Genomic DNA, 144,179 nt, shown 5'->3' on the forward strand with positions numbered 1-144,179 from the left:
TTAAAAAAAACAAGTTAACAAGCAAGAAGACAGTTGTGCATCATGTGAGATCTTACCTCTCTGACAGATTTACTGTAATTTCCAGTCAGGTCAATTATATTGTTAAGGTTAACATCAGGCCTGAGATGAGTAGGACTGGAGATAGCCGGGCTGGCCAGCATCGCCACAGTGGAAATCAGCAGAAGCATCATCATCTTCGTGATACTAGCTCGTTGGATGTCGACCTCTGGAAGACGCTATTTCAAGTGGCCCTTGAATTTATCACTCAATCGTCGTGCTTGCAGCTTGTTCTGAGGTCTTGGCTGAGAACACAAGATTTATACTTGCGTTTCCCACAAAAAAAAATGCAGCAAGTTTGTGTGGGAGATGACATTTGTTTGATTAAACTGTGGTTGATGAGAAATTTTACCAAAACCGTGGTATTTCTTTCTCTGAACTGTATCTATAGGATCGAGAAAACACAAATGAAAAAAAAAAAAGACCTTTCTAACAAGCAATCACGTACTTATTGAAAAGAAATAAACAGCATATGTCCTTCACAAGAAATTTAATGACAGAACATTTTGAGCTCACAAATAGCAAATATGGAAATCCAACTGCAAACTGAAACAGTGCCCTGAATTTTTAAGCAGAACAGATCCTGCTGTTGCCACTGCTGTCCACCACATGGCTACTGGACACTGTGAAAAGACTACAAACACCAGTGCACATCTCAAAATGACAATACAGAAAAGTCTTGATCCGTAACATGGAAGCTGAACATGCTTTATATTAGGCTGAACTTATGTCACTTTTTAAATGTTTTTGATTTGTGAATGTATCCAAACAACCTTTAAAAAAGAGACAGACCACAGGATACGTTAGGGAAATACTGGATTCAGACAGGGACAGAACAGAGCTTGGCCTTTGTGTTCTGGTGATAAATAAAATAAGTGTAATACTGTGTTGCAGATCAAAAATGTTACATATAGCTGCATGGATATTTGACAGTCTTTTTGTTTTGGGTAGTATTAGTATTGTTCACATCAGTTAACCTTTAAACCAGTTAATATAAGGCGTGACTTGAAAGTAGATTTCCATTATGCTACAAAACCCGGAAATATTGTATTACACTTTTTAAACTAACCGATTAGTGACCCTGCCCAACCAAAATTAAAGCATGAAAAACAAGGATTACTGTGGATTTCCAAAAGAGTTTACAGAGTCATTTGTCAGTGGAGATAGGATGAGAGGGAGGTGATGCTGCACTTTGTGATCTCAGAGTTCTGGTCCTGGTTCTTACGGATGCGATAGAAGTGCTCGATGTAGCTGGACCGCCCCAGCAGCTCCACAAAGTCCTCATCGTGGGTGATGATCAGCAGCTGGAAGTTACGCTGGCGAGAGCGACTCTTAATGATTCTGGGGAGAGTGACACAAAGGAGATATAGTACATAAAATGCATATAGTTCTCACTGTAATATGCCAAATGAAACAGTGTTCGCTGAGTAATGCAATTAGTAAAACAGTGTTTGGCATGTCAGGTGACCTACGCTAACCAAGCAGCCTGTAATTAATCTTTGTTATTCTTTGTACTTTTCATTCTTTATTAGTGACCAAGTTCTGACTGACAACAGCACTCAAAAAACACAAGCTATTATTTAAATGAAACAGTGGGGTTTGCTGCAGAAGGCTCTGTCAAAGAATGTGTTTGCAGCTCAACTTTTGATACTGTGCACTGTGTCAGCCAATAGATTATTTTCAGGCATTCACATTGCATGTAGCTTGTAGCAATGTGCTAATGCTACTCAAGCTTTGAGATGGAGGAGCAAATTATTGCTGCTGTGCTCCCAAAGGAGTAAAAACAGTTTGACACTGTCTTGGACTTCCTGGTTTGTATTTCATCTTCTCACACGTATCAAGACATTTTGTCAGTAACGGCCTTAAAGTCAAATCAAGGCTGGAGACGTGTGAAGAAGTTTATGAATTAGAGCCAACATGTGGAGTTTAGAGTTGCACTGTGTGTATTTTTGTACTTCTGTCCTTGTGAGGACGTTACTGAGTTTGAGAAATATTTTCACTACCTTGAAAGTAGTACATCATGATATGAACATGTGCGATGACACATCGCAAAAGACTGCCTGAAATGCGTTGAATAATAAAACGAATGTTATTTAGGGATGGGTACTGAAAACCGGTATCACACACGTGGAAAGTGATATTTTAATCTTAGTCTTTTGCACAAGCACAACGCGCTAGCTCAACAAATAGCAAATTGTTACAAGACTAAAACAAAAGCTGTCTGTTTGTAGTCTAATTGTTGAGCTTAGTTTGACACTAATAAACTCATCTGCAGACTGAGACCAACTCCTCTTCTCTACCAACTTTACCTGCAGGCTGTGAATAATAGCCGCAGCAGGAAGGAGGAGGAGGTCAGGAGGAAGGACTAATACTAACATGAGTTTTTCATTCTTTCTTAAATTACTCAGTACTTTGATGTCTGGAACATGATTTATTTTATTGACATTTTAGAAATGTTATATAGTTACTTTGCTGTTGTTAACTTTAATGTTGCTGCTCTAGAAACAACATTTAGTTTTATTTAAAATACTTAATTCTAATCCTGTTCTGAATTTAAAGACAACCAGGCAGCTAATATGCACACGTTAATATTATTTTATTTATCACAAATATCATTATCGCAATACTCAATGTTTTCGCACATTGCAGATTTTCCTCATAAAGTGCAGGTCTACTTGAGTGTGAGAATATTTAGGTCGATCCTCATGTCTTCAACGGTCTGTTTGAAAATTAAGACTTAGTTTGAAGGCTACGGTTAGTTTTAGGTTTTTCAGGTAAAAAGCTTATGCAGACTTCACGACTTTCAGTGTCGGCCGATGACCGTTCCATTCACACTACACAACTTTCTGTCTTGTGATGGGAGTCTTGAAGTCATTGTGGCGTTCACACTATAGGGGGACTAAACGGGAAATGACGCGAACCTACACACGAAAACAGCTGTTGTTTGTTATTATAAATATACCAATTATAAAGACAAAGAATATGGGTGAAAGAATGGATTAGCACACGCAGGTAGCAGGGATCATCTAAGCTACAGAGGATTTGGTAATGAATAATTTCAATGAGGGACCTTAAAAGTTTAGAGGAAAACCATTGTATTTGTCTGTGTATGTGTGTACTGACTCTACGAGGGCGTGTGCCAATGACTCAATGTTGTCCCGGTCCAGGTTGGTGGTGGGCTCATCCAGGGCCAGGATCCCACAGTTCAGACAGAAGGTCTCTGCCAGAGCTAGACGGATGATCAGGGATGCCAACACCTAGACACACACAGGCACATGTGGTAAACCAAAAACTGGAATGAATTATTCAAACAAAAATCCACCTTAACTCTAGATATCTACCCGCTGTGATGGATTTCTTTTTGTACTCCACTTGTATAGATCATGATTCACTGGAAATTATTGCATTTTTATAAAACACATGCAAGGGTTTTGTGTGATTGTGCCAATACAGAAAGTACTTTCTGGTACCTTCTGACCGGCACTACAGCGTCCTCTCATATCCAAAGCTGTGTCTCCTTTCACCATAACTACTCTGTAGTTGTAAACCCTCCGCCTCACTCCAGCAGACGAGTTTTCGTCCATATCAGACCTGATCTCCACGTACTCAATATCTGTAGAGGGGGCAACAGGGAGTGAAACACAGAGGGAGAAATGAGGGGGGATAATTATGGACATACAAATACTGCATACAAATTATTGTTTTTTTGTTGTTTTTTTTAAATAGCGAGATGTACCTTGACCCCTGTAAGTGCTGCGCCATAGGTCTCTGATAATCTTGTTGATCTCATCCATCTTCATGCTGTGGAATTTCATGATGGTTCTGGGTGGGGGGGGGGACAAACAAAAAGGTACAACCCCAATAGTGACTAGATACTACCTTCCCAAAAGCTAGACATCTCCTAGATATTGATTTTGTTGGATGTCTCACTTTACCAAAGCGTCATTTCTGTTTTGACAGTTAGGTGACAAACTCAAAACAGAAGCAGACTCATCACTCATTCAGTTATGAATATCAAACTGAACAAAACATTTTTAATTGACAGTGGGGCCAAAAATGGCTAGCAATTCCTGTGTCTGTATTTGCTTATGTACAGTGTTCAAAATTCACACCCGCCAAATGCAGTTAAAATTTATGAAAGATTGGGGTCACCAGGCACGTAACCGGTCCATAGTTTGGAATCACCGCACAGAGCCCCTCAGCCTCTAATTCAACACAGGTACCACACAAACTTTTACAAAGGGCTATGAACGTACTTCTAGTCGAAGTGCCAGTGGACCCTCTGTTTCCAGCACAGACACAGAGAGTCTGACAGCAGCAGCTAATGGCTGGTTAGTGCTGACTACCAGCATCCCTGTGGCTGTTCCTTCTAGCGGTGATGACTCTGTCACACTGGTCAGTGTTTCCCTTCCCTACTTACTGGTGCAGTGATCTTAGTGAGCAGGGTTTTGAGAACAGGGGTGGCAAAAACATGTCTGGTGATGATGGAACAGAATGAACTGAAATGCAACAATGCAATTGTTTGATAGTTTTTTTTTATAAAAAAGGTTCAGTATAAAAGTTTTAAATCTGATGTTATCTATTCAAAAATTCTATTTAAGGTGATGCTTAAGATGACTTTGCATACTAAAAAGTATGTATGACGCCGTTTTATGGCCAGTACAAAATATTGTTTCGCTAGTAAATTTTCTCAGTTTACCTGCCATTGGCAGATGAGGCAAAACGTTAATTTTGGACCCTGCTTATGTATAGCTGCCTTTACTTTCCTACAGTTTACAATGAGTACTTCTGCTTCAAAAAAAATGTCACTTGTGTCTTGGTTCAATAGATTGAAACATGTGCAATGAAACAACAGGATATAACTGTGTAATTGTATTTCTGCTTGGTATCCCAGATGAAAAGAGGAGCACAGATGCATGACCTGATGCTGGACCAGGTGTATATTTTTTTTACTGTATATTGTCAGCTACGTAGCAGGAGGGAGTTACAAACTCAATTTTACTTTACAACCTGTTGTAATGTGAGAAATAATTCTACCATGTAATCTCTGGGCTGGTTCAAAATTGCAACCACACCATAGTGTGCATACTAGCATGGATACATAAAGTTGTTTGAACTCAAACTGACACAGATGGATGAAGGTTACACAAGTTTGCTGATGCACACAATGACCTGACTGACTTCCAACAATAAGGCCAATTTTGATGACTTGGTTATAAAATGTTAGCAAGAGCATAAAATAAAATAAAATTTACTAAATCAATTAATTATTTACACAAGACAGAGATACATGTTGATATAAAACATAGGAAGGCAGCCAACTGTGTGTTGCTTTCCGGCATACCAAGAAGCATTTTGTCTATAATCTAGCAAATTGATGAGAAACTTAATGTGGTCTGATAACACCAGAGTGATAACAGTATTATCAGCAGCATTTCTTCTAAAGCCCATATATGGTGGACAAATAGACGAACGATGAAAAAAGAAAGAAACAAAAGACAGAGGGAGTAGAGCTTGATATTCTTTCAACAGTAATGGAAGGTTTTTATGCCCAAATATGAGAAGAAAACAAGTGAAGTGAAGTGACGTTACATACAGTATCAGACATACGTTCAATGAAGTTTACTGAAGAAGAAAAAAACAGATGGCAGTCCAATGTTTTGAAACTGTAACATTAAATAATGCACTGATTGTAATTTTCTTGGATAATTCCAATTTCAGATTTTTTGTTTTAAGTCTGACCTGCCAAATTCTCTTTCTAAGAACTGTACACTGATCAGCCATAACATTATGACCACTGCCAGGTTAAGTGAATAACACTGATTATCTCTATACTATGTGGGATGGGATATGTAAGGCAGAAAGTGAACATTTTGTCCTCAAAGTTGAAATGTTAGAAGCAGGAAAAATGGGCGAGTGCAAGGATTTGAGCGACTTCGACAAGGGTCAAACTGTGATGGCTATCTTTCAGCAGTATAATGTGCTCTGCCACAAAGCAAACATGGTTCAGGAATGATTTGAAAACCACGGCGAGTTCAAGGTGTTGACTTAGCCTCCAAATTCCCAAGATCTCAATCTAATTGAGCATCTATGGGATGTGCTGGGCAAACAAGTCCGACCCACGGAGGCCCCACCTTGCAACTTACTTGGACTTCGAAAGGATCTGCCAACGTCAACAGTGCACCTTCAGAAGTCTACTGGATCATCAATCAATTGACAGGTCAGGGCTGTTTTGGTGGTAAAGGGGATCTACACAATATTTGGCAGGTGGTCATAATGTTGTGGCTGATCTGTATAAATGTGGGCATACAAAAATATTTTCTAACCTTTCTTTAATGAATATTTCTGCTCTCGCAGGACAGCATTTGTGCACATAGAGCAGAAATGATCACACACGAGGATGGTCTTTCACCCGCGGATACCACTCTGTGCACACACCTGTTTTTAAGGGCTGCGGGTTTTGACACTAATTTACCACCACACCCTAGAGCAGCGTTGGGAAGGTTACTTTGGAAATGTAGTAGGTTACCGATTACAAGTTTCTCGATATAAAATATAATAGTAATGTATCTTTTTCAATTACTTTTTAACAGTAATGTTACTTATATTTAATTACTTTTTTATTTTTCTAATGAAAGTTTTCAACTGTTAACCATTTTCAAAAGACAGCTTGAGAAGCAATTTAACTGGCAGACAGTTGGCGCTGCAAATTCAAACATGAGAACCAATCAAAAGCATCAGAATAGCACCAAACCTTACTAAATGGCTGTAGTTGGAAATTACAAAAGCAAGATGTATGCATGAAAAACATGCAAAGCAACAAAATTAATATTTTGCAACACATAGCCTAGCTGTTTACAGAAAATATTCAGATGTAAACATCAAAGTAATCATGAACATTTTCATAAGTAACAGTAATTTAATTACTCACTTACTTCCTAGTAACTAATGGATTACAGTTACATTTATTTGTAATTAAATTACATAACATGAAACAGGTTACTCCCCAACACTGCACCAGAGACAATATTTGGTTCACACACCTACATTGACTGTTCTGTATCCATTACCCAATAACCTGGTAGCTTACTTCAAGATCCTTTCAATTTCCTAAACTTCCTTGAGCGTCAATTTTAACATCAATTCTATTTCAGTATCATGTGGAATACATGAATATCTGTATATTCAAAAGATTTCTCGCTGAAATGAATATGATATTTATTTTCTCAAAGTCATTTTACAACAGTGAAACAGGGATTAGAAGTACTTGACAGTCACAGTCTCCGGAGTCTAATATGCACATACAACAATCTGTTGCAAAGTGACAGAGGAAGTTTCATTTTGCACTACCAAATCAAAGCATCTCACCATAAAACCATTTTCTGTGTATTCAGACTGAAACTGTGACCTGAAATGTATGGTCTGCTGGAAGGCTGCTATGGCCTGCTTTCAATCTTGATAAAAGTGCAGACACTGATGCCTTAACTAACCCACACATTTGAGCAAATGATGCTTCTGCTCTCTTCTCAGATGGTATCTAAGACGGTGAGCTCAGACTTCCTTACAGAGGCTCACTTCTGTCTTTCATTCTTTTTTATGTCTCTGTCATATTTATCCATATATTCAAAACATTGAAAATGTTTTCTCCCCATGTTGATCTTAATTACAGTGGATCTTCTCTATAAGGATTCGATGGAAAGAATAGTCCACTGCAAAAGCATAATGAGCACTGATTCATGACCTTGTGAAAAAGTAACCTATGGTGCTTTATTATTGTCATTGTCTTAGTTTTTATAGCATAAAGCACTTTGTGTTACTTGTTAGAAAAGTGCTATACAAACAAAGATGATTTGCAATAAAATTTTGTTGTGATCGCCTCCTTCGCAGTTCAAAATTTTAAAATGTGCCTGGTTGTGCATTGCTACCCTGCTGATAATTTTCCAAATATTTGCACATTTTTATCACAAAAATCAACCATGTACATGCAAACCTGATGCCACACTGCAATGATGCTGATGCCAATAATGCGGCTGTATTTCTAGGAAACAAACCTGATATTTTGTGGTAAGTTTTGTGCTCGTAAGACTGGCATAGCATTGGGGTGGATTTATATTCTTGAAACATTTCTAAAGGCATATAAAGATGAATGATAATGAATTTTCACACTTAATAATTGGGTATCAGTTGTATTCCATAGATTATTTGCTGAATCCTTTGGAAAAACACTTATGTATAACCAATGTGAATGTTGAAAATATGAAGTGATCAAAGAATAATAATAAAGTATCTTAATCTAACTGAATTAGGGCTGCAACTAAACATTTTCTGTATCGATTAATATGCTGATATTTTCTCAGTGAAAACAATTCATTAACGACAAATAGCAGAGGTGGGGGAAAAAACTGATGTAGCATAGCATCGTGATATTTTCCATGGCAATACAAGTATCGATCTTTTATTATATAAATTGTACATGCGAATTTTACTTTTTGATACTATAATAATAAAATCAGTTGCTTTTTCAGTCCAATAGAAAAACAGTTTTCCTTTAGGGACACAATTTGAAGTTGGAAAAAAGGTAATAATTCGCAATATATCGCAATATTTTAGGGCTGAAACGATTCATTGATTAAATCGATAAAATCGATTAATAAAATGCATGGACACAAATTCTTTGCGTTTCGTTTAATCCATGTAACGATACAGCACAGTGTTTCACAGGGACAATGACTACTGTCGCACATCGCGCTTACGCTGTAGAGAGAGAGAAAATAGCGAGGGACAAAAGAAAGTGTCTAAAATATGGGATTATTTCAAGCTAAAGAAAACAACAACTCTGTAATGTCACCGGCCGTCCACCGTAAAACGAAACTTATGTCGCCTCGGCAACAGCACGGCGGCACCTGAACAAAAAGCAGCCGGTGTGCTGCCACAGACAAGCAGTTAACTGAAATCATGATTGATTGCTGAGTTGAAGGCTAGCCAAAGTAAGCTGCAGCCCTCAGCTGTAAATGAACACATGTGCGTTTGTTGTTCTTTTTGGGCCGTGAGGTGTAACCTCACAGTCATTCGTTAACTGGGTGTTGGGGAGCTGCACCTTTTAACTCCCCTCCAGCTCTCTCTGTAGCTCAGATAATCCCTGCTATCTGCGTGTGCTAATCCATCATTCATATAAAATGCATTCAAATGTAGACTGGAGAAGCACTACGCTCCATCTACACACTTTGCATGGTCATCATATATCTGCACTTTCTAGAGCATGATGATGAGAAAAAAATAGAAAGTTCAAACTTATGACTGCTGACGTGTCTTACTGCATAGACTTATCCACCTACACAAAGGAAATTCAACTGATGCAGAAACATGTAATTCCCTCGCCACAAATGTCGTCAGTGTTTTGCTTTGATGTTGCAAAAGATATGTGTACAACAAATAATGCTCATAGGTATTTGGTTTTATTTCACACTTTTGAATCCGATATTAACTTACCTAATGCTATTCCTTTTCTGTTCTCATATGTTTTTATTTCGCTGTACTTACATGTGGACCAAAATAAATTCCTTGTCCACATGTACTTGGTGAGTCTGATTTTGTTCCAGAGGAGCACTTGATCAAAAGAAGGTAATCAAACTTTGTAGGCTGCTCCGAGTTGTCGTGAAATTTAGCAGGTCTGAATGATTTGAGGGAAATATCCAATTTCAATTACAATCATTTTCCCAATCCATGTAGGACATTGAGATTATTTTCAAGCTACAGGCCTGTGTGTTATTTCTAACTGATGATATCTAATTGAGATAAGTTAGCAAGTTAACACTGCTGTTGACAGGTCTGCACTGCAGTTGCTTGAAGCAACATTAACTTCACACACTAAAAAAGTGGCTTAAATCTAGAACCTTGCTGTGAGGTGAAAGTGTTAACCACTGCACCACTGTGACTTTGCTTAACTGTGGAACTTTCAGCAGATATATTTCTGAAGCCCTCAATGCTACTGCCTGGAGGATTTACATGATAATTAAGATCACTCTTCAAACTCAGTTTTCCCACTATGATGCAGCTAACTGTCAGCTAACAACCTAAAAACTCTCTGGTGGAATCGATGACCCGACTTGATGAACTTCAAAGGGCCTGATAAGGAAGACGACAGACGGAAGTCTCTTTAATGGGTTACAAATGATGCACTAATGTTGAAACTAAATCTTACCAACACTACTATCTACAGTACATAAACACTAAGGGCCTTTCATAAAAAATAAATGAATGCACTGTAGATGTTATTGTAGTATTTTCTTTTCAATTTATTTGTTCAATTAATATTTGTTACTTTTTTCTTCCCAGCATTGTTCTTGGCTCTTCTACACATTCCCACCATGGTGGAGGCAATGTATTTGTGGATTTATGGTATTGTACTATTGTAGTAACTCCACCAGTGTGCATTTAGAAGATTAAGAAAGTGAAAAGAAAAATAAATAATGTAATGTAGGTAAATACTAGTTAGCTATCGATTGTACAAAGGCTTTAGGGGACCCTCTAAAACCTACTGTAAGATGTGAAAAGGTTTTAAGTATGTTTTAAGACAAATTAACTACTCTAATACAAAAAAAACATACAGTATTGTCTGCAGTTGTTTAATGTAATGGTTTCTATTTCCTGTGCGTATAAGATATTGCTCATATTGTAACAGATATCATTCATATAGAACGGTTTCAGTTTGTGTCACTGTATACGTACATACATCCTGTTCCAGGCAGAGAAAAGGTCTCTGACATTTGCTTCTACCAGTACCCATCCACTGATATTTGTAGGACTAAATATCATAATGACCAGAAGATATTATTTTTGATGTTAATATAAAAGGTACTGGTCATTTCCAGTTGGCATATCACAATTCTGGGTGTCTTCATTAAATGATTAATCAAATTAATGTTTTTGGTTGGTTAATAAAGAAATATGCAATTTTGCATCATTTTGCACAATTATTATTACCACATCTGTGAATAATAAGTTGGAAAACCTAGAGCAGATATTGAATAAACTACACCCCAAAAGCTAAACTTGCAAAAGAAGTATACTGAGTAGGAACTATAACCATTAGATGTGGGAAACGTCATCTTGTTAGTTTTGATGCTCTCCTCAACGAGTTTACACTCATGGCACAACATGCAAGCTGTTTTAAGCCTCACCACCTAAACCTTATAATGGCAGGGGAACTCCTGTTAATATGACCTCAGAATCATTAAAGATACAATTGTTCATGTTTGCCTTTTGTGTAAAAACCATGTAAGTTTTTGTGTGTACATGTTAGGACAACACTTACTGATCAAGGGCCTTGTAGTAAAGATCCAGGTCTTTAATGACCAGCTCGGTGGTCCTCATTGTGATCATCTTGTTTTTGTAGAGCTCATCAGCTTTGTCATACTGATCTTCTCGCAGCTCTTTTCTGCAAACGGTTAATTCAAAGAACAAGTTCATACAATAAAACATGGCATAAAAGCAGGATTCATTAATAGTGACACTGGTCAGCCTTAGAAACTAAATTGGAGTAATAATAAACATCTCAGCTGAATTAATTTAGGCTCTCTGTTCTGCATAAAGCCAGTTGATCTGCATGTCTCACCTGTAATGCAGTATCTCCTCCTCAAAGCCTTTCTTACGACCCAGTGCAATACTGCGGTTCTTCTTTAAGTCTTCGAACTTGCATTCCGCATCACGCCGTTCTCTGGACAAACACAGAAAGCGGTGAGGAGAAAACACAGTGGCTAACTTCTAGTAATTTTACCAGCCTGATCATGAGTAACCTTCACACACCGCAAGCTTCTGTGCAGCTTGGTTCTCTTTTATAACTTCATCAATCTACGGGACTTACGAACGATTTATAACTGTGTAGTGTTCTTACTGGCGTAGCTCCAAAACTTGCATGTTGCCCATGTCTTTCAAAAGAGCCTCGCGTTTTGCCACAACCTCCTTCAACTCCTTAACACGCTTCCTCAAGGTGAGGTTGTCCTGCAACCAGCGCTCCCGGACCTAAAAAATATAAACAAGTTAAAAACATATTAACTACTAACCAAAGTGTTGTGCAACTAGAGTGCCATGTCCTTACAGGTTCCCCTCAGTGCACGACTGACTTGTATACTGTGATGTGACTAAATGGCTAAGGACAAAGTGGTTTGCACAGTAATCAGAGTGGACGAGCAGGGTAGGTGTTCATGGTCAACACTGATAAAGGCCACAAGCCAAACGGCTGGCCGTCAATAAAGTTCTTTTTAATGTTTAAAGCATGAAGTTTTTACCCCGTCAGACTTCTTCCCTTCTCCATGCAACTTGTAAGTAGGTGAAGTTGTGCCAGATACCCAGACTCATCTGGGTGTTTTACAGCACATTGTTTCCTGCTGGATTACTTAATAGATTCAAAACTGGATGCAACACTGACTGTTAAAATTAATAACTAAGGGTTTATTGGCCCCAACCAGCAGAATGGTGGCATGAACTTACAACTTTATTTAAAAACCAGAAGAAAAGAGGCAGAAACATGAAGACAATGACCCAGCTGGCTGTACCTTTTGAGTGTCTATGTCCTGGCGGATGTTTCCCATCTCTTTGTTGATCTTCTCTTTAGACTTCTCAGCCTCATGGAGCTGAGTGTTGGTTTCCTGAAGCTCAGACTCTTTTTGCTGCAACAACAGACAAGTTGTTCAATACTTTCAAAAATAAATAACCCAACACAATTACAGCCAAGATTCTACATCTGATACCAAAGAAAACAATGACAAAATGATCAAAGCTGTGTTTTCAGCGTGTGAATGAAGACAACACACATTTACCTTTCACGATAACCATATATATGTACTGTCCGTCACAAAATGACCCACGGAGGATGGTATGATAATGGAAAACATGTTACCTCTTTGTATTCGTCTTTGCTGTCATCAACGTATTTGGTAATGTCTCTTTCCAAGGTGGTGATCACCTTCACTCTCTCGTTAATGGCATTGATCTGTCAGTGACAAAGTGTGATTAGATTAGGATTATAGCAGACAAAGTTTAAAAATGCTTTTAGTCCATCATTAGCCTTTTTTCTGTTGCCTAATTTGTTGTACACTCATAATCTTACTTCTGTCATTCTCAGGAAATGTGACTTGGCTGATATCATGTTAGTAGTTAAGTTTATTAACTATAAAGCCAAAACAGTAGGTATTTTTTATAACTGTCCAGTCTTTTTAATATAATGCTGACTCACTGTTGAATATTATTGTTTCACTATTAAAATATATCCTGTGGTAAAATGTAGGGGAAAAGAAACTCCTGCTCTTGTTCACCAAAAGAGGAAAGAGAATGCAAAGAGGAGGATATAATCTCCTATGTCTAATAAAACGTGTGTTGTTGGTGAATTTCTGCAGAGTTTTCAGTACAGAGAAAGAGAACAGTGAAAGGGAGATAAAAGTGAGAATGTGTCTACCTTCTCCTGCCCCTCTCCCTGCCTCAGCCTCTTGCGTTCCACCAGCTCCTGCTTCTCCTGTTGCAGCTTCTCCAGAGCAGAAGATAAAGGGGACAGCTGTTCCTTCGCTTCCTGGTTGGACACAAAGTCAGAGGAAAAGAGATAATGTTACATGTTTCAATAGCACAGACATTTTTTTCCCGCATCTAGTCTTGCCAAATAGAAAAAAAGAAACGGCAAACAATAACTTCAAATAGAAACCGATCAACTGAGAGGTGTAAATTAAAGTAAATTAATGCGGTGCCCCACATTGATATTATTCAAAAATGATACTGGATGTATATTTAAAATCTGTGCAAATATGATGTGCAAAATGTGCATTGCAATTCTCATTAACACATCTAGAGGGTGAACTTGAACTTCAAAACATGAAAAGTGCAACCACTACAAAACATTGTGTATCCTCAACATCAGCATCTTACAAGAATTTAGCTTACATAAACAAAAACTTTAAAATGTACCCTGATTTCTCTGGTTAAGGCCTGTATTTCAGTGGTGAACTCCACACACTGCTCCTCCAGCTGCTGCTGTTTCTGCATATCACTGCTCAGCTGGAGTTTCTCTGCTCTCTTCTCATTCACAGCACTTTTCAGCGTCTGAATCTGATCCTGCTGGTCCTGGATCAGCTTACGTTTCAGCTCCGTCTTACTGGAGGCTGCAAGGACACAAGCAGGCAGGGACGGAGACAGAAAAATCTTACAATTGCTTCAACACCATTCCCTCTTCCATCGGACTCCTGATGAAGTCAACACTGCACTGCATGTGCAGATGTGCATAAACCGCTGGGGACCAACAACTGATCTTAAGAGCAGATGTTTTCCAAAGCATACAATTTGCTGTTAAATTAATTGTGGATTTAATGACGTAAGCATCTAAATGGTAAAAAAGTGATGGTGCCTGAGAAGATAGGACAAACACAATTCCTCCAATTCTGAACCTATTGTCTACAAAATGGACTTTGAAATTTGTCACTGTGCTCTGCATTCAGCTCCACTCGTTGAATGGAGAGCACAAAATCTATAACACAAAGACCACTGACAGCTCTGAGTGCTCCTAGATTGTTTTGTTACATATAATCAGGGAATGCTTTATTATGTGTTATTTTGTGGACAATGAGGCAAGTGGAATAAAAAAAAAGTCTATTCATTGAAATGGAAACCAATAATTCATCAAGGGCTTACATGTATTTGTATCTAAACTTTTTTTTATAAACAAAGACCAAAATTGCAACACAAAAGTCCTTGATCTCGTCTGGCGGATCCGAGAGACAGAACCGCGACACACCCGCTCATTGGACTGTTGAGCTCTCATTAAGACAGAGCAACCATGGCGGCGGCTGGGCTCGGTAGCGGTGTATATTGTAGGCTATTTGTATTAACAGTAGGTTAGTGTAGGTCATTTTCCACCTTATAGTTTAGTGTTTATTTACTTGAATCTGCTCCTCTGCTCTTCTCCCCACACTCACACACACCTAGTCTGCACCTCTGGTCTCTCACAGCAAACATGCCGTAGGTGTCTCAGCTGACTTTCTCCATCAGCAGTACATTTCATTAAGTCGCCTTGTTTAATAAATTCACCTGTGATTCAGTTTTCAAGTGCGCCGCATGTGGATCAAAACTGAAGCTTAACGTTAGTGAGTGACATCTGCAGTGGTGTGTTCACTGTCGCTCCGTAATGTAACATTTCCTGCTTGTCCATTAACGTAATACCAGATGACCACTCCCTCACCGTTTCTCTGCAAAATGCTAAAGTGGTTTCTAAATATACTTTGGCAGGTGCAGCTATACCTGTCCGGCCCGCCCAAGTAAAGTATATGTTAAAAGCACTTAGTGCAAGCTGTAGGCCTATATTTTGTAAATATTACACCTTATAACCCCCTTTTCTTGGTATTAAAACAATACCAAGAAACAAAACACCAGGAGACTGTTGGTGAAGGCCAACCAAGAGCTGGCATTGATTTACACAGAGCCATGGAGGTGTCATTTGACTCGATTTGTTCGCTATTAGTAAGTAATTACATAATATTTTTCTGTGTGCGTGTTTTGTCAGCTGTTGGGGGAGGCTCAGCTTTTCTTAGATCAAAGTAGGGGGGGCGCCAAGGAAAAAAGGTTGGGAACCACTGATCTAGAAGATTCTTTTGATTTTTCTTTTTTTTTTTGAACTTAATGGTGTTTATGATTATGTGGCTTGACACTGCTTTGAAACAAGTTCACTTTAACCTGATTATTTACACCTCTTTGATTATCTTTGACTTTTGATCACAAGAGATGATTATAATGGGGTGGTGATGGCACAATGGATAAGATGCCTGCCTTTGGTGTGAGAAACCCGGGTTCAACTCCCCACTGTGACCCATGCACCAATGTGTCCCTGAGCAAGCACTTAACCCCTAGTTGCTCCAGAGGCATGCAACCTCTGACGTATATAGAAATTGTAAGTCGCTTTGGATACAAGCGTCAGCTAAATGAATAAATGTAATAGATACGTTTTGGGCGTTCACCTTCATTCTTACTTCAAAATTTAGAGTTATGATAATTAAGGTGATCTTCTGTTGCTTTGTATACTACATTAGTAAGCTGTCTGATGACTTTGGCCCCATATCTCAGCAATCAAAGTAAAAATGAGTAAAACAACAGTCATGGAAAAACTGCAACATAAGACCCAGACCGTAAGAAAACGGAATTTCCCTCTAAGTGGGTGTATGATGATATCTTACTGGTGTCTAGCCTGTATTGGGTTTCCTGTTTCTCCTGGCTGACTTGCTGGATGGTTCTGGTTAGGTCTACTCCCTGGAGTTTGGTTGCATGCTGAGCTATTTTTCTCTCTACCTCTTTAAGGTCCATCTGGAAAGAAAACAAATACAGTAAGGTGAAGAAAGACAGGGGAGAAGGGGTGTATATCAATTTCCAGAAATTTGCAATGAGTTAGTAGTGAAACAAGCAGGAGAAGGGTACCAGGTATCTGTCCATGAGAGATATATCCTGCAGGCAGGCCTTGGCTGTTTCCTCCTCTGACATCAGGGTACCAAGCAGAGTCTCCTGCTCCTCCACATCGCCCTTTAGCCTCTCGATTTCCCTGTTCACAGTCTGCAGGCGGTTTCTCAACTCAGGCAACTCCTTTTCCTGAAGCTGTACAATGGACTGCCTGGGAAGCATGAAAGAGAGAAGAAGGAGGTGTATGTTACATTTATTTAGATACTATTATCCAACATTCTCTTATCTTTGTCTCCCTGCAGTGATTTAGGGAACAGTTTTGTTTGAGGCCTCCTGTTGATGGATGAAAGCTCATGTTTTAACACACCCAGATAACCTGTGAAGATTCTCAGTCATCTGGGTACAAGGAGGGTTAAAGTTAAGGGCAACTCGACTTTTAGTTGCCCTTAACTTTAAGCCACATAATTTGTGAAGTATGTAGGATTGGCTGTCCAGAGGGTACACCTAAAACTATCTTTAAGGTATTTAAGGTTCATTCTTAACCTTGGAAATGACAGTTACTGCTCAGGTCATGAAAAACCAGTGGAGAGGTCAAGAGATAAAATCTGCAATCATATGAGATTCTAGCTCCATCTAGTGGGGCACAAGTCATAAAACCTGTGCTCAACTCTATTAAAACACACAAAGCAGAGAAAGGACAAGAAGTTATGCTCTTAATTGAGAAACACACACCAATTGAATTATACAAGATTTTTGCTCTACACAAATAAGTGTGCACACTCACATAAGTGTGAATGGGGTAAAGAGGCAAATCACAAAATACACAGATTATCTATTTAGCATAAAACCATGAAAATAACATCTGCATTGTCCTGCAGTAACAGACATTTTTAGAACAAAGATTTAGTGTTTGTCCTTCATGTTCATTTCCATGAATCAAATTCAGAATAATAATCGTGTGGTACACAGTTCAATTCATCCCCCTTTTCTCTACATGCCATACTGCTTGAATGAACACAGAGTTGTACATCTATTTTTAGTGTGACAAGCGAGTCAACATCAGGGATTTGTTTTGACAATTTTAGTTTACTTTTAAATTGTCTTGGTCATGGGTAATTCATGTACCCTAGTGCAAGACTCTCAAACGGATTTATGTGTAAATGTTGTTATGGACGCAGCAAATGACATGTCCGAGCCTTCCTAAGAGGGTGCTGGTTTTAACTTGTGCTTTATATAATAACTCTGCTTCCTTGAGGTAGTGCCAACCTGATACTTGTTTTTAGTCTGAGGCCTTTAAGTACAACTGTGAGAGTGAATGGCTACGCTCAGAGTGAAAATACCTACAATAACTGCATACATTTTAGACAGTTTCTCCATAAAAGGTATAATCTAACATCCTATATATTTTGTCACCACACCAGGCCAACGGCTGCGTGAAGTGAATGCGCTTGTCGGATTTGGAAAATGACTCTACTATTAGCAATCCAACATGCACTTTGTTCGAAGCACACTGACATTTTTAGTTGCAGGTCTATTTGATAGTACATAAAAAATGATTATACTGCAGGTTTCTCCATACCTAGGGGGGTGGCGATGACATAATGGATAAGACTATGCTTTTGGTGTGAGAGACCCGGGTTCAATCCCCCACTGTGACCCATCCACCATTGTGTCCCTGAGCAAGACACTTAACCCCTAGTTGCTCCAGAGGCGTGCGACCTCTGACATGTATAGCAATTTTAAGTGGCTTTGGATAAAAGCGTCAGCTAAATGAATAAATGTAAATGTAAATACCTGACAGGTCTAAGACTCATCATGTCATCCTTCTTCTTCTCCTTCCTCTTCAGGTCCTGCTCTGTGTTTTTCAGCTTATCTGGCACCAGGCGGAGTTTGGACTGCATGTCATTGATAACCTCCTGCAGATCAGACTCTGAGGGGAATGTCCGCTGGCACACAGGGCAGCAGGGCTCTCTCTCCTCTGTCAGTTGGCTGATGAACTGGGTGTACACTGCTGTAGCTCCAGCGAGCATGGCTATAAAAACACAGGTGGAGGGAGAGAGAACAAATGTAAATGAGCACATACATAACTTCAACTGCTTGAACTCGAACAGTAGATGTGTGCATTAGGTTTGGACCTATAGACGATGCCATCGTCCATCGGCAATCAACGTTGAACCGGCATCGTGATTGTAAAACCCCCGCCCTGCAGCAAAAAACCCCTTAAATTTTCACATTATACCACCCTGTGAAAGCAGGTTTTAATGACCACGAACATTCTTATTGTTGTTTTTAAGTATGCTTTGCACCTGCCTCGGAATTCTCTTCTCCCCACACTCTGAAACACTCCCACACACCTACACCTCAGGTAAACACCCCAGCTTGCCCCGCCTCTCTGTCTCACTCCCCCATCTGCTCCACTTTCTCCATCAGCAGTATGTTTTATAAAGTCGCCTAACAGACTGAGAACTTTTTTATATATATATTTTATGTTATATTTCCACCCGCGATCCGTTATCACGGCAGCAGGTGAGCCGCACGTAATGACGTAGCCTATCCAACAACTGAATCTAACTGTTGCTTTACCTGGTCCGTGCGTAAAATATCCACTGCGACCACGACTTGTAATGTAAGTTAATAGTCAACCAATTTGTGCGAGAACACATGCACATCAGACGACTGCTGCGCCCCCCCGCATCGTGTGTGTGCCCGCGAATCTGATCACATCATCCATCCCGATGTCTCATTGCAGACATCGTCCGATGGAAATTTTGTAGACATCGCCCAACCCTAGTGTGCATCTTCACTGGTCTCATGATTCGATTACAATTATCAGGTCAACAATTCAATTCGATACCTCAATGCATCACAATGCATAACCTCAAGGATGGGAATTTCTAGGCACTTCATTATGATTATGAGGGCCACGATGCGGTTGTAAAATGAATAGGATAAAGATGTATTATTCTCACTGAGCAACTACTTGGTACTTTAAAAGCAAAGTATTTGTAACAATTCAAACAAGCAGTTAGTAATGAAATGCAGATATTTAATGTTACTTCATATAAATGTAGCTAACATTGCATAGCATTATTACACTATTACAGCTTTATTACTGACCTCTGCTGCTGCTATTTTTTTTTTTGTCTCATCTAGTGTAGTTTCATGTTGTCTTGCAAGTTGATTATTGTAATCTTGTACAGAGCACCATGGGCCTTGAGAAACAGCATTTCGCTCGTTTGTGTACTCGATATGTGGATGAATGACAACAAATGAATATGAACTAACAGCCAAATCAAGTCCTGCTCAGCTTCCAGACCACAGTCTGAATTTGGAAATCTGAAGACTTTAATTACAGCCAGACTGAAACGCAGTGCTCATATTTTCCTCTGCCCCACTCGCTTTCACCGTCACCTACTGCTGCCTGTCACGTAGCGTCCCTCTGAAGAATGAGGACGCAAGCTAAGTGCTACCGTGCTGCACACTGTGCGGGCATTGATTTTATTGATCACGTGAAAGTTTAGTTGTGGCAGGCAGTCAATCAACAGCTCCGGACAGGCAGTCCGGAGTTGCACTTCTGCATTTCCGAGTTCCACCTTTTTCGTTCCATCAACATTACACTATGAATTAACCTCTAGATAATCGTAATGACATTTGTGAATCCATTCATAATCATCCGCATCGCGACGCATCCAAAAATCTATTATTTTCCACACCCCTGTTGAACACTGGACTACTTTTACAGTCTACACCAAGAAGCTCCTTCTAATTTCTATTTTGAAGCATTCACCTCTTTGTTTGGAGACCTTCTCCAGATCTTCTTGCAGTTTGCTCAGGTCCTGCTCCAGATCCTGACTGCCACACACATTGAAGAACTTCTCTTCATCATTGGCTAACTGCTGCTCCTTCTTCCGTACCTCAGCAGTAATGTGGCTTTTATTCTGCTCACTTGATGCCAGGTCCTTACTGAGGATAATGAAAATCATGAGATAAAACTAGTGAGTGCCACAGAAGGTGATTTTTTTCTCCAAAATTTCTGTTCCCATAAGTGAGCTTGAATGTAAATTTAATCTTGCTAACTTGAGTTTGGCAAGTCTGTCTCTTGTACTGTTGATTTCCCTAGACTTGGCATAGATCCAGTCCTCCAGCTCTCTCTTGTTGGGAAAGTGGCCCAGCAATAACACCAGATCCTCGCTGTGACGAGACTTGATCTTACGTACCTGTTCCTCCTTCTCTGTCTGGAGGAACGAAAGAGAAAAGATGAAAGCAGACCCAACAAAGAAAGGGAAGATGACAAGAGCAGTTAAGGAACAAGGGGAAAGATGAAGAGGAAAAGCAGAGAGAGTAGTGTGATGCACACAGGGTTATATTAACACCAGCAAGGGTAAATCCATTTTACTTAGAGAGAAGAAGCAATAGTATAGTAGAGCAATGTGTGTTTCTATTTTTTTTAATAACAAAATATTAGTTTTTAGCACTATTATTTATTATTATAATGTGAGAGGCTGAAGTCTGATGCCAGAGAGGTTGAACACCAGTTTCTGTCCAGTGAACCTAGGTTGCACACTACCTTGTCCTTTTTCAGCATGTCCATCTCCGTGCGTGCTTTAGTGTGTGTGTTGAGCATCTCCATCTCTTTGTCGAGCTGTCTCTGTGCGCGGTCAAGTTCAGCCTTTTCTCTCTGGAGCGCCAGGACCTCCGCCTTCAGCTCCTCAATGTTGGCACTCCGAACTGCACTCTGCAGCTCACGCTCCTGGAGAGGAAAAAACACACACACACACACACAGTAGGTAAATCAGAACACATGGCACATTAGGATAAAAGGGGAATGTATGTTATGTTTGAGTTTGAGATTTTGCAATGAATTCAGGGGTTTATACCATTATTTATACCATTTTTGCTAGAGAAATACTACCTTTAAAAAACACATAAAATATGGACAAAGGGAAAAAAGACTGACAGAAAGAAATCCATGTAAGCCACTGCCAGCCAGTGACACTCCATGACATCCATATAGCTGACCCTTATACAGTATTTTACAAACATATCCAGCAAGGTAGGGAGAGTGACTTAAACAATAAATTTAAACAAAATAAAGATCAAGCAAACACGCAGTTATACACACTTAGCATCTGTTGAAATCCACACCACCTAAGAAAACCTCATCACAGCCACTGCGTGTATACACACCACTTTAGCCAGTTCAGTCTCCAGTTCTTGCAGTCGGCTAGATGAACCCTCCAGCCTCTGCAGCCCTGCCCTGATGTTCCTTAGTTCTTGCTGCTTCTTTCCCTGCAGGTCTCTCTTCAACTCCACGGTTCTCTCCAGGCCAGTCTTCTTATCCCTCATTTCATCAATGGACTGCTGCTTCTGCTGCTCCTTTTCCTGCAGGTCTGCCTAAGTGGGTAGAATAAGAAGAGGAAAAAAATCAGGTAGTACGAAAATGAACAGCACATTTATTTATGATCTGACTGTTACCGGGAGTCTTTCTTGCAGGTAGGTTTGCAAACTTAAGAACAATGTACAATAGCACAACTGTCGATTAGCATTAAATACCAGGGCTGCAAAAAGTACAATAGGTATGAATAGAGCTTTTGTGATTGATCTTAAACAATATTATTAAATAATTAGCAACAAATCAATTAGTAACAATTCAATTATAACATTATAATGCAATCATCAAGAATGCGTACATCAAAACTATGAAATGATTAAGATGGTTAGAATATGACGTTCCAGCTGGTTATGTGATAATATTGCGTAAAAGAAAGCGAAAAATGTGAGGGGTGAAAAAATGCCCATAAATGACTGAGCAAATTAATGACATCCAGGAACTCTGGGTTACTGGATCTTGATCAAGGCCTATTAGATTATAGTTTACAGATCTTTGGGGGCAAAACAAATGGTATTTATTTTTTTATAACTGATCATCAAAATATCAAACTGATTCACTCCTGACAATGATAACGGTCACGTCATGTCAGTGTTATAAAAAAATTATATACAGCATGAGGAGAACAAGAGCTTACTTTCGGTTGTTTTCAGAAACCAAACAGAGCATTTCTCACCAAAACCTGACTGACTGTCTCCTTTTCCTGATCCAGTCTCTGTGTGACGTGACTATGAAAGCTCTCAAGCTGAAGAGTGGTGAAGGGTGGTCGGTCATAACCCTCCATCTCCAGATAAGACGACAAAGAGCGAACCTGAGAAAGAGAAATGCAAGTAATTATTGTGGATGAAATGGTTAGCGGTTTAATGATAAACCACGGTAGAATAACTGTTACAAACTGAATTATCATTATACCCATATTCGATTACCACTCATGGTATATGCTGTCCAGCATCAACCAAAGTTAGCCACATTTTACAACACACACAGGCGCGCATGTGCAGCGTGCAATGTGGGTTTGTTTGGGTGAATGACAACATGGTGGAACGCAGTTCACCCAACAACGAACAGAACACCGGAGGAGAAGTCTAGAAGACGAGTTCTATTTTTTTTCGTTGATTTTATACAACAAGAGACAGCTGTTTGTGGGTTCCTGGTGTGTGTGTGTCGCATTGAATATTACGTTGCGGCAGTTGTGTGTGGCGTTGCTATGACGACCAGCTAAATTGAGTGGCGCTATCTCTGGGTACTATCTGCAATGGAAAACGGAGGACAACCAAACCGAGTTGAGTCAAGCCGAGTCGAGCTGGTACTGGTAATGGAAAAACGGCATAAGAAGCGGAAAACGCTGACGTGTTTGCAGCAGAGGTACGTTAGGTCTGTGAGTGTGAAGAGAACTGAAGGAGGCAAATTCAATAAGTGACCTCGATGGAAACAAGAGCTAGATGCATCTTATCCAAACAATTAACAGTGTGTTCAGTGCTGTAGTACAAGTGACTAGAGGTAGATTTTCCTCTCTCACCTGACTGTCGCGGTTCTTGATGTTTTGAGTGTGGCGGTCAGCCTCCAACTGTAAACGACCTGGAAAAAGAGAGGTTATTATTTTCATATTGTTTGTACATGTTATTTCTAAGACCTACGAACTGTGAGCGTGTGTCGAGCTAGAGAGCGTGATACCTGATGGCGAAAACCATTTGATTAGCGTCCTTGGAGAGCGGAATGAGGTATGAAAGAAAATGTGTCTAGTGTATTATTATCAGAAGGGATTTTGTTTAAGGAAAGGAGAATGTCATTACTTCATTTGTTTATGGGTTAAGTGCACATGTCATCAATATAAAAGCAATATTATTTCTGTGAACAATTATAATATATTGTATTTCATTTAAAAGCATGTGATATTTATTTGTCATAAAGGCTTAAAAACATTTCATTTCATATTCATATTGGTTGTTAGTTAAAATGATTTGTATTGTGTGTAAACATGATTAATATGTGAACACAATTTATGTGCAAATTATTTGTAAAGCTACATAGAAGCCTTTTGTATTTCTTCTGTTTTATTCTGTAGTTTTCACGGTGTTCATGGTGCATGGTGCACGTTGAGAGGAATAATAAATCGACACCCGTTTGAAACTCTCTGCGTCTTGATCAATAAATCCAAGGGGCCGCTACAGGGAGAGCAGCTTATTTAATCTTCAGAAAATCTCTCTGTTTATCCACCTGTCTGCCCATCCTTCCTTTTCAATCAAATTATTTGATTTTATTTCTAGCATAGTATTTCAAATCCTTCCAGGACTTGTTTCTAGGGTGGATTCTGATGTTCTGCCAGTACACTCAAGGATATATGCTATCAAAAAATGTTGCAACAAAAAGAAACAGAATATTCTATTGTTAAAAGTTGATTATTTACCCTGTTACACAGACCGATAAGTGTGCATGTGTGTGTACCTTGTTCTACCAAGAGATCAGCCTTGACTCTGTTGAGTCTCTGACACTCCCGCCCAGCTCTCTCCAGCTCCTTCTGGCAGTCATTCAATCTCCGCTCTTTCTCCTTCACCGTCCTCTGGTGGTTCTGGTAAATGTCCTGTAGCTGCTCATCTGAACCCTGGAACACCTGCCGTATACACAGTTCACTGGCTTAGAGTGGCTCTAAAGATCAATGAGTACTGCTGAGCAAACTGTCAGAGGTTTGACTCCACAAAATATATGCACCCGTAGATATTTAAAAGTGATTTGGATAAATAGACACAGCTTTGCTGATTTATATGTTCCTTGTTTGAAAACATGAAACATACACATCATACACATAAAAGAGCATTCAGCTGCTGATGCTTTCACTCTCTCAAACTAAAACAAACCCTTTTAAATGCCGACACAAATACAAGTAAGAAGCACCAAACAGATGGAAGGAAAAGATTCCTGGCGCCTGTAAGGCAGAGGAGCACAAACATCCAGCATTCGTAAAAGACATTCATATCAATCCAGGCCAGTGATGGACTGCCTTGTCATTACAGAATTACAACAACCTCATTCACCATCTGCAGTTTTTCTAATAGTTTCCCATTTAAGTGAATGATACTTCATACAGAGTGGAGTGTGGGGTATTATTAAGCAGGTGTTTAGCTAAATAAACCCTCAGAGCGAGAGGGACGAATGGGGAGCCCTGCTGTGTTTTCCTCTTTTTAACCTCATCTTTGTTAATGCGATTCATTTTCTATCCCATTCTTTTTTTCTTTTTTTTTTTTATCCATCCTTAATTGTCATTCAAGCACTTTGTCAGGTTTCCCAAAAACATTTTAGCCAATGTGTTGCCAACATAATTAGTGATATCTATAGAGGGTGAGAAGTGATTTTGGTGCTGGAATCAGTGTTTCCTTCATTCATTCATTTATTACATACGTTTATGTTACCTGTTCCATTGTCTCCTCCAGTTCCTTGTTGTCCTCCTCCATCTGTTTCTTCCTGCTGTCTAAGGCCTTGATGTCGTTGTCCAGCTTCATCACGTTCCCCAGTTTCATGTCAATATCTGCCAGTTGATTCTGAACATTATAAAAATTTATTAATAACAAAGGGACAGTGCTGTTATACTTCTTACATGCCTATGCCAATACACACAGTGATCATCCAGTTGACAAAATTCTCTTCTTTTAAGACATGCAGAACATCTAACAAAGCTGTTCTTTTCTTTCTTCTTTTTTTCAGAGCAATAGTAATATCTAGTGCTGAAACTTGTACTTGACTTGACAATTTGTGTAACTAATTGTTAAAATATATTTGCTTATTACAGCTGTAAAATTAAAACATTAATTTTTCTCTGTCACTATGATAACTTGACTTGTAATGGGGACCTACCATTATTTTGACATTCAATAGTGTATAAAAATATTTTAAAAAAGTTAAAACGACAGTTAGTTACAGCTCTATTTAAATCATATCAATGTTTTACTGTAAGAATCTTCCGGAAAACAAAGGTCCTAAACAGCTCGCTTTATTGTTAGACATGCCCATCTATTCTGTCATTTAAGCAAATGTCACGATTGACAGTCTACTATCAAATACTGTGTTAGAAGTGAAAAATACATCATACAATAACAATACTCATACAAAGAAACATTGCTTACACAACTTTACACTAAACTCCAGGAGTGTGTGTAATCTCACAATGCTAAAAAGATCTGGACATATTAAAGAAAATTAGCTGCACTACACTATCGTCCGTTGGCTTCATCATGATATGGAGGATTTTAAAATCTGACATTCCAATATATCGGCAGCTATTCTTTTTATTTTTCTTCGTTTTAGAAACACAAACATAAACAAAGATTATCCCTAACATGTGTTATGCGCAATTATGAGACCTCACCAAGATAACATAATAATGCAGTTTTAAATAAACTCCAAGGTTCAGCTGATTGCTGAGTTTTGTGGTTCGTGTTCCAACAAGGGAGTTTCAGAGTGCCCCTGGTGGACAAACTATGCAACGATAACACAAATCTTCTGTCTCTCTGTGTTTTTATTGTCATTTATTAGCCGTTATTAACACCAATATCAATTAATCTGTAATTAGCTCATATCAGCATGCAAATGTATCAGTTGTGCTCTAATGTATATCAACATGCACCAGTGTTTCCCATTCTCATTTATTTGTGGCGTCCCGCCACAATATCAACGCTGACCGCCACAGATTGTTTTTCGATTTTTTTTTACTAGGCCTTTTTAAAATCAAATTTGATTGCAGAGCAACGTAGCGTATTCGTGCAGCAGATCTTCTTGCTTGTCCCTCTCTCTTTCTCCTTCTCCCTCATGAACACAGCTGCATAAATCTGTCCAACACAATGCTGTCAATGTTGGAGACTCAGTTTAAAAAAGTTAGCAAGAATGTAAGGAGCCTAGCCTAGTTTTTGAGACTTGCACACTGTATATAGGTGATAGTCAATATCGAATGCATGCGCAACCCCCCCGTCATTCTGTGGGAAACACTGTGCGCACACACACATACATTTTCAACCAACCTCCAGTGGAGCAATCTGGCTCTCTATCTTCTGGATGAGGTCTTCAGAGACCCTCAGCTGAGCCTGCTTGTTGGCTACAGTCTCTCTAATCTGCTGGGCTTTCTCCTTGTTCTGCTTCAGGTAGCGCAGCTCTACCTGACACTCTTTGACTGTGTGACTCTGTTTGAGACGCAGCTGACGCATCGTCTCCAGAGCTTTGATGTACCTGCGAGAAAGATGATAGTAAATAGTGATACAAAGTGTCCCTTCTAATGGCAATATCTGAATGGCATACGTCAGCCCATGTTTGCTTGGTATTCATTTCAGGTCACATGATGCTTAGACAAACATGTAAGAATGAGATGGCTTTACTTGGTTGCAGCAAAGATGGAGTCAAACTTGTCTTTGAGTGCTTTGCCCTCGCTTAGTGGCCAATTGGACTCTTCTTGGTGACAGAAGATGACATGATTCAGCACAGGCTTCGACACACCCAGTGAAGAAATCATCTCCCGATCCAGTTCACCACACTTGGATGACAAGCTCACCTTCTCACCATCTCTAGATTAATGATGTTGGAGGTCACATGTAAAGAAAGGGGCCATGCCAGATTTTTTTAAAAATTTAAACAAAAAATTTGAAAAGAAACCTAAGACCATGGCTTACTTAATTCTGGTAATGACCTGCTCCAAGCTTTTGAAGGAGTAGTTCTTTGCCTTCTGTGTGCAGGACATTGAGCGCTGGATTGTCACTTTCTCTCCGTTGACGTCTGTGAATAACAGCCGAATCTGTGCTCGCACGTCCGTCTCATGGGCGTCCTGGAATTCACACAGCATGAATTGACTGTAAGAAAAGATCCTCATCTGAAAGGGACTTGAAAGAAGCGCTCTACTACAATTAATAACAAGAACAGAAAAGGATAATGAGACCTTTGATTTTTTTTGTTTTTTGTTCATATTTTACCTATTTTACCACTATTTTCACAGTGTTTCTGACAGAATAACCATTTTAATTCTACACCTTTTTTTTGTTGAGTGTTTACTCATTTAAGCTTAGTTCACATTACACAATTTTTAGCCCAATTTGCCGCTTGGTGACCGTCAGGGCTGTGATCGGGGGTAAATCAGCACCGACATCTGCCAGATGCTTGCCAAATATCTGGAGCAACCGGCCGTATCGACATCCAGCCAATGAGAGCAGGCAGCTGGCAGAGCAGGCAGCTACTTTTTCTACTGCAAAACACTTTTTACTCACTTCCAGCTCACTCTGTAGCTCAGACAATCCCTGCTACCTGCGTGTGCTAATTTATTCTTTCACCCATATTCTTTGTCTTTATAATTGGTATCTTTATAATAACAAACAGCTGTTTTATGTGTAGGTTCGCGTCATTGCTTTACCTGGGACGCGCTTGTTAGTATTCACCGTATCCAGATCTAGTAACATAATACCAGAAAACATCTCTTCCCGTTTCTCTGCAAAATGCTAAAATGGGTCGCCAAATATACATTGGTGGCCATTAATATACCTCGACGGCCCGCCCAAGTCAAGTCTATATGTGGGAAAAGCTTCAAATTAACGTTCATTCTTTAACTGATCTCTAATCCCATGACAGGATTTATAGTATATATATTTCTTACATTCCAATCTTTTTTTTTAGCACAGCTACAGAGGAGTTACAAATCTCATTATTAACAGATTTTTTAAATATGTTTGATGCATACTGCAGCTCTGAATGCTTAAAATTCTTCTTTTATTAGGTTAGAATTTTTAATCGCGATTACTCGCAAGATTTTCTGCGATTAATCGCTTTGTTATGCGCAAAATTTAATAATGAATTCTAAAGTAGTGTATTGAGCACATTTAATTTAAATGTGGGTACATACATGTGTGTTTTTACCAGCGGTATTCCCTTTACACAGTAACAATAAAACTTTTCTTGTAAATCTCAATTTAAACATTAATGTAATCAAATCAAATATAAAACCAAAGCTATTTGCCACTGCCAGGGGATTGCCTTTTATAAATTGTTCAGTCCTGGGGCCGTGTTATAGAAAGTTCATATCTTCCCTAGTCTTCATAATAATAATAATAATAATAATAATCATCCTTATTTGTAGAGCACTTTTCAAAAACAAGTTACAAAGTGCTTTAACAAGTGTAAAGAATAATACAAAAAAACAAGATAAGAGCATGGAAAATTAATATAAAATTAGTAAAATACAATAAAATAAAAGGGATAAAATAAAGTCAAATAAGATCGGGAAAGGCACTCCTATAAAAGTATGTTTTAAGAAGGGACTTAAAAGAGTTCACTGACTCAGCCGACCTGATTTCCTCGGGCAGGCTGTTCCAGAGCCTCGGGGCCCTGCAAGCAAACGCTCTGTCCCCTTTAGTTTTCAGTCGAGACTCTGGAACAGACAGCAGACCTCTGCCTGAGGATCTCAAGGTACGTGCTGGTGTGTATGGGACTAAAAGTTCAGAAATATAACAAGGTGAGAGGCCATGAAGAGCTTTAAAAGTGATCAATAGAATTTTAAAGTCAATTCTAAAACATACTGGGAGCCAGTGTAATGAAGCTAAAATAGGAGTAATGTGGTCATATTTCTTTGTTCTGGTTAAAAGCCTGGCAGCTGAGTTCTGGACAGTCTGAAGTTGATCAATAGATTTTTGGGTTAAACAGGTGAAAAGGCTGTTGCAATAATCCAGGCGTGATGAGATGAAGGCGTGTAAAAAGGTCATGTGTCCTTAAAAGTTAACATAGATCGAATTTTTGCTATATTTCTAAGTTGATAAAAACATGATTGAACAAGCTTTGTTGCGTGCTGCTCGAAATTTAAATTACTATCAAACCAAACACCAAGGTTCTTTGCCACAGGCTTAATGTGATTTACTAGGGAACCAGCAGATGGCAGTATTTGATTTGCCATCTGCTGAGACCCGATGACCAGGATTTCTGTTTTGTCTGAGTTCAGCTGGAGGAAATTATTTGACATCCATTTTTTAACTTCACAAAGGCAGTTATTAAGTGAACTCAGCATTCCAGGGTCTGTGGATCTGACGGGCAAGTACATTTGTGTGTCATCAGCATAAATATGAAAAGAAATGCCATGTTTATGGATAATATGTCCAAGGGGAAGCAGATACAAGGAAAACAAAATGGGTCCTAAGACCGACCCCTGAGGCACACCATATTTAACTGGACAGAATGAGGAGACATAGTTGTTTACAGACACACAAAACTTCCTATTTGACAGGTAAGATGAAAACCATTCTAGGGCAGTACCAGAGATCCCCACCCAGTGCCTCAGTCTGTCTAACATGATGTTGTGATCAATGGTGTCAAAAGCAGCGCTAAGGTCCAGGAATACAAGGACTGAGCACATGCCTTCATCAGCAGACATTAAAAGGTCATTGGTGACTTTAAGCAGGGCAGTCTCAGTGCTGTGGTACTTCCTAAAAACAGACTGAAACTTTTCAAATAATTTGTTATTTTCCAGTACAGTGAGCAGCTGTTTGGACACAATTCTTTCTAGAATCTTTGCAATAAAAGGCAGTTTTGAAATTGGTCTAACATTATGTGGGAGGGAGGGATCTAAACCAAGTTTCTTTAAAAGTGGGTTCACGCAAGCAGTTTTAAAATAATCAGGGACACAACCAGTAGATAGGGAGCTGTTAAAAACAGAGATAAAATGGGTCCCAACAGAATCCATTACTTTCAGTAAAAACTTTGTAGGTATTACATCAAGTGGGCTGGAGGACACTCTCATTTGTGATACTGTTTTTAAAAGCTCAGATAAGTCGATGGGATAAAACTGGTTAAAACTCTCTTGTTGCTGGTGAGGAACCTCTGAGTAAGAGGCCACGGGGGTAATAGAGGCTCTGATTGACACCACCTTATTGGTAAAATAAGATAAAAACAATTCACAGTCATCATTACTTCCAGCTGAGTCACAATGAGGGGTTGGGTTTACCAGCTGATCCACAGTCTTAAACAGAAACCTGGGATTGTGTTTATGTGTAGTAATGAGTTCAGAAAAATAGTGTGTTCTCGCATCCTTAACCATGTTATTGTAGTTAATTAATAAATCCTTCAGACTGAGGTAATGGACTTGGAGACTGGATTTTTTCCATCTGCGCTCTGCTTTCCTGCATTCCCTTTTTAGGCTGCGAATGCTGTCATTTATCCAGGGTTGCTTACTAGCTTTAGACGTAGGCCTAACCTTTAGAGGAGCAGTAATATTTAGTGACGACAAGCAGATATGATTGAAGTGATCGAACAGATTGTTGGTGTTGGAATCAGACAGGTGTTGGCTTTGGCTCTGAAAGAATGCGCAAAACTTTGAAACACTTTGTTCATTAAAGATGCAAGAACACACGGAGCTTGGTGAGGCGGCATGAGTAACAAGCGAAACGCAGCTAAAAACAATACATCTGTGGTCAGATATGGTCATGTCCACCAATTCCACAGAGGAAATGCTGAGTCCAGTGTATTACCAGGGTTATGTGTATGCCCTTTGACATGTTGTTTGAAGTTAAAAGAAGTGGCCATAAAAAGTCAGTTGCATTAACATCGTTGGGGTCATCAACATGAATATTAAAATCGCCACAAAGAACAATTCTGTCATAATTTAAAACCAGAGTAGATAAAAATTCAGGAAGTTCTGTTAAAAATCCTCCGGGCGGTTTTGGGGGGCGATAAATTATAACAAATATGATAGGTTGCAGCCCTCCAACTTTAAGAGTGAGAACTTCAAAGGAGTTAAATTCATCACAGCGTACGTGATGACATTTAAAATTTTTCCTATACACGCTCACTAGCCCACCACCACGACCACTGACCCTCGGTTGACTAAAACAATCATATTGAGGCGGACACAGTTCAGCTAGCTGGCTATAGTCATTCATCTGCAACCAGGATTCAGTTAAAAACATAAAATCTAGATTTGCAGACAAGATAAAATCATTTAAGATAAAAGTCTTACTTGAAAGTGATCTCACATTGAAGAGAGCCATTTTAAATGAGTTTGTTCTGGGTGCTGGAGTTGGTGCAGTTGTCCTAATCCTTAAGAGATTACTAATATTTCTGTGTGGGATGTGCACATTTCGGTTTACTGGTCTATGCGTGATGATGACAGGAATAGAAGTCTTTGGAGCAGCGCTGGGAGCAGACGGCTTTACATGCCAGCAGGTGGAGACAGTTGTTTGTGGCAGTGAGGAAGAGATGTGTTCAGTGACCGGTGGTGTGTCCAGGTGTGCTGCATGAATGATTAGTCATTCACGTAAATCATGTGTGGACCGCACCACATGCTGTATGTGAGCAGCTAACATTTCTGAGCCCCGTTTGTTTGGGTGAAGTCCGTCTGTCTTAAAAAGAGACATTCTTTGCCAGAAAATATTAAAATTATCCACATAACACACACGATGAGCCCTGCAGGCGGACTGGAGCCAGTCGTGGAGGCCAAGGAGTCTACTGAAGCGGCCAGCACCGCGACCAACTGTGGGAATGGGACCAGAGATAAAAACGGACTTTCCACACTGCTTTAAAAAGTTAAAAAGACGGTTAAAATCTGATTTTGTCAGCTCAGACTGCTGAAGAGCTGTGTCATTTGTTCCGACATGGACTATCACTCTTGTGATGGAGGACGGGAGCGACGGCATCAGGTCCTGGAGTTTTTTTAAAATGTCAGCCGTGTTGGCACCGGGGAAGCAGTGAGTGGTAGCGTTAAAGAAACGGAGGTTTCTGGTTATGGAGTCACCAATTATTAGTGTGGTTGGGGAGAAAAGGGGACGAGGAGATGCCGGCTGTGTGGTTCCAGAGCAGGACTGAGCAGTATCTGCATCAACACTGCGTGCGGACTGAGGATGGAGTGTGTGAGCTGCCGAGTGTTGTGTTGGAGTGGCAGTAACAGACCTGAGAGAAGGGCTACCCGACGGTGCAGGGTAGAGACGGCCTCCGGAGCGTCTGAACACAGCCTCCTTCAGGATCCTACGTCGGGAAGCGGAGGTTTTTGACCGGGATGACGGCCGCCGATCAGGCCCAGTGGAAGACTGGCGGCCCAGTGCAGGAGATGTAGCCGGTGGAGGAGATGCAACAGTGTCGGCAGGCACTGTGCGCCGAAAGAGATCCGTATCAGGGAGACTCGAAGCCACAGGTGCATCAGGCTGGATGGACCGGAGTGTCGTTAGACAAAGCTGCATAGCAGTTGGAGAGGCCGATGTGCGGAGGAGAGGCAGCCCCATCCGAGCCTCTCTTGCTGCCACGGACCACCACTTCAGCCCAGGTTGACTGATGCTTTGGAGTCGAGCAGGATGAAAGCCTGGGAAGGCTAGAGGGGTCCCAAAACACGGTGTCCTGGATGTTAGCGGTTGCGCTAAGAGAAACAATCTGTTTGGCTTGTACTGAAGCCACATCCATAAAGCCAGTCAGCAGGGAATCTTTCTCTTTGAGTTCCTCTGAAAGTCGTCGGATGTCTTCCATAAGGTCAGCAATCTTCTTGTTCGCTTTCTTAAGGAGCGTGCAGTCCTCATGGAGCAGAGTTATTTCGGCTAGCATAGTCACCGGAGCTTTGTTGCGATCAGTAGCGTTGATCGCGTTTTTACGGGTCATCTAGCTTAAAATCCATGTCGGATGGCTAAAATCCTTAACCCACGTAAAACTTAAGTTAAATAAAAAGGATATTAAAAATGTAACGAAAAAGAGTGGATTAAAACTGGATAAGAGTTTGGTTTAAGACGGAGCTTCCGACAGGTGGCTACAGACGCCAACGCATGCGCAGAGTGCGTCAGCAATTACGTCAGAGATCTTGTGACAAGATGATGCAAGTTGAGACAGGAAAAGTCTAAGATAGGATTTTTCTCATTTGGTAGCAAATCATAACTAACTTTAGGAATCCTATCTTATCTTACTTCATCCTATCTTATCTCAGGTTAGAAAATCCTAAATACTCAATCCAACATCGGTTATCAACTTTTATGTCTGTTACCTAGCAACCGATGCCACTTTGCTCATCTCGCTGAGCTAAATGGCTTTTAATCGCAGTTTTTTGGCCTTTTTTAAATGACACACATTGAAAATGGAGCAGAAACAACAACTTTCATTGAACTTCAGTTCAGAGGTGTTGGTAACCTCCGTCTAGAAATCCAAATTCACGTAACGCTTATCTGGGGAGATAAAGCGAGAGAGTGGGCTAAATAGCGCTGATTCTGTCAAAAAGAAAATAAGTCTATCAACAAGTGATACGAAGAGAAAGGCAGCAGTTGTGTCCAGAGAGCAGAGGAAAACCGCTGGTGGATCCTCCTGTGCTCCTGCACTGACCATGGCAGAAACCCGTACTCTGCTCAGGAAAGTTAATAATGAAGGTAACAAAATAATAATAATAAAGACTGCGGGCTAACGTCATCATGTTTTCATGCATTTCTTGAATTTAACGATGTCCTCCTATCAAAGACTTGCATTTGGATAGGTTTTATTACATCAAGCCATTACATTATGTTATATTGAGACGTTATCCAGCGTTACATCACCTACAGCCTTTCTACTAAGTGTTTTGTCATCAAACACATCGGTAGAATCAATTAAGTTCTGCCTGTTGACATTTTGTTGATTTTGTAAAAGCAATAAAAGAGCAGCCGTGTGGATTAAACGAGTTAGCTAACACTACCTGGTGGAAAAGTAAAAATTAGGACAGCTCAACAAGACAGCACCTAAGGTTAGGAGAGTTTAAGATTTTACGGTGTTAGGATGCATCTGTAATACACTTTTCCTATCTTTAGTTAGGAGAGGAATATTGACTTTTAATCTGTAATGGCCTTTTTCCTAAAACAGTTCGTTATTAACCATGGTTATCAAGCAGTTAGGATAGGATCTGCTGGTTAGGAAGTTTCTGTAAGACACACAATGGTGGATGTCTCACAGTGGGAATCGAACCCGTGTCTCCCACACCAAAGGCAAGCATCTTATCTATGCACCTTCACCACCCCTATTACTGTTTACTGAATAAGATGGTTACTATCCATAGAGCGCCTGCTGTTTACTCGCAGAGCGTTTGTCTCCCCGTCCACCGGAGCGCAGAGCAACCCCACGGGACCAAGTGACTACGTTGTGATTTTAAGAATGTTCCTAAGACCACCATCTTCCCCAATACTAATCAGCATGCAGTGTGTAGCTATTCACTTCGCTATGGCATTTGATCTCTTGTCTTGCTTTTGGTAATCTACTTCTCCCACACGCTGCATCCAGCGTAGTCTGCAGAAGTCTCCCTCCGCTGCTTGTTTGGGTGGGTGATTTGCAGGCTGATCAACATCCCAATCCTCCTGTGACCCATGGTTTGATTTCAGGCTATGTGTATTTAGAGCCAGTGAGCAACGGACTTTCAAAATAATAATAATAAAAACTGTGTTAAGGTGCAATAAAATAATTGTCGGCCTAAATTAATTAATGTGTTCAAGCGATGCCCAGCCCTAGTTAGGATTAAAATAGTACAGACAATACAAACATACAAATGAGCTTGTTGTAATGGTAAAGTCGTCACAAATTCTAAGTAATAAGTTAGAAGTCATTGCTTCATTTTAAGTAAGTATTCTGTTTCTGGAATGAGGACGAGCGAAACAGTGAAATTCATAGACTAATCAGCTTAAATGTAACGCTTTATAATCTGAAATGTTGGGTGGATTCAAGCAATTTAATTCATAAAATATTTGTTATTTTTATACAATATTTTCAGTGTTACAGTAAATGTAAGAAACGGGGCATTTTGACTGTTCGAAGTATGAATATACAAATATGGAACTGGTGGAGACTGTAACATCACTGCATAACTAGCAGTAAAGAATTGAGGATACTGACATGCCAAAGAAATTTCCTCCAAATAAAATAAAATAAATAATGATAATAAAGCCAGCTATGGTAAACCACTGATACGAGAGCGAGCTCACCTTTGGATCATGAACAAAAGCACCTCCTTTAGATCCAGGGGGGAGTTCTCCTGCTGTTGCATATTTAAGGCACTCAATAATAGTCTGGAAACGGAAGGGGTCAGATGGTAAGAATTACAACAAGAAAAATGAAAGTTGCACTTTTAATTTTGAAATATGTTATCCAACATTGGCTGTGGCTACTTGCAAAATACAAAAAGGGCACAAACCATCAGACCAGCTAGCCTAATCCCAATGCACATGTGTCATCTCAAAGGCACACTGTCAACTTTCTTGTTCATTCTCTACAGGTCACGCTTCACAGTCAACCTTTGCTCTCGTCAAAACATGTTCTCATACCGTTTTCCCTGCTCCGTTGGGTCCAACCAGCACAGTCAGAGGATTGAAGAAAGAGATGACCTGTTTGTCTTTATCCTCAATCCCAAAGCTCCTTACCCCTAGGATGCTCATCTTGTCTATCTTTGACATTTTCACTTTTTGAGAGACTTTCTGAAAGAGAGAACACATGGCTTAAATCAGCAGCAGTGCTGAAAACAGGACAGGATGTGCCAAAGCACTTCACTGTGAGATCAACTGAAGAAGATATCAAACATCAGACAAATAGTGACTTCTAATTCACAATGCCATCTTAAAATTCAGCTGCAGCTACACAGAAGAATAGGTTTATCGTGGTTAGCGTTAGAATCAGTTGATCTGCTGAATGTGTGTCAGTTTGCACTTTGCAGCTACTAAGTGAGGTATTTTAGCGAAATGTGCAAAAAGTATTGCACTACAAAAAAGTTAACAAGACAGTGGTGAGCTGTTCCTAGTGGTTAGAAGTGATTATCTACACGTTATGTACTTTTGACTGAAGCTCGCTCAGTCAAAAGAGAACAAAATGTAATTGACTAAATCTGCAGATTTATCAAGCATGATATCAGTTACTTGTCAGCCACAGTCTTCAAAAAAAAAAAAAGATAATTTAAGTAGCAAAGAACTTTTAAAATACTAAATTAAGCTTTATTATATGTCAGGTCTTTGGCAGGAAAATACTATTTAATGATATAATTATTAAACACAACCTTGATTTGATGTTTTAAACTGAAACTGAGCCTAACAACAGTGCAGCAGTTCTTACAGAGTCATGCCCTCCAACTTCAGTTTCATAAGTGCATAAGAAAGGAGGTGGGGTTGCCATTTTGTTTAATAACTTAATAAATAGGAATAGGAATCCTATTTAAGGGACAGTAACTATTTTGTGTCAATCTGTAATTGCATATTCAACAATGGAAGCTCATAACAATTCACCATTCTTGGGCATCTTCTGTTCCACATCTACACACTTCCACTCAACAGGATTTAGAAAAACTTTAGTGGACTCAAACTCTTTAACACTGTCTTTACAGGATCTCTCTGAAAAGTCGATCAGACAGCTGATTCAGAACACTGCTGCTAGAGACCACATGAGTCCAGTTCTCAGATCTTTAGACTGGCTTCCTGTGAGTCAAATGATTTACTTCAACATTCTACTTTTGGTTTATAAAAGGCAAAAGACATTGGGCCAAAAATACATCTCTGATCTGCTGCACCATTTTGAACCATCCAGACCTCTCAGATCTAGGGTTGCACAATATACTGACTCATTACTGTTATCGCAAAATCACACTGCACAATATATCACAAATGTTGCAGAAAGTATACAATTTTCCGTTTATTTCATGGAGATCGTGCAACTCTACTGAGATTGTCTGGTACAGGTCTTCTTACTGCCCCGCGACCCTGTCCGCAGGATAAGCACTTGACAATGGATGGATGGATGGTCTTCTTACTGTACCTAGAGTCAAAACTAAACACGGAGAAGCTGCATTCAGTGTTTATGCTCCCCATATCTGGAACAAACTCACAGAAAACTCTCAATTCTTTTATATCAAGGCTTAAGATATTTGTTTGCCACCGCAAGATCAATTCATTTATATTCTACTGTTTCATTTCTCTTATTATATTTTAGCATATTGTCATCTTTTGTTTAACTTTGTTTTAATCATTTAACTTAAATCCTGTTTGTGCATCTTTTATATTGCCTTGTGTTTCTTCTATATCTTGTCTTAATGCCTTTATGTCTAATGCAAAACCTTTTGAATTGCCTTGTTGTTGAAAGGTGCTAACGTTATACAAATAAATTTGCCTTTACTGGCAGTCTAACATTCACCTGGCACAAGCCATTGACTTCAGTACATTACTTGTACAGTAACGTTAATGTTTCTACAGACAAGCCATCATTATGTCAATCACTTATTTCTGCAGGCAAATCAGTTTGCTTTAATGAAATCTATGATGCAAGTTACCGCACCAGTGGAAATGGGGCCAAAGAAGAGCGTAGCCTAAACATGTCCAGTATAACGTTAGTTACAGAGCTTTGGCACGAAAATGGACTGGGAACTCTGGGCGAATAAGTAACAGTAACGTTATTTAAGTTTAAATTGCAGGTTTAGTAACTTTAAGTTACTGGCGTTATGTTTTAAACACCACTGTAAGTTAACACTTAAGAATAAATGTAGGAAAACTCCACATTACCGAGCTAACAACATTTAAAGCCCTGATGTTAAGGAGAAGCAACGTTAACTTAACGTTATACACACAACGCTAGCTAGCTCGGTTAACGTTACCGGTCAACTCAGCAGGCCAGCTAACAACATGACGTTAAGTTTTGCTATATGCTACGTCGCTGTGTTTCACTCGCTGCACAAGAGAGTACTCCTGCGTACAGCAAAACAACAATGTTTTTCGTCAGTGGCAATAATCTCCAGCCGTATGTATGCTTTAAATTCAGCTCACCTTCAGAGCGTTTTTTCGGTTCAAACGTGGAAGTACATTGCAGTTTTCGCGCTGTAGGGAATGTGACGGAAAAAGCAGCGACTTCTGACTTCCGGGAGTAGGAACGTGGACATAGAATAAGAACGTATAGAAAGGTTATTCCCACTACACAAATAGCTTACCCTTCCCATTATCATTGCGTCATCCACACATGAAATGAATCTTCATGTTACACATTGGCTTCATCAACTATTCAATTGCAGTAATTTTAACTGTTCTAAAGGAATAAATAACCAATATACAATTGCAATAGCTTTATCTATTCATTCCATATCTATGATCCAATGGTCGGCAATGGGTCGGCTCGGCTCAACCTTCTTCTGTGGTGACCAGCCTTGTGTCGAAATCTCTATGGTCTTTTGTACCTACCACCGTCAAACTAACCAGTGTGTTATTGCCATAGACTGTTTATAGAAAGGTTATTCCTGATGAAATGATGAGCTTCCCTTTCTCGCTTTTTGTCCTCTTATTTCTTGTTTTGTGTGAGGCGTTTGATTTCCCTTTAGCCTCTGCTCTTAACGTTTAATCTCTGTCTCAGTAACGTTATTGCCTGTATTTGAGGCCTTTGTGGAAACGTTTCTGCTACTTTATCCCCAGAAACTAAGATATCCCACCCTTATATTCTAACTGACATTTCAAATATAATGTTCTTTCAGCTGCTGCAGTAGAAAGATGAAGCTGTATTAAGAAATTATAAAAATGAAACCACTAAAAACGATTGTCTTGCATCCCTAAAATTTGGAGTTATATGAAAGCCTATAGGGGGCTATATTAAAGTGATAATGTAAACTTTAAAATTAAAATGTTATTTTGCAAGAGCATTATCGTTTTCCGCATGGATGTGTTATTTGAGGATAAATGAAAATGGAAATGTTTGACATTTAATTTTCAAAATACTCAAATGTTAAATCAAATTTGAACATTTTTAAAATGCACCATAAACAATGTAGCCTACTTTTTCGTGTGTGCAAGCATTATTTAAGTCACAATACAAATTAAAATGCAGTTTTCTAACAATTTGAATTACACCAAGAGCTGCAACTCCAGTCCGTCAAGCTCCTGAAGTTTGCGGATGATTGCAGACTGCGCTCATCTCTGGGTGGGATGAGTCTGCCTACAGGTGGGAGATTGACCATCTGGTGTCCTGGTGCAGCCAGAACAGTCTGGAGCTCAACACTCTGAAGACAGTGGAGATGATCGTAGTTTTTAGAAAGAGCCCAGCTCCACCCTCCCCTATCATCCTAAGTGACTCCTCAGTAGACACCATGGACTCCTTCTGCTTCCTGGGCACCATCATCTCAAAGGTGGGAGCTAAACATCACCTCCCTCACCAAGAAGGCCCAGCAGAGGATGTACTTCCTGGACATTCCTGAAGTTCAGCCTGCCAAAGACAATGATGGCGCACTTCTACACCGCCATCATCAAGTCCATCCTCACCTCCCTCACCATCTGGTACACTGCTGCCACCGCCAGGGACAAGGGCCGGCTGCAGCGTATCATTCGGTCTGCAGAGAAGGTGGTTGGTTGTCACCTTGCATCTCTTCAGGACCTGTACACCTCCAGGTCTCTGAGGCGTGCAGGAAAGATTGTGGCAGACCCCTTCCACCCCAGACACAAACTGTTTCAGACTCTCCCCTCTGGCAAGAGGCTGCAGTTCATCAGGACCAAAACCTCTTGCCACAGAAACAGCTTCTTTCCGATTGCAGTAGGCTTCCTCAACAAGGCCCTGGTCCTCACTTTCACCGACTCTCATGCCCCCCTCCCCAAAGACTTACACACACACTCATACACACTCCTGACCCCACACTTTACAACAACGCTCAGCTGTACTTTATGCTCATGTTGTGAATTTTTGTACATACTTGTCAGCATTGTATTATCGTATTATTGTAGTTTTTGTATACTTGTACATTTTTTGATCTCCTTACTTTTTATAAATTTCTATCTATATTCATGTGTACTGTAAGCACCAATTTATACCATGGAAAATTCCTCCCGTGTTAAAATGTACCTGGCAATAAATCAGATTCTGATTCTGATTCTGATTCTTAAAACACCATAACATTTAATTTCAACTTAGTCTGTTGCAGTGGACAATTTACAAATGCAATAAGTGAAACAGCGCCCCCAGTCTAGCATTTATATTCACATATCACCATGCTCTTTTGGTGTCAAAATGAAAATGCAGTCTGTCAGTCCTCTTATCAAAGCGGGTCTTCAATTAGGATATCACTTCCTCATTTAGTGACTTGGTTCATTAATATTTCCAAGTTCTTCCTACTGACCCGGGAGATGTTTTTTCTCTGGCCATTCTGCCAAAAAGCCTTTCTAACATGTGATTGATGTTGTGGAATGGTTTAGGCACCAAAACTACTTGATTAGGTTTAGGAAAAGATCATGGTTAATATGTCAATGGTGACTCTTCTGGGTGAAAGTCTTGTTTGTGTTTGATCCAACCTCCTCCCTTCGGAGACTTTGTCACTCTTTATACTACCTCTATCTATCTATCTATCTATCTATCTATCTATATATATATATCTATATATATATCTATATATATATGTGTGTGTGTGTGTGGGATGGACACACACAGTCCCCATTTAGATCATTATGAAAGTACATGTCACCCACTGCAACAGTGTGGCTTATTTACATGCTTTTAATTGTTATTGGACAACAGCTGAGGTCTATCAAAGGAATAAGCTATATTAGACTTTGGCTACACATGCAATACTTGTTTGGGATACATTTATTGTTGTTTTTCATACTGTCTTATCCTTTAAAAAATATTTAAAAAATACAAAACAGTTGCAAAACATTGTCGTAGTATGCTTTTTCCTGGACTGTACTGAAAATGTTTGTATAGTAAGTCACCATCACCATGTTTGTATTTTGTATTAGTGTTTGTGTTTGAATTATATCTAGGTTTGTCTGTTTTCAATTTGACATTATATACATAAAGCATGTGTCCGTAGTTCAGAACTGATACTGAGCTGTCTTAGACTAAACAGATCAAACATATTTTATCATTCAAGTAGACCTATTCTATGTCCTTGATAATCTCTCATCTCATTTACCACAAGAGGACAGTGTTTCCCTGTGGAAAAGCCATTGCTGCCAAATCTCACAGATCACAGCAGTCTTTCCCCTCTACTCTTCTCATATTGCTAGACACCCATTTGTTTGAGTATGCTGTGACAGTTCTAGTGAGGCCATTGCAGAATATCATTTATTAGAAGCTATAGATGCAGATGAGATACTTTACTTTAACTGTACACAGAATATGTGTAATACACATTCCCACAATTTCCAAGATAAATTACAATAGATGGCAAGCCCGAGTTAACAATGTATAATTACAAATACTAATTTGATAGGCTAGAATTTTTAAAATTTTAAGGTTTTACATTTACAAAGAAAAGGAATATTCCCCTTTTTTTTTCCCTGAGCTCTTCTTCCCCATTCCAGTACTTAAACAAAACTGAAATAAAACAGATGGTATGAGTAAGAACAGAAAACTGTGTGTGTATTTGTGTGTGTGTGTGTGTGTGTGTGTGTGTGTGTGTGTGTGTGTGTGTGTGTGTGTGTGTAGGGGGGGGGGGGGGGGGGGGGGGGGGGGGAATAAAACTAATTGGGATAAAGGGAGTTATTTTGAGCCTGTGTTTGGGGATGTCCACAGGGACCTGCAGGACTGGTGTTCAGAACCTGCAGCTAACCCCCTAAAAACCCGAGACCATCATCTCTCTGACTTCCTCTCTGTTCTCTCCCCTTGAACGAATACACACACACACATTCCCACAAACCGCCTTCTGCTTTCAGCCCACTGATTCAGTCTGTCTGTGTTATCAGCCCACTGACTCATTGTGCCTCAGTCTGTCCAGCTCATGGCCCTCTTTCTATTTTCATCCTGTCCCGACATGAAAATGCCATGACCTTGTGTCTTGTGTTGGACCACTGGAGGTGTATGTGTGTATTATGTGCATGTGTTTGAGTGTGAAGGCCTAAACCCACATGGCCAGGGTCACCCTTTCTGTCTAAATGGCTAATCAAATTGGTTTACTTAGCGTTTTTGATAATCACCCGGACGAAGGAACCAGCTGGTTCTCTCCTGCTTATCATCAAAATATGGTGGGAGAGCAAGTAAGGACAGAGGCTCAAAGTAGCAAGGGGAAGAAGATGGAAGGGAAACAATGTGGGTACCATAACATAAAACAACAGCAGAGAAAGTGATTGTTATAAAAAGCTATATTTTTCTTCCAAATAAATAGATGAGATGCTCGGGACTGACAGCCAAAAGCAGTCATCAGCAGAACTTACCTTTCACTGAACTGTCTGTTTTTTGACATTTTATAAACTCCTTTCACAAAAATTGCAGCACCAATATTATATTAAATCCAGAGGGACTGTTTAAATGGCAAATCGGCCTTCCTTGCTGGAAGACATCTTGAGAGAGAGCTGATATGAAAGAAGAAGAAAAGCTCATTGATATGATGGCGCATCAGAGCATAGTGCTCTGTGGCAAATTGTACATTTCATGGCAAAGTAACCAACAATAAACCTTCAAAGCGATTTTATTTATTAAGTGAATTGCTGGACTTAGTTTCTACCAGGAGGGCCCATTTTGGCCAGGGGCCTTAAGATGGTTCTGAGCCGAAAATAGAGACGGATTGTGTTCTGATGTCTGAAAAGCCACATTTCCCCCTCATCACCCCAGCATCCAACAAATGGTGACTTGTCCTATTCTTACCACCACAAGTTCTGCTTTCTCTGCTGAATTATAAAGTAGGACAATAAGCTGAACTCATTTTAACTACACACAACAACAGAGTTTTATTCAAATAAGTACACATTTGGTACATCTGTGTATGAATCATCTCCATGCAAGCTACAGTATGTTCTAGTGCTTTCATAAGGTGTTTTTTTTGTTTTGTTTTGGTGTTACTTTGTGATTTGACTCTGTCAGACTGACATTTTCATCTGTTTGACTTCACATCTATGATGTGCGCAGGGCTTTAAGGTATGGGAATGTCTTAAAGTATTTTTTCCACTTCTTTTTGATTTTAAAGTCCTGCTGCTCCAGCATGTCTAGCGCAGCACCTCCCACACAATCAGGATTTGTCAAAATGAGTTTGGATGCAGGAGGCTGCACTTGATACATTTCAGTTCAGGGAGATAAGGAATAAAAATAGAACAGGAAGAAATAGCTTTTGTGCTTCTTGGCACATATAAATACTCTGCTAAAATTAGCCCTCACATTCTTCATTAACAGCACCTTATAGCAACTCTTTTCATTAAGATGTTTAATGTTAGTTACTGCAATATAAGTTTATGTTGCATCTTTTCATCCTTTGTACTCTTTTTATGACCTCACTTTAATCCCATCAGCTCATGTTAACAGAAGTAAGTATTCCCTTGGCCTATACTAGTCAGTTTTTTTAGCCACTTTCAGTGTGCACTCCAATAAAGACCCTGCTCTTTGTCTTCACGCGTGGCTTCACATTTATTCACTCAGTTTGGGTCAAAAAGGCAGCCAAGGACATGACTGATGACAGCATTAAATATTATGTTATAAAGACAGGATAGGCTACATAGACAGGATCTAGACCATCCTTAGCTGAATATGCCATCATCAACAAAGACAGTGGATGACACTGAATGATAAACTCAGTTTATGTTATTAAAATCTGAAATCTCTCCTCCCACAACTTCTTCTCTTCAAATTGTGTAATTTTCCATAAACTGTGTATGTTCGGAAAAGCTAACACTTTAGATGTAGACCTACACAGACCAACCTTGACAAGGTCGGGCGACACTTTGAATGAACTGTATTTATTTATACCTGTATCAAATTATGTCACAAATGCCAAATTCTACCCATTTATATCCAGGTGCTTTTATTTTATCTGTGTACTTCAAAGATGTCCTTTGCATCCAAATAGTCAAATCCATAATTCAACAATGAATAGCTCTTGTTGGGGCAATTGTTTTGCTCTGAATAGCAATTACACACTTCTTATTAAGCAACTGCTTATCAGAGAAAAAAGCTAGGGTGCTTGCTTCCATGCCCCTGGGTGTGTTTCCACTCCTGGTGACTTTCTATTCAGGAAGATGCTATTGATTTTGAACCAGGCAATTATGAGAAGGTGGACAAAAAGAGAGTTTGGAGGATATAGGCAAGTGAAATAGGTAAAGAGGTGGAGGGAAATAATGAATACACAGGTCCTGGTTGTGAATGGCGGTAATGAGGTCATTGAAGCGTCCTCTCTGTCTTTGTCTCTGTATGTCCAACTGCCAGTCTGTGTTTATTTCACTCCCTGTGTAAATTAGAATGTACAACATTAATAACAATGTAATCTAAAATCCACATAAACTGTGTAATGGGCAGCTGCAACCAATACAATTAATATGCTTGATTTAAGTGAGCCAATTATCAATATTTGCTTGACAATACAATTGACTATTGCCAAAGCTTGAATACTGGCACACCTGAATCACATGGACCCATTATTTATCTTATTAGCTGCAGCTGTGCTTATCCCACAGGTTTTGAATATGACCCTGGTGCTACTATTGGCCACACTACTGTCATTCTTGTTTACTTTGCATGCATAAACTCTCAAATGTTATTTCAACTTTATAACATTGGCTATCTGTAGGATACACAAGCCAGCATTTCTATTGTGTGGGCCTGTGTCAACACTATTATTGTTCTTAGAAACTTCTTAAGCCATGCGCCAGTTTTACATTATAAATAGTTAGACATTTTGGGAAATAGGCTTATTCCCTCTGTTGAAGCTATGAGAAAATCTGTACCACTTGTTCATGCGCCAAATATAAAGCTAGAGCCAGGAGACAGTTAGCTTGACTTAGCATAAAGACATTACACATGGGGACAAAGCTTGGCTCTGTCCAAAGTAAAAAAAAGTGTCTACCAGTGCCTCTAAAGTTACCTATGTATCTGTTCTTTATGCTAAGCTAGCTGTCTAGCCTCATATTTAGCACACAAACATGAGCATTAGCTGTGGGTGATATGGACAAAATCTTCTATAATGGTATACGTAAATTTATATCACGTAATCAGCGGCATAAATAATGTATATGCAGGGACCCACAGTAGTTGCGGTGCCCATAACTTACCGCTCATCTTTGTATAATTTAAATTTATGTAAAGTAATCTGAAATTTATACTGTTATCTTATACAAATTATGGAGTAGAACTGTCACAATCAATATTTATAGTAGTCTGTGACATGAGCCTCTTACTCCATGGTGGGTCTGTCTCACACTTGATGTCATTCAGATTCAATAACAATACAATACTCTACAACATGTAATGCTCTGACATACACTTCATTGCAACACAACTCTACAGTAAGTACATCTAAAATTAAGTTTTAATAAGAATGAATTCATGGGCAATTTTATGTTAAAGTTGTACAGCGTGGGCCCGCACAGAATTCTGGGTTATGGTCATTTTTAAGGACTTGCACACTGCTGCGTAACAAAATCCACACAGAAGAGTTGCTAGGTAGTGTAGTGACAGCAACTGAGAAATTAAGACAATATGGAGTACAAACACAAAAGTGGGTTTCAGCAGTGAAAATTGAAAGAAGTAGCTGATCAAGAAAAAGCAAAGTTACCAATATGCAGTTACCTTAAAAAGAACACATTCAAACGTCTAAAAACTGTGCACTGCAAAAGACACTTTTTTGAGCAAGTGAGTGCCTCACTCAACTCAACCTCAATGTTTCCCATGCAACTCCTGTAATTCTGTCAAACACCATGGGTGTTTAAGAGAATTAAGTGAAAACAGTACAAGAACTAACAAAAGGTGTTGATCGTGGACAACAGCTGTATCGCTGCAAGCTTTTACTGCTTTTTTAAACAATTCCAGTACTGTGGCCTCTGCCAGTGATCTTTTTTCCAAACTAAAACTTATCAAATCTTAATATTCCCCTTTATCTGACCACATTATCAATCGAGAATGCCCATGCCTTCCAAGTGGAAGGTTTTAATGAACGACTTTGCACAGCAAAAAGATCAGGACAGTGTGCCCATAATGTAAGTAAAAATATTTATTATTAAATAATAATATTAAATGAATATGAAAATAGGAGGGCGGTGCGGTGGTGCAGTGGTTAGCACTGTCGCCTCACAGCAAGAAGGAAGTGGGTTCTCCCCGTATCTGCGTGGGTTCTCTCCAGGTGCTCCGGCTTCCTCCCACCGTCCAAAGACATGCAGACTAGGTTGATTGGTGACCCTAAATTGTCCTTAGGCGTGAGTGGTTGTTTTTCTATGTGTGGCCCTGCGATTGATTGACAGGGTGTACCCCGCCTTTCGCCCGATGGCAGCTGGGATTGGCTCCAGCCCCCCGCGACCCTGTACGCAGGATAAGTGGTTGACGATGGATGGATGGATGGATGGATGGATGGATGAAAATAGGATCATGTTTTCATATCTGTAAAGGTGGCTGTCACCGGATAAGCCATGTTTCAACCTCTTATGGTGCTCCAACACTGATTTGGTCGAGTAGACTAGTCTATCACTGTCTAAGACATGCTATTTTGACTCGTCTTCTTTATAGAATGCAGTTTGGTTTCATTTAATTTAGGTGTCAACTGTGCTGTGCATTTCACTGTGGCTGGTCATTTTAACGCTTCTCATAGCTTCACAAATTAAATATAATTTATTGTTTTTCTTACTCACTGTTGGTTTAAGTCACAGAGCTAAATGTGTGCCCTATTTTAACATATTTTGGGGTCAAAATGACTAGTATGTACAAACAGACAAATTTGTTTTATTTTCATTTTACGCAAAAAATGAAAACAGAACTTAAATAGCTCTGTGAGAGGGCAAAACCACCACAGAGCAAAGAAGATTCATCCGCTTCTCTTTTAATGTGAACAGAAAAGGTGAAGGTGACAGAAGTGACTGCTGGGTAAAAGGAAAGAAAATTATATTGAATGACAGCCTCAGCACACCATTACCAAACACAAGTGTATGAAGTGTAGGTATATCCTCTCTTAGCACAGGTGTAACTAATGACATTAGTTAAGGCTTTGTTTAATTTAAGTGTCCAGGTAATTCAATTCAGTTCAGATTTATTAATAAAGTGCCATTTCACAACAAAAGATATCTCAATGCACTTTTCAGATAGAGCAGGTCCAGACCGTACTGTTTGTGATATTATTTACACAGACCCAACAATTCCCACCATGAGCAAGCACTTGGCGATACAAGCAAGGAAAAACTTCCTTTTAAAAGGCAGAAACCTCTAGCAGAACCATGGCTCAGGGTGGGCGGCCATCTGCCTCGGCTGGTTGGAGCTATGTGTGTCCAGCACGCACAATAGGCCTTTTTCACAAAACCACAAGTGTTACTACTAACATTAATCATGTCTCTGTTCAGTACAGGTGTCCCAGTTAGCCATGACAGTGAGTAAGCATGCACAATACCAGGACCCTGAAACCGCAACGGTGAAATAGCAGCCATCATTAATTTTTAATTATTTACACCTGTGTTTGTCCTACGATGTCAAAACGCCTTCTGTGAAAAAGGCCTGGAAGTGCCACGGCCAAATGGATTGCAGCCATTATTAATGTTAGTTACACCTGAATTATCATGTTCTCCATAGCAGATATGGTGGAGGCACACCGAATTGTGAATAATTACAGTGATTATGATGTTGTACACATAACTTGTTGAATAAGAAAAATAGCGGGTCTAACAGATATACACGCATATTACAGGCAAACACAAACTGCTCTATGAGCCTTTATGACACCAAATACTCATGCAGAGAGAGACCACTGCAGACAGAGACAGAGTGGGTGAAGCGGACACAAGTACACAAAGCCAGTGAGAATGGAGGAACATGTGCTGGGCCTGGTAATGGGAGATAAATTAGCCTCCCCCTGAGGCGTAGTGGTGTCAGGAGATACACAGCATCAATGGCACAACAGTGAGCAACCAGACCACTGCAATAAAGAAAAGGAGGGAGTGGGGAAAGCAGGGAGGAAGATACAGGGAGAGAAGGAAGGGGAGGACAGCAAAGAAATATGAATCTGCTTTGAATTCTTTCACTACATGACAGGGTACAGCATCAGTACAGTTTATATCCCCTTTACAACTTACCTTAACATTGTGAAATATTTTAAATTACGACCATTTTCCACAAAGTCTCTTTTATTTTTTAATTTTTTTTATTTATTTTTTATTATTTTTGAAATGTGTTTGAGTCAAGTAATGATCAACATTTGGGAGTCCTGTTTACATAATTTGAACCCATCACGTATTTCGCTACAATTAACTATTAAATATATTATTCTGCAGCTATTAATCAATCATACATGTGGCAAATGACCAAAAAACAACCACTCAGATCAAATGTAGATCACACAGGTTAGCTTCAGACCTACTGTACATCACTGACAATCCATGTATTTGTGGACATAACAGAAATATGGATGTATTAAGCAGATGCTTCAGGGCCCATTGTTTGAATCTCACTGTTTTGTTTGTTCCTTACATCTTATCTCAGCTGCAAGCTCAGTGCCCCATTTTGATGGAACTTGTATGATGGAAAATGAGCTGTTGCGTGAAATCACCAGAGGTAAAGTTGCCAAGTGAATTCACCCAAGACAGCCAGCTAGAAACTATTATGAATAAGAGGTGAATATGTTGTCTGGCTCTTACTGTTGCTGATCTAATGGTGTGTTCGGACTACAAGTGACAAAGCAACAGGCTAAAATTCATTTTCAGTTGAAGCGGGTGACATGCAGCTACAAACTGACCCCCGGCACTGGTTGCTGAGTGACGAGAAAGACGTGCGATAAATCAAATTCAATAACGCAGTGAAGAGTCAATCCATCATGTTTGGCCATTTCCGATCCCCATCTCTCTCCCTACACACAAAAAATGGAATAAAAACTTATTCTTGCCATATTTAACAGAGACAGATGATGGCAGCTATCACGGGAGTGCCAGGTACGAAAAACACATTTTTAAAAGCACAATGGCTAGCTATGTTATTTAGCTAACTTAGCTGACACTCTGCTAGCTTTCTGTGTGTTGCGGTGCACACAGGGATGCAATGGGGCAGCAAAATCCATTTTAATCCATGTTCGCAGACACACAAGCCCATAACATCATAACTACCTCAACGAGAGCTAGAGCAACACTTCAACAGCGACTCAGTAACAATGTAGACGATCACGCTTGGCGGTTTGGTCGCTCATAGTGTGAACAAACATAAGGCACTCATCTGATCTTTGTGTTTTCATTCAGCATTATTTATTGGTACCAGAAAGAACACTGATAACACTGCATTATATTTTTATGTTTGTGTGTTAATGTATTGGTGCAGAATCCACTGCCAATAATAATGCATATTAAGACACACATGAATTTACTTAACATTTGTGTCATGTTGACATTGTTGACCAATCTTGTCTCCTTGAAAATAAGTTTATATACAACTAATTTACAACACATGAATTTACTTAACATTTGTGTCATGTTGACATTGTTGACCAATCTTGTCTCCTTGAAAATAAGTTTATATACAACTAATTTGCAGGAGACAGGGTTGCACACGCCCCAATGCTTTTGTGGAATAATAATAACTAGAAGAGTGCACTGAGTAGAGTGCAGCTCTGCGACGTCTAGGCGCATAGGAGGCATGAGAGTAATGCAGTGAAGGGGAGAAGGTTTTTTGTGTAGTATCTCCGTTTTCTTTAAGATGCATGTGATGTAATGGTATTGTAAATCCAAACTTCTGAATTTAAACATTGTTATTTATTTAGAACATGTTATTAATTTAGAATTTTTTGTTGTAACACACCACACAAAATAAAACCCCTGCCTACCTTCCTCCTCCCTCCCAAACAAATTGAATCGTCTGTCCCAGGTCCCTTACAGTTAAGATGGCGGCGAAGATAACAAAAACAGGGATTTATTCATCTCATAACCTGCCTAGATTTAGTGGATCATAACATAGTGGGAATGGAATTAATCTTCGCTGGAGATAATAATAATTGCAATATCCACCATATTATTCTTTCTTTTGTTCAACTTTTTATATATATTATAAAAAATATTATAAACATATTTAATGTTTTATATGGTATAGAGGCTATGCATACTGTGAACATACACACATACCCTTTCGTTACCAAAAAAGATTTTTCACTGACAAAGAACACTTTAGTCCAAGATGCTAGAGACTCCAACTCCCTTATCCTCCATTCACTAGTGTATTTACTTTGTGTTCCTTTGTTTTAGTGCCAGTTTGTCTTTGTCTTTTGTCAAATCCCAATCTCCACCCTAAAGCCTAAGCCCTGAACCCTCACAGACTTAGTTGTCATCACCTGGTAAGTAAATGCTTAAGTGCCAGAGGCTGCAAGGGCCTAAAATGGTATAATGGGAATGCACATATCATGTTACATCGTTGACGCCAAAACATGTTAAGTACATTTGTGGGCTCAGGACTTTTTATTTTAAAGTTTTTACTTTCTTAATGGTTGTGGCACTTTAAGGGCTGGCTGTGGTTTTGAACGTATTCCAGGCTCTTGCCTTACGGAGTGGATGAGAAGTCATTTTCAAATAATCAGTTTACTCGTTTTTATCAAAACAGCGTCTTACACTTACATGTAAACTTCTTTGTTTATACTTCCATTTTTGTTTACCTTTTGTTTCAAGGGCAGCTTCCCCTGGCAACCCTGTATTCAACGCCACAACACCATGAACTGTGGGTTTTCCCCCCAGGCAAAGTCTACAGAGATACAGACTTAGGGAAAGTGTGTATGATGGGCTCAAAAGGTATGCGAGAGAGCCCTCCGGCATTTGACGTTTTTACAGTGGGACAGCCCTAAGCCCTCGCAGAGTTATCGGGAACGGACTTCAAAGTCTGTTAGTCCGTGAGTGTGGAGATTGTGATTCAGCCTTAGTGTCAATAAACATTCCAGCCTTTCCCCTTGTGTTTTGGACTTATGCTTGTTTTTGGACTTTCTGTCATATTTCTGCCTGCCCTTTTGATTTATTTGCCTTTTGGACTGTTAATCTGGTTTTTACCCGTGCCTGTCTAACTACCAGGTCATTACTGTCACGGTGCTGAGCACGTTATTTTCATTTTAAGTGCACATATTTAAGTGATAACAATCATTGTTGGAATTTGCTTCTAACATCTATCAATTTTTCATTAAATCTGCCAACATATTTATATGTTATTTGTGTCAGTCTTGGGTGTTGACAGTTCCTCTGAAGCTTTATTAAAGACAATACTCTAGGACATACTGTGATGGCCAGTGTCAGAGTGACAACAGCATTGATGAAAGTCTGGCTTTCACAGCAGTGAATGAAAACAGTTATATTGATGTATTTCTGAGTGATGTTTTGATCTTCAGAACCCAGCCAGGTTCACTCCCTTCCCTTGAGTCAGTTCGGACCAGATAACAAACAATACTATCACTAAGACAGTGATAGATGAATGCATAGGAATGGCAAGCTCACTTAAATATTGTCAGGTCTCAAATGCCATTTCAAATACATCTAGATGTGATGGTTCCTGAATGATTATATTCTTAAAGTGTCTAATGTTATTACACACTGTAAAATATAATAATAATATTACTTGACAATCACCTAAATGTGAATGTGAGATAAAAGCTTTGCTCCTGCACTTTGCTAACATGCAGAAACCACAGGAGTGGAAATCTGTACAATTCATTTTGATGTGTTTGTGTCAGTCTCTCTGTGGTGTTTCTGCATCTGTCTAACTGTGTCTGTCTGATTGTTTTTGATGATAATATCAGCATACCAATGTGTCCTGTGGTCCTGCAGCAGCAGACCAAAGCTTATTTCTAAAGCTGATTTGCTCATCCAGCTACCAGCCCGGACTCTCAAATGGGACAATTATTCTCTCTCTGATATACTTGCAGCGACTAACGGCACAAGTCACTTCTGTTTTGTTATTGTAGTACACTATCATCTGGGATAATCATCTTTGGAAAAGTTATTCTCACTCAGTGCCATTTCCAATTCAGTGTGTTTCCATGAAATGACTGCCCAATGTTGCCTTTTCTCCTCTCATTGCTCATTGCTAATTATACCCTGTGGCTACTTCTCCCCAGCCTCCTAGCTGAGAGGCACAGATTTCATACATTTTAGTTTGTACAGCCAGAAGCCACACTGTATGATCCTTATTCTCACACTGCAGGTCTAAATGCTCAATTCCAATTTATTGCCCAGATCCAATTTCTTTTGATTGACTGTTCACATTATTTTTTAAATGTTGCCCTTAAGAGACTCCAGTTTGAATTGGCCACGGCCCGACAGTGACCTGCGTGCACTAAAGAATAATATGATATCATATGCAGCATTCTGATGTATGGAAGTAAACATGGAGGCCACAGAAGTTAGCCTCAGTGGTTTTATTTTTTAAGTTGATTTTAGGGTGGCTATGACGCAGTGGATGAGGCACATGCCTTTGGTGTGAGAGACCAGGGTTTAATTCCCACTGTGACACACCCACCATTGTGTCCCTGAGCAAGATACTTAACCCCTAGTTGCTCCAGAGGCGTGCGACCTCTGACATGTATAGCAATTGTAATTTGCATTGGATAAAAGTGTCAGCTAAAGGAGTAAATGTAATGATTTCCGGTGGAATCAGGGAATTTGTGAGCAAACAAGGATGAGAGGAAAGAGAGCCAAATTTTTAATTATGGCTTTTTTGGGGTTATGGCTGCTACTTCAGCTAGCACAGAATTGTGACGATGGTTGCTCCTGTGACGTCAGAGTTACATGAATTCCGATCTGTCTGAGGACGCATTTCAAATAATCCAACTGTATCTGATTTGCACCATATAGGAAAGTGGCCCAAAACTGGGAAAGATCAGATTCCATCTGACTTTGGCGGTTCACACTGTTTTATAAGAAATCTGATCTTATAGTTATATTTGAGCAAAAAAATCTGATATGGGTCTGATTACTGCTGCTGTAACAAATCACACACACACACCCCGCTTAAAGCAGAACATCCCTAGTGTCATGATCCTGCCCTGAGCTTGTCTGTGTTATATTATTTTGGACATGCCTTCTCGGTGTTTTGATTTTGGTTTCTCTGTGTCTGGGTTTCAGTCCTGTCTGTCTGTGGTCTTGTATCCAGTCTTCTGCTTGTTTTGTGTGGTGGTTCTGATCTGTCCTGTTATCTCGGTGTCTGCCTTAGTACTTTAGTTCTGTTCCTGTCCCTCATGTGTTAGTTTCCCACCACCATGCTTGGGTTCCGTCTGTTGGTTAGGTGTCATTTATGTTCTCTGCCAGTTTCAGTAATCTGATTTTGTTCATTCAGCTCTAGTCTCTGTTTAGCCTTTATTATTCATCCACATCTTATTTAGTATCTGTCTTGCCTCGTATCTTAGTCCTGTACCTTAGTTCTTGTCTTAGTGTTCACTCCTGGTCGGTGTACTTCTGTGTTTTGCCCATGTCTGAGTTCTGTTTTACCTTAGTTTCTGTCTGTGTTCCTTGTTGGTGTTAGTTCATTTGTGATCTGTCCGCTTGTTTATATTACTCTGATGTTTAGTGTTGAGTAACTTGTGTTTTGTCTTTTCCCCCCTCAGTAATCTGCCTGCCTGCTAGTCTCTGTTTTCCCTTCTGTTTCTCTGCCTCGTTAACCCTGATCCCAGTCACCTGTGTTGCTCCCGCCCTGCTCGTTAGTCACTGTGTATAAATGTCTCTGTTCATTCCATGTTCGGTCATTGTCGCATGTATGCCCTGTTGTATGAAGTTGCTGCTCTTGGATGTTACCAGTTTCCTGTACGTTCTGTTTGTCATGCTTGGGATTAATAAACCCTGGAACTCAATCTCAGCTCACAGTGTCATGCGTTTGGGCTCTCTCCTGCTTTGCGCACCCAGCGGTCCTGAGCTTGGAATTAAGTGAGGTTAAACTTTTTGTGTTCAGACTACAGCAGGATGTACGCTGCATTGGCTTTAGATTTAAAGCAGGGTGCACTTAAGATGAGTTTGAAAGCCTTCATGATGAAAAAGGATGCAGTGCTGTGTGGGAAGTAACCCCACTGTATGGCGCAACAGCTGCTTTAAGCTTTCTTTCCTCCTGACTTCTAAAACAGTACTCAACAAATCCTCAATCCTTACTTATCTAGTGTCTCAGAAGTAAGGAGGCACTGTTGCATTCAGTTCTACACATAATGAAATGTGTTTTTTAAAAATGTGTATGTATTTAAATATTTTATTTATCTCACAAGGCATGTGCACAATTTTATATATCCTTTTTTACATTTGTAATTAATCATTGTGTTTGGTGTACCAAAGACACTTACTGTTTTGTTGGCTATGTATTGTACTACTGATTTCAGCTGTGTGTAGCACTATTGCCCAAGCCAAATTTGGCTTGGGCAATAGTGGGCAGAGACGGTGAGAGAAGCAGTGATAGACAACTAAAAAGTGCTAAAATCAGTACCCTTTAGCAATTAGAAATCATAAAGAAAGCCATTGAAATTTCAAACAGTCTCAAAACAGGTGGTGGTGTCATGCCAGGCTGTCACAGCAAGATCAAGACAAATATTTTTTTCTTTAGTTGTCTGATCCTTTGGTGAAATCAACAAACATATGGCTGAAGGGTGTTATTATTAAAGTTCAACAAAAATACAGACACCGTCACATTTTGACATCAAAGTATGTTCCAATCAAATTACATAATTTGGTCAAAGTGAAAACAAATTGGTAGACAATCATGTAAAAGTACATACAAAATCATGCATAATCATATTCATTCTCACAATCACCTAATATCTGATGTAGTGCCATCAAGGGAGGGTCGGTGAAACGGTTAGAAAAATTTGTTTTTTCAGAATCACTACTGAAACAAGATAAGAAATGCTGTTTCTATAGCTCTTGAGGACTATTAACTAAGAAGGTTAAAGAGTAGTAAGGAAACAATATAATATTTTGTGGTAAGGCTTTCACGTCAGTTGTCTGTCTGAGTACTTTGCACAAGCTGAAAATAAAAATACCTTTTGATAGTTCAACAAAATGTGTAAAAAGCAAAGCAACAAATAATTCTGCATGACACTGTTTATACTGACAAGGCTGTGTACCATTTCTTTTGAAAAACAAGGAAATGTAGGGGTTCAAAGAATAAGGTCACTAAATCTCACTGCAATGCTGCAAATGCATTAAGAGAGGTGACAACAGATGAGTAAATTCCAGTACACAATTCTGGTTTGTGGATATGACAGGATAAATGCCACAGATGAATGATTTTCATGTTTACTATTGAAACGAAAACAATTTATAATCTGCCATACTGGCCTATTTGAAAACAAAATTTACTGGCATTGGGATGACATTATTTAAATTTGAAATATGTCAAATGCATAACTCAAATAAAAGTAAATGTGCAATAATAATTCTGTCAGAAGGTGATATACAGTCTTGAATAAATATAAATATAGATGGATGGATAGATGATAGATGAAATTTAGTGTATGTGCGTGCACATTATGTTTGGAGATTAACCTTCTGCGTGACCGGCGCCTCCACTCCTTTATAAACCTACTTTATCAAATGAAGCTGCCGACAGATGGTCCACATATCATCAACTGCACTGAATCTTATATCCTGGGATACAAAGGAAGAGACGAGTGAGAAGAGGAAGATACCAGTGCATGTGTGTGTGTGCATAACTGTAAAATTCCCTGCAATATGTGCACTGCAGAGATTAAACATACAGTACTACAAAAGGCACCACATGGTTCTATCCAAGTAAAGGCATTTTAAAATGAGATTTAAAACTACCAAATTTATAGTTTTATAAAGTAGACTTTTGAATTCCTTAGGGTCTGACCTGACAGAGCCGTTGTATTACTACCTCTAACGATTTTATCCTGGTCAACACGTGCCATGTCATTACTTTTTCACTCTTTCATTGTCTGCAACCCATTATACTATACAGTGTAAATACTATCCTTTTAGCTATGTATTTGTAGTTTTGGAAGCAGCAATAAAACTCTCATGTAAAAAGCAGTCACACACAGCGAATAGCAGCAAATACATGTGATGACGCACACATGGGCACACAGATCATAGGTTTGGATTTCTTTGCGTCTGATTACCACAGTAAAGATAAATATTGTTATTGTTGAATATCATGAATGCTTGTGTGTGTGTGTGTGTGTGGGGGGGGGGGGTGCGCGTGTGTGTGTGTGTGTCAGTGGTGGGATTAGAGCACATTTCCTTCACGCTGGGAATGTGGTGATGAGAGGCTCCACAACAACAACTTGGGACCTGAAGGATGTCACACTGACAAAGAGGATTTGGAAGCGAGAGAGAAAGTGAGAGTGAGAGTATGTGTGTGTATTGGGGGGGGGGGGGGGGCATCTCTGTCACAGATTAGTCTCCTATTCATCCCTGGCCCTTTTTCTCTCACCTCTCACCAGAAAAGCAGTTCCATGCCATGTGGCATGTCAGTGAAATATTTGAAAAGAATGACTCAGTGATGTCTGACAGTTATTGTTTATTTGGTCATTTCACAGAGAATGATCTAATGCTGTTGACAGGCTTGAAAAACGGTGTAATCTTGCAGCAATCGGCTTGATAGCAGTCTCACCACTTTCCACTGATGTTTTATTGTTGCTGTTAACTGTAAATGAGATTTATTGTACTACACAGAAAAAAACAATATGGCTTTAAAGAGCAACCTGCCTTTTGACTTATAGATGCCAGCCATCCTGATAATGCCATTTTACCCCAAAAATTTCACAAACACTAAATTATGTAAGTAACCATATAATCGATACACCGAATTTGATATTTACATGGACTCTAAACATCCATCCATCCATCGTCAACCGCTTATCCTGCGTACAGGGTCGCAGGGGGCTGGAGCCTATCCCAGCTGACATCGGGCGAAAGGCGGGGTACACCCTGGACAGGTCGCCAGTCAATTGCAGATTATACTTTGCATAAAAGCCTCAATGGGTTGAAGGAGGGCCACAGAATTTTCACACACTTAAGGCTAATTTCACGCCGGATCTGTATCACAGGAAGCTTGGTATTCACTGTTGTTTTGATCTACTTGTCTCACTTATTATAGATTAAAAAAAAAGAAAAGAAGACGGCTTCAACTAATGAGAAATGAATGCTGCCTCTGGTAAATGTCATTAAAAAGCTATAAATTTAATTGGTTTCTACATTAACTTCTGTAAATTTACTGCACCAGATTTGAATTTCAAATGAAGGCAGTCACCTAGAATTTGTGAGATACACTCAGTCCGTTAAATATGTTGTTACACAAAAGCAGCTTTGTTTTAATTTAAAACATGAATACCAATTATCATAAATTCATCTGTGTGCTGCTGAATGATGCAGCTTGACTTCACACATCCCTTCTGGTAGCTGTGTAAACCATATTCAATATTCAAATTTATATTATGAAACTTATTCATTTATGAAAATGAATCTTTGAGCTGTCCCTGGCAGATTTTGGCACTCCGACAGCTTTATATCTTTGTCATTTCCATATCGGCTTGAATGGCTGAATCTCTGCTTGTGGTAGAAGGAATACCTGAGGATGGCAAACACAGTCACTTGATTAACTTCCTGTCATGAGCTCAGCTGCCACATTCTCTGGGCATCAAGGTACACACAGAGTATTGTTACAACGCCTCATTTGCAAACATGCTGCATTTTTTTCAATTAACCAGCAGACATGTCAGCTGACTTCTCAAAAGAACACTCAATTCATCATAGACTTGATTTGATATACAAAGCTTAATGACATTGGAAAGCACAGGACAAGCAAATGGATAATGAAGCCATATTTAGAAAGACTGAAAGACAAATGAAACATCTGACCTATACAGTGGGTACGGAAAGTATTCAGACCCCTTTAAATTTTTTACTCTTTGTTTCATTGCAGCCATTTTCCAAAAATCAAAAAAGTTCATTTTATTTCTCAGTAATGTACACTCAGCACCCCATCTTGACAGAAAAAAACAGAAATGTAGAAATTTTTGCAAATTTATTAAAAAAGAAAAACTGAAATATCACATGGTCATAAGTATTCAGACCCTTTGCTCAGTATTTAGTAGAAGCACCCTTTTGATCTAATACAGCCATGAGTCGTTTTGGGAAAGATGCAACAAGTTTTTCACATCTGGATTTGGGTATCCTCTGCCATTCCTCCTTACAGATCCTCTCCAGTTCTGTCAGGTTGGATGGTAAACGTTGGTGGACAGCCATTTTCAGGTCTCTCCAGAGATGCTCAATTGGGTTTAAGTCAGGGCTCTGGCTGGGCCATTCAAGAACAGCCACGGAGTTGTTGTGAAGCCACTCCTTCGTTATTTTAGCGGTGTGCTTAGGGTCATTGTCTTGTTGGAAGGTAAACCTTCAGCCCAGTCTGAGGTCCAGAGCACTCTGGAAAAGGTTTTCGTCCAGGATATCCCTGTACTTGGCCGCATTCATCTTTCCCTCGATTGCAACCAGTCGTCCTGTCCCTGCAGCTGAAAAACACCCCCACAGCATGATGCTGCCACCACCATGCTTCACTGTTGAGACTGTATTGGACAGGTGATGAGCAGTGCCTGGTTTTCTCCACACATACCGCTTAGAATTAAGGCCAAAAAGTTCTATCTTGGTCTCATCAGACCAGAGGATCTTATTTATCACCATCTTGGAGTCCTTCAGGTGTTTTTTAGCAAACTCCATGCGGGCTTTCATGTGTCTTGCACTGAGGAGAGGCTTCCGTCGGGCCACTCTGCCATAAAGCCCCGACTGGTGGATTGCTGCAGTGATGGTTGACTTACTACAACTTTCTCCCATCTCCCGACTGCATCTCTGGAGCTCAGCCACAGTGACCTTTGGGTTCTTCTTTACCTCTCTCACCAAGGCTCTTCTCCCCCGATAGCTCAGTTTGGCCGGACGGCCAGCTCTAGGAAGGGTTCTGGTCGTCCCAAACGTCTTCCATTTGAGGATTATGGAGACCACTGTGCTCTTAGGAACCTTAAGTGCAGCAGAAATTTTTTTGTAACCTTGGCCAGATCTGTGTCTTGCCACAATTCTGTCTCTGAGCTCTTCAGGCAGTTCCTTTGACCTCATGATTCTCATTTGCTCTGACATGCACTGTGAGCTGTAAGGTCTTATATAGACAGGTGTGTGGCTTTCCTAATCAAGTCCAATCAGTATAATCAAACACAGCTGGACTCAAATGAAGGTGTAGAACCATCTCAAGGATGATCAGAAGAAATAGACAGCACCTGAGTTAAATATGAGTGTCACGGCAAAGGGTCTGAATACTTATGACCATGTGATATTTCAGTTTTTCTTTTTTAATAAATTTGCAAAAATTTCTACATTTCTGTTTTTTTCTGTCAAGATGGGGTGCTGAGTGTACATTACTGAGAAATAAAATGAACTTTTTTGATTTTTGGAAAATGGCTGCAATGAAACAAAGAGTGAAAAATTTAAAGGGGTCTGAATACTTTCCGTACCCAGTGTATATGTAGGCTTTGTGGCAAAAAGTCATCCCATAAAACAATTCTCTCTCTTCTATTCTATTCTTTTTTGTTTGCTTTTTGGAGCAGACAAAAATTACCCTGCATGGCTGGTTGTGTGTGAGTGAGTGAGTGAGTGAGTGAGCGAATCTGTGTAGTGTTTTTGTGTGACGTGGTCTGGGTTTGAACTTTGTCGACTGCACGCACACCCTGGCTCTGTGCTACAGGGAAATGTGGGCGTTGTGTCTGCCAGGCCTCTTACACTTGGCTTGTCTACATGCATTACTCACACACACACACACACACACACACACACACACACACACACACACACACACACACACACAAATACATGTGTACACATCTGCAAACACACACTTACCACAGAGAGACACACATAGTCATGGGTGCACAAATACGTAAGTCAGACACACATGCATAACAAGAGTCACTGGGGAACCAAGTCCATTGAGGATTTCATCTCGCTAAATTGTTAATATGCAAACTGGCCAAGCCTACCGGGCAGCTAGCGGCATGATAACATTAGCTTCTGTAATTCACATCAACTCCCCCATACCCCACACCCTCTTGGTGTCTCTCTTACTTCATGGGTCTTCCTGCTGCAGTGTGGCTCATAGGACTCTAATCTAATTCAGAGTTGTTCAGTCACGTTTACTGAGGTGACGTTAATGCAACAGCACTGCAGTTCACTCTCACATCATCTCCTGCATCCAGTAGATGGCCTCATTGTGCCTCTGTGTGCATGCCTGCTGGCTACAAGTTCATCTCCGGACATCACTGCACCTTCATTTTTAGCTCCTCTCTTTTCTTTTTGTGTCTTTACAGCAGCCATCATTATATTTGTTTGTCAATGTAGGTCCATTCTAAAATAAAGTGCAAAGAGATGAAGGGAACGCTATTGTATCATTGTAAAAAAAAAAAAAAAAAAAAAAGACATTGAGATGATGTAGCCTATGATATTGGTAAATGAGAACGTCACCAAAATCTGACACCAACCAGATAAACAAAATTTAAAAAACTGAGAAACAAAAAAAAAAATGGAAATCGATTCTCTGGTAATAAACTTTCCAGCATTTAGACACTTTGCCATACATTTAGGTCAGGATTTTGTCATCATAAACCATGGAGCTAAACTCAACAATAGGTACGCTGTATAATGTCAATTGGGGCGGCTTTGCCCTCCACAGCCTCCCCTGGATAGATGGAGCAGTTGTGGCAAAGAGACCGTGGCGCACGGCAGCAGGCAGCAGCTGAGCGGAGAGAGAGGAGCGCGCATGAAAACGGTCTTGGTGAGACCAGAGTCATTCCCATCACTCTCCGCCGGCCGGTCAAACCGCAGACACACCACAGGGAAACAGAATGTTCCACAAGGATGACCCTAAAAAGAAAAGCATATAAGGAATGATAAAACGCATGAGGACGGTCGCAACAGGGGAGCGTATCTGATTTCCCATGGGCGAGAGCGCTGAGGGGGTGAGCTCCTTCTCCTTCACCTGGTACCAAGGTACAAGTTGGATGTATGTCAAAGACGTGGATTTCGGGGGACTGAATATTTTTATTAATTTGTTCAATTAACGTTGTTGAACATGGATTCAATTCTTTTCAAATCACCCCAAGACGTGGCTGAAGGTCCTGAGCTGTCCACATGCACGGAGACATTTAGAAAATAAGAAAACACACTACGCCTCTGTTTCAAAGACGTCAACCCAGGGATTTCACTACCTGAGATGATTTAGGTACGTGGCCAAAATCACTCTTGAATGTTTTGAAAGCTGAGCGGTCGTTTTTGCTGTGTCCACACAAACAAACATGCAAACTAAACCAAAAAACAGTGAACTAGTATCTGGATTATAACATGTCAGTATATAAAAAGAACAGTAATTTTGATGAGCTTTCTTACATGTGATGAATTAGACATGCATCTCCTTGATATCAAAATTGACTTTTGAGACTTTTGAATGCCGTTTCCAGCGTACATTTTTTTTTTTTTTTTGGCTCACCACTCAGGTGGAAATGTTGGCAGTAGACTGTTCTACGTCCATCCACTGGGAGCTAAGCTCAAACAAATGAAAAAAATAAATGAAATTAAACGCAACACCTAGCAGCCGGGGTGGATCATAGATACAGGCACCAATATAATCGCATGGACACGCCTCGAGGATCATTAAACAAATCAGATAAACGCAGCGCGAAAACCATCAATAGAAATTATTGATGAGGTGGTATATAAGGCTAATGATTGGCCAAGCCTCTGTTTACTCAACAGCTCCGCAACAATATGGTGTGAAACTTTTGCTCATGGCTTGACAACAGGCATGCAGTAAGAGGAGAAAACGGAAACAATGACTTTACTTTTTATGTAATTTTTATTGCTGCTTTATACCATTCCATGACTACAGTGCTGAGTGGAAGAATAATTGCAAACAACAGCTGGAATATTCCTCCTCAAACTAGAATGTCTGCTGCCTGTACTGCTGCCGCAGGAATTTATGAACCAGGCATTTTTGGGGGGCACATTTCCGAAGAGATTTTTTTGAAATATTTATAGCAGTTCTTGTGCAAGGATGGTGGTTGTGACAAGGAACCTATGGATGACCCAGCCTGTGGGAGAGCTGGTGCCGAGACAGTTGACCTCTCTACCAGCTACGCCGTCAGTCTAAAATTCCTCCTTAGAGAGGCACAGCTACTGCAGGTTGGGGATGTGATGGGGTGACTGTTGACACCCCCTCACCCATCCCCTCTCTCGTTTTATTAGCAGTGTAATATAAACAATGGATCAGAATTTCACAACGGTTCGAGATGGCAAGCAGCTGCTACCAGAGAAAGACTCGTCCAAGCGTGTGCTGACAGGGTGCTTCCTCTTCCTCCTCATCTTCACCACGCTGCTAGGCAACACACTTGTATGTGTTGCCGTCACCAAGTTCCGACACCTGAGGTCGAAGGTCACCAACTTCTTTGTTATCTCCCTGGCCATCTCTGACCTTCTGGTGGCCATCTTGGTTATGCCATGGAAAGCAGCTACTGAGATTGTGGGGTTTTGGCCATTTGGTGCGTTCTGCAATGTATGGGTGGCGTTTGACATCATGTGCTCCACTGCTTCCATCTTGAACCTGTGTGTGATTAGTGTCGACCGTTACTGGGCCATCTCAAGTCCATTCCGCTATGAACGCAAGATGACCCCTAAAGTGGCATGTCTGATGATCAGTGTGGCGTGGACCCTGTCCATCCTCATCTCCTTTATTCCTGTTCAGCTTAACTGGCACAAAGCTCAGACCATCAGCTACGCAGACCTAAATGGAACATACCCAGGCGATCTGCCCCCTGACAACTGCGATTCTAGCCTTAACAGGACCTATGCTATCTCCTCCTCCCTTATCAGCTTTTACATCCCTGTAGCTATTATGATCGTCACCTACACCCGGATCTACCGCATTGCCCAGAAACAGATACGGAGAATATCTGCCCTGGAGCGAGCGGCGGAGAGTGCCAAAAACCGTCACAGCAGCATGGGGAATAGTTCGAACATGGAGAGTGAGAGCTCATTCAAAATGTCGTTCAAACGAGAAACCAAAGTCTTAAAGACGCTCTCAGTCATCATGGGAGTGTTTGTGTGCTGCTGGTTGCCCTTCTTCATCCTTAACTGCATGGTTCCGTTCTGTGAGACGAACTTGCCGGACGGTTCCACAGACTTCCCCTGCATCAGCTCCACCACCTTTGATGTGTTTGTGTGGTTTGGCTGGGCAAACTCCTCACTCAACCCCATCATCTATGCCTTCAATGCCGACTTCCGCAAGGCCTTCTCCATCCTCCTGGGCTGCCACCGGCTCTGCCCGGGGAGCAACGCCATTGAGATCGTCAGTATTAACAACAACATGGGTGCCCCTACCTCGAACCCAAACTGTCAGTATCAGCCCAAGGGTCACATCCCAAAGGAGGGCAACCACGCAGCCAGCTATGTGATCCCTCACAGCATCCTGTGTCAGGAGGAGGAGTTACAGAAGAAGGATGGATGCGCAGGGGAGATCGAGGTAGGGATGGTAAACAACGCCCTGGAGAAACTCTCCCCAGCCATTTCTGGGAATTTAGACAGTGACACTGAGGTCACACTGGAAAAGATCAATCCCATAACACAGAATGGACAGCATAAAGCTGTGTCATGTTGAAAAAAAAGGCAAAGATGGATCAGAGTACACTAAGGCATGTAAGTACGTACTAAGAGAAGAAAAGCTTACACAGGAGGACAGCAAAAAAAAAGAGACAGACATCTTAAAGAACATGCCTGACAGGGAAACAGTTTGTGGGATATACAGGACCATAAGACTGTCAACAAAAATCTACGTGGAAAAACCGACAGAATGTTTTAAAGTAAAGGCACTTTATCCTGGATATAACTATCTGCAAAATACATTCAGCATTTATTAATGAAATTGACACATTTGATGATAAATGTTGATAATGTCAATATTAAAGCAGAACACTAGCTAGGTGCACATGTATACATTTTTTTATATTTACAAAAATGTATACATCTGCATGTGTATACTATACAGTACTGACACAATCCTGCAAGGACTCTAACACAGTATACACAGTGGAGGAATATGTAGTAACTATTAGCAAAATGTCTTGTAGGTAGGTGCTTTGTATGTGTTTCATGGAGGAGAGAACAATGTGGGTAAATTAGTGGTTTTGGTACAGTACGATTAGTTTATTGCAGTTATTTCTCTTACATTTTTATTGACAGTTTTATTGCAAAACACCTGTATTGCATTGATAATTTATTTGAGTTAAAACTGCTTCAAACACCAAAGTTACAATATTCTGATTCAGACTTAAAAGGCAGGGGACATATAATGGAATTCAATACTGTAAACCAAGTTGTCATATATTTTTAAACATTTAATTTTTGCAACCCCCCCCCCCCCACCCATGTTATCTTGCAGTATCTCCAGATTTTTATAAAATCTGATATGTTCAGAGGTCCAACTGTGTGTGTGTGTGTGTGTGTGTGTGTGTGTGTGTGTGTGAGAGAGAGAGAGAGAAAGAGAAAGGGGGGGGGGGAGTCATGGTCTACTTTTCTTCCCTTGTGTCCTATCCTATCCATTCCATCCTCAGTTGTGCCCACCTGGGACCAATCAGACTGGCTCACCTGAAGTTTCTTCCATTTCTTCTCTTCAGTCCCTGTTTTCATTAGCTTTGTCTTCCCCTCTCTGCCGCTCTTCAGCAAATCCTCTCTAGGGGACCTGTGGTCTCCTCTCCTTTCCATTTTCCTGTTCTCCTTTTTTCAGTCAGCAAAGTTCCTTCCCCTCCTTGTGCTGCCCCTATTTCTTCAGTGTTGTCAACCTCTTCCCTCCTTTCTCCTCTCCATTGTTCCCTCAGTCAGCATGGTCCTTTACATCTGCACCATATCTTGCATATATGGTTTTCGTCTGCCTCCTCCTCACCATTTCCTTTGGCAGCCCTCCATTTTAAGTCCTTTCTCTGACCACTTAAAGGGGCACTAATGGTTCTAATTTTGGCAAATGCTGTGAGTCCATAATTAAAAAAAGAATGTAAATCTGGAAACTAAAACACCCGCACTTGGACAGAGAAGGCAGAGAAACAGTAGCAGAGTTTACTCAGCCATAATGCAAGTGACACTTCGTGACCTTTTGCAAACTTGCAGATATCTGATTTTATAAATTGCTCATGCTGGGAGCCATTCTGTGTTGTAGCGGCCATGTGGATCATACAGTGTGACAGTTGCTCTGCTTGCAGGGGTGAAGTTCAAGATAAACCACCATGATGAGGATAACCTCAAGATTTTGGACATATTTTTATCACCTCTGCTCTCCCTGTAATTTGTTTTTGCACTGTAGATTTTTTTTAAATAAAGACACAGCAAAAATTACAATTTAAGTTTTTACGTTAGTCAAAAAAATATTTTACAAAAGGTAGAGTAAGTCAGTCCTACCTGACTTACTCTACCTTTTGAAATGCTTGTGAAGAGTGTTACTGATTTTATGCCACAGATTTGCTGTTAAACTACATTTTAAATATACCTTTCAATTGACATGTTTGTCCTCAGCATCAGTCTTTGCCCTGATTGCATTGAAATTTTACAGTTACTTTACAAAATGTAATAGTTTGCAATAGTTTGAGTTTCAAGTGAGACTATGTAACATTTGCCTAACATTGACAATTAGTGAAGGTTATGTGATAATGGTAAATGCTATAACATAGTGTAGCAGTAGTAGATAGAGTAATCAAGTCATGGAAACTGACTCTGAAATTTCCGTTATACAGCTAAATTGATCTAAGGGTTGGTGACTTTAGCTAGCATTAGCCACCATAAGCTAGCCCACTGGTGATACCAGACCAAGTGAGGCTGTAGCTGCCAAACTCCTGAGTGTATTTAATTAAGCAATGGTGTATTTCATTGCTAATGCATTCAAATTTAATTGGTAAAAGGGAAAATGTGTTGTTCCTTCTTTCAGAAGTTACATAGCCTTGCTTTAAGTTTCAGTTTTATGTATATTTACCTGCTAAAATCAAACATAAGGACAGAGAACATGATTTTAATGTAGGGAGTGGGGGAAAAATGACCTATTCATTACCTCTACCTAAATGATTAAAGACAGGAACAATTATGTCAAAGATATATGTAGTTCACACTTTTATTCTAAAGTTTGACTAAACTTTAATTAAACTGTATATTTTTTCAGAGTTTAAATAAATTAAAAGTGTGCCACATATTATTATCAGAGTCAGACATAATTAGCTCTCTAGTCGAAGCCTATACAGCTAGTTTTCTGTTCAGTTTAGTGTTGCTGGGGAAAGAATGCTTTCTGACATTGTATGCTGAGCGTCCACCGTGTGCTGTGTGTGTCTATGAAGGCGTGAAACTGTTGCACATCAGGGAAAGGAAGAGCTGGGCCAATAGAAAGCAATTGGTCTTGAACGAAGCATTTGATTTTCCTGCTCTGGAAAATCCAATGCTATCTAGATGGCATTATAGGGAGGGGGGCTTTTAGCTCAATATGTGGCTTGGCTACTGACACAAAAGCAACTCAATGTCCTTTTTGCCTCTCTGTCCTCGGCGCCTGCCAGTTGCTGCTCCATTAATCAGAAATGGACATTTATTAGCTGGAATTTAGATTCGCTATCTTTTTATTATAATTTGATAAGATTTTGTGCTTAAATTCTATTTGAAGTGGCACAATATACTAAAACTCCACCTTCTAAGTCCTATGCCTTTTAGAAATCCTCAACCATATCAGCTCATTGACCCACCCATTTTGTTCTTCATCAGTTACTCTTAATTTACTTCCTAATTATTTCCAAACACAAGCCAGCTCAAAAATCAGGAAAAGTCAGGATTGGACATGCAAGGAAACTGCCTTGATGAAGATTTGGCCCTCCCCTTCACACCCACGCTCTACCATCCTTTTTCTCTATCTCTTTTTCTTTTCTCTTGGCTGCCTCTGTCGACTTGATGAGCGTTCCCGATGTTAACACAGATTTAATTTATTATTGAACAGACAAGGCTTACTGTTTCCCTTCTGTAGTTTAAATCAGAACACTGAATCAAAGCCCCACCTGGCTGTTTTATAATTAAAATTATTATTATTATTATTATTATTATTAATATTGTTGTTGCCAAAATTTAAATGTTTGGCTGAATGTGGCTTTAATGTAGGTTATGCTGTGATTTAACCAGTGTTTTATAAGCTGAAACTTGGGGGATAGGGGTACTAATTATATAGAGATTAATCTGCCATTTGTTGTGACATCATCGGCAATTACAGGTTTACCATATGTTTTCTCGTATATGCTGTATGTACACATTTATAGAAACATACCTCTGGCTGAGAATTGAAGTGCTGTAATGTAGCTCCATGTAACCCCCCCGAGCCCTCACCTTGTCAACTTGGTGAGTCATATTTCCAGATGCCACTGCTTTGATTTTGGAGAAGGGCGATGTCAGGCAACAATCCCACAAGCGAAATGTTTTGTTTGATCCGGAGCATTTCCTGTAGGCTGCCCTACAAGTTGCTTTGGGGAGCTGTAGTGACAGTACAAGGTCCCTCAATCAGTGTAGTGACATGACATATGACAACTTAAGCAAATCTGACAGTGCAGAATCTCGGATGGCGGGCCAAGGGACACAGCAGACGCTGGGCTGAACAACACTCCCAGGCTCTGGGAATGTGGAGGCATTTTAATGACGATGTTTCAGCTTAGTTAAACTGTCTAGGATAATGACGGAGTCCCTACCTCGACATCGATTCAGTAACAAAGCTTCATGTAAAAAAATTAAATTGCAGTATTTAGGGTTGGGGAGTGCAGGGATAGAGTATTGTACAATGATGTTAAAAATGTAGTTATGATGAACACAAGTGCTTATTATCTTCAGAAATCCTTAATGTGTGTAGCAAACTTACATGCAGTATGTTTTCTCCTGTATGGGATTCTAATTTACAGTAAGATGCAACATTCACTGACTATATATTTATTTATTTACATGTTTCTGTAAATGTTCATTCATGAAAGTGATGTCAAAGATTATAACCCTCAGAATAATTACAGTATTTAGTTTACAGTTTGTACAAAAAAATGTGCCCTTCTTGTAAAATAAACATGTATGTATTTTTTTTTTTCAATTGCGCTCACTGAGTTGTGTTTATTTGAGAGGATGTGAGTGGTGTTGTGCCTTTGACACTGAGTGGGTATGGGAAGATCATGTCACTGAAGAGGATCGATGGAGATTGATTTTGAATAGTGACGCATATTTTTTTCCAGCTCCCTGAGCCTGGTGTCCTCACTGTGTTCCTGCTTTCGCCCCGCATTTACATAACCTGACAGCCACTTGACAGTTGACACATCCTCTTCCTCTACTCTCTTACCCACTTCATTTGTTAAGTTAAACTTGGGGACAAACACATACAGACCCAAATGCACACACAGTAACATTTCAAGAGCTAAAACCTATAACAATAAAGGAACAAAACACACATTCTTGACAAATAAAGCTGCACGTGATTAAAGGAAAAAAACATTTGTGAGAGTGATACCCAAACAAAACAGGTCTTGCGGTATGGTCTCGTTCGGGAAGTAGCCTGTACTTGTCCCTGTTAGATGTGCAATACGTTAAAGAATTGCGTTTTGTATTTAACTGTCTGAATTGGATTTAGCACACAGCCATGGACGTCAATAGGCCTATTATAGGGGGACTGAAGCTACCCTAAAATGGTCCTAAGCCACCCAAAATAAAAAATAAAAATAATTATTGGATTTAGATATTATTTTTATAGTGCAGACATTTACTCAACACAGAGAAGCAAGAATAATGTTAAATACTATAGAATAATACAAATATAATTTGTATTTATATGCTTAAAATAATCGTTGTGGTTGTTTCCTCTGCTTCATAATTTAAATGCCTACTGGAGTCGGGCACTAGGACCCTGAGGGAGGCTGCGTTTCATCGCTGCTCTGCTGAGCTGCTTTACACACACACACACCGACACACAGACATGGTGAAGGAAGATTGTTTCAACATAGTGAATGATACAGAGTAAACTGTTAGTTGTTGTTAAGTACTTTCTGAACTTAAGCTACGTTTACTTGAGGTAAAGGAAAGGCGATATTTTAGTGCCTATGGAAAACACTAGTCTAGGCAGTGTGAATGCCATTAACTATCTCTAGTAGCCTATTTCAAAACAATTTCAGTTGTTGTCAGTGAAAACTAAATGTCATAGTGTCCATGTTAATGCTGTTGTACTAGTATATCCTTTAATTCATTGACCAGATTGATATTGAAGATATTTTAGAAGAGAGAGAAGCAGGAGATTGGCAGGGCAGCTGATTCTGAGGTCAGCAGTGCTCTACAGGTCATTATTGGTCTATAGGTCAGTAGTGGTCTGCAGGTCAGTAGTGGTCTACATGTCAGTAGTGCTCTACAGGTTAGCGGTAGTCTATAGGTCAGTAGTGGTCCACAGGTCAGTAGTGGGGTTTTATTTTCTTCTAACAACAGGCATTTGTTGGCAAATCTAGGCACCAAGGCAGAGCCTAAACTAAATTCTTTCATGATATTTATTATATTTGGTATGTTCTGATCCACTTAATTTTCACTAACTTGCATTTATTGGCTGTAATAAATTAAATAAATATATAGATGTTGCCTAAATGTAGGCTAGGCTATACAAGAGCATATACCCACAGGTATACACACAAAAAAATATAATAAAAGCATACATATAGTAATCATTATTCCAATTCTTTTATTCCCTTCACCATCAGGCTAATAAATTCAGACAGTAGCCGTTTAAAATAGGATCCTTATCAACAGCTTACTTATGTAGGTTTGCAAGCCAAACTACAGAGCAAAATTATAATCTGATTTAACCAATCTACAGTGCAGTAACAGTAATTAGTGTAATTAAATAGCATTCTTTGGGCCAACCCATTCTCACTCCCTATATGTCACAAGAAAGGGAAGTAAAGGCTGGACTACAAACGAGCTGTTTTCAGGCAGTTCAGAGCAGTGTTTTCTGTGGGAGATGGGCTTTGGGCTTTTTCACTTTGCAAACCTAGTACATGCACAAAAAAGATATATAACTCAATAAAGGAGAGGGAAAAAGCCAAAAACCATAATACCACCTCTTTAACTTACGTGTTAACTGACATACGTAGTTATTTTAACCCAAACCATGATCCTTTCCTAACCTTAACCAAGTACTTTTGTTGCTTAAACCTAACCAGGTACCTGTTAACCTTAAATCTTTAAACAAATTACAACGTTTCACAACTTAAATAACGTGCCATTTCAAAATGGCGATGTTTCAAAACGCTAGCATTTTCTTTTGAAAGAGTAACCGGACGTTGCACATGTATTCTTCTTACTTTACCGGACATTGCATATTTGTGGTTGCTAAGCGTTGCTAACTTGACCGCAGACCCCTAAACATCTAAAAAATTACCCAGGGCGTTAAAAAGCTACACCAAAGGGCCATGACCGAGCGTCAATATGTCACGAGTCGGGAGTGAAAATGTGTTGTTTGGACCTGCAACTTATCTAAGAGAGAGAGGAATTAGATAAGGTATTACTTTATTGCGCATTTACAGGAGCAGCTGGAGCATTTGAGTTATAGCCTACAGAAGAACTCAGTCTGGCCTAAGTAAATTCGCCCCATGCAGCTTTGCTGAGTCTAAAAGCTAAAATTACAGTAAGTTTTATTCAACATAGGAGAAATGGAAGAAGAGAATATATCTGTCGCTTTTTACCTGTAACATCTTTGCTTCTTGACTGGTTGTTGACAAAGGTGTAGTTCCAATACAGTAACAAAAGATGCGAGTGCCAAGATTTTGCAAGCACAAGTTAAGCATACCCTGGGGGCTGACGTCCCTGCCCACAGCTATTTTGCCTGTATAGAAACTGGAATGATGATCAATAATCTCTCTTCAGCACACTTGGTTATAGCTTGTTTCATCAGTGTTTCACCTGAAGGCAAGAAATTTATCTAAATCAGTACGACCACTCAGAAAGACATGTCAAAACCCATGACCTGCAAGTTAAACTGTCTGACTGTTGAGTTATACTTCAAAGCACTGCTTTACATATCCCTGGTGAATTAAGCAAGGTGAGAATCAATGGTGAGCAGATTAGTCCAGTGCTTAATCTCATTTCACACATCCATGCATTTGCTCTATATACATTAATTAAGGATCAATATATCAAAATTAGTAAATGTACCTTAATCTCACAAAAAAACGTTTTTGGATTTTAGAGTGTGGCTCGATAAAGTCGGGAGAAAAAATACATAAGCAAGACTGCAATGTCCCCCTGGCTGACCACTGTAGCTGCCAGTGCTGCTTTAACTAACATCTGTTTGATTTTGTCTTACACACACATACACATGCACACACAAACATTCTGGAGTAATTTCAAAATGAAATTGGATCAGTAGTGCTTGTAACTGAAATTAAATTGAAATTGCTACTGATTATAATCATTAGGACACTGCAGAGAAAAATAAATAATTTCAACCTTTGCTGTTTGTATTATAATATATGTGTATAAAATTGAAAGGTATCCATCTATATACAATATCTGATATTTACACATGCTGTGACCAGATTGCTTTTCGCATGGGTGATGTATTGATATGCACAAGTTTATCCAGTGCTCTTATTTTTAAATCCACCTAACCAAGAGCACATTCTCAATGGCATCAATGCGTAGTGGTTACAGGAGAAATTCGTGTTTGAAATACACTCCAAATTAATTTTTTATGTTTGCACAAGCAAAATGGCAGCCCCCCAAAAAGAACAGTGATTAACACAGGCTCTAAAGCCGATGTTGACAAATCTTCCGCACAGACGCCAAACACAGCCCTGGTGGCTTTTGTTCAAAAATGTTATAATTGATTTAGATACACATTCATTGCACTTTCACACAAGTTCTTTCAGTCACTTGTTTCCTGTTAGTTCTTGATTTAAACAATGCTGAGAGCATACTAAATTCAATTGTTGTTTGAGAACACTTTCAATAATTAACCCTTATTAACTTTGTGAGCTCTTTTGAGCAATCATGTACAAAGTCACTCATCCCTTAGCTGAATGGATGAATGAATGAAAAACGTAATTATGGACATAATTCGTAGAAGAAAGGACCAAGAAAGGTTACAACCCCGGAATTTTCAAAGTGCCACTTGATATAATTATTGATAATAATTGGTTTATGAACCTGCTGCAGTTTCTCATTGGGCTTAAACTCAGAACTCTAGGGCAACAATTTAGCTTTCATATACCATGATATATCTCCCTCTAATAACAGGAAGTTCCCATAGTCTATATGTTCTATAAAACGAGTTGCAAGACATGTTTTCCATCAGGTTTAATAGGCTTTATTTTGAACAACGTCTGGGGAAGATATTGACAAAAGAGAGTAATTCTGCAAAACATGAAAAAGGTTTTGTAAAGACATGCCTGACTATCGTGTGAGCGTCCTATTGGAAAAGGAGATTTATCCTGGTGTTTGAAGGCCTAACTTTTGTGTATAAGGCCTAATTAAATTGTGTATAAGCCCAGTGAAAGTTTTATGTTTGAGAGTTTTGTATGATAAGTAAAGCTATTAGTGTAGTGATGCTATTCACTTTCAAATTATTCAAATTATTTCAAATAATACATAATAATAACATCTGGATTGGAAAACAACAACAAAAACAACAAGGAGTCTATTGTGTAAATCCCAGCATTTCTGACATACTGGCACATCCCAAATAAGCCTGTGTATTGATATTTAACCTATCCTGATCCAGCCTGAGAGAGAGAGAGAGAGAGGCAGGAGTAGGGTCACAGTGGAAATTCAGTCAAGGTTAATGATAGACTGCAGGCAGCAAAATGTAACATAGTGTTGTACCCGTGTGTGTATATGTGTGTGTGCATGCATGCATGCATACGTGCATGCGTTCGTGCATGCATGCATACCGCTGTAATGTGCTTATGTAACTACACCAGCTCTCATTCAGCTCCTTTGCTGATTCCCAACTTAACTGAAGCAGCATGTAGCTTCCTTTCCTAAATCCAGAGCCCTGCACCTTGCTGATACATTTGATAGAGATTAACCACATGGCCAGTCTCTAAACTGAGATAATATATATTTTGTAGAAATGTAGGGAGTTTTCCTGATAGACACTGGTCTATACAGAGCCAATTTTAATAACTTGTGTGCACAAATGAATTATTCCTACACTCAACGGTGCGGTGGTTAGCACTGTTGCCTCACAGCAAGAAGGTTGTGGGTTCAAACCCCGGTTGCCCTGGCCTTTCTGTGTGGAGTTTGCATGTTCTACCCGTGGGTTCTCTCTGGGTGCTCCGGCTTCCTCCCACCATCCAAAGACATGCAGGCTAGGTTGATTGGTTACCCGCCTTGCGCCCGATGTCAGCTAGGATTGGCTCCAGCCCCCCCGCGACCCTGTACGCAGGATAAGCAGTTGACGATGGATGGATGGATGGACTACAGTCAGTTATTTTATTAGAGGGAGATGAAGTTACAGACTGTTGTTGCTTTGGTCAGTTAGAGCCACCTAGAGCTTAGCTGCAGGCCAACAGCATAAAGCAATAATTTCAATTTGTCGTTTTCCCCTCAACACTCTCTTTCTCATAGGCTTAAACAATGTAAATGACAAAACCTGTATGTAATTTAGGCCATGTGGCTGTGGTGGTGGGGTAATGGAATACCACAAAACTGATCTCGTATCTCCTCCCACTTTCTTTGACTTTGCCATATTTGTTTCAGAGAGTTCCCTGATGGTTACATGCTTTTCCTCTTTGATCCCTCAGAGACATCCAAGAGTTCTCTGAACTGCTGTTCTTGATAATGCTAAAGATTCACTATATTTGGAACAGCCTTGTTGACCCGCCTTTGCCCACGGGACCTGGTTTTGATTTTATTCATCTTATTGTACCTTTTCAGTTAATTCACTGTAGTTGAGCATCCATTTAAAGGAGCATGTCCTTGAGCTGTGTCTTTACCTCTGTATCTGCCAGCAAATTCTCAGAGGCCTTTTTGACAGCTACTTCCAACATTACTCAAGTCCCTCTGGTCAACACAGAGACGCTGGGGCTTTTGATCACTTTTATAGTATCTGCTTGACTATGATAAGGAAGAAGTATTTTTTATATTTAAATTTACCTAATGTCATATAAGGATCTGATGAATCTCTGACCTTATTTTGAAGAATCTCTATGAATTGGTTGCCTGAATCAATTCAGTATTATTGATTCATGTAATAGCAGTGCCTGTTTTGAAACTGTGAACAAATGACTCTCTCCCTATGACAGGACCCTGTCATAGGGAGAGAGTTAACAGTTTGGCTGTGATGAGCTGTATTGAAGCCATTAGTTCAGGGGTGTCTTGCATGAAGGCCTCCATCTGTCCCCTGCATATTGTTTCTGCATAGTTTTTGTAAAAGCTTTTGTAATCACACCCTAAGCATTTCATCTACAAACACCTGTCATGTTACCCAGGGAAGGTTATAATCAAGGGCAACTGGACTTCTTTTCCCATCCTCTTCATCCCCTCTCCTTTCCTTTCCTCTCCCCAAGCAGATAAGTGGCTTGAAGTGCTTGATCTCATCAAGAAATGGATCATGGTGGGAATTTTTATTACTTCAATAATACTGTTTGACGCAAGCAATAAAATAGTAAATCATTAAGAAGGCTTTTTAGTAGGGCTGGGCACGTTAACTCTTTATTATGGCGTTAACGCACTAATTAATTAGCGCCGCCAATTATTTTATCTCACATCTATTATTATCATTATTATTATTTTGAAAGTCTGTTGCTCACTGGCTCTGAATACACATACAGTCAAACCATAAGTCACAGGAGGGGTGGGATGTTGATCAGTCTGCAAATCACCCTCCCAAACAAGCAGCGGAGGGAGGCTTTGGCAGACTACGTTTGATGCAGCGTGTGGGAGAAGTAGATAAACAAAATCATAAACAAAATCAAGAAAAGCGATCAAATGTCATAGCGAAGTGGATGGCTCCACACTGCATGCTGATTAGTATTGGGAAAGATGTCGGTCTTAGGAATATACTTAAAATCACAATGTAGTCGCTTGGCCCCGAGGGGTTGCTCGTGCTCTGGTGATCAGACAAGGAGACAAGCGCTCCACGAGTAAACAGCAGGCACTCTATGGATAACCATGGCAACGGTTTCTGTGCGCTACCCAGCTGTAGCCTGTTTAACTTAAGTTAAAATTATGGGCTACATAACTTTACCCGATAGGCCTTCATTCCTATTTAGTAAACAGTAATAGATTCTGGAAACTCACAAACAGTGAGGATCAGTCTCTTTTCCAATGATTTGTGCTGCGCGTTGCGTACAAAAAGTTCAAAACAATTCAACTTCGGCAGTGGACGGGCGTGTGCGTGAGGCGGCACTTCAGTTCACTAAAAACATATAATTTTATATATTATATATGTCATTCAGCTACACTGAATAATAATAAAATGTGTCAAATTACCAAAACAAATTCTAGATTGGGGCTAGTGAAAAGATTTTCTGTTTTGAATGAGTTGCAAAAGAGAGTCACAGTAGCCATAACATGACATTTGTAAAGCATGTAAATAAATCTTATTCTTACAGAAGAAGAAAAAAGTTTTTATGGTTGGAATGGCAGCTGCCCAGTGTTTTTTTTTCTTTATTAGCACAGTAATAAAACCAACTGAATCGACAATTGAAAAGACAAGGACAAAAATGTTCTACTTTCCAGGTCCTGGAATTCTGAGGGCAGGAGGAAGTACTCTCCATCTCTGTAAGCTCAGGTTTTAAGGAGCAAAATTTTACTCTTGTTATCATACCATGTTTTATTCATGCACACACTCTGCTGCCTTTCTCTGCCATGTCTAGGTTGTACCCTCGCTCTAAACTTGGTGAGCCCAAGTTCCTTTCCGTTTCTCATTATCATACTGTCACAATGCTATGGTCTTTCAAGTCAAATCAGCTTCTTCCTCTTAGTTCCTACCAACCTTTTTGGTTAAATATTCTATTGCGTTGTCTTTGAAAAATAATATTTGGTCTTTGCAAAATGCAAGCGAGCAAGTCTGTGTTTTTTTCCTGTATGTACATTGATTTATTTACTTTAACACTGCATAACAATAAAACATTAACTAATTTGAAAAAAAAGAAAAACTTCACAAGCACAAGCATTTGAAGTTGTTGGTGTAACTTTCACTGGCAACAGCAACAACACTGGTACATCCAATATAATACAGCAATTAATAAAGCCACATACGTATGTATACTACAAATATGCATTAAAAAACCTTCCTAATATTTCAACTTAGATACTTGTGGAAAGCAGAGAGCATAAATTAAAAAAAACATATATGCTGCTGATATCAATTTTAAATGCTATCAGCAGTTTTGCAATAGTTAGCATGGACTGGTGGCTGTTGCTGTGTACTAGAAGACAAAGACAACAAAGACAGACAGTCTCAGACTTTAGAAAAATCAAAGAATGGAAGCAAACATTTAAAACTTTGTAGATAAAGAAAGTGTTAGACCCTCTGCTCTTCTGTAGGGATTTCTGCTCTGTGTGCCTCTCTCTCCCTTCCCCCTTCCCCTGTCTGTGCTTTATTGCAGGAGTGGAGTCAGGTGTGTGGGAGTCAGTTACCAGCTGCCAGCCATCAGCCTCATCAAGGTCAGCCTTATATACCCAGTCCTTGTCTCCATTCCTTGCCAGATTTTAGAATAATGTTACTAGCAAGTCATGTTTCAAGCCTGTTTGATTATCTCTGTTGAATTGCTCTACAACCCTGGTTTCCTGTGCTTCAGATTACCCTGCTGGTCTGACTCCTGCCTCCGGTCCACTTCTGCCCATGCACATATGCCCTGTTTACTGGATTTGTGTTTGGAACCTAAGGACAAACTACCCCAAGCCGTGGACGAACACGTTGGATCTCTAGAGCCTGCTGGATTCCTATGCAGTTCCCCTACCTGGCCAAGCTCTGACCTGGACCTTAAGTGTCTTGTTATTTGTTAATTCCTTCCCTAAATTCCACCCCTGCAACATTTGAGTTTTCTGTCAAAATAAACCTATTTTCACCTGACATACTTCCCACTCTGAGTCTGAGTTCTGCATTTGGGTTCACAAAGAAATCTAGCTGTAACAGTAGGGAGTATTTGCTACTGTAATTTGCCAGCATGGAAACTGTAAGTCTACTTCCTTTTTTAAATCCTGTTCGGAGCCGGGTTCCGAACAAAGATAAAATAAATGTAAAAGTACTACATACATTCCCTTTATACCGTATAGGTCTGCTGGATGTAATGGACTTACTGTTTTGTCATTTTTAAATGAAATGTTGACGCTGTTTGTAATGTTTATTATTACTTACACTTTGGCAGTATGAACCATTTAAAAATAAATGGGAAACTGAACTAGATGAAGGCTGTCTTGCAAAAAAAAAAAATCATATAGAATTTACTCCTCCTCAATATGCAGATAGACACTCTGTAATTCACTTTATAATTGTTTGTTATTTTCACTGGTCCAAGGACAGATTATCTAAGACCAAGACAGACTTGGACTATGTGACAGATGTAAACAAGCTCCTGCTACATGAATACATTATATTGGTCATCTCCCAAGCTGTATAGATTTTGGCATTCCATTTTTGAAACCTTCTCTAGTATATGCAGGGGTAACAGAAGAACCATCTTGGTGTAGACCCAGTAAATTCTCATTTTAATGTGTGCAGCTCTCCGTTGGCCAGAAGGCTTACTTTATTCAAACGGAGGGATCTTTACCTCCAGCGGAGTGGTCATGTGTCATTCTCAATTTTTTTGTTAATTCTGTTTACTTCTTTTTCTATGTGTATGTAAACTTATTTGTGTGAATGCAATTATATATATTTAGTTTTGTTTGTAGATTTAGTCTGGCTGTATGCAAGTTTAGTAATAGTCTAGTTCTTGGAGGGTGAGGGGTTTTGGGGTTGATGAACTTCACTGTCCTATGTTCACGATGTGTTTGTTTGTTGTAATGTGCATCCTTCCATGTTTCATCAGGTTGTCATGACTCCATATTAATGCTAATGTTGCTCCGTACTTGCTGGATGTGTAATAACTGTTTCCTAGCAGATTTGCTAGGAAACAGTTATTACCTACTGCCACCCCAACTCCACTTTCCTCCAAAGGATCAGGACTCCTTGAAGGGGCAAGCTCAGACGGACTCCTGCAGAGTGCTCTGTCAGGATCTCAAATTCACGTTTGGTCTCTTTTGATTGAATTAAAGATGAGGCCAGTCTCACTCTGAATTAATTTATGTGGCTCTACATATCTAGAATCCAAACCTCTCCATGCAAAGAGTCTCCTATAAGGGGGCTGTCATGAACATAAACTTCATAAAGAGATCTAAATATACCTGTTAATCTGGGTAAGCTGGAAATTACTTGAGCGTCAGAAGATGACTTGCGTATCGTGCTTTGGTTTCTTTGTTTTTAAGTCTCACCTACTTTAAAAAAAAAAATCGTGTGTCAATGGTGTCATGAGGTATGGTCACAACCCACTCCTACCTCTTGTCCAACACCCCTAAACTGCTTTCCATTAAAAACTTAGCTCAATAATTGTGTGATCATATGTAAGCGTGCGTGTATGTTGTATGTATCTATCTGCTGTTATCAGTACAGAGTGTATCTGCGTGTGACTCTGTGCAGCTGCTGCCATTTATCTGCTCCTGACCAGTGCTGTGTGTGCTTTGTTCTGTGCTGCACTAAGCACCTGTCTCCTCTTTGTTTCCTTTAATTTGTAATGTAATGATGTATGCCCAAACCTCTTGAGGCATAGCCAGTGTGCCTTACTTTAGACTGCACAAAGATGTTAGGAGGAATCAAATGATAATCCGTAGCATTTATTACTCACTCAAATAAATAGCTCTACCAGCCGCCCCCCTTGGCAATACCTTATACATTATATTACATACATACATTGTTTTTCCCTATGATACATAATTAGACAAATGTATCCCATTGTGACTTTTCACTCAAGACTGTCCATTAGTTTTATTATTATATTTATCCAGTACATGTGTATAAAAGTCTGTGGTATGTAAGCATAATGTTAACAGACTAAATATAGATCTGAGTTGTTTTTTTAACCTGAACATGACATTGCTGAGCCCAGTCTCATTTCAGGTCATCAAAGCATCGCTATATGACACACCAGGTACCCTTCAGTGTCCGTATAAGACGCCCTTGGCTTTCATGTAGCTTCAATGTAACCCATCTGCTGTTACGTAATGTACTTATTTCAACCAAAAACACAATCTTTTCCTAAACCTGACTAAGTAGTTTTGGTGTCTAAACCTAAACAAAACCATAATCTTTTCCTAAACCTAAAGGTTACCTTGTGCATCAAATATGGACCCTTGTCAGGCTTTCTCAAGGTGTTGGTATGTGACGCCCTGAGCTGAAAACATGTTACATTGTTTCAGTGGCTGTTAAAGTTATTACAAGAAGCTTGTGTTGATCCTGGTAGCCCCTGTGGACAAAAGCGGTACTGCTAGTGTAAAGATCTTAATCTGGCTCTCGCATGCATTTGTTTGGGAAGAGAGTGAAAGAAAGATGCATCTTATTTAAATCCTATTTTTCTTTTTTAAACACATCTGTTGCTGGGTGCATAGCAATGAGGTAATATGTAATATGACAATGGTGACCATAAGTTAATAATAAATTACCTAGTACCCACCTACTAACTAAAGCATCACCTAAGTTAACTTTACCTAAAGTCACGTGCTACACACAGTGGAGGAGCAAAGCGTGGTCATAAAGAGTTTTTTTCACTTAAGTGGTCTAACCTTTCAACTTTATACAAACTACTGTCAGTGCCTGGTGCATGTTGGTCATCATTCTCATAATCACAGTAAGCTTTGCAGTGTTTGTCTTCGTCGACAAATGCAGCTAACATTAACTAAAGTGTAACTGTGTTTTAGCCACCAGCGTAAATTCATAGATTGATTTAAAAACACATCTTGCAATGTACGTGAAATATAAAACCCTTTTCACTCTTGTCTCTTATAGCTTTTCTTTGTTCTTCGGTCAAAATCTTTTCTTTTTCTATTTGGTCATCCTGCCCCAGTATGAGATATGAGACATTTGGAGTTTGTGCATACCTTTAGTATGAAAAATGAAAAGCACAACACAACAACAGAGTGGTTTTCTGTCCTTTTGCATCCATGCATGGATGTGTGTATGGTCAGGTACTGCACACTGCTTCACAAGGTGATGAATGACTCTCATACACATACTTTAAGATGCTTGAAGAGCCTTTGCTCTTTGTAACACACACTTTACTTTTCTCTCCTGACTGACCTTTACAATAGTGCTTTGAAATAGATACATAGAGTAAATTTACATGTGGCTTGTTAAAATAAATTCATTTTATCTGAGAATAGAAAGAGCAGCAACAGGTTCAGTAGCTCAGAGAGGAGCACGAAGAGGATAAAGATGGTGTTCAATTAAAAGGGAATTTTTTCATCACATTTTATGTGGATGTCCAGTCAATGTTGATGGTAAATGTAATCAATTGAAGAAATAAATTCCTCAGTGCCTGCTATATTGACTGAGAAAGCTTCTCCTGCTTGCTAAGCTGTGCTGGCAGTGAATACATGTACCACACACTGGGCTTCCATATAACAAAGCTAATGTTAGCTGAGCTAGCGCTGCAATGAAAAAACACCTACTACTCTCGTTATTTTGTTGGCTTCAAATGAGCGTTCACATAGTTTCTCTCAACTGCCCCTCAATAAAACAACATTAATCTTCGCAGCTTGTGGGAGTACCATTCTGGGCTATAGCTATTAGCCTACTTTGTTTGCCAAAACATAGCATTATGTGACAAAATTACTCACTCAATGGTCATCTGCCCTTTCAGCCCTGCTGGTCTTGGCTGTCTTGATTCTGTTTTGCACTTAGATGCACAGAGAAGAGTGCTCTTCACATTGTTGTCAGAGCACCTTTTCTTTGCTTGATAATTTATTATCTCAGACGTATATTCTCTGTGGAGCGAATGGCCTACCTTTGCAAGTTTCCAGTCTCATTGTTAAAGTGGCTTCCTAGCTGTTTTAAAACTACACTTTATTAAGATTGGTGGATATGGTCAAAGAAAAGGCAAATGACAATTTCCAGTGACAAGACAAAATCTGGTCTCCATCAAGAAAGTCAGACTTCTTACACAAGACAACACACCATCCCAACCGCCACATCCTTACTAATGGCCTTATACTGTAAAGGGCACACTACTTTGGCATCATTTGTGAGTTGTGGAATTGTCCGTTATAAAGGAATAGTCAAGATATAAAGCAATTGATATCGTTATAAATACGAATTAGATAAGAATAAGAATTCTGGACCTTCAAAAGATACAAACTGGCATATATTGGCAGTGATTTAAAGATTTCTATGTTGAAAAACAAAAGTTATTGACAATTGAAATGGATTGTATTGCACTTTTAAGCTTATAGGGACAGGTGTATTGGGCTGACAATCAGTTCTTCGCATTCTCAACTGCATTGTCATCTGTGATAATTTTGAGTTTATCAGAACGGTCTGCCATAATTAGCTCTCCAACCAGGGGCGAACTGGAGATACTTCCACCTGACAGAAACAATTATACAGAGATATTTTCCAGAATATTTCCATACAAACACATCTCCCGCTTCCCTACATAGCATGATTACTTTTATTAAAACATAGAATCAACTCTGGAAAAGGATATGATATGATGTGAAATGAGGGCAAACCTGTTTCCAAACGCCAACCGTGTACCTTAAGATATCTGTAAAAATAAAGCCTTTTGCCTCTGCCTTTCCCTTTCTCTCGTTCTCCTGTGCATTTTTTCAGAACACAACAGAAAGTTGTGTTGATGTGTATACACATGCGACCAGTTGCGTGTGATGACAGATTGATAATACTTTCAGGTTAAATATATCTACATATATAACACAGGAATGACAATATTAACTTGTCTGTGAGTTTAACATACTTATAGCGCAGGGTACAAAACTTTTCCCAAAGCGTGCCTTTTTGTAGAGCAGCTGTCTATATCTACGGCCAGATGGGAGAAGGGTAAAGCATGAGTTGAGAGGGTGGCTGGGATTTTGTACTATGCTAGTTGCTCTATGAGCAATGGCAGTATTAATGAGGGCTGGCAATATACTGCTGGGTCTTGATTGTTGGATAGGTAACAGGTGTGCCAGACTAACGGAACTCGATTTGGCATAGTGGAAGTAGGGAAGGTCTAGTTTTGGAAAGAGGGAGGAAAACAGAGGGGAAGCACTGTCGGACTGTGACAGATATTCACTATGCGCACATGACAGGTAAGGTCTGGTAAAGTACAATCCTCTAGTCTGGGTCATTTTTTTTTATTTGTTATTGTCATATTTTAGTCTTCAACAGGAGGAAATTTCCTCATGTGGTTTTACATCCTAACTAATTACTTAGCGTGGCTTGTGTGTGCAGCATACCTTTGAATCCCAAGATACAATGGAGCTGTCCAAGCTTTTGTTGATTTGTTGTTATGGTCAGTCATGTGAGCTAGTCAACCTTATCCACCCTATCATGGGATTTCCTTTTTTTTCTCAATTGTTTGTTTGGCTGTACTGATATTGACAAGTGATGGATGACTCAATTGAAAGCAATACACATGTAGAATAACAATCATTACAAAGCAAGAGGATTACCTATAGTGGTCTAGGATGGTGACTCCATTGACAATAGCTGTGGGAAAAGTCTGGATTAGTGAAATCAGAAGGTGATTAGCAATATCATTATCCATGGTGATTGACTGAGTGGTGTCTTGAACATGTTATGGATAAAGAGTGTAATATTATAATAATAATAATAATAATAATAATATTACACAATACATGTGTAATTAAAGTGAATATATCAACAGACAATGCTAAACTCTAGACTTGTAATTAGAAATGGCGAATTGGCCAGAGAAAGTGTGATGGATGACAAAGGTGTAGCGGTCAAGAATTCAGTCAGGACAACTCCTGCGACAACCTCATATTTATCAAAATAAAAAAATAAATAATACTTAATGAGTTAACGAGTTTGGAGTTTTAATTAGAGCAAGACTCAACTCTTAAAAAGGACATGAAAGCCCACAAGGACATTTGCGAATGACTAAGACCATATTTGTCTATCTGTCATCGGCCTCTCTCCTTTCTGTTTTGTCTGTTTTCTGTTCTGATGTGTGTGTGTGTGTGTGTGTGTGTGTGTGTGTGTGTGTGTGTGTGTGTGAGTTTGAAAGACTCATTTAACATGCAGACGTGGTCGAGGAGTGGCCACAGTCATCGGGTAGAAGTGAATCACTCTGCAGCTGACCACTGCGGAGAAAGGAGGGGTGAGCAGAAAGGGAAAGGAAGGAACAAAGAAACCAAGCACATAGCCTGAGAAAGGTGCTGAATAAGGTGCTGAACATCATAACCACTAACTTGCATTATAATTCAGTGTTCATTCAACATATGTTTTTTTTTTAGTCAACAACTGACTGTAAAATCAAATATTTCAACAATATTTACTGTCAGTTTACATTCACAATACAATACAATACATTGAGAATTTCAGTTAACTAAAGGCTGTATTTTATAAAAATGCATAGGTTTTTTAATACGTGCATCTTAAAATAAAGTGCTCTATTTGAGAAAAAATGAAATTAAAAGTGATTGACCAACTTTATAATAAACACTCAACACATCCACAGCCAGATTTGCCCATGCTGCAGAGCACTGTACTGAAATGGTACAGATTGCATACTGGTTGGGCCAATCAGGTTAGAGTGACAAGAATCTCCTCCTGGTATGAATGGCGGTTTATTCCTCCGCATACAGCAACTTCACTCTGCTTCTTAGAACACAGCAGATGGAAAAGTCTGATAGTGCTTTCCATCGGTGTCGCCATAGCATTTTTCCGGGGCTTCAGTCCCAAATGTAGCTCAACGACGAAAGTATTCTCTATATTAATATGCAATAATCTTCATGACGCAGCCTGTCTCGCAGGTCTTCAAAGAAAGTAGGCTACTCGCTGTATTGCTACATTTTCTTTGAAGTTCATGTGACGTGCACCCCCCACCGTGACTAAACAGGCCTGCATTTAGAGTGAGCACGATAGAGAGAGAGAGCAAGCATTGGTTACAGCATCAGGGCTTGTCAGCGACTAATGTGCACCAACCCACAGCAATCAGCTGATTTTACTCACAGAGCCTCTGGCTGTAGCTGCTTCAGGTGTAGTTGGTTTGATCGGCTAGACGTGCAGCCTCTCTTATCCTTGTTATGACTTGTTTAAATACACTCCTTACTCGTTTTATACTTGTAAATGTTGTTTTTGGAGGAGGTTTGCAACTCACCAATAAAGGAAAAAGCACTCGCAGAGATCTTTCAATTCAGTTTATTGATGAAATGTTAACAAAAATTTCCATTGTTTAGGCTATATTCAACACACATCAAAAAAAATAACCTTAAATTCGTTTCCCACAAATTATTTGGTCACTAAACTCTTTCACTCCTCCTCTCTCATTCAAATATAAAAGCTGTAGTCTTTCCCCATATAATACAATCCGCAGGAGGAGCGATCTTATTTGAAACACAAAAACAATCACCCTGCTTGTCCATACAACAATAAAAATAATCATAGGCTACCAATCAACTACTACAGGTGGCATTTTATGCAAGGTATCAAATGAAGTACTCAATTGGTATCGGTATCACTTTAAGGGTACTGGTTTTGGTACTGGTATCGTAAAATTTTAAACGATGTCCAACTCTAGTCTAGTCTAGTCATCACGTTTTCAGTGTTTCAAGAGCAGTGCGCTCGTCTCATCCAGTATAGTTGCAAACGAGTTCTGTGTCTGTCAGACGGTCTAAAGAGGATAGCCTACTACCGTATCAGCAGATCAATAACACAGGGTAATGCACAGCAGAGGGGCAGGTAGATTTTGGTAAAACTATTGTGACTTTATTCTCACTAGATTACGATTTTATTCTCCTAATATTACCACTTTCGTCTCAAAATATTACCACTTTATTCTGCAAATGTCAGAGAACATAGATCTGTCTTCTCTGACATTTGCACAGTTGCATTTGCACATTTGCACTGAATGTGCAGAAAGTTTTGAACATGAGCAGAATTTAAGAGGTCATCAAAACTGCTTGTCTCTGTACTTTCTCCCATTCATTTCCGACGCCCCACTAAGGGAGGCTGTATGACATTTACACCCACTTCACGCTGCGATTGGCCAGGTGTGTGGAGATGAGAAAGTAAGCGGGTTTGAACTTTCTCTCTTCTCTTTGAACTCTTTCTTCTTGGTGGTCCAGAAAACTGTCTTGCCTGCAAATGTGAGCGTGCAGATTTCAAGGACTAAAACATCAGTAAACTTTACAAGCTGTAGAAGAAGAATGTCCCTCTTGTGGAAATAATTTAATTTAATCCATAATGGAAAAGAAGTCACTGATGTGATGCTCATATAAAATGTCATATTTATAACAGGACCCAGACGGCGTACTGCCTGAGAGCCAATCTGGGAACATAGTATTACCTGAACATTTACTCATTTGGCAGACGCTTTTATCCAAAGTAAAGAACACCATTCAAACAACAGTAAAGTAAGAGATCTATGAGTAACAGTAGATATGAGTGATACTAACACATAGGCCTACGGCATCAGTGGGATAAGTACCTAGAGGAAGGGGAAGCAGTAAGATTTAACAAATAGTGGAATCAAGAGGACATCTTACCACGCACAATTCATGCTCTGCTAATTGTTATGTGTTTGCAGACATACAAATCACATATCACAAAAGAAAACAGCAGGATTTGGACCTAGATATGGAAAACAAAAGAAAGACACAAAAGAAAGACACTGAAGAAACTGGACATGGAAGTCCAGAAACTACAAAAAGAAGTTAGTCATGTTTCAGTGCATGCTGTAAGCATGCCTGCAGGCTCCTGCACAACTTATCATTATTTTTTCTCTCCCAAGCTCTTGTTACACCCGAAAAGACATGGTGGTTTCAGGTGCCAGTTTCAGTTTATTTTGCTGTAAATATAACACAAAGACAGTCTTGAACGAATATCGGCTTCATCTGCTGCTTTGTTGACTGTCTCACATTTACGACTGGGCTAACTTCCTTGTAAAACGGGATTATATCCACAATAATTCTGTCACAATGTGCAAACTGTCCAACTGAAATTAATTATTACTTTACATGAAAGGTTCAGTGACCAACAAAGTATTATCAGAGACACAGTTAAATGTTCAACCAGTTTACAAATAAGATTGCTTCTATCAGCACAAATGAACACAAACGATCTGTATCCTGCATGAAAACACTACAAGGTACATTCAGGTCACTCATGTTACCGTTTCCATAAAAGATACACCTAGTGTGCCTCACCGAACGCACCATGCTCGGCTAACATTAAGTTACTGGAGCTAGCATCAGTTAGCTGCCTCATTTCTCACATTAACATCGTTGTAAACAGTAAAACATGGCACCACAATTGATAATATAGTTAACATGAACATGTATGATGCTTGTGCACTTCTCTCACCTGTAAATATAACACAAAGACAGTCTTGAATGAATATCGGCTTCATCTGCTGCTTTGTTGACTGTCTTACGTTTACGACTAGGCTAACTTCCTAAAACGGGATTATAGCGCCAGTCACTCCAGTACCAAAGCCGCTATACTGCCGGCGGCTATTCTGCTGGCGGGCATAAGTATAGCTCTACTGCTTCTTAAAGTGAGTCGGGTGAGTTTTCTCCAGATTAACAGTGACACAAAGCACGCTTAGTAGTAATAAACAAAACGAAAATGATGGGGGGGGGGGGGGGGCTATGGTAACAATCTTAAGTAATACCATAACACTTCTAGAACTAACCTTATCCACTGAAATACCCAGGGCGCCACACTCTCAGCAAGTGACCTCCTTACAATAAAGGAAACAAAAAACATTGTGACATCCTCTCCTTTGTTGAATACACAAAAAAGCAATAAATCAACTGAAATAGTTAACAATGTATTGGTCTTTGACTAGTCTGCCACTGACATTATCAGGAAATATTGCTGGCTTGTCCCAGTCTATCTCCAAGGCTACTCTAGGAGCCCTTTCCTCTCCTGAGACAGGCAATGTTGTGAAAGACACCGCATGCAACAATGATATCACAGGCCCTGTCTGGGGTGACACTCAGGTGGTGAAGGCACTGAAAACAGGACTTAAGAAGGCCAAATGCCATTTCTGTTCGGGCCCTTGTTCTTGCATGGGCAAGATTCTATGTGCGTTGTGCTGCTGTCTGGGGGTCTGCAAATGGAGTAAGTAAAAATGTCTGACAGGCATAACCCTTGTCTCCCAGCATCACACCAGAGAGTTCACCTGTGTGGTGAACATCTACAGGGAGTAAAACTTTTGACAATGTCATGATGGTCAAGATGCTTATCCACATAAATTGTGTTGCTTACCTTCTGATAGTCACTGGTTAATTGTAGAGGCCCGAAAGATTCGGGAGTCATGGACTGAGCCAGGCCACTTTGCCTCGATGTTGCTGAAGATGCAGTCAGCAATAAGATGTCTTAAGCTCATTTAATGCTCATAATAACATTGATTGAACATTGATACTATGAAAGGATTTTCTGGGGGCATTTTATCCTAATGTGTGTGCAGTCCAGTACACCAATAACATTAGGGAATCCTGTATCAAAAAAAGACAGAAAAGTAGTCCACCTGTTCTTTTTTGATGTGTAGCCTAATTCATGTTACCTGCAATGTTGTAGAATCCCTCCTTGATGTAGTTCATTCTTCTGTGGCCGGGGAAGGTTATGAAGATGTGCATATATCAATGCCAAATACACACTTCTGATGGTGAGGCAAATAGTGGTTTTGCTAAGATTTTCAGCATCTCCTACTGCATATAGGAACATCCCACAAACTAAATATCCGAGACAAAAACAGATCATCTGTGAAACAGTCAAGGCATGGCTCCGTGTAGTGCACTGCTGAATTGTGGGACCCAGTAGTCTGCACAGGTAGCGGATGATGCCATCCCCAGAAAAGCGGTAAAGCTCATGCAGGTAATTGTCGGGAAAAGCCAACAGGTCGGACCTGTCCTGAAACACTCTTTCCTGTCTGAAAGCCCTTCTCAATAAAAGGGCTTCATCATCTACAATGTTATTCAAGAATGGGTACACCATTGTAAAGGACGACACACATGTTTAGAGCTACTTATATGGCCTGACTTGATTGACAACACCTTTGCTTCTTTATTAGCCATTTCTCTAATCCCCTCAACACATGCTATAGTTTAGTTCAGTTTTACGATCAACTGCTCATGAATAGCACTTAGTGAGAGTGACCTCCACGCCCATTCTGTTGGGGTCTCTTCAGCAGTCTGTTGAAAGTTGATCTTTAACCCCCCTGCTCTCAGGGAGAGGGGAATAGTTTTGAGTAGTTCAAATTTATTTAATATAAAATGCACAAATCCACACTGTTGTCCCACTACATTCCCCCTCGGCCAAAATGTTCCCTCAGATAGGGAACGTTATGGACGCAATGAAGAACAACAAGTGTGGTTTGTCAGGTGCAGGTCCACTGCTGGTCAGGTGCTGATGATGCTGGTGAGGTGGAAGGAGTCAAGCAGAGCAGGTGGCAAAACACAACAACATCTGTGATCAGGTTGATGTCCTTCTAAGGGGCTACTAATTCTGCTAGTCACTTAGGGTAACCCCAATTAGCTTGTCTTAAAGTAGCAGGTGCCTGCTGTGTTACTTCATCACCTGAAACAACATAAAGCGGAAAATTAATTTTGGGAAGCAAAACAAATATCTTAACAAACTGACAAGTCGTGTGTGAGCATGATCAACATTATTTAACAGAAAATTCTTTGATATTCAGAACCATAACCTGCAGTGAGCTTGAGGGTTGTTTAGCTGGTTTAGGCTAACAGTCTCTTCTGAGGGTCTTAGCCCTTTCAAAAACAAATTTTATAAAAGCAGCTTTTAGTCCTGAGAGGAACTCTTCTGAATGGTTATATAGATATAATATAGATATTCTTAATTGACAGAAGGGAGCACTAAATTTGGACCCAGTAACCCCCACTTTTGACTAAGTGGTTAGGTTGAGAGCGGCTACACCTGGTGGGTGAAAATTCTTTGGAAATTCCTCTTCAAATTGAATTGGTTAAAGACGCCCACTTGTACTTAGTGGTAGGTTAAATTGCAACAGGGAGACACAGAATAGTGGCTAGAGCTGTGGGTGGCGGACCCAAGTAAAATGATACCTGGCTTCCAAGTTCTGTTTTACAAGGCACGCACGTGAACTCTAATATGACCTTTTTAACCACTAGCAGCTATCGTCCCTAATTGAGGATTTCTGTTAATTATTAATTTATTAGGACGTTATCGTTCCCGACAAGTCCCATGGGATTTTTGTGAAGCTTGGTTTGGTCCAGAACAGGTGAATGTTTGTCTGTGACCACAGAAGGATCGGTCCAGTGGGGAAAGAACTTGTGTGCAAGTCTTCCTGTTCTCTGGCCGTCCTGTTTCCTTAGTGGGGCAAAGATGTGGTGACAAACTCTGTCCCCCCTTCGGAGCTTGTTATGAGACGCGTTTTGGTCATTATAGACTTTGCATCGTTGTGTGCTGTTGTCTAAATTATTTTGGCCTGTGAGGAAATGTTTCTTTCCACTGGCTGGTTCAGTTAGGGGTTCCCTCCTGTCAAATTGTGGGTTTGACAAGGGAAAAGAAATGCCTCTACGTTGTAAGGAGGGTCTGTGTGATGGTTTTGCTGGTTGAGACTGGCAGCAAACCTTACAGGTTTTGATGTAGTCTGCTACATCTTTTTGCATGTTTGGCCAATATGCTACTTGTTTAAGTGCATTGTGTGTTGCACTGAATCCTTTGTGGCTTTTGTAAGGTGAGTCATGGGCGTGCATGAGCATCCCCCCCTGTGGATCTGAGGCACCACGAACGCAGGTGAAGCGCGGGCGTCTGAGACATACGAGAGAATACCCTCGACGACACGCAAAGAAGAGCGCACCAGGTAAAGGTGTTTCAAGCCAGGGATGGAATCAAGCTCATTGTTGGAGACAGGCTCTGTGTCAGAAAGGCAGAGGAGCATTTTGCTAATGGCGGGATCAAGAGTTTGAAGCCGAATTAAGTCAGAGTCACTGAGAGAGTCAGGGACTGAGATTTGTGGCGCAGGGGCGGCTGTCAGAAACAAGCCTGCTGCCTGGGCTTTGGTGGCATTGCAAGTCATATGGGTGGGATGGGTGGGGAGCAAATCCGCTTGGGAGTGCTGGGGTGTGTCATTAACAGCACCCTGTTTGCCTAGTGCTGTAAACTTGGTGTCAAGTACAGCTGTAGGATGACTATATGTGGTGTCTGACCCCCCTCTCATGCATTTATGTAAAGTCATGGAGGATGGCTCTGGTGAAGTGTTGACAGAGAAGGCGGTGACAGTTTGTGCACCCATCTGTCTGTCATTGGTCATGTTGCCTGTGGGAACAGAGTCGCTGGTAAGCAGCAAAGAAGGAAGGCTGGCAGTAGCCTTTGAAGGCTCAGTGTGAATCACTTCCTTAACAGAGAGGTCAGGAGGCAAGGAAAAAGGCGTGTGCCGCATCTCTGGAGTCCCGACCTCACAGTCATGAGTGTCGGTGCTAGATAGACATGTGGATTAATGTCATGGCTGTCAAATTGAAGTTCTCAGGGCCGAGTGGCTGGACCTCAAGGTCACAGGTCTGTAGTCTCAAGTCTTTGCAGGAGCGGGTCATAGCCTGTAGCTGCCTGAAGAGAGCTGATGACATTACAGTGATGTCTGCGACTGAATCAAGAAGTGCTTCCTGCACTAGAGTGTTTTCAAGTGTTACAGGCAGGTAGAATTTTTGTGAAATTCCCCTTTCAGTCAGGTGACACAAGAACTGTTGGGAGGGCGGACTGCCCTGAGTGGCTTTGGACTCTGTGAGTGGATTCTCTGTTGAGTCGGACTGTACCACCAGGAGTGTCCTGGAGGGAGTGGTTCTCTCAGTCCATCTGTGTGAGCGTGTCAGTCGTTTTGACAAAGTGTCGGGAGAAGGGGACTTTGGCTTTGCAGCAGCTGCGACCAAGTGCTCTGCCTTCTTATCTTCCTTTTTGGACAGGGTTTGGAGCAGGCGCTTGAGCGCTGTAATTTCCTCCTTACTAAAAGTGGGTGTGTCAGACTCACCTTCAGTGTCATCGCTATTTGTGTCTCTATAGTGGGATCTCTGGAGTGTAGCTCTCTGAGATCACCTGTCCCAATTGTTTTGGGATTTGTGATGCTTGTGTCCCCCCTTCTGTGAAAAGAGGCGGGTTTCACAGCTGTTGGGCGTGTACCTGGGCCGATGGGTTTCAGGCCTCAGATGATTTTGGCTCTTGTCATACCAAGATGGCTCTGAGTGATGTCAACCATGCTCATTTTGCTGAGGCAGGCTGCACCTCTGCATCTGGTTTGGTCTGTAATTCTGGGAGGTGATGCAGGTTGACGCAGGTGTTTCAAGACCAGGAGCTCGTTTTGGCTCCACCTGTAGGGAATTGATGCTGAGAGTGAGGACACCATGGGGCTCAGAATGCTTTGTCATGGTGAGTCTCTGCTTTTCAAATCCTTTTGTAGCTAACTCACGTAGCTGTCGACTCGTTTGGGTGCGTGGGCAGGCTGCCACACCCAGATGATGACTGGTAGTGGGGTGGAGGTTTTGGATAAAAAGATATTTGAAGTTTAACACTTCCTCCATATCTGGCTCATTCTTGGTACCAAAGTATGCTTGTATGAGGCGGTTGTAGTACTGCTGAGGAGGTTCCGGCTGTTAGACCTGATTGTGCTGTCAAGTCAGAATATTCCTCTATCAGTGCCTGGAAGAGTGAGTCATAATCTTGTCTGACATACCTGGGCTGGCGTTCAATAAAGCTGCTGACCTCTCGACTAGATGTCACCTTGATCAGGTAAATCTTGTTGTCAGTGGTGGCAGCAGGGAATTTCCGCAAGTAGTAATCAATATCTTTTAGATAGATACTGGTCTCGTTTGAGCCTGTAGCCTCAGGCTCGAAGCATGTTATGTGGTGAGCGATTTTGTCTAAGTCCCTGTCAAAGGGGCTTAAGTCATGGTTAGCAGTTGGTGGCGGATGCAGCCGAGGGGAGTAAGCCGTCTTCACCTGAGTAGGTGGAGTCTTCACCTGAGTAGGTGGAGGGCTATTTACCTGTCGCTCTGTCATATGATCCTGTGGGATCAGTTGTGGGAGTGGTCGTGGAGACCATCCTCTTGAGGCTGGCAAAGGGGAGCAAGCCTTGTCTCTCTCTGGTGGGAGTGGTTTGTAGGAGGGAGTATGTTGGGCTGTCTCACATGAGAGCTGGAACTCTCTTCTGGTATCAGCCCACTCCTCCTTGCTTTTCTGATGTATATGGGATTGGGTTACTCTGTCCCTATCCTCTACAGTGGGGGAAAAAAGTATTTGACCCCTTGCTGATTTTGCAGGTTTGCCCGCTTACAAAGAATGCAACAATCTACAATTTTAATCATATGTACATTCTAACAGTGAAAGACAGAATCCCAAAGAAAATTCCAGAAAATCACATCATATGAATTTATAAAAATTGATAAACATCTGATGAGGAAAAACAAGTATATGACCCCCTACCAAACAGCAAGTATTCTGGCTCCTACAAGCCAGTTAGTCTTTCTTTAAGACACAGCCCCAATCCCAACCAATTATCTACATCAAATACACCTGCCTCACCTCGTTACCTGTCTAAAAGACACCTGTCAACACCCAGCATCCAACATCACCACCATGGGCAAGACCAAAGAGCTTTCTACGGACATCAGGGACAAGATTGTTGATCTGCACAAGGCTGGGATGGGCTACAAAAGAATCGGAAAGCAACTTGGAGAGAAAAGATCAACTGTCGGTGCAGTTATCAGGAAATGGAAGAAGCACCACACCACCGCCAACCTCCCTCGGTCTGGGCCTCCACACAAGATCTCGCCTCGTGGGGTGTCCCTGATCATGCGAACGGTGAGGAATCATCCTAAAACCACAAGGGGGGAACTGATGAATCAACTGAAGGCAGCTGGGACCACAGTTACAAAAGAAACGGTTGGTAACACACTACGCCATCATGGATTGAAATCCTGCAGCGCACGCAAGGTCCCCCTGCTCAAGAAGAAACATGTACAGGCCCGCATGAAGTTCGCCATTCACCACCTGGACGACTCAGAAGAGGCCTGGAAGAAGGTGATGTGGTCAGATGAGACCAAAATAGAACTTTTTGGCCTCAACTCAACTCGTCGTGTTTGGAGGGCAAAGAACACCGAGTACAACCCAAAGAACACCATCCCCACCGTCAAGCATGGTGGTGGCAACATCATGCTTTGGGGGTGCTTTTCAGCCAAGGGGACGGGACAACTCCATCGTATTGAGGGGAGGATGGACGGGGCCATGTATCGTGGAATTCTGGACCAACATCTCCTTCCCTCAGTGAGAGAACTGAAGATGGGTCGAGGATGGGTGTTTCAGCACGACAACGACCCTAAGCACACCGCCAAAGCAACAAAAGAGTGGCTGAAGAAGAAGCACATCAAGGTTCTGGAGTGGCCTAGCCAGTCTCCAGACCTGAATCCAATTGAAAATCTTTGGAGGGAGCTTAAAATTCGAGTTGCCAGGCGACAACCTCGGAACCTGAATGATTTGGAGGCTGTCTGCAAGGAGGAGTGGGCCAACATCCCTGCCGAAATGTGCACAAACCTTGTCACCAACTATAAAAACCGTTTGACATCTGTGCTGGCCAATAATGGCTTTTCTACAAAATATTAACATGCTGTTTGTCCAGGGGGTCAAATACTTGTTTTTCCTCATCAGATGGTTATCAATTTTTATAAATTCATATGATGTGATTTTCTGGAATTTTCTTTGGGATTCTGTCTTTCACTGTTAGAATGTACATATGATTAAAATTGTAGATTGTTGCATTCTTTGTAAGTGGGCAAACTTGCAAAATCAGCAATGGGTCAAATACTTTTTCCCCCCACTGTAGCTGTCTTCACATTTCTTGCATGCGTTTTTGGTCAGCTTCTCTAAGTTTGCTATAAACCTTGACTTGTAATTTTAGGTCTTTAATTTCCCCCACTGCTTGTCTAAGGAGGGTTTCTGATTGGTCAAGGGTTTCAGTTGTGTCTTTAAGTTTACTTTTAATCCACTCTAACTCCTGTTCTTGCTGAAACAATGAGTTTTCAAGTTGATTGGTCTTTTCCTGCAGCTCAACTCCTCATCGACTCCACCCTCCTGTGGGAGGTGGCGAGGAGCTTGTAGGTCAGTGATGCGTTCTTCCGCTTCACTTAGCGACTCCCTGGTGTTTTCAAGCTGCTGTTCAAGCTGGTGCGTGTGCTTAGATTGGGCAGACATTACTATAGCTAGTTTTCCTAGCATCTGGGACAAGGCTTTGTGCTTTGAGGAAGTGGCTAGAGCAGTCGTTACCAGCTCTGCAAAAATTGTTTCAAGGTCCACCACATCGGTGCCTTGCATTTGGCTTGAGTAGCCAGGTACCAAATTCTTGGTCATGTGTGCCAAGATGGAGTCAAAGTTTTCCAGTGGGTCACCCCCACTGGCTGCCACTAGGCAGGTACTCAAGTGGTTTGGTTAAGGACTTTGGTGTGAGTCCAAATAAGAAAACAAACAAGTGTGTCAACTCAGAGGATATGCATAAAAATAAAAAAAATAAATGGGTGGTCTTCTATAGCTTCCTGGAGCTGTTGATGTGTTCCTTTAAGTTAATTTGGAAGGTTGGAATCTGAAGAAAAGGATCAAAATCTATCACATCTATGGACTCTCAGTTATACAATTTGCTTTAGTAAATTCAGAAGTGGACTACAGGTGTTAGCTGGTACAGCAGACCTGACCCAGTCCATTAAACAGAGTTTCAGCTAGTGTGTTTACTAGTTGAGGAACAAAAGGGAATGTCAGGTTGGAGAAAGCCGACTTTCAAGTCAGACTTAAAAGACCAAACTGAAAAGTTAAATTTAGGATGAAAGGCAAAAATAGGAAAAATGAAATTAAATCACACTTGGGATTAAAGTTAAATGCTATAGATTCAAATCAAAATTCATGTTACAACTAGCTTGACAATCAAAGCTCAAAGTCCTTAAAGATCAAAGTAAAAAAAAAAATAGTTTGAGATTACAATAATTAAATTTCTAAAATCAAAGTTCAAAGGCAATGAGAATAAACTCAGTGTTCAAAGTTAAGTTAACAAAAATCCCAAGTTGATTAGAGTGGATCAAATTCAAGATAAAATCAAAAATGATTAAACTGAAAGTCTTAATTACCCTTTGGTAATTATCAAGTTATCAAAATTCCAATTGCTATAAAAGTCAGAGTCCAAATTACATTTACAAAGTAGGGATTAAAGAAAGCCTAGTTGGAAAGCTATCAATTCAACTTATCAAGCTTAATGTGGGTTTCAGAATTCCAATCAGTCCAAACAACAAAAGGTTAACAAAATTCAAATCAAGATGTTATTCTGTATTGATCTTATTCCTGCAAGGATCAAATATAGCACTTCAGAAAAGGCTTCAAAATGACAAAGTCAAAATCAGGGATATTGCAGCAGTAATGAGAATAAAGCTTTTCATTCAAATACAGCTGGATCAAAAATTAGATAAGCGAATCTTTGAATAAAAGATTGCATCAAAATTAATAGAACTACTCAGTGTAATCCTAGGCTAGGGTACCAAATTGGCTCAGTACCTTGTTACAAGCAAACATCCAATAGATCTTTAAAAGTTAGCAGTTATTCAAGGAAAAAGGAGAGCCTGTGCTCTATCCTACACTTTAGGAGTAACACTCCTTATTAATTTAACCTGCGAGTCAACACAATGGTTTATGTGTCTCAATCAAGTTAACAAAAATTGATCACCAGAGTCTGGTTTAATTCACTCGATTCAAACGCTCACTTCTGCCGCTGCAGTCAATTTAATGCAGAGCATGCAATTTATTCCGCCAGCCAGTAGGGGAGCTGTGTGCTAACTCTTAGCTTCAGGCTAACGCAGTTAGCAAACCGTTGTTGCAGCAATGGCAGTAAATCAGAACATTCATGGACTGGACACCAGTCCCGCTCAAAAAGGGGGAAGGGTTCGCTCCTTTATTAAAATGATTCAGCTTGCTTTCAAGCTTCGATTTAGTGTTAGTTTAGCTCGGTAGGTACAATGCTACAGGCTAATACTCGGCGTCTTCACACCTGTGACTCCACTGCCAGGCAGCTGTATTGTTGAAGTAGCTAATTTCAACAGAATACCGGAGCTTTGCATATAACATAACAATCCACGGCTCAGCGCGTCAGACTGTTATTTATAGCCGCAAACTAATCACATTGGCACAGCGCAACTGTAATCTATTTGCCTCTTATTAGGCCTTAAAATTAACAAATTCACAATATCAGGTTAAGTTTCTCTCAACCAAAAGGGCATTTCATCCGCTCGTCAGCGGAGATTGCATGTAGCTTTAGCTCAGATTTCTCATCAAATGGTAACGTTACAGTAATTCATTCAGTTTATTAGCTCGGTTGGACCCTCAAAGCTCAGCTCACTACAGCTCTGGACTAAACATCAAGGAACAATGGCACGGCGGCCGAAACCAGTTGCACAAAGCATTTCGTTTCATAACAAAGAAGACAAAAGAACACGGTCAAAACTCACACACAGCTTTCAGCACTAACGTTAAGTTAAGAGGGAAGACAGGAGACTTTCTAGGGAGCAACTTACTGGGCGATAATTATTTCAGTGGCAAAATTAAAATTTTGGAGGGAAAACTTTTTCTGGGACTCTTTTAATAATTTCTCTGTATCAAGGCTGTGTGTATTTTCTATTCTAGTATGTCTCAAGGCCTCACGTGGCAGGCACCATCTGTTGCATGTCTAACTTAGCTATGAATTTTAATAAATTTATGAGAATTAATACCCATGAATTTTAATATTCATAAAATATCAAAATCTCTCGTTTCGGGGCACCACCGGAGTTGTTATTATCCTAGAGTCTCCGGACTTCTAGGTAGCTTTTAAAAACTATACAATTATTGACTAGTGATCAGTTGCGTCCACGGGAGTGCGCGCAGCATGTTAACATGACTTAATGCTTAGTTATAAAGTAAAGACAAGACATCTCTTTTGCAATTATCCTTATGACTCTACATTATTTAACTTGCTGCTCCTTTGTACCTATTGAAATGGCCAGAAAGTTAAAGGGGCATTATGTAGTTTTCAGCGTCCACTAGCAGTGCTGTTTTAAGATTGCAACCAGGTGTGTGCTTGTACACGTGCTCGCTTGAACTCATGAGCGAGCCTAATCCAAAACACAACTGCTTTCATACAGAAATCCTGCAATAAACGCAAAAACACCTGCATGCCGGCTGTGGCTTTTCACACAGACATGTTCAGGCTCTGTTACTTCATTCAGCAGCGAGTGTGACAGCGGCTATAGAGAGACAGGGAGACTGCTTCACACAACATGGTGGAAACTCAGTTAAACTCCCACTGCAACGTTATAGTAATGTTTTGATCAGTTTGATGTTGAACTAATTCATGTTCGTTACATGATAACGGTACAGTGAGCATTTAGCCGGCGTGCTACAGCGTTAGCTCGCTTGCTGATTTCAGTAACTAACTTAACTGTCTGTGTATCTTTCACCGGAGGGTCAGTAATGTCAGCACAACTAAATGTATTGGATGATAATGAAACGGTTAGTGAGCTGGACTGAATATTATAACGAGATTGTGTCACACTTTATAACAGTTAGACTGTAGTAAGTAACTTTACTGTAACTAGTGTTAGTGGATGGCTCTTCGTCTTTGTTGTATATTATGTGGGTCATGTTAGTTACAGCGACTGAGAGGTGGAGAAGCTGTGTACCTGAGTATAAAGACAATAAAATCTAAATTGAACGTTATGACGCAAACAGCAGCAGGTCCGAGCTAATGTAGCGTTAGCTGGCTGCTCCTGGCTGCATCACTATAGGATAGTAAACAAATCGCTCCACATTTGCTTTTTACCATTACATCACTTCTTGCAGGCTTTGACATAATACCAGTGGTACACAGGAAAGTAACATGGGTCGCTAGGGTGACCAGACATCCCGAAAAATCCGGGACAGTCCCGAATTACGAGCAGTTGTTCCTACCCCTTTCCAGTTTGTCCCGAAAATTAGACCTAAAATGAGTTTTGATTATAGCCTAACTAAACATTAAATAGTTGTGCAGACAGATGTGACACTGCACTGATGACATGAATAAAATAAATATAAAAATTAGGTAAAGGTTAATGACTTACCTACATTTCCACAGTTGTGTTTTCCCTAATAACAGACAGGTGACTTCATGAACAACAATAATTAATTTTAGTGATTTTCACATGTGTTAATGTTCATTGACACTCAATGTACCGGTAGCCACGCCCCCTTTTTACTCGACATCATCTGAACCTGTTAGGTCTGATGGGCTTCAGCACATGCCTAAAAATGACTTGATTTCATTCACAAGAGTTATATTTGACAGATTATAAAACCGAAATTGTCCCCCTTTTTTATTTCATATATAATAACATTATATTTTTAATGACATACTGACCACCAAACCAAAAATGTCCTCGGTTTCCATTTCAGAAATCTGGTCACCTTATTACACACAAAATAATAGTCTGACTTTAGGTTTCCTTGTTAAGATTTTATCATTAAAATATCTACAAATTGTTGACAAAACTGCTGCAGATTTGTGCACCTTTCACTCTTGCCTGGCTCTTTCCCCTCATGTTACATGCTTGTGTGGGTGCATTCTTGTCTTCACACCTGTCCTTCTGCCTTCAGCAAGTCTCTTTTGTCTGGTTAGCAAATACAAATGGTTTCAGGAAAAACAAGGCTACTGCTGGCCATCACTCAGTGAAAGGTTAATAGACATTGCAGATTGCTTATTGATTTTTCAAGTTAACATTTATGTTACCAATCTGCGACGCAAAGACTGCCTCACTATAGCGATTGTAAATGCCCCATAAGGATCGTTTTTAGACCCAACGTGTTTGGTTCAGTTCATTCGAAAACTAGTGCAAACAAAACAACCTTCAAAAGGGGACTCTTGTGCAGTTTGTTTGTGATGTGAAAGTAAAATGGACAAACTCCAGGATTTTATGATTGTAAATATTTGATTGTAGGATGAATTCAAAAGCAAAATAACTTTGAAACGCATGTGCCGATGATGAACTGTCAAGGAAGCATGCTTATAAGACCACATCATTATGTATTATGTAAATCCTTTGCTGATCTTGGTAATACATAGGTGTCATTTATACCCCATTATGTTTTGAAATGGCTGATTTTGTCCTCATCACTTTTTTAAAGCATAATTTGTTAAACATATGAAATTAAACTTACAGTTAAATAACAAATGAAAATGCCTTTAGAAATGTTTATTTGCACATTTTTTGGACAGGTTTTCCATTTTCTCCCTTTCAACATAACAAAAGAGGAGGGAAGACTAAATCATGCCGACATATGTGTTGCCTCAGCAGGAATGATGAGAAAAGTTAATCTACAGGAGAAACAGATCTGAAAGCAACACAGAATGCCTGAGAGCTGCACTGACTTATATTCTATTATATTTATATATTTTGTAATGTCACGTGCTACCTGAATTCTGTGTTTCCTTTTTCCTAAATGAAAACATTTCCACCATAAATTGGTGCCAAAACATTTATCAGAATGCAGGAAAAAAGTGTTTAATGATCAAAATTTCCTGGGGGGGTCACCCAAGACCCCAACTCCTATATGTCAGCATTGAGGACCATCTTATTCTGGAGATCGTTATGTTTCGCAAGCTAAGTGTCTCTTCACACCCCTAATCTGAGCCCCTATGTCCCACCACTTTTCGACACACTTTTCAGCTAACCCTAAGATATATTACCTAATAAATGAAAATGCTTTGAGAGAGGTTTATTTTCACAATAAGAAAATATGCAATTTAAATACAGAAGATAAAAATGGACATTGTCCCAAAAAAAGTAACTTAAGCTAAAAAAAAACAAGCTGCTAATTACATTAGTTTTTTTATGTTTATGAATTGTCACCTGCTAGCTGAATTGTGTTTCCCTTTATATAAATACGGACATTCCCACCATAAATTGTTGAGTAAAATGTCTCCAGAATGCAGGAAATTAAGTGTTTAATGCTCCAATTTTCTAGGGGAGGACCCCCAGATCCCTCACTCATATATTTCAGCATTTCCTATTTATTGAATATTGTTAAAAATTATCTTGTTTGCCACGTCTCTTGACCCAAGTTTATCATCACACCCCTAATCTGAGCCCTTATGTCCCCACCACTTTTCAACACAAAGTGATGCCCTTGTTATTACTTGTTTAAATGTGGTAAAAATGGTTCATTAGTGACTAACGTAATCACAACCACAGTTTAATCAATGTGTAAAGTTGTTAACTCAATTATTTCTTAAAATCTTAAAAAGATGTGTGAGAAACAGGGACCAAGAGAGGAAGGGGGCCCACAGAGACTGCTTGTATATAGGGCCCAGAATTTTGTGTTTTTGGTTACAGGTCTTCGTTTGTAAAAAAAAGTCTGGAACCAGAATTTCAGTGAAAGGCAACCGTGTATTTGTTTTAAACCACACACATTTTTTGTAACTACAGTACTCAACAGTTGCAGACTTGAACTTTTTACTGCGGAAGAGAATCACCTCAAATCAAACGGCCAAGTCCAGTGTCCAGGTGAAGACAAGTGTCACTGATGCCATAGAGTAGGAAATAACCATTAACTTGGGCATAGTTTCATGGTTGAACTACAAGACTGCTTTTATGGTTTCAGTTGTTTTACATCATGATTTTACCTTAAATTTTTTAATGGCAGGTACATAGTCTTACACAGTAAGTGAGGCAGGCAAGGGAGTAAACTGATAAAGCAGGCCAAAACAGGCACACATTTCTAAAAGAGGCAGGTTTCAGGTTTTCAGAAAAACATACAAGGTAACAGCTACTTAACGATGGAAGTAGACCATGGTGAATGGCTGATGAGGGAATGAGTTGCAGTTGAGTAGACCACGTAACTGCAGGGCCTATGAGAGAAGTGGGAACAGGGGTTACTTACTGTAACCCGGATTCTATGAGTATAGGCGCAGCCCTGTAGGGCTATCGCTATTAGGCTTACCCCTTCCACTGAGAATTCTAGTCTATGCCCACCTACAGCGTGGGCCTCTCCTGCGTCCTTACCTTGTGTATATATACAACGGTGAGACCCAGCCATCGGCTCGCAAATGCCTTTTCTTCAGCACTGAGAACCAAGGTCCAGTGAGGCCTTCAACTTAGAGGCTCTAAGGCTATCGCTGTTGGGTTAGAGGCGAAGCAGGATGAGTTAACGCCTCACTGGCCCATACGGTACCACCAAGCACAACTCACCTGCCCAGAGCCATAATGAGCCACCCAGTCGCCTGCTGACCGCGGCATTGGTGTCGGCATGCACGCGAGTACCGATGGTGCAGCATGGGAGGCCGAGGGCCGACCCACGCGTAAGTCGGGAAATTGGGTAAGTCGGGAAATTGGGTGGGGGGCCCCGCAGCTGTACAAACGCAGGCAGGGTCGCGACAGCAACCGCATCAGCTGCGCACAAGGCAGGGCCACGTAAGCAGCGGTCGCCCCCCCCACACCGTCCCGTGGGTGAGGGCGCACCGCACACTCACAAGGAGAATCACTCAGCCAAAACACTCAGTACTGAGTGAGTCAGAGAGAAAAGGGAGACATCCCGCAGGTAGAAACGGACGAAAGAGCATGGGGATGACCAGGAGGCCACAGTGCAGATGTCGTCCACTGTCATCCCACCGTGCAACGCCACTGAGGAGGAGACGCCTCTTGTGGAGTGCGCCCTGATGCCATCTGGGGGAGACTCACCGGCAGACACGTAAGCCTGGGAAATGGCATTGCACAGCCAGTGAGACAGGCGCTGCGCCGACAGGGGAAGTCCCTTGGACCAAACCTGTAGTGCACAAACAGACGCTGCGAACGGCGCCAGGCGGCCATGCACGCCACATAACAGGACAGTGTGGCGTCCTCCACTGACCCATGGGGGGGAGGAAAAGAACCTGAGAGGGTGATGACCCACGACCGAAAGGAGTTCGTAATGCTTTTAGGCATGAACGCCGGGTTAGGGCACAGAACAGCCGAGCTGCCGTCACCCTGATTCTTGAGACACGACAGAGCCACAGAGAGGGCAGCCAGATTGCTGACCCTCTTGGCCGATGTCAGAGCCAGGAGCAAGGCGACCTTAGCCGAAAGGAATCTCAGGTCTGCCGTCTCCAAAGGCTTCAAACGGGGCTTGGGTTAAGGCGAGTAAACAGCGGCAAATCCCACTGTGGGGCAACAGGCCGCGTCACCGGCCTGCACCTCCGCACCCCCCTAAGGAAAAACTTCACCAGGGGGTGAGAGAACACAGTCCGCTCCGGGGCCACCAGAGTCACCGCCAAGGTTGAAAACTGCAGGCGATCCAGAAGGCGCGGAATCAGCCGCACTGGTCAGATCTGGTTGACAGATTGGGATGGAGGTGCCACTCGTCTGGGCGAGGGCCAGGGGGGGACGAGACATGATGTCATGATGTCCGCCCCTCAGTTTAGCACGCCAGGGATGTATTCTGCTCTGATGGAGAGCAGGTGAGTGTGCGCCCACAGGAGCAGCTGCCTGGCCAGACCCAACAGCTGCACAGCGCACCCCACCCTGGCAGTTTATGTAGGCCGCCGCGGCCCTGTAGTCGGTGCGGATCAGCACGTGCTGGTCCCGCAGCAGAGGGGAGAATGTTGGATCACCTTCCACACCGTGAGGAGCTCCAGCACGTTTATGTGGAGAGGCCTGCGGCCCTGCCACAGACCACTCACTACCTGAAAAATGCAGGTCCCGCCCCAGCCCATCAGGGAGGCGTCTGTGAAGACATGGGACGTGGCCCAGCCCAGGGGAACCCCGAACGAAGAGGGACCTCTGTCTTACCGACACGCAGGCGGATGAACCACCGCTGCAGCGTCCTCATATGGAGGAGGCCCAGGGGGACCACCACGCGAGCCGCCAACATGAGGCCCAGAAGCCTCAGAGCTGCCACCGCCACTCGAGGGACAACACGGCGGAGCAGCTCCACCAGAGCATCCACCCTCTCCTGAGAGAGCCGCACTGTCCAGAGAGAGGAGTCCAGTACCACGCCAAGGTAGGTGAGTCTCTGCGAGGGTAGAGGAGCACTCTTCTTCCAGTTCACCGTGAAGCCCAGGTAAGACAGGTGTGCGTCTAGCAGGACCGTCTGCACCACCGCTTCGTCCCGGGGCGACGCCAGCAGCAGCAGGTCGTCCAGATAAAACAGGACCCTGATGCCCGACCGCCGCAGCAGCTCCAGGGCCGTCTCGACACACTTGGAAAAAGTGCGCGGGGCCAGGGAGTAACCGAAGGGCAGGTGGTTGTGTTGGTACTGGGCGCCCTGGAATGACAACCACAGAAACTTCCTGTGTCCGGAAATGACGGAGGGCAAGGGGGGGCAACTGCAGCCTGTGATCCCAGTGGATCAGGCTGTCCATCCATCTGTGCATTGAACAGGAAGCGAGCCACTCTGAGTAGCGTCTCTGAAAGCGGTCGGACCTACTGATGAGGTGCCCTGGTGGCCCTGAAGGAAGCCACTATGCTGCCCTTGCCGCTGTCACAGTTCGGGTGGGGGAGGGTGCCCAGCCACGACCCATGGGGGAGGGGCCCCCTCAAAGGGCGGGGATGCCGGCCATGGGGGGGCCTGGCAGGCAGCAACCTCCGTGTTCCACCGAACAGGAGAGCTTAGCATCTGGCGGGGGAAAGGGAGGGTCATGGGCGCCAACACACGCCGCCATGCAGGAGGGCATGTGCGAGTCAGTATGACGGCAAGGCACGGCCACCGGGGGAGGCAAGCCAGCACTCGCTCTGCCGCCTGGGGGGGAGCAGCTACATTGTGAGAGACCTTCACACACAGTCAGAGGGGTCTGTTGGGTGTCCTCCCGTGTGTGGCGGGAGGGACCACACGAGGTAGCGTAGTCGCCCTCGTGGGTCCCCTGCCGTACCGCATCCCCGGTGGGGTGAGGGAGGCAGAGGCAGACACAGTCGCCGGGGCACAAGGTGGGGCAGCCACTCTGGTCAAAGTCACCCTCCAGGCCAAATCGAGCTCCCTAACCCACGTAGGGTTTAAATACAGCGACAACTTTCCCCAGCATAAATAGGGTCTGACGTTACAGCTGCACTCACTGCTATAATACGTGTATCAAATAAATAACAGTGGTATTAAGATTCAGGATTGATGTTGAGGAAAAGTGTGTTTTTTGCAATAACGAAGCTGAAAGCATTTGTCATTCATTTTGTGTTTGTGTTCATGCCGAATATTTCTTTAAGAACATGACTTTATATATATTTACGAAAAATAAATATTATATTCTTTTATGAAAAGATTGATATTCATTGTAAAGAAAAGCCTATATATTTGAACCTCTTAACTTAGCCTATAAGAAAAATGTTACATTCACAAATACAACATTTCAATATAAATCATATGGGCTTTGTTGTTAACCTGTGAATGGTGACGTGACAATGTTAGTGTAGTTTCGAAATAAAAAATTCTAAAATTGAAATTTGAAAGAAAGGTCCCCCATCGTGCAGTAAAAGGTGTTACACACCTTCAACAAGCCAGCATCGGTGCTGACTTGGCATTTGAGGGTTTAATAACCCACTACCACTCCGCATGAACGCACATGTAGTATGTGGTATGTAGGGAGAGGGAGTAGCAAGCAGTTTCGGAAAGGCCCAGAGACAGAGAGCAATGCAGAGGGCTGTGGATTAGACTGTGTGGCTGCAGGAATAGACTGAGAGGCAAACTTTGACACACATTCTGAGTTAACTTCCCACTTTGTTACACAAGAACTAGTCATTCAAAGAGTATGCTGATATATGTTTGGTTCTCAAGTATATCCCTTATTTTCCCCAAATAATTTCCAGGAAAAAATCATTATTCGTTATTTAGGTCACTCAATTTCTTAGTTATTCCCTCTTGTTAACAGTCATGAAAATTAGCAAAGTTAGTCCTGTTCTACAAGGGAGACAGGGTGGATCAGAATTTGATTTCTAACATCAACTAGCATCTGTGCGCTCAGTACGATGCCTTAGGCTTTTAACTCCCCGACCCCCACACCTTCCACACTGTCCTTCATTTTCTCACTCATATCTTAGCTCTCTGTCTATCTACACGCACACATTATCCAAATTATTACGTTCCTTCACCACCCTCTGTCTCCTATTACTTTAGGTGTAATGGTAAGGACTGCTGTTATGAAACAACAATGTATAATAGCAGTTACAGCCTTTCTTATCCCAGTGAGGTTCACACTCATACCCAGAGAATCCTTTGGGGAGAAGAAGTAGAGAGGCTGCTAGAAATAACTTAAATGTATAATAAATTAAATTATACAGTCTTCCCATTGAGTTTAATGCAAATGTATTTCAATACATGTATCTTTCATGTGGCAATGTCAAAGCAGGCTTAACCTACTTGGCCATAATCTTGTGAATGCATTGCTCATGAATATTATACAGCTCTCACCACAGGGGGTCAACCTGCTCAATAACACATATCTATTTATGTTTAAGTTGTTCAATAACCATTTACTAAAATCACATATGGGCACAAATTTGATTGGATGAACCAGATCTCGTAGCGAGATTTCTTCTGCAAGCGGCTTATTGATTTGTGAGCAGTACAGTCACAACTTGCTTGGCATTACTTGGTTTATAATGAATGTATAAAAATGGGTTGAACTCCTTTGCGGTGCAGACACTAGAGCCTAGCAACAAGAATGCTTCTTGTCAGAAGAAACGCCACACTTAATCAACCAACCAACCACTAAATTGAAATAATCCTCCAACAAAGGTTAAAGTCAAGGGCAACTGGACTTGGTGGAAGATACTGGAAGATGTTTCATCCCTCATCCAAGGAACTTCTTCAGTTCTGACTGACTGGTAGGGAAACTCAGCTATTTAACCTCAGTGGGGTCGTTTGCCAGGACCGTTGTTACTGCTGGTTCGTTAGTGGTTGTTGTAACCACAGTCGTTTCGGTCATTAGGACTACCTGTGGCCAAGACTGAACGACCATTGTTGGCATCTTCACCTGAGGCCAATAGGTTACGTTTGTTGAGTTTCCTGGGAAGTGATGAAAGGACAGCATTTTAAGTGGGGGATAAGTGGTGGCGTAGACCCCCTCCCCTGTTCAATGAGGGCTTCTCACGGTGTAGATGGCTTCCTTGACATCTCTTTATGTTCAATGATCCTGTTTTTCTGTCTTGTGAATTGGAATCAGCAGCCGATTGGCCATCTGGAAATTCTGCTGGTCATATTTTTATTTATATATATATATATATATATATATATATATATATATATATGCCGACGGCACATAGGACAGGTTGTTATCTGTTATTGGTTGCTTGTGCAATTTAATAATAATAATAGTAGGCCTAAATATTAAGCATTTGGCCCAGTCGATAACGGCTGCTGTTCTGACGATTTATGCTGCCTTGTCGAAAAAAGCTACAGTAGGGCAAGCTGATTGCAGAGTCTACCGACTCGTGCTGCCCTATCGAAAAATGCTACATTATGTGTTCCCATTTCAAATTGTACAGGCAATATCCCATAAAGGTACAACTGTCACAGTATTATTACATCTTGTTTTTTTAGCATATTTTGATACTCTATTATAAAATCTTTATTTAAGATTTCAGTGGTAGTGTATTTCAATAGACCAATATCCCCTATCAAATAATGCTCCCACCACAGAATGATTTAAAGCTTATATGAATTGTATATTTCACATTTTTAGATATTGCTCATAATCAGCCCCAGTGTCAACAGCATGCCCAACAGCAAGGTTACATAGATTTATGGGCGTGGCCATGCTTGTGGGTCATGCGCATGTGCAGTAGCACATCTTGATAGGTAGCATACATCGACAGTCCCGAGATGGGCCTACCGACCCAATAAAAGGTTACTCAAATTGGGACATTCAGTCAACTTCAAACACATCATCATAGAGAGGCAGTGCTACACGAGCTGATTGTCAAGCAAGGTTGCTATTGTCAGAACAGAAAATGATAGCTAGATAATGGACAGTAAAAAAGGAGAGGCGGTGCTAGACAAAATAGAGAAAGCAAAAAAGGTGGGAAGCTGACAAATATGAACTAAATCAACTGAACCAGGGGCGCCGCCAGGAAGTTTGGGCCCCATCACAAAAAAATCAAATTGGGTCCACTCTGAGCAGCTGTTGTCACCACATCTCTAGGACCCAGCTGTCCCATCTTCTTCACTGGGAGGGCTACAGTTATGGTGAGACTGGGGTGCTGCTGACTCATCTGTTGTTAGTCTGCTAAAAGGGGCGGGGACAATGATTTAATATGAATATCTTGCTAAACTTTTCCCTGCACTGATTAAATGTTGATGAAATGTAGGCTAATACTAGTCTGTAGCTAGCTAGCTTATTTCACTTTGGACATTAAGCCAACAGGTTAACACCACTCACAGATTAAAGGCTATCCAGCTTTCTTGGTGAAAAACTGGGTTACAGATTTTCTTTCTTCTTTCTCTCTTTTCTCTTTCCTTTTTTGAAAACCAGAGTTTAGTTTTCTTGGCAACATTGTGATCACTGTGTTTCTGAGTGCAACTAAACACCTTCACTGATGAGTGCGCTAAGGCAGGACCAAACCATTTCATGCAGAGACAGGTCGGTCACTATGGATGTTTACTTTTTGGTCAGTGGGGATATTTAACTTTTATTGCAAAAAACATGTAAAAACAAAGAGATCATTAATTGTATTATTTTAAATTATATATATATATATATACACACACACACACACATATATATAGATAGAGAGAGAGAGAGAGAGAGAGAGAGAGAGAGAGAGAGAGAGAGAGAGCGCTTATATATGCACTCAATGATGATGGTTTATATAATGTATAATTCATTATTTTAAAATATCCTGAACTGAACTCCAAAGGGTTAAATCCTGCTGCTGAAGCTGCAGTGGAAGCAGAAGTGCCATAGAGTTAAGATGAAAACACAGAAAATAGCTCTGGTCATTTTCATACTACTTATATGCATGTTAGCTCCAGTGTATTTTTGACAGTAGCCTATTTTAAAATGTCATTGCATCGTGATAATTTCTTACAAGAGTTAGCTAGCCCTTTACTTAATTTCATAACTGAAAATATCAGCAGAAAGTAAGTAAAAAACACCCTAAATAAGTTTAGAACTACAACCATATAGCACGGCAGCACCCACTGCTCTTTAAGAAGAGTATAACAATACGTTCTTTCATGTCAGAGTCTCCAAAAGTCTTCAATAACACCAGAAGCAGTCACTAAATTTGTCGGTTGTCACTTTAAAAAAAAAAAAAAGTTGCTAGAAGGGTCTGAAAAAAAACTTGGCGACAAAGTCGCTAAATTGGCAACACTGAGTGGAACAAAGGCTTCTATTACAGGCGCTCATGTGTAATAGTTAGATGAAGTACACTGCTCAAAAAAATAAAGGGAACACTAAAATAACACATCCTAGATCTGAATGAATGAAATCTCCTTAAATACTCCTTTCTTTACATAGTTGAATGTGCTGACAAAAAAAATCACACAAAAATAATCAATGGAAATCATATCATGTCTGGATTTGGAGTCACACTCAAAATTAAAGTGGAAAACCACACTACAGGCCGATCCAACTTTGATGTAATGTCCTTGAAACAAGTCAAAATGAGGCTCAGTAGTGTGTGTGGCCTCCACGTGCCTGTATGACCTCCCTACAATGCCTGGGCATGCTCCTGATGAGGTGGCGGATGGTCTCCTGAGGGATCTCCTCCCAGACCTGGACTAAAGCATCTGATGTCCCAGATGTGCTCAATTGGATTCAGGTCTGGGGAACGGGCGGGCCACTCCATAGCATCAATGCCTTCCTCTTGCAGGAACTGCTGACACACTCCAGCCACATGAGGTCTAGCATTATCTTGCATTAGGAGGAACCCAGGGCCAACCGCACCAGCATATGGTCTCTCTCAAGGGGTCTGAGGATCTCCTCTTGGTACCTAATGGCAGTAAGGCTACCTCTTGCGAGCACATGGAGGGCTGTGCAGCCCCCCAAAGAAATGCCACCCCACACCATTACTGAGCCACCGCCAAACCGGTCATGCTGAAGGATGTTGCAGGCAGCAGAACGTTCCCCACGGCGTCTCCAGACTCTGTCACGTCTGTCACATGTGCTCAGTGTGAACCTGCTTTCATTTGTGAAGAGCACAGGGCGCCAGTGGCGAATTTGCCAATCTTGGTGTTCTCTGGCAAATGCCAAACGTCCTGCACGGTGTTGGGCTGTAAGCACAACCCCCACCTGTGGACGTCGGGCCCTCATACCACCCTCATTAAATAAGGAGGCAATCAGCACACTACCTGTACTTACCCTTTTGGCCAGTCTGAAAGACGGCTGTGGTTGGACACAGAGAGAGAAAAATGAAATTAAAACACTAGGATAAATGTTAGCCAATAGCCCTATCTGCAGCCTAGTGATGACAAACATTAGAAACATAAATTAATAATTTCTGCTAACTTATAATAAACATAATATAATTACCAGATAAAAAGAACAGTAGCCACACAAGCAGTGATGTTAAATTGTTAACAGTTTATAAAAATACAAGTTCACAAATTCACTAAGATATAAGGGAGGTTTACATTAATAAATAATGATAAATAGCTTAAATTAAAGCAACAATTAACCTAACTTTACAGTATTGTTTGCTTCCATTCCAGTGCACTTGCATAGAATCGTTTGACATAAGGTTACACTAGCTAATGTAACATATGCCTCTTGCGTATTGACTACATTAATACATCATTTCAGTTTTAAATGGTTAAATTACTATGCAAAATCTTGTAATTTTATTTTGTCAGTAATTTTACCTGTATTTGACAGATGTAAGGTGTACATATGCGTTACTTGTTTAATAGTTTATGTTGTTCATATTTAATACTCCGTTACTAATGCAGCTTTAAAGCCCGTTACCATGGGAACTAACAAACATCCCTTCTTGGAGTCAACTAATGTTAGCTAATAACAGTTAGCCGTTATCAGCCGTTAGCCCACCACCATCTGCTGACTGTCACCACTATCAGCGATATAAAAGAGATTAAAAGAGAGTATTACAGAACTGAATAACCCCCGTTACACTAACTTAACGTTACACTTAATGGATTGTGCGGCAACAAATATGCCTAATCATATCAACAGAATATTAACTTATCTTATTGAACGTTAGAGTACCTTTAACGTTTGCATCACCGTTACAAAACACGGCACAACATTTGAAAATACCAACGAAAGATTTCCCCTGACAAGCAAGTAACTCAACGTTAATAGTCTGTTTCTGTTGCAGCTGGCGCCAAGACATTTACCTCAAAAATGTCTGCTTGTTGTCACTCTGAAGCCGGCCCGTCCTGGTTTTGGTTAACGAGTCCGACGAGTCTAACAGTCTAACGTCGCAGTTCTGTTTCCAGATTTCTGGCCGCTCTCGCGCACTGCCAGCGTGCACCTGAGCTGCACCGCGCGGTCTTTTTATGTAGTGCCTGCTCTGTGTTCTGGTCAAATGTAGTTCCGGTTCAAACACTTTAATGGCAAGTCCTTAATGGTGGTCTCTATAAATACTATTACAAAGATTTGGCTACGGTGTAAACCTGCTTTATATGAAAAGTGCAATGTTCACTGTAGTGCCAAAATGTATTTAATTTATTACAATGGTGAGATAAAGAGAAAAGCTATTAATAGCTAAGCTACAGGATGATTATCAGAAAATGATCATTATAAGGGTGGATTTGATTTATAGGCCTACACTAATACAATTTGTGTGTCTTGTAGGACTATATGCCTACTGTGTTTTACGTAATTTCAATATGAATCTGAGGATATTGAGAATGCTTTTCATTATGAATTTATATTTATGCTGGGAATGTGTGGAATTATTCTTATATCCTGTATGTGACATTAATTCAATTAAATTTTCTTTATATAGCACCAAATCACAACAACAGTTATCTCACAGCACTTTTCATAAAAGAGCAGGTCTAGACCATACTCTTTGATGTTATTTACAGAAGCCCAACAATTCCCACCAAGAGCAAGAAACACATGCAGGAAGTGATAGGAGGAGAGGGACGAGAAAGCACAAGACTACCGGAAAGGGGAGAAGTTGAGTTAGTAACATGCATTAATGGGATGAGGTTGCGTAGAGAGGGAGAGAAAGTAGAGGAGAGAGGAATTCAGTGCATCATGGGAAGTCCCCCGGCAGTGTAGGCCTATAGCAGCATAACTAAGGGATGGTTCAAGACTCACCTGAGCCAGCCCTAACTATAAGCTTTATCAAAGAGGAAAGTCTTAAGTCTACTCCTAAATGTGGAGATGGTGTCTGCCTCCTGAACCCAAACTGGAACCTGGTTCCACAGGAGAAGAGCTTGATAGCTGAACGCTCTGGACGACGCTCCCAGTCTACTTTTGGAGACTCTAGGAACCACAAGTAACCCTGCATTTCTGGGAGCGCAGTGCTCTAGTGGGGTAGTAAGGTACTATGAGCTCTTTAAGATAAGATGGTGCCTGACCATTAAGTATGTGAGAAGAATGATTTTAAATTCTATTCTGGAATTTACTGGAAGCCAATGTAGAGAAGCTAAGCTAAGCCTAAAAGGAAGCATATATAAAGTGAAGAGGATTGGTCCAAGGACAGATCCTTGAGGAACTCCATGACTAACTTTGGCGTACATGGAGGACTCATTGTTAACATGTACAAACTGAAATCGATCTGATAAATAGGACTTAAACCAGCTTAGAGCTGTTCCTTTAATGCCAATGCAATGTTCCAGTCTCTGCAATAGGATCTGATGGTCAATGGTATCAAATGCAGCACTAAGATCTAGTAAAACCAGTACAGAGACAAGTCCTTTGAAAATCCTCAAATGAACTATTGCTCTGTAGAAAGTCACACAGCTGTTTAACAACTGCTTTCTCCAGGATCTCAGAGAGAAATGGAAGGTTAGATATAGGTCTATAGTTGTCTAAAACATCTGGATCAAGTTTGGGCTTTTTCAGAAGAGGTTTAATTACAGCTACTTTAAAGTACTGTGGTACATAGCCTGTTGATAAAGATAGATTGATCATATCTAGTATAGAAGTGCTGACTAAGGGTAAAACTTCTTTAAGCAGCCTAGTCGGGATGGGGTCTAAGAGGCAGGTTGATGGTTTAGATGAAGAAATTATTGAAGTTAGTTGGTAAAGATTGAGGGAAGCAAAGCAGTCTAAACATATATCTGGTTTTACAGCTGTTTCTAAGGTTCCTGAGTTTAGAGATAAGTTGGTGCCAGTTAAGGGCAGGTCTCAGTGAATCTTGTTTCTAATAGTTATAATTTTATCATTAAAGAAGCTCATGAAGTCGTAACTACTGAGAGCTATGGGAATACTTGGCTCAATAGAGCTGTGACTCTCTGTCAGCCTGGCTACAGTGCTGAAAAGAAACCCGGGGTTGTTCCTATTTTCCTCTATTAATGACGAGTAGTACGCTGCTCTGGCATTACGGAGGGCCTTCCTATAAATTAAGACTATCTTACCAAATTAAACGAGAATTTTCCAGTTTGGTGGAACGCCAATTCCTCTCAATTTTCCGCGATATTTGCTTTAATTTGCGAGTTTCAGTATTATACTTTAATATACTAATATTTTATATAATATACTTTTTTAGAGGGGCTACAGAGTAGAGTGTCATTCGCAGCGAGCCTGCAGCACTATCAACAAGATGATCGATTTGGGAGGGACTGAAATTAGCATAGGAGTCCTCCGTTACTTTGTGACTTGATAATGAATTTAGAGCTGATGGAATTTACTGCTGATTTGTAGGCTAGAGTTGAAGATAGCTGCAACTCCACCTCCTCGGCCTGTGCCTCGAGGAATGTGAGTATTAATATGACTGGGAGGGGTGGATTCATCGTATTCTCCATCACCTAGCCGGGTTTCAGTAAGACAAAATAAATCAATCATAATCTGATATTAGTTAATTTACTAGTACACCTTTGGAAGAGAGAGATCTGATGTTTAAGAGTCCACATTTAACTGTCCTATTTGTTTGCACTATTGCTCTTGTGGTTTTAATTTTTATGAGGTTTTTATGCACAGCTCCTCTTCTGTTTACCTTTGATTTAAATAATTTTGCTGGTCGGGGGACAGACACCCTCACTATAGGATTTTCACTAAGTAACTCCTGAAATGGAGGAGCAGAGAAATGTGTTAGACTGCCTCCTGGTCTCAACTCTGGGTTGTCATGGATTTGGTCCACTAATAAACTTGGCCAGATTTCTAGAAATGAGAGCTTCTCCTTCCCAAGTGGGATGGATGCCGTCTCTCCGAATCAGACCAGGGCTTCCCCAGAAAGTCTGCCAATGATCTACAAAGCCCACATCGTTTGCTGGACACCACCTCGACAACCAGCGGCGGAATGACGACATGCGGCTATACATGTCATCACTGGTCAGATTTGGCAGGGGTCCAGAGAAAACTACGGTGTCCGACATTATTTTTGCATATGTACACACCGACTCAACATTAATCTTAGTGACCTCCGATTGGCGTAACCGGGAGTCATTAACGCCGACGTAAACAACAATCTTACTGTATTTACGTTTATCCTTAGCCAGCAGTTTCAAATAAGACTCAATGTCGCCCGCTCTGGCCCCAGGGATGCACTTAACTATGGCCGCTGGCTTCGCTAACTCCACGGTTTCTCAGCGGGTGTGTCACTGAGTGGGGAAAATCTCTTAGAAACGTGAACAGGTTGGTGGTGACCCATGGGCTTTGAATGCTTACGACTATTCCTCCTTCGGACAGTCACCCAGCCATCCCTTCCTGGCTGCTCAGGCCATACTGGAAATTAGTAGGCTACTGAATATTTGAATGCAGTGCTTAACGGTAAGGCAGAGGCTTGCTTTTTAAAAAAAAATTATATTATGTCAGCCTCTCCGGGAACCATCACCTTATCGTGGTGGAGAGGTTTGTGTGCCCCAGTGAACCTGGGGGCTGTGTTGTCGGGAGCCTAGTGCTCCTGGTAGGGTCTCCCAAGGCAAAGTGGTTCCAGGTGAGGGGCCAGACTGAGAATGTTTCACAAAGACCCTTGATGACAAATCGAGGAAGAGGAGGAGAGACCCTGCCCGGAGGAAGCCCGGGGCCACCATCTGGAGCCAGGGCCAGAGGGAGGGCTCGTCGGCGAGCGCCTGGTGGCAAGGTTTGCCACGGAGCCCAGCCGGGCTCAGCCCGAAGAAGCAACGTGGCACCCCCCTCTCCATCCTTTGGACCCACCATCCATCGGAAGATCCGCAGGGGTCGGGTGCGCTGCCACATGGGTGGCAGTGAAGGTCAGGGACCTCGACGGACCAGACCCGGGCGGCAGAGGCTGGCTCTGGGGACGTGGAACGTCACCTCTCTGTTGGGGAAGGAGCCGAAACTTGTGCGGGAGATGGAGCGCTACCAATTAGATCTGGTGGGGCTGACCTCCACGCTCGCGGTTCTGGAACCTGATAGGGGATGGACACTATTCTTCTCTGGAGTTGCTCAAGGTGTGAGGCGCAAGGCAGGTGTGGGGATACTCACAAGTCCCCGGCTGAGCACCGCTACGTTGGAGTTTACTCCGGTGAACGAGAGGGTCGCCTCCCTACGCCTTCGGGTACTGGGGGGGAAAACTCTGACTGTTGTTTGTGCATATGCACCAAATAGCAGGTGTTTGTTGTTAGACTTCTGTGCTAGTCATGGATTGTCTATAACGAACACCGTGTTCGAGCATAAGGATGCTCATAAGTGTACATGGTACACTGATTTGAGGCCGCATGTTTCGGACACTCGGGTGAAGAGAGGGGCAGAGCTGTCAACTGATCACCATCTGGTGGTGAGTTGGGTCAGGGGGTGGGGGAAGACTCTGGACAGACCTGGTAAGCCCAAACGGGTAGTGCGGGTGAACTGGGAACGTCTGGAATAGGCCCCTGTCTGTGAGATCTTCAATTCAAACCTCCGGCGGAGCTTTTCTGGCATCCCTATGGAGGTTGGGGACATTGAACAGGAGTGGGCAATGTTCAAAACCTCTATTGCTGAAGCGGAAAGCTGTGGTCTCAAGGTCTAAGGTGCCTCAAGGGGCAGTAATCCTCGAACACCGTGGTGGACACCGGTGGTCAGGGAAGCCGTCCGACTGAAGAAGGAGGCCTTCCGAGATTTGTTGTCTCGGAGGACTCAGGAGGCGGTTGCAAGGTACCGATGGGCCCGAAGGACTGCAGCCTCTGCTGTGGCAGATGGAAAGCAGCGGGTGTGGGAGAAGTTCGGAGAAGGACTTTCGGTCGGCACCAAAGTGTTTCTGGGGAACTGTCCGCCATCTCAGGAGGGGGAAGCGGGGAACCGTCCAAGCTGTGTACAGTAAGGATGGGACCCTGCTGACCTCAACTGGGGAAGTAATTGGGCGGTGGAAGGAACACTTTGAGGAACTCCTAAATCCAACTGACACGCCCTCTTTAGTAGAGGCAGAGCTCGAGGCTGATGGGGGATTCACGTCAATCTCGACAGGATATCGAGGCGTAGTCGTGGCGAGGAGGGGCTGCGGTTCGGGGGGCTTGGGATCTCGTCACTGCTTTTTGCGGATGATGTGGTCCTGATGGCATCATCGGTCCGTGACCTTCAGCTCTCACTGGATCGGTTCACAGCCGAGCCAAAGAGTCTCCTGTGGTGGCCCTGGAATATTTCCTTAGACATGTTGGGGGAGTTTGCGGGAAAAAAGGTTGAGAACCTCTGCTTTAATATGTTATCATCAGGAAATATACATTCTTTAAGTGTTGTTGTTTCTTCAAAAGACTAAAAAGAGAGTTTATAAAACCTCTTAAGAACCATACAGGCGCTGAGCTGGTTCTTTACATGGTAACGGTGCTATATAGCACCTCAACCACCTCAAAGAAATGCTGAACAACCAAAATTTTTTGTTTGTAGGAGGAACTAGGGATGAAACGATTACCGGTTTAAACCATGGTAAAATTCCCGACGGTTATTATTACCGTACACATTTTAATTACCATGATAACCGCGTACGGTTAACCGCGCTATTATAATCTCACGGCAAACACTGTCCAGCGTCTCCCACAAGCAGGCGCGCATGCGCAGAATGCAGCGTGGGTTTGTTTGGGTCAATGACAGCGCTGCGGAGATTTTTCAGTCACTCTGAAGTCCGGTCGTATTTTAGCTTTTATGAGAGCGCTGAGGGAAACTTGATTGAAGAAAATGACCTTATAGTGAATGCAGGGTGAGTTAACTTTTAGCTTTGGTTTGTCTGTCTGACTTGCTAAGATTCTATTTGTCCACTGCACATAACACATTACGCAGTTTAGTCAACCAACCAGCATATCTAGAAACGCTACAGAGTCCTCTGTATTTACGTCAGTTTTTGGGCTCATTGCAGTTACTATCACTGTCTTCTAAAACTTATTTGTTTTCATGTAATTGTCCACGGGGTCATTGTATTACTACCTATATAATATAAAATCTTAATAATGCACACTCATGATTTTCATATGTTTACAAAATGTATTTGCTGTTATTTTATTTTATTTTATTGCACACAATTCTCGTTCTCGGCAATTGTAATTGTAGTTTTCAATATAAAACTTGTTGAAATGGTTTCAGTGTCTGTATCACTACATTTTGATCTTTTTCAGCACATTTTTACAATACTGTGATAATACTGATAACCGTGATAATTTTGGTCACTATAATCGTGATATGAAATTTTCATACCATTTCATCCCTAGGAGGAACCTGTGCAGCTACAGCACACACACAGATCACTCTCTCACACACACACACACACACACACACACACACACACAAAGCACAAGCAGCAGACACACAGGCAACACTAGTATACTTTATTTTAATTCACAAATGATTGTGTATCATAAGGAATTTAAAAATGTAAAAACATGTTGGTACACACAGACAATCACACACGATTACTTCTGCTAATACTTACAGTTTTTGCTAGGTTTATATATATTCTACTGCCTTTTGTGCTGTTGTTATTACTTGTTTATTCATCTGTACTCCAAGGTTTAGACCAGTCAGTGAGAAAACATTTTGCTGCAATGTGTACATGCTATACTGAGTTCATTAATTAGGATGTTGCTGGAATCAGTATAGCCAGAGACCACTGGTCTTCCGGTCTTCCGGTACCAGTGCAGTGAGGACGGATGCTACTGTAGGCCTAGCAGAGACAGGGAGGAGTGTGGTAGAGGTAGGGAGAAAACAGTGACACACACATGTATTTGGGGTTTGTAATTAACTCTACAGTAGTAGACTTCACTTTGTGTAAATTTGTAATAAACATGTTCTCTTTAAATAGTAGTAGCCTAAGCATTGTTTGCCAGTTGTATGCATTAAATGCTTAAATGCGTTACATATGGTGCTGTTATTTCACCAACTGAATACAAATTTTCGTAATGAATGCATGTTTTCATGGGTGGGGATGCGTGGGCGTTGTAATGTGGGCTGGTGTGGCTACAGTGCCAGGGTAGAATTTTTGTCCCAGTCAGTTCCTGCTTGGAATAAACACCTTTATCATCAGTCCATGTGTCACTGGCAAACTATTAATTATTGTACTCCTAAACTTGACCTTAGAGCTGAGCTGAGCATGCCATGTCAGTGGGCTCCTGTGATCCATTTCTGGTGTAGATGGCGTTCCACATTCCCCAGGTTGAAATTGGTTGTCCTTTTCCTACATTTGAAATAATTTTTCAGTAACTGAACAATATGAGGACTGTGAAATGACTTAGTCTAATTAATATTAAATGTATATTGATCATCTTAAAATTTAACTGCTAAATGAATTGTGATACATCAATGTGCTCTAAGGTTAAAGCAGGAAAGCAGAAAAAAATTGACTGTCAGCTGGGGAATTTAAGTCTGCTTACATTTGTGGTTAATTGCATTTCCTTTTAGCTATAAATATCTTCCTACAACAAAAATGCTCATTGAAGAGCAGGTCATTTTCAGTTGCCCCTGTGAATCTCATGATCTCATAGGGTGGCTTCTTTGTTTTTGGAGTGTGGTTAAATTTAGAAAACAGCAAAACTGTGTTGTCAGAGTCAGGGTTGACACGTTCTGACCTTGTTAAATGTAGGAATGTCATATAAGAAAATTTGATGGAAAGTTGAAAAGGATTTTGAAATGCTATACAGACATTAAAGAAAAACTCAAGTCACATTGTTGAGACCTTCTTGAAATTTCAGTTTCAATGTCAGTGAACCCTTTAAGATGTTTATAACCTGCAAGTCTCATATCAGCATTTGGCATACACTGAAACATTTAACATTACTGTCTTCCATATTTGTCTTACTCATTTTAATATTCACCATTGCTACTACTTTTGGTGTGACTCCTTAAGTGGCAATATACAATGTATTCACTTTTTTTTCTAAAGTGCTTCACATTATATAAATATGTATAAATAAATATATAACAATATGCAAGCAACTCTTTGATGCCATACTTGAGCACAGTGTTGTTTTGAGATAAATGCTCATGTCTGCATGATCACATGACAATGCTGATATTAAGTAGTTAAATGTGTAAATGTTTACCATGTTTACCAAAGTGATTACAAATCATCCTGCCATCCTGAATGAATGTCCGTCTTGACCAAAGGGCTGGACCAGCAGTGCCATCCATACTGCTAGCAAGGCTAAAAATATGTTGTATAGACCTCAGAAGGTTTAAATTAATTTGGGCTTCATTGGTAAAATAATTTTATTTCACCTGTTGATTATGGGTAGATTAGTTCAGTATTGTCCTAGTAACTTGAGGAAAAATGGTTGGGGTGGGACGGGTGCTGGATTTTATCAAGAGCGAACATGGCTAGGGACTTTGCCCAGAAAACCAATGAAACCAATAGTCAACATTGACGTCTTTTTAACTTGAGCTAAGTAATGTATTAACATAACTTACTTAAGTTACATAACTTGATTACTTCAAATCATGATCTTTTCATAAACCTAAGTGATTCTAAATGTTAACCACATGTTTTATTTGAGTGGTGCTAATTAGCAGAGTTTAAGGTGCGGGACCACATATCAACCACGTCATCGCAGCATTTCCATAAATACTCCTCTTCTTCGCTCTCGTATCCTGCACGGCTCTCGCATTCCGCACCTGAACTGAGACCAAGCAACAGCTTGTCGAGCACGATTTGCTAATGCTGCTATGCCATACGATGAATCACCACAAGCTACTCTATCCAGTCACTTACCTCTTTGAGAAGTGTCGGTAAATCGCCAACAGACAATGAATTATTCCGATGAACTCACGACAGTCATTTTCAATGTCCAAGGCAGCAGACCCTGCACCAGAAGACGAACTCTTCTCTTCCGTCTCCATGCTGAGACTCCGTTTTCCACAATTATAAAGCCGGCCAGCTTAACTCCATCTCTTCTGTGGTCCGCTTAATCGCAACAATCGGGAACATTTCACCTGAGAATTCGCCTCACAAGAACAGCTGATCACTGCGTTACCCCACTTCAGCAAGGTCCCATGTCGAAAAACTGTTGAAGATGAAAGAATCCCATTTACAGAACAGACAATACAACAAACTTTTCAACGCTATCATGTCAGCAATTCCGAAACCTCCACCTCGCATCAGTGCTTACAACAACAGCACCAGCAGCTTACATTATACAGCAGCCAGTCCCAATAGGGGCTCCCGGCACGGAGATGCCATCACCTCCAGTCATACACCTCTAGGAACCACAGCAGTGATTTCAGCAACCGGCTCCAGCCGGGGCACCGTGCACCAGGATGCTAGTGCCCCCGGCCGCCTACCATCAACAGACTTCAGTCGGGGCTCCAGGCACCGGGATGCCAGCGCCTACCATCAACCAGACCAGGGTCTCGGGAAATTCCGTTCGCCCAGGGTCTCGGGATTCCCTAGGTATGGTTAATAATTATACAATTATTCACTAGTGATCAGTTAGTTAATAATCGCTCAGTTATCTTAAATCAGTCAGTCTCATATCGAACGGTAAATTCTCATGTGAGGGAGCCGGAGGTAACATTAGGCAACACACACACACACAATTTCTGTGATTACAGTGAAGTTTATTAACTAACTAAGGTGACATAAATGCGGTTAAATATACAGTACATCAAAGAAATAAACAATGGCTAAACAATGAGAATGTGGGGTTTGATTCACATGGGCAGCTAATGAACTATGAGTTTTAAGAGTTAAAGATAATCTATTAACAACTATTGGACATCACTGATCACAGAATGCCTTGGTTTGGTCTTACTGTTTCTCGTTTCTCCCAGCCGGGTTGCTGGTCGGCGGCCTCATGCTGGCGGAGTTCCGTGCATTCTTGGTTAGGACAGCTTAAAGCCGTCGGCCGGCCACTTTCTCTGCCAGGGAATTGCTCCGGAGGTCCGTCTTTTGTCGGCTTACTGAAGAAACTGGCAGTGGGGGCCTTTTAGTGTGTGAATAATAAAACTGCACATCTCTGAGGAAAAGAAATGGTGCTTTGGCACACACATTTAGTAATTGCTGCTTTTATAAACATTAGTAGTTTTGTAACTCAACAACAACAACATCTGCTCAAAATCCTTTCATTATCATGCCGACCAGGCATAAAAATGAAGACTGATCGCATAAGCAGTAGTTGTATTTTGCGGCTTCATTGTTTGCTTCTCAGGCAATCTATCCAGTTTGAGGTGCAAACAAAAACTAATTGCATTTTTCTGTCTGTTGACTGCCTCTTAGATTTTAGAGATGAAAGATGTGAGGTGGACCCTTTTTTTTTTTTTTTTTTTTTTTTTTTTTACACAGTTCAGAGCATAATTAATTAAGAAGCTTGTATACTGATATCACTCCTTTCCTTACAGCCTTTCATGGGCTGAAGTACAGCTTGGAGGTTTACACAAGTCACCCAGCTTCAGACTTGACAAAATGTTTTAATGTAAAATAACACATTGCCTGAGAGGGAGAGTCTTACATGCATAATCATAGACGATACTAAAAGAAAAGTACATTTCTCAAACTAGATTCATACATGGGACAGAAAATCTACATCTTAACACACGTTTATAGTTGTACACAATGGGAGCAGCATCAAAGTTCTTCTCCATCCTCACATACAGTCGACCTGTCAGAGGTCATCTGAGACTGTGAGTATTGGTTAAGCCTTAATTGGCCTGTTTATCACGATGGAGTTTCCATTTGCTTTCATTTGGTCAGACTGAGTTCTCGTCTGCCCAAGCTGGTGAATTGGGGGCCACAAGATCCCCAGCAAGGCCACCTGGGAAATTAAAGCCCTGCTTAGATGTTCTTAGACTGACTCTATCTCTGTCTTTCAGTGGTCTTGCTCTCCCAGTCCCCTGTCTAACTTGCTGACTTTCACAGTCTCTAGACTCATTTTCTTTGGACTGAGGTACACACTATATCCAGTCGATGAAACACGTCATGTCATTCTACAGAACCAGCTTTTCCTTCCTTTTCTGATATGAGAGACCTTGGTGGCGGCAGCTGCAGCACATTTTTTAAGGGACAATCTGGTAAATCTTATATTTGTTTCAGTTTTAAAACGTCTAACACAGCCCAGTATCACTATGAACTATGCTAATTTTATAAAACATACCTACTGTAACAAACGGGGAACATTTTGATATAATGATAGCAGTTTTAACATAAATTTTTAACAATGTTTTAAGGACGGTAGGGTTGCAATATAAGAAAAAACAAGCTTACAATAGAAATTCTAATTTTGCTCACATTTCTGCAGCAGCTGTTGTGGTGGCAGCCCGGCTGACGGTGAGTGTCCTGGTTTTTTCTCCTTTTTATCAGTTATTCTGCTTTTTCCTAGGTTTTCTGTTCCCTGCCTGCCTCCCTGTGTTTCTCCCCTGTGCTCTCTCTCTCTCTCTCTCCCTCTGCCCCTGAGCCCAGCCAACTACCTGCACCTGCATCTCATCAGCCTCCTCGTCAGCCTGCCACACCTGCCAGTAATCACCTCATGCCTGCCTGTATTTCAATCCCGGTTCTTCACACCATCCTTGCTTGATCGTCGTTGCTCCATACCCGGTGCCACCGCCGTGTTCAGGCTTTCATGTTTTTTCACATTTTCCCTGTGCCTTGTCGCCGTCATACCTAACCCTGTCTCTCTGTCTGTTTCCCTCCCAGGTACACTCACCCTCATCCTCCGTTAAGTCGGCTGGGCTCATCCACCGGCCCTCTCCTCCTCAGACTTCCCTCACGGCGTCCTCCCCTGTTCTCCCACCGCTCCTCACTTCCTCAGCCCCAGTGTTCCCCGGCTCCCTGACCCAGGTCTCCTTGGTTCCCCATGCCTGTGCTTCCCCGACATCCACCTCTTCCTCCACTCCAGTCCCTCTACCCCTTTCTCCCTCAATAAACCTCCTTCCCTCCGAACATTGCATTTGGGTCCTCTCTGTCCCCACACCACACAACCTAATAACAGCAGCTGTACTAACCACATTACACTAGGCTCCCAAAGTTTGCTTTGGTGGTGGAAATTTAATTTCCTACTTTTTTTTAGTATAGTAATAAAATGGTCACTTTGCATGACCCCACTTTAGCCTACTAAAAATATGCACTGTCACTGAACCATATCCCCTAATTTAGCTGATGCTTTTATCCAAAGTGACTTACAATTACTATATATATATATATATATATATATATATATATATATATATATATATATATATATATATATATATATATATATGTGTGTGTGTGTGTCAGAGGTCGCAGGCCTCTGGAGCAACTAGGAGTTAAGTATCTTGCTCAGGGACACATTGGTGGATGTGTCACAGAGGAGAGTTCACCAGAGTATCACCACCCCAAGAGTAAACAATCATACCAGCAGTTCTACCAGGATGAAAGGCTCATTGTAAAGAATAACAAACTGTTAAATAGACGGCACAGCAGTGCAATTAAGGGACTTGCTAACTGTGAAGATATGGCCAATAGGCCTGGTAGTAATAGGCTATCAATCAGGCATGTACAGTTTTATTTAATTCTATTCAAAAGATCAATTAGACTCTGCACCACAGCCGGGACCATCTGATGTTCTGTATGATCGTCGTCTCCAACTCACAAAAGTGGTGTCTGAAGCAATCCTTAAAAAACAGGAGAAGGTGTTGAAATGTCTTTAATTTAAATAATGTCTGTATTTTCAATTAATTACAGCATGATAGCTTAAACACACCGTGGAAACTGTGAATGTTTCCACGGTGTGTTTAAGGCTAATTACTTCTCCAAAAGCTAATTGGAGACAGGAGTCAGCTAACCTGGAGTCCAATCAATGAGATGAGATTGAAGGTGTTGGTAAGAGCTGCCCTGCCCTATAAAAAACACACACCAATTTTTATTTTGCATTGCCTGATGTGAACCATGTCTCGACCAAAAGAGCTCACAGAAGAACTAAGATTAAGAATTGTTGACTGGAAGCTGGAAAGGGTTACAAAAGTATCTCTGAAAGCCTTGATGTCCAGTACACGGTATGGCAAATTTTCTATAAATGGAGAATGTTTAGCACTGTTGCTTCTCTCCTAGGAGTGGCTGTCCTGCAAAAGTGACTGCATGATCACAGCGTGGAAGGCTAAATGAGGTTAAGAAGGATCCTAGATTGCAGATGGGTGATGCGACAGGACAACAACAGAATAGCTTCAGCAGAAGAAAATATGTGGCATGACCTCAAGAGAGTGATTCACGCCAGATATCCCAAGAATATTGGTGAACTGAAACAGATTTTTTTAAGAGAAATGGTCCAAATTTCCTCCTGACCATTATTAAGATCTGATCTGCAACTACAGGAAACGGTTTTGGTTATTGCTGCAAAAGGAAGGTCAGGCAGTTTAAATCCAAGGGTTCACATACTTTTTCCATCCTGCACTGGGAATGTTTCCACTGTGTGTTCAATAAAAACACGAAAACATATAGTTGTTTGTGTGGTATTAGTTTAAGACTACGTTTGTCTATTATTGTGACTTCGATGAAGAAATCTAGGCAGTTTCAAAGGGTTCACAAACTTTCCTGCGACTGTTCATGTTAATAGATTATATTTAAGTAGTAAATAAAGGTTAGCAAAGCATGCATGATGCGCATAATAATCATCTTTATTTGTAGAGAACTTTTCAAAAAAAAGTTACAAAGTGCTTTAACAAGTGTAAAGACAATAATACCCCAAAAACAATAATACAAAAACAATACAAGATAAAAGCAACAAAACATTGAAAAGCTCTGTCCCCTTTCGTTTTCAGTCGAGATTTTGGAACAGATAGCAGACCTCTGCCCGAGGATCTCAATGTACGTGCTGGTGTGTATGGGACTAAAAGGTCAGAAATATAACAAGGCGAGAGGCCATGAAGAGCTTTAAAAGTGATCAATAAAATTTTAAAGTCAATTCTAAAACATGCTGGGAGCCAGTGTAGTGAAGCTAAAATAGGGGTAATGTGGTCATATTTCTTTGTTCTGGTTAAAAGCCTGGCAGCTGAGTTCTGGACAGTCTGGAGTCGATCAGTAGATTTTTGGGATAAACAAGTGAAAAGGCTGTTGCAATAATCCAGGCGTGATGCGATGAAGGCGTGTAAAATGGTCTCGGTGTCCTTAAAAGTTAACATAGATCGAATTGTTGCTATATTTCTAAGTTGATAAAAACATTATTGAACAAGCTTTGTGATGTGCTGCTCGAAATTTTAATTACTATCAAACCAGACACCAAGGTTCTTTACAACAGGCTTAATGTGATTTACTAGGGAACCAGCAGATGGCAGTGTTGCTTTGCGATCTGCTGGGACCCGATGACCAGGATTTCTGTTTTGTCTGAGTTCAGCTGGAGGAAATTATTTGACATCCATTTTTTAACTTCACAAAGGCAGTCGGTAAGTGAACTCAGCATTGCGGGGTCTGTGGATCTGACAGGCAAGTACATGTGTGTGTCATCAGCATAAATATGAAAAGAAATACCATGTTTATGGATAATATGTCCAAGAGGAAGCAGATACAAGGAAAACAAAATGGGTCCTAAGACCGACCCCTGAGGCCCACCATATTTAACTGGACAGAACGAAGAGACAGTTGTTTACAGACACACAAAACTTCCTATTTGACAGGTAGGATGAAAACCATTCTAAGGCAGTACCAGAGATCCCCACCCAGTGCCTCAGTCTGTCTAACATGATGTTGTGATCAATGGTGTCAAAAGAAGCGCTAAGGTCCAGGAGTACCACGACTGAGCACATACCTTCATCAGCAGACATTAAAAGGTCATTGGTGACTTTAAGCAGGGCAGTCTCAGTGCTGTGGTACTTCCTGAAACCAGACTGATACTTTTCAAATAATTTGTTATTTTCCAGTACAGTGAGCAGCTGTTTGGACACAATTCTTTCTTGAATCTTTGCAATAAAAGGCAGTTTTGAAATTGGTTTAAAATTTTGTGGGAGGGAGGGATCTTTTTTAAAATAATCAGGGACACAAACAGTAGATAGGGAGCTGTTAAACACAGAGATCAAATGGGGCCCAACAGAATCCATTACTTTCAGTAAAAACTTTGTAGGTATTACATCAAGTGGGCTGGAGGACACTCTCATTTGTGATACTGTTTTTAAAAGCTCAGACAAGTCGATGGGATAAAACTAGTTAAAACTGTCTTGTTGCTGGTGAGGGACCTCTGAGTAAGAGGCCGTGGGGGTAATAGAGGCTCTGAATGACATCACCTTATTGGTAAAATAGGTGGAATGCATTTGGTTTACTCTCTTTTCAACCGGGGTCATCCCGTCTTGCATATGTGTGTCCCCCTTCGGCCAGTGACGTCACTACTCAGGAGGAATGCGCGAACGAAAAATAACCATGCCCGCATTTGTAAACATCTTGTGAGAGCCATCTGTTTTGTGTTCTCACACATAAATCCATCCCATTCACTAACTATACCGTTTGCTCCTCGTAACATTTAGTCTATGTGATGTGGTGTTGTTATCAGGAACTACTGTATCCTACAATGATAAAGATAAAGCATCTACTCTCTACTTTCACAGTTTTATCCTGCAATACCATGGTCTATGCAGAGTTAGACGGCGATGAATATACAACCGTGTTCGCACATTCATGTCAAACCAACAGCTGTCTAGCTGTGATCCCATCCTATTCTCCCACACACATCTGAATCATTTTTGTTACTGAGAGTTTAAAACAAACAAAAAATAACACTAGCCTATAGCTTCCTAATCGAGCCAAACGATGGTATGGATGTGATGCGCTGTTTGTTCTGGAAAATAACACTATTTCATTGTCGTTTACAATAAGTCACGGCCTATTTCTTTTAACTCATCGCCATCGTTGTTAAGTGAGTGGATTGTTTGTGTAACCTAAATACACGTTTAAACACAGATGTAATGCATTTGGTTTACTCTCTTTTTAAACGGGCGAATCCAAATTAGTACCGGGATCATACCGTCTTGCGTGTGTGTGAGTGTCCCCCTTCGGTCAGTGACGTCACTACGCAGGAGGAATGCCCCGTTCTTGCATATCGGTTATAAACGGAGGGGAGCCACAGCACCCTTTTTCCTATGGTGCACGAGCGCATGCATTTGAAATATTTGTTACTGAGAGTTTTAAAACAAGAACGATAAATAAACACTCGCGCACGCATTTGTAAACATCCTGTGAGAGCCATCTGTTTTGTGTTTTCACGCTGAGTTAAATCTCGTTTTGTAGCTCCTCTGTCAGAGTTTGACTCCTTTTCTCCCCACACTCGTAGTATGTATTAATATTAATTCCAGTAACCATTTATAGACAGTTGTGAGCGTTTGAAGGGATCGGATATGGCGCTTCCTCACATAGGCAACATTTTAAGTTGATTGTGATTTATCAAGCTTACAAGTGTGCATACGCATTTGAAACTTTTGTTACTCATTTTGTTACTGAGAAAGTTTAATTGTCCGCTATAAGACAATTTAGCCACAGGTAAGAGAAAGCATACATAAATCCACACTGAATCTCAGTACACCATCCTGCCTCTACATCACAATCTCGCAACTAGATGTTACTGCATGTAAGAGACAGAGGTTCAAACACCCGCAATGTAGTACAGCCTATCAGCTTTAAAGGCCGTCCCTCAGACATCCCGTGATGCATTTCGACTACGGAAGCTTTGTTAAAAATTACAGAAAAAACCTGTATGAAATACAGAAGATGCTTTGTACTTTATGTTTTTTTAAATGTTTCTGGTTAGAATATAATGTTTTTTGTCAGTAATTATCATTCCTATGACAGTTTACTATTGAAACCATGAGTGAAGGGACTGTTTTATTTGATGGGGCTGGTGACAGGACAAACCACTGACAAGCTACTGCTACAACTCTTATGGCTGATGATTCAGCTGGTCTGTTAAAGTGCAATAGTTAGCGTTAGCCAATACGTGCTGTGGACAAAATCTCAGAAACTCAGTTGAATCTATGGGGTTAGAGATATTGTGTTGAACTAGACTTGTTGTTGCAGTGCTGTAGCCCCTATGGTGGGCGATGTTAAATTAAAAACCCCAAAAAACAGCGCCAGTCATGTTAAACTCTCTGAAACTTTGAGCAACTAATACTGCTTAAGGTGTTTCGTTGAACTAGACTTGTGACTACACCGCTGTGGCTCCATGGTGGGCGATGTCAAAAGATGAACCCCAGAAAACACTTAAACTCTCACACAATCAACAATTCACCTCCAAGAAAGCAAGATTCTCTGCATTATCTGCTTTCAAGTCTATAAGGCGTAAGGATAATAATACGCTATACTTTAATTTATTTGGGAGCGCGCAAAGCTGGCCTCTATTTACTACTTATTTATCATTTAACTAAGGCTACGTTCAGACTGCAGGCCAATGTGACCCAAATCAGTTTTTTTTGTATATTTTTTTTCATATGTTACTCACATCTGATCTTTTTATAACAGTGTGAACAGGCCAAGTCACATGGAATCTAATCTTTTCCAGTTTGGATTTGGGCCACTTTCATATGTGGTCCAAATCCAATACAGGATAATTGGATATTTTTAAATGTGACCTGAGTCTGGACACTCAGGTCGGAATTGATGTGACTTTGACATCACTCTAGAGCATCTGTTGTCACATTTCTGCAGTAGACGGAGCCGTGGTGAATGAAAGTTTCACAAAAGCCATTATTAAACATGTGGCTCCCCATCTGTGGCTCCCCATCTTCTCTACCTCGCTGTCATCTGCTCACAAATTCCCTTTCTTCCACCTGAAATCCAGCGGAGCTCTCATCTGAGATATGTGCATGCTACTTGTCCGTGCGGACACAGTTGAGAGAGAGGGAGGGAGAGAGGTGGTGAGTTGTGGGGCAGTTGCATTGTACAGCGCCAGAAACTGTAATGAAAAGAACAGAAAGTTGTGAACACTGGTCATGATTTGGGAGAAATGTGACACGTGAGAGGACAATGAAAAATGGGAGTCTCCCGTGAAAATCGGGAGGGTTAGCATGTATAATAACCAGAGCTAACCAGGTCACTTTCAGGCAATGAAGAGTACACACTGGAGTCTGATATGGACCACATTTAAACATTAATGTGAACTGTCAAACCAAAAAATCGGAATTGGGTATCAAGAAAAATCTAAATCAAATCACTATTTGGTGTGACCACCCTTTGCCTTCAGACGCGGAGAGGCGTCTGGAAGAGACTTCTTTATTGAGATATCTACCTTTTTGTTCATGTAATAGGTTTGCAAAGTGAAAAAGCCCAAAGTCCATCCCAAAGGGAGTTCCCATCTCCCACAGAAAACACTGCTCTGAACTGCCTGAAAACAGCTCATTTGTAGTCCAGCCGCTCATCCCTGTGACGACACAGGGATGAGAGTTAAATGCGCCTCATATAATGCTCACCAAGCGGCTAGTCTGACACGCCCTCAAAAACACTGGTGGCGAAACACTGAGCTGCAGCACACACTTCTCCTCTTCCTTCCAAACACTAGCTACCCTCCAGGCAGTCAATGGACATAAAGTTGTTACTGTGATGTAGAGACAGAGTTCTGTTAAAACTTTATGGATGAAAAATACTTTTGTTACAGATTAATAACTCACCACTCTGAAACTCTTGTTCCAGTCCATGTTGCCAAGCTGGTTGGCAACATGTAGCCAACAGCTGAATCTAAGCTGTTTACAGGCTTCTTGATGACTCGCCCTTCTCTGCTTCTGATTGGCTAGTAATCCTTAACTAGTACTGCGCATGTGCAACTCCCAACAAAGATCATTTAGAGACAAGATGTATCATTCCATAGCTAAAACAAAACTTTCAACATGGGGTGAAAAGAGGAAAAATATGGTGTTTTTTGAAAATTAAACATGTAAACCTGTTCTGATACATCCCCTAAATAGGATTTTGAACCTGAAAATGAGCATAATACCACCTCTTTAATCACATATCATTCCACAATATCAACACTTTTCTTAAATACCATAAACAGTTACACAGTTCTTAATTTGTGCATTTGTTATAAAGTAAAGGAAAAGCTATTGTTAATTGTCCGTAACAATTAGAATTGTTACAGTTAAATAACATTTTATAGTGATCATAGTGGATGAACAGAACAGTTTAACTAAATATTTCCAGTCTAATATAGATTGTTACACATTCTTCAGCATGTATTTGAAACATGGCATCAGTTAAAACAAAACACAGACAGTGTTAGATAACTGAGCACGAGAAGATGAAGTTTAAGAACAATGGCATGTTATACCTCTTTTGTCCTTTGTGGACACTGGTTTCATAAAAGGAGCCTGGAAATAACTCTTCATTACTTAAACTTTAAATTTAATACTTAGCCCAGGAGCTGGGAAAATGAATTGTATAACACAGGATAATATTTCTGTACCATATTACTTGTCCGTTTTGACATTTGTCCTTTTGGTATATCATTTGTCCTTTTGCCTGTAAAAAGAAACTATTCGGTGTCTCTTCAAAATGACAAAGTGCTGTAGCATTTTATCTGTAGTCTGTGGTCATATAGTTCCACAGTAACAGAGTAAACAAAGGAGACCCTTTCCTTTGGTCTGTGGCTGTGTGTGTTAGTCTAGTTTATGGCCTCTGTCCATTTGATGCTCGTGCAGACTACACGACTTTCCGTGTGGGCCGATGGCCGTGCTGTTCACACTATACACTGATCGGTGACAGGGGGTCACACATTACTCAAGCTGACAGCGACTCTGTCACCCAACGCTGGTCTCCAAACCACTTTTTGTCAAGAAAACACACGTGAAATGTGAAACTGGAAATGACGCGAACCTACAGACAAAACAGCTTTTGTTTGTTATTATAAAGAGTAATTATAAAGACAAAGAATATGAGTGAAAGAATAGATTAGCACACGCAGGTAGCAGGGATTGTCTGAGCTACAGAGAGAGCCGGATGTCAGTAAAAAATGTTTTGTGATGAAAAAGTAGCTGCCTGCTCTCATTGGCTGGATGTGGATGTCGAGTCGGCCGACTCTTCCAGATATTTGGCATGCTAGATATCTGGCATACGTTGGCAATGTGTCAGAAATGTGTCGGGAAGCCGTTGTGATGCGTCGTTAAGTAGTTGCGACTGGCGATCATCCGTTGATTTACTCCTGATCACAGCCTGACGGTCGCCAAGCGGCAAATTGGGCTAAAAATCGTGTAGTGTGGACTAGGCTGACAGGCAACCTGACAGCCCCTAGTTTTTTGGAAGGGGTTACGTCTCTGGACAAGGTTAAATTGTCATTTTAACAGTCATGAGTAGAGTCAGTAATCTGAACTTCACCAGAGATGGTGGTTTTTGTGGTTGAAACTTCCCAACCAGCACTCAGAGTGGAAATTCACCCCCTCCTTTTGGGGTGTTTTAGGCCTGGAGTCAGCCTGTCTGCTTGACGGGTGATACTCAAAAGATATTTGACTATGAGTTTTATGTGGCACAAGCCCGATCTACTTAAAGTGGTCATATTATGCTCATTTCCAGGTTCATAATTTTATTTAGGAGTTGTACCAGAACAGGTTTACATGCTTTCATTTTCAAAAAACACCATATTTTTTGACATACTTTACATAGCTGCAGCTCCTCTTTTCACCCTGTGTGTTGAACGCTCCTTTTTAGCTGTGGGGTAATGCATCTCACTTCTAAAAGATCTTTGTTGGGAGTTACACATGCACTAGCCAATCAGAAGCAGAGTAGGATGGAAAAGCCGGTAAACATGGCTTCGGTTTAGCTGTATATGTTCCCCTTACCAGCTTAGCAACATGGACTGGAGCATGAGTTTCAGAGTGGTGAGTTATTAATTTGTAAAAATGCATCTTTCATGAAAGTTTTAACTGTACACTGTCTCTACATCGTGGAAACAACTTTATGTCCATTGACTGCCTGGAGGACTGCTAATGTTCGTAAGGGAGAGGAGAGACTGCAGGCGGACGGCTTGTTACTGTGTGCTGCATCTCAGAGTGTTTTTGAGGGCGTGTCTGACTAGCCGCTAGGCAAGCATTACGACACGTGTTTTTTGTGACGTCGGCATAAAGCGGAAGAAAGAGCTGGACTACAAACGAGCTGTTTTCAGGCAGTTCAGAGCAGTGTTTTCTGTGGGAGATGGGAACTCCCTTTGGGGTGGACTTTGTCATGACTCCTGCATCTGACACCTGAGTTTGAGACAGAGTGTGTTTTTTGTTTGGTCTGCTTTTTCTCTTCTCCTTTCTCTCAGTTAGAGTCCAGGGCGTGTCTGGCTTCCTGGGTTGGCACAAGCTGCACCTGCTGGCAATCACACACCTGTTCCTGTCAGCCATCTCCATGGCCCAAAATGTCCACCCTCAGAGACTAACAGACTTTGAGGCGCATTTCCGGGAAGTCTGTCAGGGCTTAGGGCTGTCCCACTGTCGAATCGTCATGTGCGCGAGGGCTCTCCCGCGGACATTGAGCCCTTTTCCCTTTTCTTAAGTCTGCATTTCTGCAGACTTTGCCTGAGGGAACTGCCCACAGTTCATAGCAGTATGACATGAAACACAGTGATTACCAGGGGAAGCCCTGAAGCAAGAGAAAAATCAGGGCAAATCCACATTATAAGACAAAAAGAAGAAAGCGGTAAACAAACAAGCATCGACACCAATTCTGATTTGAACAATTTGAGAATTTTTCTTAACTTCAGATGGTACATAGAACACATGAAGTAAGAGGAATACAATCACCTTATTAAACACTTCTTTTATTCATTTATTTTAGTTTTTGCTTAATGATGCTGTTTTGACCAACAATAGTGTATTGATTATTGACAAATATATATTGACATTTACCTCTCCTCCACTCTGAAGGGCAAGAGCCTGCAGGACTTAAAAATCAGGCAAAAGCATAAAATTAAAAAAAAGTGTGCAACGTGTTTCAGTGTCATGAAGTTAACGTGATAATGTGGCAAAGTGCTGTCCCATTCCTGTTTACAGCATTTTGAGCCCTTGCAGCCTCTTGCACTCGATCACTTTCCAAATGACGTCAGTAAAGTCTGTGAGGGTTCAGGGCTTAGGGGGGACATTGGGATTGGTCCACCACTTCTTAATGAGAGGCCAAACATCCATTCCCTGCCTGATTGTTAAGTCGTGTGCTGTAGGTTGAGCCTTAAAGTCTAGCGCTGTGCCTGTTTTGTCAAGTAACCTGTTCTTTATGAATATCTGTCTTGTCTCCAGATTGCCCATTCAACTTGCCTGCCAGTTCCAAGCCTCTGGAGCCACTAGAAAATCCAACCCTTCCTGCCACACTCCAGGCAGCCACGCCAGCTGCAGCCAAAAAAGCATAATGACCTCTTTAATGTTATTTTTCCATAGTATTTTACAAGCACCACATCACATCCACACTCTGGTGCACAACGTTTGGCTCAAATACCACAAGGCAACAAACGTGATAATATATAAAGCTATGCACTCACTTTTGGTCGACTGAGGCATCAAAAACATCAATATAAATGTAATATGTCCTACTGTTTCTTATTTATGAGAAAATATTGCACCGCATGTAAGTATTAGTACTATTCCCAATTAAACTGTACAACATATGAGGGGTTCTTTTGCAAAGACATCTACATTTGTGGTTATTATCCTAAATGATGGTTCTTTTTGTGTGCGCTGCAAATATTTTGATTTATTTTACATCTTAATATCCATTTCAAACAGTTTCATCCTTCTGCCATGTGAGTTGCCGCTTCTCATTTCTCCAGTTTATGTGCGTATGCATGGCTCAGAGTTTGCGTGGAGGACCGCACATTCTCTGGTCAAGTTTGTTTTTTATGCGATGCAGAGTTGCAGTGAAAAGATACAAAAGACAGATGCATGCGATGCTTAACTCTGAAGGGTGATGATTAGAATTAGGGTAGGCTGGGACTTAGGGCAATACATTCAGTGGTGTAACTGGAACACTGACCGTGCTTGTCATCCTTGAAATAGATCATAAGATTATGATGTTTCTTGCAGCTTCAGTAATATTTTGCTGCCTGTAACCAATAAGATAGTGCTGGACATTAAGCAAGACAGAGTGGTGACCACAGACAGAGCATTATAAAATGCTCTGAACCGTGAGCATTGTGATCCGTTGTACCCCTAGTATTTATACACACAAGGTATATATCCATTAATGAAAAACTTGGGATAAAAGCAAAATTGCAAATGACTCCTAAAGCAGGTCTGAACCACTCGTAAATTTTGTTCATGCCTAAGAGAAAATTCAAAATACGAGAAAATCTACATCTACAAGCCACTTAACAAATCTGTTTGTATGAGGTTCTTAGTCATCTATGTCATAGTTATCCAAGGAATGTTAAAATCAAGGTTAACTGGACTTAGATACTAGAAAACAGTTTGTCCCTCATCCAAGAGACTTCTTCACTTCTGACTGACTGGTAGGGAAACTTATTATATTATTTGTTATTTAACCTCTGTGGAGTTGTTTGTCAAGATGATCGATACCACTGGTTCCTTAGTGCTCCTGGCTTTTGTAATGATAGTCGTTATGGTCGTCAAAGCCACCTGAGGCCAAGTCTGAACGACCATCATTGGCATCTTCACCTGAGGCCAAAAAATGAACGTTTGTTTAGTTTCCTGGGAATGCTGAAAAAGGACAGCAATGTAAGTGGGGGACAAGTGGTGTCGCAGACCCCCTACCCTGTTAAGCGACAGCTTCTCAACCCAGGTGTAAATGGTTTCCTTGACACCTCTTTGAAAACACCCATCCTTCACTCTGGACCAAAGTGGTGGACTGACCAATGGACACCCCTCAAGGCACTTCAGCAATATGGCTAAAACAAAAGTGGATTTTATTTTTCAAATTAAGCTGAAACATTTTGAGTCAGTACCTGTTCCAACCCTTTGCAGTTGTTATGTTTGTAATAATCTAGTGGCGAGAATCCGGAAGCCAGAAGAATTTGAGCTGAATGGTTGATTAGATGACTACTGCCATTTGTGTAGCTCCACCAGGTGCCCAGTACAAGATAATCACCTCGTCTATCTAAATCAATCGCCTATGTAAAGCATGGTGATGAGGATTTTTTCAAGCAGCAGGGGATGGGGGACTAATGCTGCGTTCCAGGCAACTTCGAACTTGGAAATTTCTGATCTCCAACCAGAAAAATTATCCTAGAACGCCAACTGAAGTCAGATTTCCAAATTGTCAACTTGGAGAAAAAATATGTACCCTTTTCTGCATGTACATTGATATAGAAATATGTTAGGCCTATTAGGTAGCTGGCTACAATAAAGAACCTCATAAAGTCATCTTCTCTGCATAAAAGTTATTGTTAAAAATTCCATAACATTAGGAAGTGTAACCTGCAACACTGACTGACTTGAGGGTTACCAAGTGATGTAGCTAGAGGGGTACACAGTTAACTAGTTACATATAGGTTATTTATGTAAGTTGCTGCGGTTAAAAGACCATCGCTTGAAGTAACACCTAAAACACTGCTGTGGGTGCAACAGCTAAAGGGAAGGCAATGTCTGTAAGAGGCCACAAAGGTTTTCCTCTTGCTCCTTGTCAAGGCATCAACAATTTGCATAAAGTTAAAGGTCTTCCAATTTGAAAACATGGCCTCCTCATTCTCACACTTATTTTAATTTTTTTTTCAGAAAGGCTCATTAAGTCCCTCTCTTTTTTCTGTCCATCCACATATCGCTGACTAACTTATTTTCAACCAGTTAGTTCAAGAGTACATACTACAATATGTGTAGGAATGATCGCACCATACTGCGCATGGAAGGATGGCCAGCCAGCTCATTCCTGTGATGTCCACAGGAGGGTGGCAGAGTGGGCAGCTACTCCTGCCCTTTCTGTCTTGGGTGCTAAATTGCCCTTTTCAAATGGCAAATCCAATTGTTCTCCACATGTTTCCTATATGCCAACTGGAAATTGCACTTTTTTTGTCAAAAAGGCTTTAAGGATCTATCATAGGGCATGGGACTCTTTGCTCCAGACATCATTACAGTTAGATTTTTTTTGCCCTACCCCTGAAAGTATATGTGCACACCACTAAGTTAAACTGTTTTTTCTAAGTTAAACTGTTTTTTCTTTTATGTAACAGCATGCAAACACTGAATAAACAACCCGTTCTCGCTCCCCGACTCGTCATATATGGACGCATGGTCAAGAGCCATCGGCATTAGTTTGTAGCGCACTGGGGATCCCTATAGCGTCATAGTTCAACGCAGTGATCGAAGTCCTGTAGCATCAATTCTTGATGGTAAAGGTTGGCGTATGATATTTAACACAAAAGACTGAGTAAGGAGGTGGTTGGGGTGGATGGAAGGCCAGAACCCGGACTTTGAACCAGGAGAGCGTTGTTGGGTCTCGTGTGCAACAAAAAGTCACCATTAAATATTTTTTATTAAGTATTTTAAGTTACGCAAGTGACGTTAGTTAACTTACGTTTTAACTGACGTATGTAGTTATTTTACCCCAAACCATGATCTTTTGAAGTAGTTTTGTGCCTAACCAAATTGCCACGTTTCACAACTTTAATAACGTGCTGTTTCAAAATAGTGATGTTTTGAAACACTAGCGTTTTATTTTGAAAGTGTAACTGGACGTTATATATTTGTTGCTGCTAATAACACTAACTGTAAAATGCAATAATCTGTGCAAGAAATATTTTTTAAAAACCTCGAGCAAAAAGTGTGTTGTATGTAATTCTCCACATTACCTAGTAAACCACATCAGTGACATTGTCCACTTCATCTGCTCATTATCCAAAAACAAGACTAAAGAAATAATTTCTAGCAGCCATCCCGGATATTTGCTCACCAATTTCATGCTGTTGCCCAGTCATCCAGGCCTGATTAATATGCAGCAAAATGGATGGCTTTTTGGCAGCACTGCAGCATATTACTGGCCTGTATCATAGATAACGGATGGGAGAAACGAGAGGTCCAGCGAGACCAAACAGAATGAATCCCATAAACTTATTACTATTATATTCCATCCTATATTAAGCAAAATTATATGAAATCAATTTGTCATGTATCACCTTTGACCACCTGGTGTATAACCTTTCTGATTATGCCAATGAGGTCTTTGTTGGGAGATGGTGCCCAAAAGAAAAAGTAGGTCAAGGAAAGGATGGGGACGACATGGTTGGGTGGATTTGCACATTGCCATTAACCTGCATTCACACTGTACATTGTTAACATCATGCATTTTCTCAATATATAAGCCTTTTTACTTACTATCCAATTGGAAGAGATGGCTACAGGCAAAGCAAGTTAAAGAGAGTTTAATTGCCTCCACCTTTTCTAGCTGATTCACTAGCCTTGGGCTAATTTCTTCATACTGAAATGTGTTTCATTAGTTCCTCTGAAAAGCTTGTGGTCAGTATTCTATAGTTGACATTCAATTTTGAGCACCTCTTACTATCAAACATGAAAAATCAATAATTTGTTAGCCTTAGACAATGTCTTCCAATGTGAGGTACCGTGTGTGCTTTTTGGTCTCAAGTGTTTGTCAGACAGAAAAACATTATGTGCTGCTAAGGCCTAGCCCTAGTCAGTTAACTTGTTTGTCATCTGGGTTGATTCACGTCAACTCTGGCAAGCAGACATCAAGAAAAACCTCAACATCTCATTCTCAAAGTGACAGGTTATAAAGATAAGAACCTGTTCTGTTTGTTGAGCAACACGGTGGTGTGGGGTTTGGTGGTGAAATCAGTCAGCTAAATAAATGTAAAAAAAGGATCTGCCGTGTGTTATAATTTGCATCTTAAAATTAAAGTGGCTGAAGCAAAGCAGTCGTTCATGTATGTATGTATCATGTAATGCATTCTAATTCTGGTATTTTACTGTAATTTTGAATGAGTTCAGCATAATACCACCAAAAAATCTATCCTTGCGGAGTGCATGAATGTTTATCTGACTTCGTTATACCGAGAAACTGAAACAGGCCAACAGTGGGGGGTGGATCAATGTGACTTTAAGTGATTTTGGAATATAGGTCTCAATGTAGCGATATTGTGCCTGTGAGATGAACAAGAGAGGGAATGGGGAAAAGGGATAAATTGGATTAGGAGAGGAGAGAGGATGGGGGAGAGCGACGATGTAGGCTCAGTCTTATTGCTAAACAGTATTAACTTTCTGATCAATTTTAAAAAGATAATTAAAATGTGTCTATTGATTGAAATACCATCTTTAAACATATATTGAAAACACAGTGTGAGGGATCTTAATGTGCTATGGGATGTTTTAAGTCAATTAGCAGTGATCTATTGTGAGACTGTGGACTGCTACATGTGTGGCTTCTATAATCTGGAGGTGCAACCTCTGACCATAGCTCTTGTCCCTGAGGTGTAGCTAGAGTTAGCTTCATTAGCTGAGCAGGTAGCAGGGATGATTAATGAGCTGTATTTGCTCTGCTCCACATAGACAGACACACAGTGAGCGCGCGCGCACACACACACACACACACACTCCATTCACAGTCAAGAAGATAAAGAGAGCCTCTCTGAAACACATGCATGAGTTATACATAAAATTACACTTGCCAGATAGGCAAATGTTAGTTTGAAACAAAAACCTCCTCTTGTGTGTTGGGATGGGAGAGACACATTTGGGAGTAGGCCTATACACGAAATTTCTTACTGTAATCCTGGGTATTTGTGTGTGTATGTGAATTGGGCACATTTTGAACAAACCATTCATTCAACAATTCAATTCTCAGCCACCATAGATGTCTTGCTGGAGTCCAAACTGATCTTCAGAAGAATGCAAATCCAATGCGTGTGTGTGTGTGTGTGTGTGAGTGAGTGTGTGTTTGTAAGCATGCAAATCCAGCGGAGCAGCTGTATGTACTGTATGTGGGTGTACATATTGAATCTGTTGAAGCCTCACTATATGGTGCACATAATCATGAATGTCACCAATTCTATATGTCTGTGGGCTGACTTCAGGCTACGCGACACGGTGTAAAAAAGATTTATTGCCTGTCAGCCTCATTTATGATTGTTTTGTAGACAAGTTTGTGCGTGTCTTGGTGTGTGTGGGTGCGCACGTGTGTGAGGTGAGATAAACTGTCATATGTTTCATGTAGCTACTGGCATCAGCTGTCAGATCAAAACTGTGGAGGAGCACCGGTGGCCCATTTGGACCTATGGACTCATTTTCCCACATAAATGTGAAAGCATATTGTGTAAGGCCCTTAAAGGGCAAATTATAATACATTTAAATACAGTAGCCATTATTCAAAATTACTACTCCTTTCTGCTCTAATTATGCAAGACCTTTGGATTCCCTTACTGGTCTTGTTATAGTTCAAACTGTATAATTATTGTAATGATGCTACAATGTCAAAGAAAACCATATTATTGTGCTCACAGACTCTGTATGCTAGAACATAGCATCCATGAACTATGCATATTGCATAGCAAATCAGATGAGCCTCATGCCTCCTAGGGACAACGACCCTGCGATAGGATTGTAGGGCGATTGTCAACGCATCTTGATGCATTGTTTTTTTCTGTGCAGGGTCTCTGGGGGGCTGCTGTGCGTTAGAATCCGGGGGAGGCATTTCCTCGTTGGTTTGGAGGGAACCGTTTGCGTCCCTGGTTTGCTTCGTTGGCTTCAGATCCATGCTTCCCCATTTCTCTGTCGGCTGGTTGTCGGACTCCTCTGAAGACTGAAGTATCAAGTTAGTTTTCAGGATGTGCAGTGTGGGTGCGGGGATAGTCTTCGCGTTGCAGTGCATCTTTTTTATTTATTTATTTATTTCTCCCACCCCTATTGGCTACTGGGGTTCTTGTCTGCCTGTTGTTGGGGTCGGTGCCGCACGGTTGTGGTATCACACGCTCATTAACAACTACATTCTCTAACAGGCTTATGCGCACACACTTACACACACACACATACAGACACACACACACACACATACAGACACACACCCATATGCACACAGACACACAATCTCACACATAGACACCAACAAATTTAGGTTGTCCCTGGTAGAATTATTTTTGATGCTTTTCTTTCACTTACTTAAATTAATTGTTATTATGCCAGCCCTCATGGCTGTGCTGTGTTGCTTAATAATTGTGCTGGACTGTTTCTTTTTTTCATTTCTCTCTTAGTTGTCTTCCTATGTCAGCTGTTTATTGCTGCTGTTCAGCTGGTTGTCTTCTTTTTTTAAATTTTTTTGTTTGTTATTTTCGTTTTAGGTTTCGTTGCTTTCTGCAATTGGGGTTTCCCTCTGCTATTTCAGGTTTTAAATAAATTAAAAATAAAATAAAATAAAAATAAAATCCTAATCTCTAATGTTCTGAGATTGATAAGTAAAAGAAGGGTGCTGACCACTATTGCATTTTGGCCAGTGGTGGTCTGGCCATCTGGAGTACCGGGACAATCCCCGCAGGGCCACCTTCCTTAGCCTATACTTTTTTACTAATAATGAAAAAGTTGGTCTATTCCATATGAACGTTTATGCAGCCCTTAGCCCTGCCCTGTCCGTCCGACACTAACAGCTGGAAAACGAGCTACAACAGAAAATGGAAAAGTAGAGTTTAAAAACATAGAGATAGTGCAGCTGAACGAAATGTGTCTAAATGTGTCTCTCAGTGAAATGCAAATGCTTTTGGTCAGCTATTGTTTTGTAAATGTACCAGAAAGAAAGAACTGAGGTAAAGAGTACAGTAAATGTTATTTCAAACACACTGATGGCACACAAACTAAAATACGATGCTTAACATTAGTAAAGCTCTGCATGTCTAAATTTCGCTGCCCTTTGGGGATTTTGTGCGAAATAAATCACTTCTTATTTTGCTAAAAAAAGCATTTTCAATTGATTCTGATTGTTTTTGTCTTGTCATTCTACACATATAAATTATTTAGACATTTACACAATTAGCTAATTTTATTTAAAGTCTGCCATTTATTGCAAACAGTAGCCTATACATATTATTAAACCAATCAGTCTTTTCCCTCTCAAATTCATATTTTGTGTGGAAGAATTGTCTTCAGTGATTTGCTAGATACGATGCTCACCAACAAGGTTCCTACCACTTCACCTCTTACTAGAAAATACATTGTGTTACAGTCTGGTGTAAAAGGCGAGTAAAGCCACGGTTTGTGCGTGAAGTATAATTCATCTACAGTTGTTCACATTGTATGATGAAAACAGCCAGTTTAGGGGGTATTTCCTAATTTCATTGTCCTACTTGCGCTAATGCAAATGTATATTGAACAGTGTGAGTTAATTTTTCCAGAGCTAATGCTGCCTAAACGATGTTAGCACTATGCTGTGTTACTGTCACATTGAATGAAGACGTGCAATGTAATTTAATGCACCAAAGCGCCGGCTTGTTCCATTATCCAACTTGTACAATGAAAATTGAACAAGAAAGTCTAAAACCGGAAATAGAGAAAGTTCGCCTTCAAAATAATATGTCATTGTTGTGTCATGTAATTTTAATGATAGTTAATCTTAATAAATAAAAAAATAGTCAAGCCTAAATATTGAACATAATTCATAGCCTAATTGTTGTATTTCTGCCACTTAACCATACATTATTTTTATTAATATGTCAATCGGTGCTGGAATTATTATAGAGTGCTGTGATTCATACCTAGGATACGCAGCCTAATGATGTATTACGACTTGTGATGAGTCTGACTGAGAGAAGAGTTGATTTATCTCCAGCTTTGACTTCATTGCTGTGGGTCTGTTGTCTACTGTGGTCAAGTGATCCGAAATGAATTAAACCTACATTTGGAGTGCATACGTATTTGAACCTTTATGGTAAATGCAGTGAAACGAGTGACAGACAGGGCCAGCGACTTTATTCTGTCTATTTTCTCACATCACCATGATAAAAGTTGCTGTACGAGAGTCTTACTTGAAGAGAGGCTATGAATTTAATTAATTGTAGGGTTGCGTGACACGATCACGAAAATTAATTAGATTATATTTTCGGGAAGTAGCCTATAAAACATGTTACATGTGTCTAAATTGCTAGGGAAATTATGGTATTCTTTGCTTTTGGGTTGCTGAAAAACATTAAATAAATAGCCTAATTAGAAATGACTTATGTTTGCTGGAACCATATTAAATAAAGTATTCCTGGCAACGACTCACACATTTGAGGTCAGGATGTCCCTGCCTGCATACATAAAGGTTTGCCAAATATTGTCACAGCTGCCAACGGATATCAGGCACGGGTAGAAAAAGTCTAATTTCTAAAAGTAAAGTGACTTGAACAGTGAAAACAGTGTTTGAAATGTAATTATATTGTTTACGACCATTGTAGGCTAGAGACCCGTTTTATGAACAGATTGAACATAAGCACCACGTAGAGATTCTCGTGGTTAAAACTATTTAAATTAAGGCATGTAGTCATGTTAAATTTAAATATATAGCCTATAGGCTATATCCAGTATATAATGTTAAATATATAAGCATACAATGTTTAGTCTAAGTAGCTGCTTCTGTTAATCTTGTCCCTGCATTACGAGGATAGAGAAGTAGTGTTATTGCCATGACAACAGACCCACAGCAATGAAGTCAGATCAACTCTTTTGACCAGTCAGACTCATCACAATTCATAACACTATGTATAGCCTTTAACGTTCACCCAAAGTAACAGATTAGCCTAAGTAGCCTTAATCAAATAAATAAATTGATTTATAAGTTATACAAATGAATCATTACATAAAATCACAGCATTCTAAGTAATAATGTATGGATATGTGGCAGAAATACGACAAGTATAATTATGTTCAATATTTAGGCAACACTATTTGTTTATTTATTAAGATTAGCTATCATTAAAATGACTCTCGGACATTTTATTTTGAAGGCGATCGGTCTCTCTTTCCGGTTTTAGACTTTCTTGTTCAATTTTCATTGTACAAGTTGGATAATGGAACAAGCCGACACTTTGGTGGGCTAAATTACATTGCACGTCTTCATTTGATGCGACAATAACACAGCAAAGTGCTAACATCGTTTAGTCGGCATTGGCTCTGGAAAAATTAACTCACACTGTTCAATATACATTTGCATTTTTCAAGTAGGACAATGAAATTAGGAAATACCCCCTAAACTGGCTGCTTTCATCATACAATGTGAACAACTGCAGATGAATTCTACTTTACGCACGGACCAGCCACACAGTATTATTTATTGTGTTGCCATTCATTCACTTGATATGAAATAGTAGCACTGCTGCTGTGTTTTTGTAGTTTTTCAAAAATTGTGACTCTTATTAGTTAATTTATATATTTTATTTATATCCAGGTTGATGATTGGTGCAGCTCTCTTAGCTTACGTTCTATGTTTGGAGAGGGTTACTGCAATAGTGATTAATGGCTGTGATGCTAGGTGGTTGTATTGGCTGGTCCTGTTTCTGCGTGCATGCATTAGCAGGGTGGCCGTGGTGGAGTATACGGCGGACCGTTCTGGTGGTCTGGTCTGGATCACTTTTTTACTCAATTCTGTCCCTGATTTCGGCCAATGTGTTCTGCCTCTTGATCTCCACACAGACAGTTTGCCTGTGTGCAACTAAAAAACCCTCATCTGATTGGTCAATACTACTTGGACTACAAACGGACTACAGATGGAAACTAGAACACTTCCAAACCAAAATCCTCCCTTGCATACAGATTCTGCATTCTTATACAGATATATGTTTAAATAAAGATTACCAAGTCAGTGAATGAGTAGGTTTACAAGGTCAGATATGGCCTCCTATAATTGTACAAGCAGGGTTAATCATTTTCACAGAGGCTTCTCCCTCTATGAGGCTCTGTAGGCTTGACACTGTAGAGAAATTAATG

The 144,179-nt window shown here is 40.7% G+C and overlaps 2 protein-coding genes and 1 long non-coding RNA gene across 6 annotated transcripts; 2 read left to right on the forward strand and 1 right to left on the reverse strand.

The window, feature by feature from the left end:
* Positions 1-530: 530 nt before the first annotated feature.
* Positions 531-38,693, reverse strand: rad50 (RAD50 homolog, double strand break repair protein). 4 transcript variants are annotated; one of them, XM_038708080.1, is made up of 29 exons: positions 38,605-38,661; positions 37,604-37,615; positions 36,130-36,279; positions 35,791-35,874; positions 27,523-27,674; positions 27,232-27,417; positions 26,881-27,085; positions 25,279-25,407; positions 24,317-24,482; positions 23,391-23,449; positions 22,548-22,682; positions 21,670-21,876; positions 21,050-21,232; positions 20,560-20,717; positions 20,270-20,445; positions 18,277-18,514; positions 16,504-16,693; positions 16,266-16,392; positions 14,011-14,204; positions 13,511-13,621; positions 12,956-13,048; positions 12,612-12,725; positions 11,951-12,078; positions 11,672-11,773; positions 11,372-11,494; positions 3,794-3,879; positions 3,528-3,670; positions 3,181-3,314; positions 531-1,398 (listed from the first exon to the last, which is right to left on the reverse strand). In XM_038708080.1, the coding sequence occupies exons 3-29, from the start codon at positions 36,256-36,258 to the stop codon at positions 1,212-1,214; spliced, it is 3,939 nt and encodes a 1,312-aa protein (XP_038564008.1). In that variant the 5' UTR covers positions 36,259-36,279; positions 37,604-37,615; positions 38,605-38,661; the 3' UTR covers positions 531-1,211. The 4 variants fall into 4 exon arrangements, with proteins under 4 accessions (XP_038564008.1, XP_038564007.1, XP_038564009.1 ...); XM_038708079.1 differs by lacking the exon at positions 37,604-37,615 and having other exon boundaries at positions 38,605-38,693; XM_038708081.1 differs by lacking the exons at positions 37,604-37,615; positions 38,605-38,661 and adding an exon at positions 37,509-37,527.
* LOC119895173 lies at positions 23,549-24,001 on the forward strand. The gene is made up of 2 exons (XR_005443041.1): positions 23,549-23,592; positions 23,937-24,001. It is a non-coding gene; the product is annotated as an uncharacterized LOC119895173 (long non-coding RNA).
* Positions 38,694-61,436: 22,743 nt separating the features above from the next.
* Positions 61,437-69,658, forward strand: drd1b (dopamine receptor D1b). Its single transcript, XM_038709718.1, has one exon. It carries the CDS (start codon positions 62,942-62,944, stop codon positions 64,331-64,333), a length of 1,392 nt encoding a protein of 463 aa, XP_038565646.1. The 5' UTR covers positions 61,437-62,941; the 3' UTR covers positions 64,334-69,658.
* The last annotated feature ends 74,521 nt before the right edge of the window (positions 69,659-144,179 follow it).

The sequence above is a fragment of the Micropterus salmoides genome, unplaced genomic scaffold (genome assembly GCF_014851395.1).
Source record: "Micropterus salmoides isolate LMB-PRFRI ecotype aquatic unplaced genomic scaffold, ASM1485139v1 Ms_hic_scaffold_9, whole genome shotgun sequence".
Taxonomy (NCBI): Eukaryota; Metazoa; Chordata; class Actinopteri; order Centrarchiformes; family Centrarchidae; genus Micropterus; species Micropterus salmoides.

What these genes read in the sequence shown, in the direction of transcription:
- rad50 (XM_038708078.1), bottom strand. Translation starts at nt 36,297, where the DNA reads ATGTGTTCTCTCTTTCAGAAAGTCTCTCAAAAAGTGAAAATGTCAAAG. An exon ending in TCCATCTTTGCTGCAACCAA is followed by an intron (nt 27,086 to 27,231) that starts GTAAAGCCATCT and finishes TCTTTCTCGCAG; the next exon opens with GTACATCAAAGCTCTGGAGA. An exon ending in ATGAGTCTTAGACCTGTCAG is followed by an intron (nt 16,694 to 18,276) that starts GTATTTACATTT and finishes CATGCTTCCCAG; the next exon opens with GCAGTCCATTGTACAGCTTC.
- drd1b (XM_038709718.1), top strand. Translation starts at nt 62,942, where the DNA reads ATGGATCAGAATTTCACAACGGTTCGAGATGGCAAGCAGCTGCTACCA.